General features: G+C 46.1%; 2 protein-coding genes and 1 long non-coding RNA gene across 10 annotated transcripts in view; 1 reads left to right on the top strand and 2 right to left on the bottom strand.

Moving 5' to 3' along the window:
* Positions 1-22,474, bottom strand: part of LOC132341496 (polyadenylate-binding protein-interacting protein 1-like) — a 39,971-nt gene extending 17,497 nt beyond the window's left edge. For 3 of the 5 annotated variants that reach the window (XM_059873088.1, XM_059873090.1, XM_059873087.1), the window contains exons 1-3: positions 22,127-22,474; positions 18,977-19,146; positions 661-849 (exon numbers count right to left, since the gene is read on the bottom strand). In XM_059873088.1, coding sequence (XP_059729071.1) covers positions 661-849; positions 18,977-19,146; positions 22,127-22,355 — 588 coding nt within the window. In that variant the 5' untranslated portion in view covers positions 22,356-22,474. The remainder of the gene's footprint in view (positions 1-660; positions 850-18,976; positions 19,147-22,126) is intronic. The other 2 variants (XM_059873091.1, XM_059873092.1) reach the window with 2 other exon arrangements.
* A 14,464-nt stretch (positions 22,475-36,938) lies between these two features.
* LOC132341435 (arrestin domain-containing protein 3-like) lies at positions 36,939-107,856 on the top strand. 4 transcript variants are annotated; one of them, XR_009490208.1, is made up of 9 exons: positions 36,939-38,207; positions 42,650-42,731; positions 47,097-47,244; positions 48,403-48,505; positions 48,963-49,219; positions 89,750-89,912; positions 90,734-90,888; positions 92,508-92,662; positions 96,479-99,610. XR_009490208.1 is itself a non-coding variant. In XM_059873017.1 (8 exons), the coding sequence occupies exons 1-8, from the start codon at positions 37,928-37,930 to the stop codon at positions 96,503-96,505; spliced, it is 1,215 nt and encodes a 404-aa protein (XP_059729000.1). In that variant the 5' UTR covers positions 36,939-37,927; the 3' UTR covers positions 96,506-99,610. The 4 variants fall into 4 exon arrangements, 3 of the variants coding, with proteins under 3 accessions (XP_059729000.1, XP_059728999.1, XP_059728998.1); XM_059873017.1 differs by lacking the exon at positions 92,508-92,662; XM_059873016.1 differs by having other exon boundaries at positions 92,508-99,610.
* On the bottom strand, positions 45,533-46,765 carry LOC132341436 (uncharacterized). The gene is made up of 2 exons (XR_009490209.1): positions 46,657-46,765; positions 45,533-46,026 (listed from the first exon to the last, which is right to left on the bottom strand). It is a non-coding gene; the product is annotated as an uncharacterized LOC132341436 (long non-coding RNA).
* Positions 107,857-144,179: the final 36,323 nt, after the last annotated feature.

Here is a 144,179-nt window from a genome sequence, read left to right as displayed (position 1 = left end):
GAAGACAGTAGAAGCAGCTAATTTGCTAAACAACACAGATAAAGCTGCTTTTTCCAATGGCTCCCCCAATTAGTACAGAGTTCAGCTCAAGGTCTCTGTCCTCGTTTCCATGACCATCAATGGGACTAGACCAAGTTACCGGCAGACTAGCTTTCCTTTTTTCTAATTATGATGTTCTGAAATAGTTATAATACCAAATGAAGAACAAAGTCTGTCAGTAAAAAAGAGCATTTCCCAAAGTAGGTATAGTTTTTTTAATACAAAAGAACAAAAAATATCTATTATGAAGAATATTTTTGTAGGATAGAATAAAAATGTACAACTGACAGTCTCTGCTATGTAAATCCAGCAATTCAAATATAACTTCTTTAATGAACTGCTGTAATTTCAACTCTAGTATGTGATCTGAGAGATCCAAATACACAACAAAGGAAACAGAGTAAATTAGGGAAATTTATCAATCAGCCAAGTGTATCTCACTTGAGATATCATTACAGTTTATTGAAAAAAATCTTTCCCTATACATTTCAGTCTAAAAAGAAAAATTCAAAGCATTAAAATACTATGTAGGCACAATGATATAACAAATAATACTAGCATGCATATTTTGCACACTAGGTAACAGAGGCATAACATGTTAAGACAGAATACACAGGCTACCTGTTGATATATGAGTTCAACAAGTTCTTGCAAAGTTTCATCTGCAGCGACCCAGCCATTCACTGTTTCAGCAAAGTGCTCTATTTCAGTTTCAAAACAACCTGGTTGCTCGGCAAGGTGATTTAGAAAGTCTTGTACATACTCTGCCAAAGTCAGATAGCCATCATATTCATCTTCAAAGGAAGAATCCTATAGAAGTGAAAGAATATACCAGCAGCTATTTAAAAGAAACCTTAGATAGTCACACTTACTACCTCCAGAAGTAACCAGAGCCCTTAGTCTTGAGTAACTTCTGATGCTCTGCGTACTTGATCGTGACCTTTATTACACATTTCACGTCAACATTTTTAGCAAATATAGACCTCTGCATCAAAAAGCTTTAGGAGTCAAGAACTAGGTAACATGTTTTCATAGAGATTAAGGTCTCCCAGCAAAACGCATAAAAAGAAATTAGTTTGCCAAGTTGACTGTAAGATTAACTAACAAACTAACATGTAAGTATACCTGCTAAGAATAAAATTACCAAACTGAGGTTCAACACCGTTTCCTGATGCACACACAAACTTTGCTACAGCTATATGAACTGTAGAAGAAAAGATAATTGAAAATTGGAGACAAAATATTTTGAGCTTACCTAGAGTACAAAAGTGCTCCAAAATATGCAGGAGGGGGCAAAATTACAGAAATACAATACAGTGTAATGTTCCCATGTATAAAATAGAGGCAGAAAATAATGCAGTCTGGGGAGAGCTGTTGCCTATGGGTGGACTCCCACTGGAGAAGTTCATGGAGAACTGTCTCCCATGGGAGGGACTCCATGGTGGAGCAAGGGAAAGACTGACTCCTCTCCCAGAGCAGTGGCAGGAACAATGGGCCATGAACTGACCATAATCCCCATTCCAGTCTCCCTGTGCTGATGGGGGTGGAGAAGGTAGAGCTGGGAAAGGGAGGGAAGGTGCTTTTAAGGTCTTATTTTACTTCTCATTATCCAGCTCTGATTTTTTTAGTAAGAAATTCAATTAATATCTCTAATTCAAGTCTGTTTTGCTCATGGGCAGTATTTGGTGAGTGATCTCTCCTGGTCCTTTCCTCAACTCATGAAAACTTGTTATATTTTCTCTCCCCTGTCCAGCTGCGGAGAGGAGGGAGAGAGGCTTTGGTGGGTGTCTGGCATTCAACCAGGGGCAACCCACTAATTTTGTCCATTCAAAAATGGATGTATGTAAGTCTCTAAAGTCAATGTTGTCCTGGATAATTACAATGCTAGTATATGAGAGGAATAGCATAGCAAGCAACATATTTTGTGATGTAACTAGCAATAACACAGTACCAATAATTTACCTTTTCATACTGTACAAAAGATTGTGAAAAGTATCTAATGAAATCTCAAAAGAGCAAGCAGGAACCTGAAAAGGGAACTGCTAAAGAGCTGACAATTAGTGATTCGAGACATAAGGGAAACATACAAGATAACAGAATTCTCAACTGATCTACTATTTAATGTGAAAAAGATTTAAATATATCTACTATAATGAAAAATCAAGCTAAAATGATAACTGCTTTTTCTTTACTTAGTGGACATAAATACACTGATAAGGTTTATAATTACATTCTCCCTCTCCCCACCATCCCTCCCTTAATGAGGGAATATCCTTTACTTTCTGTCTTCAAAATGCCTCATTCTGTTCTCTACTGCAAAGCAACATGGACCTGTGAAAGATAAAAGCTCTGGATACCAACTGTGGAGAAAGACAGATACACATTGCTGAAAATCAAGTATTGGCAATAATTTCACAACCTGTAAAGAATGTGTGGGGAAAAATTCAGATTTTCCAAAATTATTTAAAGACCTGTATTGTAAGAGTATAAAACTTAAACTAATGAGGGACACAAATATAACAGAAGAAAAACTAGAAAGGTTTCATACGATGTTTAATTAAGTAGACTATTTGCCCAGTGAATAATATTGAAGACAAAGTTAATGTGGCCCAGCAAAAATAAGAAAAAAGATGTGAATTTAAAAAATGGTGGCAAATCATTATTACTCATAAGGATAAAGCCTTCAACAACCTGATCCAAGTTGATTTTGCTCTGAGTTGGGATTGGACCAGGGGAACTTCAGAGGTCTTTTTGAACCAAAATTATTCTATTATTCTAATGGTTTAGAGCTTATGAAGCCAAAGAATAAAAGCTAACAAGCATCTAACTTGCTAAATATTCTATTTCTCTAAAGGAAACCAAATTTGACTAGGCAATTTCAAATAGCTCAGTAAAAGTTTTGTACAACTATTTTGGTCCACAAAACTTTGACATTATTTGTGCAACAACTGCAGCTTAGTCACATACAGCACAACTGGTATCTCTTCAAAAAACCAATTTGAAAACTCTCCAGACAAGTTGCAGGGGATGCAGCTGCTGTAGCTAGTAAAAGAAGCTGCTCTTTCTGAAAGCCATCAGGTTGTTATGAGATACTCGTTTAGTAGAGAGGAAGGCATATTCCTCTCATCCTCACCTGATAAAAATTCACTCTTGGAGGAAACATCCTTGTTCTGCAAGGGACTCCAACCCCATTTGGTATACTGGTGTTCTCATATTCATATTCCTCTTCCCATTTTGTAATTAAAAGGCTAAGCACAGAGGCTAAATTCAGCCCCACATTCATCTACCTCTACTAATTATGCAACTTCAAAGGCAGTCTAGGTTTTAGTAATTATGCCAGGGAACAGAACAAATGGGAGAGAAAAAAAAAATTCAAAATTTATTATATGTTGTATATTGTTAAATTAGGAGCACTCAAAAACTAGTTAGATTTTAGTCTAGTTAGATTTTTTCTAGACATAAACCCCTCATGTTTCTCAGTGGCAGATTTTAAGTTTTAACAAAGGAGATAGAACAACGTACTGTATCAACTAAATTTTGGGGTTTTATCTTCAGATTATACCTACTCAGCAAGTATACAAGTGTTAATGCAAAATTAGGTATAAAGACTGTTCCAGGTACAAACCTCATAAGACATGAATAGGTGATTTAATTGGCACCTTAATGTTTGACTAAAAGTATCAACCCCACTAGTGAGGCTGCTTAATCTCCTTTTAAAAATTTTTATTTATAAAATTTTTATTTATAAAACTTTCCTAAATACAGTGTGTACCTCAGTCTGTTATGACCGTCTTGACAGTGACAGAATCCCACGGAGATCTTTCCTCCCCAAAGTCCTGGTAAAGTTTTTCTGAAAAATCCAGTATGCCTTGGATGCTGTAGCCCTTAAAGTATCTTCACAGGTAGCTGATAATTTTAAGTAGCAGAACTAACTGGAGATTAAATAATCTAACAATCAAATGTTATGTGGACACACGTAGTAATTACAGTAATGTACAATCAAATAAGGAATCAACCGACGCATTCTTTCTAAAACAATAAATGTTTAATAAATAGCAAAAAACAGCATGATCTTTCAGATCTAAAAATTTCAGTGAAAATTATAAATGAAAGTGAAGTATTACTTGTAAGAAAAACTGACCTTTCTCAAAACTGCTTTGTTTCAAATTTTAAAACCCATGGTGAAAATCTGTGTAATAGTAAAGTGTGCTAAATTCCTTATTTTTATTGCAGGTGGATCCAGTTTACAAAATTAATTCACCTATTAAAGTAAAAAAAAAAAACCTCCAAAAACAACAACAAAAACTAACAAACAAAAAAATCCCTAAACTTGGTAATAGTGAAGAACTAACAAGTCTGAAAGATCATTATTCTATCCCTAGTATACTCTGATTAGATTAGGGTCCCTACAACATACTTCCAAATAAATGTTCTAGGTTTTGCTACCATTTTAAGAGTTATTTTCGTTAACAGATGAGTCACTTGTGTTCATAGCATATTCCTACAACATACCTGTGTGTTTATGCAAAACAGCTGAAAAGCAACATTGCTGGACTCAGAACTTTGTAAAATTATACATATGAACACTCATGCCACCCCAAATGACATTTTTTATTTATTCATAGAAACCGTGTAACATGTACTGGGGCAAAGTAGTATTTTTTCCTCCAAGATTATCCATTCACAGAAGCATGTTTGTACTGGCATTTGTCAATGGTTGTATATGACCATGGGCTTTTATTATTCAGGACAGTGATTTTATTCAGTAAGCTGGCAAAGCTGGTAACATCCAGATAACATCAATTTCACTAGTGACAAAAAACACTTCAAAATTCCAAACCACCATGTTTAGCATTCAAATCAAGTATTTTTTCCCTAAGTTATTAAAAATATATTCAAAATATATCTGTTTCAGAATAATTGTTGTCCTAGGTTGACTATATGATGCTTTTATCCCCAATAGTCTCGTTACGTTTATGCTGAATAGTAAGTTTTGCACCTTTAAGACTTGCTTCAAAGATTGAGGGGGGGAGAGGAGGCGTGCAGTTTGTTTTCAGACACTGAACTCACTCCTACACATTCCTGCTTCTGGACTGCGTGGTTCTGCGGATGAACAGACGGCCGGACAGGGCTCTTTTTTTTCTTGCTTTTTAGTTAGTTTAGCTAGCTGAGGCAAAGAAGTTCCCTGGACTGTGCTTTTTTTTTTTCCTTTTTTCCCCCCTTTCTCTGGACCTGTTCACACCTGCTCTGGACTGAACAACCATAAGAGCACCAGCAGCTCGCCTCGGTGGGCCGGGCCAGGCCTAGGCCACGGCATTTCCAGCGCCGGAGGGACTGATAAGGGACTGAGTGAGCTGAACTGGAATCTGGGGAGGGGACTTTCTGGGTGTGTCATCTCCTTTGGAGCAGCAAGGGGTTTTATTGTTTAATATTAAGTTTTCTTGTTTAATAAACAGTTTTTTTCCACTTTTCTCCAAGGAAGTATTTTCTCCTGGACCGGTTGGGGGAGGGGTGGTAGAATCCGATTTCCTAGGGGGGCCCTTTGGGGGTTCTCTCCCAAATTTGCCCTGAACCAGGACAAACACATCAATTGGCGCCCAACGTGGGGCTCGAGAAAGTAGAAAAAAGCATTATTGATTGCATGTTGGTTGTGCTTGCTCTGCAGTGAGTTAAAGCAGTCAGTAGCCATGTTGCTCGATTTCGTAATGTCTCTTGGGGTGGAGGCATTCATGTGGTTCTAGTCTATAAACCTTTTTGAGGTTTCAGTACCTTTCTGGTCACTAGGATTACTGTCCCTAAGACGTAAGTTTCACAGTACAGAGGCACGGATTGGAATAACTATTTTGCTGGCCTTGGGGATAATGATTTATAGGGCATTTACAAGGTTGCTGGAGTCTGCTTACAATATGTATGGTGTATGGTTTCCTCGTCCTACCCCGCGTCCTAGTTCCGGCAGTATGTTTTGGGAATTTATTAGTAATTGCACCCAGTTTGTTAGAGGAGGAGCAGGGAATGAGACTTTCCAACCTTTCCTTACCTTCTTCTCCTCTGAGTCTGTTATGTCACTTTTTGAGAATGTTCAGTTTCCCCTGACTGTTAAAGAGACCATGTTTCTGGCATTTAATGTGGTAAGCTTCCTCTATATAGTCTGCAGCTTCTCTAGAATGAGGGCTGAGATGTCCAAAAGAGCTGACAAGACCCCTGACCCAGAAGTAGACCCAAGCATGAAAAATGATGAGTGGTGTGGAGAATGGGAAAATATGGGCCAAACCCTGAAAAAATTTTCTGATCCTGTAGACTAAGATTTTCCATATGAACAAATTCAGAACCCAGCTGAGATGGGAAAATACCTGAAAGAGAAATGCCATGGTGACTGTAAGGAGAAAAGTCTCATTGCAATAAGCTGAGCCCGGGCCTACGCTTATCGCACCCTGCTAAATACAAAAGGGCAGCAGACAGAGGCAGGCAGGCAATAAAATAAAACAGCAGCTACTCCAATCACTCAGGCTGCAGCCAACACTCCAGCTACTCAAGCTAGAGCTGAACCAAACAGTAAGCCTAAGACACTGGCAGTTGCTGCAAGAAAGAAGTACACGAGCAAAACCAATCGGCCAGTGACTGACGATGATGATCCAGGGGAAGGACCCTCACCACCAAGTACTGATAAAAAGCCCAAAGTTAATGAAACTGACACAGCCTCAAAAACCAATATTGAGTCCTATTCCCTGAAAGACCTCCGTGGCCTAAAGAAAGATTATACCCGGCGGCCTGATGAATCCATAATTAGTTGGTTAGTCCGTCTCTGAGATGCTGCAAGTGAAGCTACAGTTTTAGATGGCAGTGAAGCCAAGCATTTGGGATCCCTGTCACATGATCCTGTCATTAACCAAAGAATGATGAGGGGGGCTAACCCTCACAGCCTCTGGGCACGAGTCCTGGGAAGTGTTGCACAAAGATACCTGTGTGCAGACGATCTCTATGTGCAGCAAACTCAGTGGGAGACCATAGAGCAAGGGATCCAACGCTTGAGAGAAATGGCAGTGACAGAAATTGTCTTCTCGGATGATGTAAACACTGTAAATCCAGACTTGGTACCATGCACATCTGTAATGTGGAGAAAACGTGTACGACTCGAGCCACATGAATATGCTTCTGCTCTAGCAATAATAAAACAAGATGACAGTGAAGAGACCATGCTAAATATAGCAAAGAAACTCCAAGCATATGCAGACGCTGTGCATAGCCCAACACATGCTAAAATCGCAGCAGTGGAAACACGTCTGCAGAAATTAGAAGATGATAAGATAAAAGAGAATCACAAGAAGCTCAGAGAAGAAATTAAAGAAGACCTTCTTCAAATCTCAGCAGTACAGATCAGAGGTTCTAGTGCCCAATGCAGACGCTCCCCAGATAGAGAGAAAAAGTACACCCCATGAGCTGAGCTGTGGTTCTTCCTGCGTGATAGTCGAAAAACATGAAGAGATGAGATAGGAAACCTACTACTGCTCTGGCACAACAAGTGTGTGAACTAAAGACTCAGAGAACAAGTTCCAAAAGGGAAGCAGCTCCAGTAGCCAGTAACCGAACTGTCATATATGATGATAATGACAATATTTTTGATGCCCTTGAAAAAACCTCCAAGACATATGTCCAAAAAAAAAAAGATAACCAGGCTTAGAGATGCCCTGCCTCTAGCCAAGTAGAGGCTAGGGAAAACCGTGTTTTTTAGACTGTGTAAATTCGTTAGCCTGGCACATCTGAACCACAAGAATACAAAGCTTTAATCGACACTGGTGCACAATGTACATTAATCCCATCGAGACATGTGGAGGCAGAGTCTGTTTCTATTGCCAGTGTGACAAGGAAATCCCAAGATTTCACTTTAGTAAAAACTAAAGTGAGCCTGACTAGAAATAAGTAGAAAAAGCACCCTATTGTGACTAGCCCAGAGGCCCCATGCATTTTAAACATAAACTTCCTCCAAAGTAAGTATTTCAAAGACCCAAAGAGATTCAAATAAACATTTAAAATAGCTGCTGTAAAAACAGAAAACGTCAAGCAATTGAACACCTTACCTAGACTGTCAGAAAACCCATCTGCAGTAGGACTTCTGAAAGTAGAAAAGCAACAAGTACCAATTGCCACCTCGATAGCGCACCGCCGGCAGTATCAGACGAATCGAGATGCCGTGATCCCCATCCACAAAATAATCCATGAGCTAGAGAGCCAAAGAGTAGTCAGCAAGACCCACTCACCCTTCAACAGCCCCATCTGGCCTGTGCGTAAAGCTGAGAGAGAATAGAGATTAACTGTAGACTACCATACATTAAATGAAGTAACTCCACCACTGAGCGCTGCTGTGCCAGACATGCTGGAACTCCATTATGAGCTAGAGTCCAAGGCAGCAAAGTGGTATGCCACCATTGACATTGCCAATGCATTTTTCTCCATTCCTCTTGCAGCAGATTGCAGGCCTCTGCTTTCACCTGGAGGGGAGTGCAGTATACCTAGAACCGATTGCCCCAGGGGTGGAAGCACAGCCCCACTATCTGCCATAGACTGATCCAGAGTGTACTAGAAAAAAGTAAAGCTCCAAAACATCTGCAATACATTGATGACATCATTGTATGAGAAAAGACAACAGAAGAAGCGTTTGAAAAAAGAAAAAAAATTATCCAAATTCTCCTGAAAGCCGGCTTCGCCATCAAAAAGAGCAAAGTCAAGGGACCTGCTCAAGAGATCCAGTTTCTGGGAGTGAAGTAACAAGATAAACAGCGTCAGATTCCCACTGATGTCATCAACAAGATCACAGCAATGTCTCCACCATCCAGCAAAAAAAACCCACAAGCTTTCCTAGGTGCCATAGGCTTTTGGAGAATGCACATTCCTGAGTACAGTCAGATTGTGAGCCCTCTCTACCTGGTCACCCGTAAGAAGAACAAATTCCACTGGGGCCCTGAGCAGCAACAAGCCTTCACCCAGATCAAGCAGGAGATCGCTCATGCAGTTGCCCTTAGCCCAGTCAGGACAGGACCAGAGGTGAGGAATGTGCTCTACTCTGCAGCCGGGAACCATGGCTTGTCCTGGAGCCTTTGGCAGAAGGTGCCTAGAGAGACTCGAAGCCGACCACTTAGATTTTAAAGTCGAAGCTACAGAGGGTCTGAAGCCAACTATACCCCAACAGAGAAAGGAATTTTAGCAACCTATGAAGGAGTCCAAGCTGCCTCAAAAGTAATAGGCACTGAAGCACAACTCCTCCTGGCACCCCGACTACCAGTACTGAAGTAAATGTTCAAAGACAAAAGTTCCCTCTATGCACCATGCCACCAGTGCCACATAGAGCAAATAGATTGCTCTGATCACACAGCGCGCCCGTATTAAAAAACTGAATCGCCCTGAGATTCTAGAAATAATTACAAACTAGCCAGAAAGTAAAAACTTTAGTCTTGCTGATAAAAACAAAAAGTGACACATGCTGAAAAAGCTCCACCATACAATGAACTGCCAGTAGAAGAAAAGCGCTACGCTCTTTTCACTGACAGTTCTTGTCGCATTGTGAGAATAAAACGAAAGTAAAAAGCAGCCGTGTAAAGCCCCACACGACAAGTCGCACAAACTACCAAAAGAGAAAGTAGATCAAGCCAACTTGCAGAGCTCAAAGCCGTTCAACTAACCCTAGACATTACTGAGAGAGAGAAGTAGCCAAAGCTCTACCTTTACACTGATTCATGGATGGTAGCCAATGCTCTGTGGGGATGGCTGGAGAGGTAGAAAGAAGCTAACTAACAACGTAGAAAAAAACCAATTTGAGCTGCCAATAAGTAGAAAGACATCGCTACTAAAGTAGAAAAGCTACCTGTAAAAGTCCGCCATGTAGATGCCCATGTCCCCAAGAGCAAAGCTAATGAAAAACACCAAAACAATGAGCAAGTAGACCGAGCTGCAAAAATAAAAGTGTCAAAGATAGACCTAAATTAAAAACACAAAAAAGAGTCATTCCTAGCTCAGTAAGCCCACGACACCTCAAGTCATCAGAGTAAAAATGCCACCTATAAGTAAGCACGTGACCGAAAAGTAGATCTAAGCATAAACAATATTTCTCCAGTTTTCCATGACTGTAAAACGTGTGCTGCCATCAAGCAAGCCAAACGAGTGAAGCCCCTGTAGTATAGTAAGCAGTAGTCCAAGTACAAATATAAAAAAGCCTAGCAAATCGACTACATCACACTGCCCCAAACACGCCAAAGCAAGCACTACGTGCTGACCATAATAGAAGCCACCACGAGATAGCTAGAAACTTATCCTGTGTCTCATGCTACTGCCCGGAACACCATCCTAAGTCTTAAAAAACAAGTCCTGTAAAAACATAGAACCCCTGAGCAAATTGAGTCAAACAATGAGACTCATTTCAAGAACAGCCTTATCAACACCTAGGCTAAAGAACATAACATTGAGTAAGTGTACCATATTCCCTACCATGCACCAGCTGCAGAGAAAGTAGAGAAATACAATAAACTGTTGAAAACAACTTTGAAAACATTAAGTAAAAAATCTTTCAAAAACTGAAAACAACATCTAGCAAAAGCCACCTAGCTAGTTAACACCCGAAGCTCTACTAACCGAGTAAGACCTGCCCAATCTGAACCTTTGCATAGAGTAAATAGAAACAAAGTCCCAGTAGTACATGTCAAAAGTTTATTAAAAAAAACAGTTTAGATCAATTCTGCCTCAAGTACAGACAAACCCATTCGTGAAATTGTCTTTGCTCAGAGACCAAGTTCCACATAGTAAATAATGCAAAGAAATAAAAAAACACGATGTGTACCTCAAAAAGATCTCATTGTTAAGTAAAACCTACGTGTAAATATCACTGTTTGCTAAATGTTACTACCATTGTCTGTGTATAGCTGTATATTGAATGTCTGATGTATGTGTTTATAGAGTTAGAATATATATTAGTTTTAGTAGTAAGCTGACGATATAAAGAGTAGAATGTCCTAGGTTGACTATATGATGCTTTTATCCCCAATAGTCTCGTTCCGTTTACGCTGAATAGTAAGTTTTACACCTTCAAGACTTGCTTCAAAGATTGAGGGGGGGAGAGGAGGCGTGCAGTTTGTTTTCAGACACTGAACTCACTCCTACACATTCCTGCTTCTGGACTGCGTGGTTCTGCGGATGAACAGACGGCCGGACAGGGCTCTTTTTTTTCTTGCTTTTTAGTTAGTTTAGCTAGCTGAGGCAAAGAAGTTCCCTGGACTGTGCTTTTTTTTCCTTTTTTTTCCCCTTTCTCTGGACCTGTTCACACCTGCTCTGGACTGAACAACCATAAGAGCACCAGCAGCTCGCATCGGTGGGCCAGGCCGGGCCTGGGCCACGGCATTTCCAGTGCCGGAGGGACTGATAAGGGACTGAGTGAGCTGAACTGGAATCTGGGGAGGGGACTTTCTGGGTTTGTCATCTCCTTTGGAGCAGCAAGGGGTTTTATTGTTTAATATTAAGTTTTCTTGTTTAATAAACAGTTTTTTTCCACTTTTCTCCAAGGAAGTATTTTCTCCCGGACCGGTTGGGGGAGGGGTGGTAGAATCCGATTTCCTAGGGGGGCCCTTTGGGGTTCTCTCCCAAATTTGCCCTGAACCAGGACAAACACATCAATTGGCGCCCAACGCATGGCTCGAGAAAGTAGAAAAAAGCATTATTGATTGCATGTTGGTTGTGCTTGCTCTGCAGTGAGTTAAAGCAGTCAGTAGCCATGTTGCTCGATTTCGTAATGTCTCTTGGGGTGGAGGCCTTCATGTGGTTCTGGTCTATAAGCCTTTTTGAGGTTTCAATACCTTTCTGGTCACTAGGATTATTGTCCCTAAGACGTAAGTTTCACAGTACAGAGGCACGGATTGGAATAGCTATTCTGCTGGCCTTGGTGATAATGATTTATAGGGCATTTACAAGGTTGCTGGAGTCTGCTTACAATATGTATGGTGTATGGTTTCCTCGTCCTACCCCGCGTCCTAGTTCCGGCAGTATGTTTTGGGAATTTATTAGTAATTGCACCCAGTTTGTTAGAGGAGGAGCAGGGAATGAGACTTTCCAACCTTTCCTTACCTTCTTCTCCTCTGAGTCTGTTATGTCACTTTTTGAGAATGTTCAGTTTCCCCTGACTGTTAAAGAGACCATGTTTCTGGCATTTAATGTGGTAAGCTTCCTCTATATAGTCTGCAGCTTCTCTAGAATGAGGGCTGAGATGTCCAGAGGAGCTGACAAGACCCCTGACCCAGAAGTAGACTCAGGCATTAAAAATGAGTGGTGTAGAGAATGGGAAAATATGGGCCAAACCCTGAAGGAATCTTCTGATTCTGTAGACTGGGATTTTCCATGTGAACAAATTCAGAACCCAGCTGAGATGGGAAAATACCTGAAAGAGAAATGCCATGGTGACTGTAAGGAAAAAATTCTCATTGCAATAAGCTGGGCCCTGGCCTACGCTTATCGCACCCTGCTAGATACTGTAGGGCAGCAGACAGAGGCAGGCAGGCAGGGAGATAAAGCAACAGCTACCCCAGTCACTCAGGCTGCAGCCAACACTCCAGCTGCTCAGGCTGGAGCTGAACCAAACAGTAAGCCTAAGCCACTGGCAGTTGCTGCAGGAAAGAAGCACACGAGCAAAACCAATCGGCCAGTGACTGACGATGATGATCCAGGGGAAGGACCCTCACCACCAACTACTGATAAAAAGCCCAAAGTTAATGAAACTGATACAGCCTCAGAAGCCAATATGGAGTCCTATTCCCTGAAGGACCTTCGTGGCCTAAGGAAGGATTATACCTGGCGGCCTGATGAATCCATAATTAGTTGGTTAGTCCGTCTCTGGGATGCTGCAGGTGAGGCTACAGTTTTGGATGGTAGTGAAGCCAGGCATTTGGGATCCCAGTCACATGATCCTGTCATTAACCAAAAAATGATGAGGGGGGCTAACCCTCACAGCCTCTGGGCACGAGTCCTGAGAAGTGTTGCACAAAGATACCTGTGTGCAGACGATCTCTATATGCAACAAACACAGTAGAAGACCATAGAGCAAGGGATCCAACGCTTGAGGGAAATGGCAGTGACAGAAATTGTCTTCTCGGATGATGTAAACACTGTAAATCCAGACTTGGTACCATGCACATCTGTAATGTGGAGAAAACTCGTACGACTCGAGCCACATGAATATGCTTCTGCTCTAGCAATAATGAAGCGAGATGACGGTGAGGAGACCGTGCTGGATATGACAAAGAAACTCCGAGCGTATGCAGACGCTGCGCATGGCCCGACACGTGCCAGAATCGCAGCGGTGGAAACACGTCTGCAGAGGTTAGAGGATAAGATAGAGGAGAATCACAAGAAGCTCAGAGAGGAGATTAAGGAAGACCTTCTCCAAATCTCAGCAGTACAGATCAGAGGTTCTGGGGCCCAACGCAGACGCTCCCCAGATGGAGAGAGAAGGTACACCCCACGAGCTGAGCTGTGGTTCTTCCTGCGTGATAGTGGAGAAAACATGAGGAGATGGGATGGAAAACCCACTGCTGCTCTGGCACAACGGGTGCGTGAACTGAAGACTCAGAGAGGAAGTTCCAAAAGGGAAGCAGCTCCAGTAGCCAGTAACCGAACTGTCATATATGATGATAATGACAATATTTTTGATGCCCTTGAAGGAACCTCCAAGACATATGTCCAAGGAAAGAAGGATAACCAGGCTTAGAGGGGCCCTGCCTCTAGCCAGGTAGAGGCTAGGGAAAACCGTGTTTTTTGGACTGTGTGGATTCGTTGGCCTGGCACATCTGAACCACAAGAATACGAAGCTTTGGTCGACACTGGTGCACAATGTACATTAATCCCATCGAGACATGTGGGGGCAGAGTCTGTTTCTATTGCCGGTGTGACAGGGGGATCCCAGGATTTCACTTTGGTGGAAGCTGAGGTGAGCCTGACTGGAAATGAGTGGAAGAAACACCCTATTGTGACTGGCCCACAGGCCCCATGCATTTTAGGCGTAGACTTCCTCCGAAGTGGGTATTTCAAGGACCCAAAGGGATTCAGATGGGCATTTGGAATAGCTGCTGTAGAGACAGAGGGCATCAAGCAATTGAGCACCTTGCCTGGACTGTCAGAAGACCCATCTGCAGTAGGACTTCTGAAGGTGGAAGAGCAACAGGTGCCAATTGCCACCTCGATAGTGCACTGCTGGCAGTATCAGACGAATTGAGATGCCGTGATCCCCATCCATAAGATGATCCGTGAGCTGGAGAGTCAAGGGGTGGTCAGCAAGACCCACTCACCCTTCAACAGCCCCATCTGGCCTGTGCGTAAATCTGACGGAGAATGGAGAATGACTGTGGACTACCGTGCATTGAATGAAGTGACTCCACCACTGAGCGCTTCTGTGCCAGACATGCTGGAACTCCAGTACGAGCTGGAGTCCAAGGCAGCGAAGTGGTATGCCATCACTGACATTGCCAATGCATTTTTCTCCATTCCTCTTGCAGCAGATTGCAGGCCTCTGCTTTCACCTGGAGGGGAGTGCAGTATACCTGGAACCGATTGCCCCAGGGGTGGAAGCACAGCCCCACTATCTGCCATGGATTGATCCAGAGTGTACTAGAAAAGGGTGAGGCTCCAGAACATCTGCAATACATTGATGACATCATTGTATGGGGGAACACGGCAGCAGAAGTGTTTGAGAAAGGAAAGGAAATTATCCAGATTCTCCTGAAAGCCGGCTTCGCCATCAAAAAGAGCAAAGTCAAGGGACCTGCTCAAGAGATCCAGTTTCTGGGAGTGAAGTAACAAGATAAACAGCGTCAGATTCCCACTGATGTCATCAACAAGATCACAGCAATGTCTCCACCATCCAGCAAGAAGGAAACACAAGCTTTCCTAGGTGCCATAGGCTTTTGGAGAATGCACATTCCTGAGTACAGTCAGATTGTGAGCCCTCTCTACCTGGTCACCGGTAAGAAGAACAAGCTCCACTGGGGCCCTGAGCAGCAACAAGCCTTCACCCAGATCAAGCAGGAGATCGCTCATACAGTTGCCCTTGGCCCAGTCAGGACAGGACCAGAGGTGAGGAATGTGCTCTACTCTGCAGCCAGGAACCATGGGTTGTCCTGGAGCCTTTGGCAGAAGGTGCCTGGGGAGACTCGAGGCCGACCACTTGGATTTTGGAGTCGAAGCTACAGAGGGTCTGAAGCCAACTATACCCCAACAGAGAAAGGAATTTTAGCAGCCTATGAAGGAGTCCAAGCTGCCTCAGAGGTAATAGGCACTGAAGCACAACTCCTCCTGGCACCCTGACTACCAGTACTGGGGTGGATGTTCAAAGCAAAGGTTCCCTCTATGCACCATGCCACCAGTGCCACATGGAGCAAATGGATTGCTCTGATCACACAGCGCGCCCGTATTGGAAAACTGAATCACCCTGGGATTCTGGAAATAATTACAAACTGGCCGGAAGGTGAAAACTTTGGTCTTGCTGATGAAGAGGAAGAAGAAGTGACACGTGCTGAAGAAGCTCCACCATACAATGAACTGCCAGCGGAAGAAACGCGCTACGCTCTTTTCACTGACGGTTCTTGTCGCATTGTGGGAATGAAACGAAAGTGGAAAGCAGCCGTATGGAGCCCCACTCGACACGTCACAGAGGCCACTGAAAGAGAAAGTAGATCAAGCCAACTCGCTGAACTCAAAGCTGTTCAACTGGCCCTGGACATTGCTGAGACAGAGAAGTGGCCAAGGCTCTACCTTTACACTGATTCATGGATGGTAGCCAATGCTCTGTGGGGATGGCTGGAGAGGTGGAAAGAAGCTAACTGGCAACATAGAGGAAAACTGATTTGGGCTGCCGATGAGTGGAAAGACATCGCTACCAGGGTAGGGAAGCTACCTGTGAAGGTCCGCCATGTAGATGCCCATGTCCCCAAGAGCAGAGCTAATGAGGAGCACCAAAACAATGAGCAGGTAGACCGGGCTGCAAAGATAGAAGTGTCAAAGATAGACCTAGATTGGGAACACAAGGGAGAGTTATTCCTAGCTCGGTGGGCCCATGACGCCTCAGGTCATCAGGGCAGAGATGCCACCTATAAGTGGGCACGAGACCAAGGGGTGGATCTAACCATGGACAGTATTTCTCAGGTTATCCACGACTGTGAGACGTGTGCTGCCATCAAGCAGGCCAAGCGAGTGAAGCCCCTGTGGTATGGTGGGCGGTGGTCCAAGTACAGGTATGGGGAGGCCTGGCAGATCGACTACATCACACTGCCCCAGACACGCCGAAGCAAGTGCTATGTGCTGACCATGGTAGAAGCCACCACTGGGTGGTTGGAAACCTACCCTGTGTCTCACGCCACTGCCCGTAACACCATCCTGGGCCTTGAAAAGCAGGTCCTGTGGAGACATGGAACCCCTGAGAGGATTGAGTCAGACAATGGGACTCATTTCAAGAACAGCCTTATCAACACCTGGGCTAGGGAACATGGCATTGAGTGGGTGTACCATATCCCCTACCACGCACCAGCTGCAGGCAAAGTGGAGAGGTACAATGGACTGTTGAAAACCACTTTGAAAGCATTAGGTGGGGGATCTTTCAAAAACTGGGAGCAGCATCTGGCAAAAGCCACCTGGCTAGTTAACAACCGAGGCTCTACTAACCGAGTGGGCCCTGCCCAATCTAAGCCTTTACATAGAGTAGATGGAGACAAAGTCCCAGAGGTACATGTCAGAGGTTTGTTAGGGAAGACAGTTTGGATCAATTCTGCCTCGAGTACAGACAAACCCATTCGTGGGGTTGTCTTTGCTCAGGGACCAGGTTCCACATGGTGGATAATGCAAAGAGATGGAAGAACACGATGTGTACCTCAGGGAGATCTCATTGTTGGGTGAGACCTACGTGTAAATATCACTGTTTGCTAAATGTTACTACCATTGTCTGTGTATAGCTGTATATTGAATGTCTGATGTATGTGTTTATAGAGTTAGAATATATATATTAGTTTTAGTAGTAAGCTGACGATATGGGGATAAGGGGTGGAATGTCCTGGGTTGGCTATATGATGCTTTTATCCCCAATCGTCTCATTCCGTTTATGCTGAATAGTAAGTTTTGCACCTTTAAGACTTGCTTCAAAGATTGAGGGGGGGAGAGGAGGCGTGCAGTTTGTTTTCAGACACTGAACTCACTCCTGCACATTCCTGCTTCTGGACTGCGTGGTTCTGCGGATGAACAGACGGCGGGATAGGGCTCTCTTTTTTTTCTTGCTTTTTAGTTAGTTTAGCTAGCTGAGGCAAAGAAGTTCCCTGGACTGTGCTTTTTTTTTTTTTCCTTTTTTCCCTTTTCTGTGGACCTCTTTAAACCTGCTCTAGACTGAACAACCATAAGAGCACCAGCAGCTCGCATCGATGAGCCAGGCCAGGCCTGGGCCACGGCATTTCCAGCGCCAGAAAACCTGATAAAAAACTGAGTAAACTAAACTAAAATCTAAAAAAGAGACTTTCTGAGTTTGTCATCTCCTTTAAAACAGCAAAAAGTTTTATTATTTAATATTAAATTTTCTTGTTTAATAAACAGTTTTTTTCCACTTTTCTCCAAAGAAGTATTTTCTCCTGGACCGGTTAAAAGAAAAGTAGTAAAATCCAATTTCCTAAAAGAGCCCTTTAAAAGTTCTCTCCCAAATTTGCCCTGAACCAAGACAATTGTTTATTATGATTTGGTTGTGTTTGTAAAAGCAGTAGTTCCCACCTACTTAGACCAGTACCAGTTTATCTGCCTACATAACAAAAAGATATGCCAAGAATTCACATAGATCTTCCCTAGAGGAGAATTACTGTAGCAACAATATGGAAGACATGGAGAGTAGAAAATAAGAAGTACCAACTTTTATTATGTAGTGAATGTCCAATATGGATTGGAGATTACCCTTAGCCTGGCTGCAAATATATTTCATATTAGGTATGCTGCTAGGAATGAGCCCAAAACTACTTTTTTGCCCTCTGGTGATGCAATATCCCTGAAGGAATTAAAATATATGAAGTACATAAAGTTAGGCAGTCATGGCAAATCATACCCGTGGCATAGTAAATTTAGGAAAGGTAAAGGCTATGCTTAGAAAAGCTAAAGTTCAAGTTTTCTCCCGCACTTACTTCAAAAACCCATGCAATCTGAATAAAAATGCAGCTAAGTTTTTAATGAAAATGCAGTGCAGATGCAACTATAACAGAGGTAGTTGTGAAAAAGACAGCTTATGCTGATGCTGGGTGTAATCAATAAGGAATGTGTGGTGTTACATTTTAGTTAAATGGTATGCTCTGTCTCAAATGAACTGTTTTAGAAAATGAACTGTTTATTCCAAGCCTGTGATCCTCCCCTGAAGTATCATGTATCTGTAATCCCATTGGCCCAAGTCTTATTCCACGCCCACCTTGAATCTCCCTGTTAAGCTGTGCGAGGGAGACCAAGCTTGGTCTTGGCCCTTTTTCTCTCTAGGCTCTCCCTCTCTCCCCTTCCCTCCCCCTTCCCCCCTTCTCCCTCAGAAACCTTGCTACTCCAAGGGGGTGGGACCCCCAATAAACCCTCATCTAATTAGCACCCTCAGAAGCTGTGTGGAGTCTCCTTGCCTGCCTGCTGCTACCAGCGAACCAGCGAACATACAGCTTAGGGGACCCCCTGGGGACCACAAATGAACTGCAACAGGAATGTAGTTATCTGGAGCAAACTTCAAGCAAAATACTAAAGGCTCTCACAGTATAACATTCACTTATCACAACATCCTGACTGTGTCTCTGGAGGTTATCATCCAAATTTTTGAAATCTCTTCAGCAAATGCAGCATTCGAGTTATCCAATACACAAGAGCACAAGAAACATTGTTAAATTGAATTGGCATATACTAAGAAAAGACTAACACTCACTGCAAAGTTTTGGTTATATCCTGATGGATAAAACTCAGGTGCTTTAACAGACAACTTTGATGTTACCACAGGAGCCACAGCCACCTGAGATTCAGCCATTTCTGGTCCAGAATCAGGAACTGAAACTTTTCCTTGTGATCCAGATGGAATTCTTGCCTGTTGCAGGTGTTCTGAAAATATTTTGATAAATGGTTTTTGTTAATGGCTTTTCTTAGAAACTACTAAATTAGTATGTATTTACACAGAGTACACAAAAACAAATACATCACTTTTTGGACTTTAAATATATTTTTACTTATACTATAAATATACTTTCCTCCAAGCTCAGGAGGGATGCATCCCAATAAAGAGGAAGTCAGGCAAAATTGCCAGAAGACACCTGCATGGATGAGCAAGGAGCTCCTGGACAAACTCAAACACAAAAAGAAAGCCTACAGAGGGTAGAAGGGACAGCCTGAGAGGGAGACAGATTGTCCAAGCAGCCAGGGATCAGGTTAGGAGAGCAAAAACCCTCAGAGAATTAAAACTGGCCAGGGACATCAAGGGCAACAAGAAAAGCTTTTATAGGTATGTCCTACTTGACAAATTTGGTGGCCTTCTACGATGGAGTTACAGCAGTGGTGGATGAGCGAAGAGCAGCTACTATCATCTACCTGGACTTGTGCAAAGCATTTGACACTGTCCCACATGACATCCTTGTCTCTAAACTGCAGAGACATGGATTTGATGGATGAACCACTCGGTGGATAAAGAACTGGCTGGATGGTCACACTCAAAGAGTTGTGGTCAACAGCTCAATGTCTAAGTGGAGACCAGTGACTACTGACCCTCCCCAGGGGTCAGTAATGGGACCAGTGCTGTTTAACATCTTTGTTGGTGATATGGACAGTGGGATCAAGGGCACCTTCAGTAAGTTTGTTGATGACACAGAGCTGTGTGGTGCAGTCAACACGCTGGAGGGAAGGGATGCCATCCAGAGGGGACCTGGAAAGGCTTGAGAGATGGGCTTGTGGGAACCTCATGAAGGTCAACAAGGCCAAATGCAAGGTCCTGCACCTAGGTTGGGGCAATCCCAAGCACAAGTACAGGCTGGGCAGAGAATGGGTTGAGAGCAGCCCTGGGGAAAAATACTTGGGGGTGTTGGTTGACAAGAAGCTCAATATGAGCAGGTAATGTGCACTTACAGCCCAGAAAGCCAACGCTGTCCTGGGCTATATAAAACAAGGCATGACCAGCAGGGTGAGGGAGGTGATTCTGTCCCTCTATGCTGCTCTTGTGAGACCACACCTGGAGTACTGCATCCAGTTCTGAGGTCTCCAACACAACAAAAATGTGGACCTGCTGGAGCAAGTCCAGAGGACAGCCATGAAGATGATCAGAGGGCAGAAGCACCTCTGCTATGGAGACAGGTTGAAAGAGTTGGGATTGTTCAGTCTGAAGAATAAAAGGCTCTGGGGAAACGTTATGGTGGCCTTTTAGTACCTGGTGGGGGCCTACAAAAAAGCCAGAGGGTGTAGAAGAGGTTTTACAGCGACTTCTGTGAGCCAGAGAGAAGTCTGACAAGAGGATCCATGTTTACCCCTGAAAGAATTTCCTACCAAGGTCGTTGACATAGAAACCAAGAAAGAAAGAAGGATAAATAAGATAAACCGGCATCTGCCTATTCCAATAAGCACTTTGTTTGTCTTTCGTGACCAATGAGTAAAATGTAAACTTATGAGCTTCGTAAGAATGTATAAAAAGCATGCATGCTATAATAAAAACAGTTTGAAGCCTTCTGAAAATGGAATGTGTTGCTTTGTATTGTCTTCGTCTCAACTACGACAAGAAGGGGAGTTTTTACAAGGTCATGGAGTGATAGGATAAGGAGGAATGGCTTCAAACTGAAAGAGTAGGTTTAGATTGGATATTAGGAAGAAATTCTTCCCTGGGAGGGTGGGCAGGCCCTGGCCCAGGGTGCCCAGAGCAGCTGTGGCTGTCCCTGGATCCCTGGCAGTGTCCAAGGCCAGGCTGGATGGGGCTTGGAGCAACCTTAGATAGTGGAAGGTGTCCCTGCCATGGCAGGGGGTGGGACTGAATGGTCTTTAAGGTCCCTTCCAACCCAAACCATTCTATCATCCTATCTTTCAAATATATATATTTAATATGGATAAAGCTTTCACTTAAGCAAACTCTAGGCACCTTTCTACATGACAGAAAGCATACACAATCAATGTTCATGTGAAGATGATCAAAAAAGGGTGAAAGAGAGCCCTCTCCCCATGAAAATATGTTTTCTAAGAGCTAACCTGAGAAACTAATAAATTTTCTTATGATATTCTTGCTGCTTTTGGGTTTTTCTCATACATTTTATATGTAAAGGCAAGACTCTAAAGGTCAATAAATGGAAGAAATCACTAGTTTTGAACATAATCCTTAAAGACACTTAACTATCATTTTTGTACACAATTTTAAAAATTAATCCAATGAAATGGTGTTTTTTAAACCACATTTTCCAAATCCGTGTTTATAAATTAGCTCCTAAATTTGCTGAAAACATAATCTAGATCTACCTGAAAAAGGTAACCAAGAAATAATGCTTGATGTTACTGTTGGGTTGGGCTTATTTTTTTGTCAAACCTTTAGTCCAGAGTTAGAGAATTCTTCTGTAAGGGGAAGAATGAGAACATCTGCAGCCAGATGAACAAACGGCTAAAACACATACATACAGATGTGTGGGCACAAAAAGGGAGGGAGGGACAGAAACATTGCAAGCAGGCTACAACAGTACATCATACCTTTACTTGGACACATGTCCATAGCTCAGAAACATGAGTGCTCATCTAAGGAAAAGTGCAGTTGCCAGGCCCCTTACGCAGCTCATTTCCATGCGGTGGCCTCTAAGCCGCTAGGTGCGTGGGGTGGGAGAAAGTATGTGTCCCTGTGGCTAGGCCGAAAGGAGGTGTGTGGAGGAAGCCCCAGGGCTCCACTCTCAGCGGGACGGCGACGGGAATGGGGTGGGGGGGTGCCAGAGCAGCAAGCGAAGCAGGAGCGGGGCACTTTGCACAAAGAAGGGCAGCACTGCGGACTTCCGGGGGCCACTCCTCGATACCTTCGGCATCGGGGGGCTCTGGAAGGGCGGGGAAGGGGCCACTGCACGGCGGCCAGTACCTGCGTTTCCGGTGCTCAGCGGCGCTGTCTTCGGAGGTCGCAACGGTTCCTGCTGCAGCAAGAGGCCGCCTGTTTTATGCTGCTTTTCGGCCGAGGCTGTACTGTGGGAACCACTACCCCCAGGACAGGCCCCACCACCACTCTCCGACGCGTCCGCGCCGCTGAGAGCAGCGCCACCTCGATCCCAGACCCGGCCAGCACCTGGAGCTCGGTCGAAACTATCCGACATGCTCGGGGTGACTCAGGCGCTCATGGGAAGGAGCCAGCGACTCAATCTCGCTTCCCCGCGGCCGGAGCACTTCACTTTCAGTTTCACCCCCACGATGGTCGCAACCCAGGCCGGCTCACAGCGCCCCCTCGCGACCTCTCAAGACCCGTCGCCATAGCAACCTCAGTGGCACTGAGGCCTAGCACCACCCGCCGCCGGGAGGGGGAGGAGCACGGTCCGCCAGGCGGCCAAGACTCCGAGCTGCCAGTCGCCATAGTCACCTGCAGGTTTGGGTCAGGCGTGGTATTTGTGAGAGTTGTCCCCATCAGCTCAGCTGCTCGGAGTTAAAGGCTCTTGCCTGGATGTCAGAATATGTAGCCAACCTCATCTGTTCAGAACTGATGAGTCAGCTTGCCCCTCTTCTCCCCCAACACGGGGTCAACTTCCAACAACAAAGTTTGTGGTTTGTTTGTGTCAGCAGCTGGTTCTGAGGCCTCGGGATGTATTTGAGTCACACCTCTCTCAAAAATCACAAAAGATTTGAAATGGCATTTTCAAAAAGACAATATTCTCTTGTAATTGTTTCCTACAGGAACTAATAGCATACTGTGACCATAACAGGACCAAGATTGCAGAAACACATGCTAGGAAACCTGTAGCTAAAGGTGTCTGCTTTTAAAAGCATCACGCTACACTGTGCATATGCGGTTTTTCACAACAAAGGGGTTTGTGTGGAAAAGTTGTTGGCAAGATTGTAAATTTAAGCCAACAAAGTTAACACACCAACTTTTATATATGTCAGAGTGTCTGGTTCCTCTTTTGGGAAGCGACCTGTCAAGTAAATTGGAGGTTTAGATTGTATTTAAAGATGGAGAAGTACAATTATTTGTACTGGAGACTAAATCCATTGAGGCAAAGACTTTTATGTTGCAGGGAACATCAGAGCCAGACAATTCTGGAGGAATACCGGAAGCAGTAGAAAATGCAGTAACACCCCGGTTTGGGGCATGTGGAGCTCCAGACCATTCCCAACAAGCTCAGCCTGTAAGCGTTACCCTAAAACCTGGATCAAAACTGGTATGGCAGAAACAATATCCTTTAAAATTAGAAGCTAGAAGGGGAATTGAGAGTCTAATAGAAAATTCCAGGGAATTTGGATTATTGGTAGAATGTGAATCAGAATATAACACTTCTATTTTGCCAGTTGAAAAGCCTGGGATGAATAAATATAGGCTGGTACAAGACCTAGGAGCAATCAATCAAATAGTTCAGAATATCCACCCTATTGTAACCAGTCCTTATATCCTGTTAACAGCCCTTATGGAATATCACCAATGGTTTAGAGTGAGAGATTTGAAGGATGCCTTCTTTTGCGTACCTCTTGATAAGCAAAGTCAGGGCATTTTTGCCTTTGAATGGGAAAATCCTCAAACTGGCCAGAAGACTCAGCTTACCTAGACTGTGCTACTGCAAGGATTTAGAAATAGTCCAAGGATTTTTGGGAACCAACTGGCAAAAGAATTAGAGATCTGGAAAAAGGACAACCCCAAAGGGTCAGTCCTGCAGTATATTAATGTCATCTTGCTAGCAACTGAAACTAATGAGAAGTGTATGGAATTGACTATCAGTCTTCTAAATTTCCTAGGCCAAGGAGGCTACACAGTGTCTTAGGAAAAATCTCAGATCATGAAGCAGCAAGTTACCTACCAAGAATCTGAAATAATACCGGGACAGTGGAAATTAGAAATGGACAGAAAAGAAGCCATTTGCCAGGTACCCTGACCTGTGACTGCCTGAGATTTAAGAGCATTCTTGGGTATGGCTGGATGGTGCAGATTGTGGGTTTCAAATTATGAACTTTTAGTTAAACCACTGAATGAGCTTTTAAAGGAGGCCCTGGAAGGACCTTTGATTTGGACTCCTGAGAGTGAACATGCATTCCGTAACTTAAAGATAGCCCTGATGTCCCCACCTGCCTTAGGACTCCCAGACTTAACAAAGCCCTTTGAGCTTTTTGTGCATGAACAACAGCACCTAGCCCTCAGAGTTTTAGCTCAGAAGGTAGGAGGCTTCAAGAGGCCTGTGGGGTACTTTTCAAAACAACTTGATAAGGTCAGCCAAGGATGACCTAGATGCCTGCAAGTCATAGCACTGACTGTTTTCCTTATACAAAAGGCCAGGAAATTGACTTTGGGACAAAAGATAGCAGTGTACATTCCACACACTATAACCACTGTATTAGGACAAAAAGGGGAGCACTGGCTTTCCCTGAGTCATATGCTGAAGTATCAGACTATTTTAATGGAGCAAGAAGATGTGGAGTTGAAATTAACCACAGCATTAAATGCAGCCTAATTCCTGAACACCCTGATGCAAGGGGATGAACAGCTAACCCATGATTGCTTACAGACAATTGAGCAAGTTTATGCAAGGTGACCAGGCCTACAAGACACACCCACTGAAGATCCAAAGACAGAGTTCTTTGCAGATGGAAGTAGCTTGGTGCAAGATGGAAAACAAAGAGCCAGCTATGCTTTAGTCATGTCAACCAAGATAATAGAAGCTGCACTGCTGCCCACAGACACCTCAGCACAAAGGGCAGAGCTCATAGCCCTATGAAGAGACCTGGAATTGGCAGCAGGAAAAAGACCAACTTGAAATATGCTTTTAGCATTGTGCATGCCCATGGAGCTTTATGGAAGGAAAGAGACCTATTAATAGTACAAGAATCTCCCATTAAATATAAACAAGAAGTATTGTGCCTTCTGGATGCTATCCAACTGCCCAAAGAATTGGCTGTACTACACTGCAAAGTACACCAGTGTGAGGATTCCCAAATTCATGTAGGAAATAGACTTGCAGATAAAGCAGCATGAGAGGTAGCACAATAAGGCGTCTTAGCATTAATACCTGAGAAAGCTATGTCACTGCCAGAAGGTAGCCCTGGATATAGTCAAGCAGATTTAAAATTAGCTACTTACCTAAAAGACCAGAATAAAGAGGGTGAATGGCTGGGAACTCCCAATAACCAGGTCATAGTCCCACCATAACTGATGTTACAAATTGTAAAAGAGAAACACCAGCAAACCCACTGGGGAATTGATGCTATGATAACAAGTCTATAGACTCAGATACTCAGTGTTCAGATGACAAAAATTGTCGGGTCTATTACAGAAAAATGCCTGATATGTCTTAAAAATAATCCTTTGAATTCAAAAAGACCACCTATGAGGATTACTAAAAGAGGAAACACTCCCAGGGAGTACTGGCAAATTGATTTTTCTGAGCTACCATGCCAACAAGGATACAGGTATCTCCTAGTATTGGTGGATACCTTTTCCAAGTGGCCAGCTTTCCCCTGCTTCACCAACAGGGTGAGAGAAGTTTCCAAGTTACTCCTCAAAGAGATCATACTCAGGTCCAGAGTGCCTATAGGGATGTTATCTGATAGGGGATCTAATTTTATATCTGAAGTGTTATATCAACTTAGTAAGCAGTTGGGTATAAGTACATACTCCATGGAGACCACAATCTAGTGTAAGGGTTGAGCAAATGAATCAAACTTTAAAGAGACAAATTAGCAAAATGTGTCAGGAAACTTTCTTGAAATGGCCACAGGTGTTAACATTAGCTTTGTTATGAATTAGGGTGCAGCCCTGAACTAAACTGATGGTGAGCCTGTATAAGTTGATGTTTGGAAGACCGTATTCTGTTGCAACTTTCTCTGGATCTGAAGAAGAAATTGGGAATCAGGAAATAGAAAAATACTTTGTTTCATCAGGGAAACCCTTGAATGAACTAAAAAGGTTTATCATTCTCTCAGAACCTCTTACACTAGACACCCCAATTCATTCATTTCAGCCTGGGGATCACATATACATCAAGACCGGAAAATCTGAAGCACTTCAGGAGCATGGAAAGGACCTTATCTAGTTCTGTTGACTACAAGAACAGCAGTGAAAGTGAAAGGAGTTAACTCCTGGATACATTGCACCCCAATTAAGAGGGGTCCCGATTCAGAGTGGACAGTGGAAAACACCAGACCCCTGTGGCTGAAAATTTTGAAGACATCTGTAAACAAGCAGCAAAATGTACAGACTAATTATCAATGCAGGGCAACCCCAAAGTAGGGAATAATGTGCTCTGACTCCATGATTTCAGAAGGCTGATGTCCTAGGTTGACTATTTGATGTTTTTATCCCCAATCATCTGTTCTGTTTATGCTGAATAATAAGTTTTGCACCTTTAAGACTTGTTCCAGAGAGTGAAGGGGGGAGAGAAGAAGAGCGCAGTTTGTTTTCAGACACTGCACTCACTCCTCCACAATCCTGCTCCTGAACTGTGTTGTCTGCGGATGGACAGACAGCGGGAGAGAGCTCTCATTTGTTTTAGTTAGTTTAGCTAGCTGAGGCAAAGAAATTCCCTGGACTGTGTTTTTTTTTCCTTTTTTCCCTTTTCTGTGGACCTGTTCACACCTGCTCTGGACTGAACAACCATAAGAGCACCAGCAGCTCGCCTCGGTGGCCCACCGGGCCGGGCCTGGGCCACGGCATTTCCAGCACCAGAGAGATTGATAAGGGACTGAGTGACCTGAACTGCAACCTGGGGAGGGGACTTTCTGGGTTTGTCATCTCTTTTGGAGCAGCAAGGGGTTTTATTGTTTAATATTTTTTTTTAGGTTTTCTTGTTTAATAAACAGTTTTTTCAACTTTACTCCAAGGAGGTGTTTTCTCCCGTACTGGTTAGGGAGAGAGGCTGATAGAATCCGATTTCCTAGAGGAGCCCTTTGGGGGTTCTCTCCCAAATTTGCCCTGAACCAGGACAAACACATCAATTGGCGCCCAACGCGTGGCTCGAGAAAGTGGAAAAAAGCATTATTGATTGCATGTTGGTTGTGCTTGCTCTGCAGTGAGTTAAAGCAGTCAGTAGCCATGTTGCTTGATTTCGTAATGTCTCTTGGGGTGGAGGCCTTCATGTGGTTCTGGTCTATAAGCCTTTTTGAGGTTTCAGTACCTTTCTGGTCACTAGGATTACTGTCCCTAAGACGTAAGTTTCACAGTACAGAGGCACGGATTGGAATAACTATTTTGCTGGCCTTGGTGATAATGATTTATAGGGCATTTACAAGGTTGCTGGAGTCTGCTTACAATATGTATGGTGTATGGTTTCCTCGTCCTACCCCGCGTCCTAGTTCCAGCAGTATGTTTTGGGAATTTATTAGTAATTGCACCCAGTTTGTTAGAGGAGGAGCAGGGAATGAGACTTTCCAGCCTTTCCTTTCCTTCTTCTCCTCTGAATCTGTTATATCACTTTTTGAGAATGTTCACTTTCCCCTGAATAGTAAAGAGACCATGTTTCTAGCATTTAATGTGGTAAGCTTCCTCTATATAGTCTGCAGCTTCTCTAGAATGAGGGCTGAGATGTCCAGAGGAGCTGACAAGACCCCTGACCCAGAAGTAGACTCAGGCATGAAAAATGATGAGTGGTGTGGAGAATGGGAAAATATGGGCCAAACCCTGAAGGAATTTTCTGATCCTGTAGACTGGGATTTTCCATGTGAACAAATTCAGAACCCAGCTGAGATGGGAAAATACCTGAAAGAGAAATGCCATGGTGACTGTAAGGAGAAAAGTCTCATTGCAATAAGCTGGGCCCTGGCCTACGCTTATCGCACCCTGCTAGATACTAAAGGGCAGCAGACAGAGGCAGGCAGGCAGGGAGATAAAGCAGCAGCTACTCCAATCACTCAGGCTGCAGCCAACACTCCAGCTGCTCAGGCTGGAGCTGAACCAAACAGTAAGCCTAAGCCACTGGCAGTTGCTGCAGGAAAGAAGCACACGAGCAAAACCAATCGGCCAGTGACTGACGATGATGATCCAGGGGAAGGACCCTCACCACCAAGTACTGATAAAAAGCCCAAAGTTAATGAAACTGATACAGCCTCAGAAGCCAATATTGAGTCCTATTCCCTGAAGGACCTTCGTGGCCTAAGGAAGGATTATACCTGGCGGCCTGATGAATCCATAATTAGTTGGTTAGTCCGTCTCTGGGATGCTGCAGGTGAGGCTACAGTTTTAGATGGCAGTGAAGCCAGGCATTTGGGATCCCTGTCACATGATCCTGTCATTGACCAAGGAATAATGAGGGGGGCTAACCCTCACAGCCTCTGGGCACGAGTCCTGAGAAGTGTTGCACAAAGATACCTGTGTGCAGACGATCTCTATATGCAGCAAACTCAGTGGGAGACCATAGAGCAAGGGATCCAACGCTTGAGGGAAATGGCAGTGACAGAAATTGTCTTCTCGGATGATGTAAACACTGTAAATCCAGACTTGGTACCATGCACATCTGTAATGCGGAGAAAACTTGTACGACTCGGGCCACATGAATATGCTTCTGCTCTAGCAATAATGAAGCGAGATGACGGTGAGGAGACCGTGCTGGATATGGCAAAGAAACTCCGAGCGTATGCAGACGCTGTGCATGGCCCGACACGTGCCAGAATCGCAGCGGTGGAAACACGTCTGCAGAGGTTAGAGGATAAGATAGAGGAGAATCACAAGAAGCTCAGAGAGGAGATTAAGGAAGACCTTCTCCAAATCTCAGCAGTACAGATCAGAGGTTCTGGGGCCCAATGCAGATGCTCCCCAGATGGAGAGAGAAGGTACACCCCACGAGCTGAGCTGTGGTTCTTCCTGCGTGATAGTGGAGAAAACATGAGGAGATGGGATGGAAAACCCACTGCTGCTCTGGTACAACGGGTGCGTGAACTGAAGACTCAGAGAGGAAGTTCCAAAAGGGAAGCAGCTCCAGTAGCCAGTAACCGAACTGTCATATATGATGATAATGACAATATTTTTGATGCCCTTGAAGGAACCTCCAAGACATATGTCCAGGGAAAAAAGGATAACCAGGCTTAGAGGGGCCCTGCCTCTAGCCAGGTAGAGGCTAGGGAAAACCGTGTTTTTTGGACTGTGTGGATTCGTTGGCCTGGCACATCTGAACCACAAGAATACGAAGCTTTGGTCGACACTGGTGCACAATGTACATTAATCCCATCGAGACATGTGGGGGCAGAGTCTGTTCCTATTGCCGGTGTGACAGGGGGATCCCAGGATTTCACTTTGGTGGAAGCTGAGGTGAGCCTGACTGGAAATGAGTGGAAGAAACACCCTACTGTGACTGGCCCAGAGGCCCCATGCATTTTAGGCGTAGACTTCCTCCGAAGTGGGTATTTCAAGGACCCAAAGGGATTCAGATGGGCATTTGGAATAGCTGCTGTAGAGGCAGAGGGCGTCAAGCAATTGAGCACCTTGCCTGGACTGTCAGAAGACCCATCTGCAGTAGGACTTCTGAAGGTGGAAGAGCAACAGGTGCCAATCGCCACCTCGACGGTGCACCGCCGGCAGTATCGGACGAATTGAGATGCCGTGATCCCCATCCACAAAATGATCTGTGAGCTGGAGAGCCAAGGGGTGGTCAGCAAGACCCACTCACCCTTCAACAGCCCCATCTGGCCTGTGCGTAAATCTGACGGAGAATGGAGAATGACTGTGGACTACCGTGCATTGAATGAAGTGACTCCACCACTGAGCGCTGCTGTGCCAGACATGCTGGAACTCCAGTACGAGCTAGAGTCCAAGGCAGCGAAGTGGTATGCCACCATTGACATTGCTAAGGCGTTTTTCTCCATTCCTCTGGCAGCAGAGTGCAGGCCTCAGTTTGCTTTCACCTGGAGGGGAGTGCAGTATACCTGGAACTGATTGCCCCAGGGGTGGAAGCACAGCCCCACCATCTGCCATGGACTGATCCAGAGTGTACTAGAAAAGGGTGAGGCTCCAGAACATCTGCAATACATTGATGACATCACTGTATGGGGGAAGATGGCAGCAGAAGTGTTTGAGAAAGGAAAGGAAATTATCCAGATTCTCCTGAAAGCCGGCTTCGCCATCAAAAAGAGCAAAGTCAAGGGACCTGCTCAAGAGATCCAGTTTCTGGGAGTGAAGTGGCAAGATGGACGGCGTCAGATTCCCACTGATGTCATCAACAAGATCACAGCAATGTCTCCACCATCCAGCAAGAAGGAAACACAAGCTTTCCTAGGTGCCATAGGCTTTTGGAGAATGCACATTCCTGAGTACAGTCAGATTGTGAGCCCTCTCTACCTGGTCACCGGTAAGAAGAACAAGCTCCACTGGGGCCCTGAGCAGCAACAAGCCTTCACCCAGATCAAGCAGGAGATCGCTCATGCAGTTGCCCTTGGCCCAGTCAGGACAGGACCAGAGGTGAAGAATGTGCTCTACTCTGCAGCCGGGAACCATGGGTTGTCCGGGAGCCTTTGGCAGAAGGTGCCTGGGGAGACTCGAGGCCGACCACTTGGATTTTGGAGTCGAAGCTACAGAGGGTCTGAAGCCAACTATACCCCAACAGAGAAAGGAATTTTAGCAGCCTATGAAGGAGTCCAAGCTGCCTCAGAGGTAATAGGCACTGAAGCACAACTCCTCCTGGCACCCCGACTACCAGTACTGGGGTGGATGTTCAAAGCAAAGGTTCCCTCTACGCACCATGCCACCAGTGCCACATGGAGCAAATGGATTGCTCTGATCACACAGCGCGCCCATATTGGAAAACTGAATCACCCTGGGATTCTGGAAATAATTACAAACTGGCCGGAAGGTGAAAACTTTGGTCTTGCTGATGAAGAGGAAGAAGAAGTGACACGTGCTGAAGAAGCTCCACCATACAATGAACTGCCAGCGGAAGAAACGCGCTACGCTCTTTTCACTGACGGTTCTTGTCGCATTGTGGGAATGAAACGAAAGTGGAAAGCAGCCGTATGGAGCCCCACTCGACAGGTCACAGAGGCCACTGAAAGAGAAAGTAGATCAAGCCAACTCGCTGAACTCAAAGCTGTTCAACTGGCCCTGGACATTGCTGAGAGAGAGAAGTGGCCAAGGCTCTACCTTTACACTGATTCATGGATGGTAGCCAATGCTCTGTGGGGATGGCTGGAGAGGTGGAAAGAAGCTAACTGGCAACATAGAGGAAAACCAATTTGGGCTGCCGATGAGTGGAAAGACATCGCTACCAGGGTAGGGAAGCTACCTGTGAAGGTCCGCCATGTAGATGCCCATGTCCCCAAGAGCAGAGCTAATGAGGAGCACCAAAACAATGAGCAGGTAGACCGGGCTGCAAAGATAGAGGTGTCAAAGATAGACCTAGATTGGGAACACAAGGGAGAGTTATTCCTAGCTCGGTGGGCCCATGATGCCTCAGGCCATCAGGGCAGAGATGCCACCTATAAGTGGGCACGAGACCGAGGGGTGGATCTAACCATGGACAGTATTTCTCAGGTTATCCACGACTGTGAGACGTGTGCTGCCTCAAGCAAGCCAAGAGAGTGAAGCCCCTGTGGTATGGTGGGCGGTGGTCCAAGTACAGGTATGGGGAAGCCTGGCAGATCGACTACATCACACTGCCCCAGACATGCCAAGGCAAGCGCTACGTGCTGACCATGGTAGAAGCCACCACGGGATGGCTGGAAACCTACCCTGTGTCTCACGCCACTGCCCGGAACACCATCCTGGGCCTTGAAAAGCAGGTCCTGTGGAGACATGGAACCCCTGAGCAGATTGAGTCAGACAATGGGACTCATTTCAAGAACAGCCTTATCAACACCTGGGCTAGGGAACGTGGCATTGAGTGGGTGTACCATATCCCCTACCATGCACCAGCTGCAGGCAAAGTGGAGAGGTACAATGGACTGTTGAAAACCACTTTGAAAGCATTAGGTGGGGGATCTTTCAAAAACTGGGAGCAGCATCTGGCAAAAGCCACCTGGCTAGTTAACAACCGAGGCTCTACTAACCGAGTGGGCCCTGCCCAATCTAAGCCTTTACATAGAGTAGATGGAGACAAAGTCCCAGAGGTACATGTCAGAGGTTTGTTAGGGAAGACAGTTTGGATCAATTCTGCCTCGAGTACAGACAAACCCATTCGTGGGGTTGTCTTTGCTCAGGGACCAGGTTCCACATGGTGGATAATGCAAAGAGATGGAAGAACACGATGTGTACCTCAGGGAGATCTCATTGTTGGGTGAGACCTACGTGTAAATATCACTGTTTGCTAAATGTTACTACCATTGTCTGTGTATAGCTGTATATTGAATGTCTGATGTATGTGTTTATAGAGTTAGAATATATATATTAGTTTTAGTAGTAAGCTGACGATATGGGGATAAGGGGTGGAATGTCCTAGGTTGACTATATGATGCTTTTATCCCCAATCGTCTCATTCCGTTTATGCTGAATAATAAGTTTTGCACCTTTAAGACTTGTTCCAGAGAGTGAAGGGGGGAGAGAAGAAGAGCGCAGTTTGTTTTCAGACACTGCACTCACTCCTCCACAATCCTGCTCCTGAACTGTGTTGTCTGCGGATGGACAGACAGCGGGAGAGAGCTCTCATTTGTTTTAGTTAGTTTTAGCTAGCTGAGGCAAAGAAGTTCCCTGGGCTGTGTTTTTTTTTCCTTTTTTCCCTTTTCTGTGGACCAGTTTAAACCTGCTCTGGACTGAACACCCAGAAGAGCACCAGCAGCTCGCCTCGGTGGCCCACCGGGCAAGGCCTGGGCCGCAGCAATTCCAGCACCAGAGAGATTGATAAGGGACTGAGTGACCTGAACTGCAACCTGGGGAGGGGACTTTCTGGGTTTGTCATCTCCTTTAGAGCAGCAAGGGGTTTTATTGTTTAATATTTTTTAAGTTTTATTGTTTAATAAACAGTTTTTTCCCACTTTTCTCCAAGGAGGTATTTTCTCCCATACTGGTTAAGGAGAGAGGCTGATTGAATCTGTTTTCCTAGAGGAGCCCTTTGGGAGTTCTCTCCCAAATTTGCCCTGAACCAGGACAGCTGAACAATTGCTTTATTAAGCTATATTATGTTACACTATATTACTATACTAAAACTATACTAAAAAGATACTAAAGAAAAACCTGTGACTGTCTCAGACAGTTACGACACAGCTTTGACTCAACTGGCCAATCAATCCAAACAACCATCACCAGAGTCCAATTAACAAATCCCTTTCAGTAAGCAATCTCCATAACACATTCCACATGTGCCAAACAACAGGCACAGCAAATAGAGATAAGAATTGTTTTCTCTTCTCTCTCTGAGCTTTCTCACTGCCTTCCCCAGGAAAAATTATGGGAGAGAGAATTATGTCTCTCTCTGTTCAGAGAACGTGAATGCCACATCTCACTCTTTTTACTATAATAAAAAATGAAAGGAACTGTGTTTGCAATTCTTTTGCTGGGCCCTTGCAGAAGAGAGAAAAAACACAGCCCGAGAAGTTCCCTTAACAATTTGCTGGTTGTCAAGCAGAACCTCAATCAGATGCTGACTGTCCTAGGATGACGTTATGATGCTTGTATCCCAAATCGTCTGTTCTGTTTACAAGGCGGGGAGAAGAAGGAGTGTGGCATTCACATTCTCTGAAAAAAATCTCTTCGCCCAGGATTTTTCTCCTGGGAAGCTGAGAAGCCTCAGAGAAAAAGGAAAACAATTCTTATCTCATTTGCTTCTCCTGTGTTGTGCTCATGTGGAATGTGTTTGGAGATTGTTCACCCACAGGTGATTGCTTGATTGGACTCCAGTGTGAGTTGTTTTGACTCATTGGCCAATTAGGGCCAAGCTGTGTCGAGACTCTGGAAAGAGTCACGAGTTTTCATTATTATCTTTTTAGCATTCAGTAAGTATCCTTTCTGTATTCTTTCGTATAGTATAGTATTCTTTAATATAATATAGTATAGTATAATAAAGTAATAAATTAGCCTTCTGAGAACATGGAGTCAGATGCATCATTCCTGCCTTCGTCGGGGCTTCCTGCAAATACAATAAAGGAGCACGGAGTTTCGTTATCAGCTGACTCTCCCCCACAGTCTGCTGGAACAGAGAACTCCACTGTTGTTATCTGGGCACAGATGGGGCAGCACACAGCGCTCCTTTTGCTTTTTGGTTGGTTTAGCTAGCTGATGCAGTCCGAGTTTTCCCTGGACTGTTTTTCTTTCCCTTTTCTTGGAACCATTCGAACTTGCTCCAGACTGGGACCTGGGGAAACACCAAGAGCTCGCACTTTGTAGCCTGCCAGGGCCGACTCTGGGCAGCAGCCTTTCCCAGCGCCGGAGGGACAGATAACAGAGGGACCCCTCCCAGGAGAGATTTTCGGAATTTGTCATCTCTTCAGAGTGGGGAATGAGTTTTGTCATCTGGTATTGTTCATTTTGTGTGCTGGGGAGTGCTTTGACTGTTAAAAAAAGAGGTTTTCTTCCACTTGTCTCCGAGGAAACTCTTCCCAAACCGGTGGGGGGATGGGCCATGTAGGTTTGCTTTCTAGAGGGGCCCCTTTTAGAGGTTTTCTCCCAAATTTGCCCTAAACCAAAGCACTGACGTAGAATGATCAGGGAGATTCTTTACCTGTAGAATATCAACTTCTATAAAATCACTAAAACAAGGTTTACAATATAAGAAACCAAACAACAATGCAAAGAGTAATCATTGTTTCAAGTCCAAACAGCTGAGTTTTAGGAGAAGATCCATTGACTGGAGATGTTGATCTTTGACATCCCTGAATATCCTTCTTGGTCCTGAAACAGAGAACTGCTGAAGAAAGTCACTAACAACTATTAGAAATCCATTAGATGACATTATATAATTATCAGGCACTATTGAGCAAATCTGTGGAATGCCATGGCCACAGCCTTTAATTCATCCACTTGAGCCGAGGCTGGCTCGTGGCTTTCCAGTACTTTGAGCTGGCAGTGAAAACGGCAGCTTTTTCCACCTTTTTTTTTTTTTTTTTCCCCAGAAATTAGCAGTGGCAGTCGGTCTTAGGACCCAGTGGCAGTGGGCGGGGCAGTGGCCCCGGACCTGGTGGGCAGGCCAAGGCAACCAAACACGGCCGATGGGGCGGGGTCTTTTTTCTCACTGCCCGCCCTCACCATGCTGCCAGTGTCTTGGCAACTCCTCTGGCATTTCACCCTTCCCCCACCCCCCTTGTCAAAATGGGAGGAAGGATTGCAGGAGTGGCCAAACGCCTCCTCCTCCCCCCACTCTCTCCAGGACCACTGGTCCGTGTCGGCAAATGGGAAGGAGAGGTTTTCCCAGGAATATGAAATTCCATCCTGGATTCGGGGTTCTTGGCACCACCCACGTCTGCCTAGGATAAGTGGGTGATCTGCGCTACCCCCTGTACCTCACTCCCCCGAGATATAAGTGATTGTTGCCCAGCTCTCTGATTCGCCACTCCCATTCCCCCGGGCATGAGACCAGCAGCGGCATTCTCGGAGACTGCCCCTCCCACCCCGCAGACACGAGCGAGAGGGGTGAGGTGTCCCGAGCCCCTGTGGGAACCCCATGGAGCAAGGGCACCCCTCAACCAACAGAGTTGGTCCCAGAAAAATGTTCCCCAAAATGCCACTGAGTGTCAGAGTTAGCCTGGAGGCACGAGCAAACAGCTGCTGAGCTGTAGCAGCCACAGGGCCTGCAAGGCCTCCCTGGAGATCAGTTGCCTAAGATAAGAAATGCCTAGTCATGATGACTGGACCAAAGAAGCCCCCCTTCCACCTGACGATAGATCATATTTGCCTTGATCCTTACTATTGGACTGTTTCCCAAAACCCCTATACCCTATATAAACACCCACTTCTGCCCAGTTCTGCAGAAGAGCTGTCATTGTCACCCTTCGCAGAAGCTGCCAATAAAGACACCTCTGTGGAACCTCATACAGCTCTTCTCTCTCATGTCTGCGTCTGCCGAGGCACTTAGCAAGCAAAGAGCAGAAATCACTAAAGAGCTGAATTCACCAAAGAGCTGATCTCACTTAAGAGCTGAGCTGCTTGCTAAGATTGCCTGCAGCTGGGAGCCTGCCTGAGGGACCTGGACAGGTTGTGCTTAGCTGGACTTCGCTATCCGGACACCTACGGCAGCCGGGGTCAGACAGACTCCAAATACCTCCAGCTGTAATAAATTGGCACCCCAAACTGGGCTGCTGGCATCCTGGCACTCCAGAGAGCAGCACTCTTCTTGAATCATCACTGCCTCGGTTCACTACGACCTCCTGAAGATAAGTTCTCCATTATAGAAGAAGTTATCTGAGGAGGCATCCAATGACCTTCCACATCAACATCTGGGATGAGATCCTGAGGAGTCGGACACAGCAGACCACCCACCAGCAGTTTTTGACCCACATTCAGCTGAAGAAGTGTAAGTTTTAAAACAGCCTTTCTTGCATGCTTTTACCTTGGGTCCTTTTTGGGTTTTTTTCCTTTTTTTTCTTATTTCTACAGCTGGAGGGGAAAAGGGAATTATACCGGAATGAGATCAAAACCTAGTAAATTAAAATGATCCCAGTATGAGAGAGACTTATATTTACAAATCCTAGAAATCCTATCCGCTAGCACCTTTTCTTTCTCTAAAGGCAATCTCTCAAAAACTAACTTGAAAAAATGTATAAAGTGGATTATTTCCCACTTTCCAGATATTAACACACACACTATCGCTCTAAATTCCTTTTGGGACAGAGTAGGGACAAGAATATATTCTCTCCAAACTAATGAAGATTTTTCTGTAACTCGGTTTTTACCTCTTTTTCATTCTATTACCAAAGTGGTTGAAAAAACGAAAATAAAGAGCTCAATTTCTTTGCAACCTTCCCCTGCTGAGGGCATTCCTAGCTTATCTCTCCCACCAGAGACTCTCTCTTCAAATGCTAATAACACAGATAACATTTCTCTTCTCTCAGTCTCTGAATGCTATCCTCCGCTTTCTCTGGGTCCAAATGCCATCTCTGGGGCCGCTCCACCCTCGGGCCCCCTTCCTGGGACGGGGAACACGGAATTCGCCGACAGAATCGTTGCGATCTTTACTGTTAGCCAGGCAACCCCCGGCTGAGGGGGAGAACCCGTGGCGTCTGCTGCCAGAATCCAGGGCCTGGTGCCCACCGACTGCTACCCGATTTCAGCTGCCAGCTTCTTCCGAGACACCTCCCAACCAGCAAGCCAGGATCTCCAGGCCGTGACAGGCGATGAGATTGAGATGACCCTCCGGACAAGGAGCCCTCGCGCCCCCTCCCCCCGCTGTTTTTCTCTCAGTTCTTCAGTAGGTATTTCAATATCTTACTGCGAACTCGTAGCAGAGCCCTGACTCCACCAGGGAGCGCTCTGACTCTCTGCATGTGATGGAAACGATAACACAAGAAAAACGAACACGGCAGGAAAGACAGGCAAGGGGTGGAGGAAACCGCCGCTACGACTCGCTTCGCGCATGCGCGGGGGTGGTTGTTTTTCACAAAGCTGTTCTTGAAGCGAGCTGGAAGCGTGCGAGCCAGCTGCCTCTGTACGGATAGCGCAGTGTTGGGCGGCTGCCGTTGTCTTCTCAGCAATTCCGATGAAGCGTTCGTAGGGGACACGCTGATCTTGTTGGCAGGCTCTACGCAGCAGAGGCGTTGTTCAGTGTAAAGTGAAGGTCGCGTTTTGTATGAGACCTTGACCTTTTTTTGTTTTCCTTGCAGCATATTTTTATACACTTCGTTAAAAATCATGGTGCTAGGGAAGGTGAAGAGTTTGACAATAAGCTTTGACTGTCTCAGTAACAGCAATTTCCCCGTGTATTCTAGCGGGGACACAGTCTCAGGAAGGATCAGTTTAGAAGTTACTGGGGAAATTAGAGTAAAAGCTCTTAAAATTCATGCAAGAGGACATGCAAAAGTACGTTGGAGCGAATCTAGAAATGCTGGATCCAACACTGCCTATACACAAAATTACACCGAAGAAGTAGAGTATTTTAACTATAAGGACGTTCTAGTCGGGCATGCAAGAGGTAAGCTTTTCGCTTATTCATTCATTACATGCAGACATATTTCCAGAAAAAGATGCATCTTTGCTTGGTTTATCCCTCCTTAATATGCAGTCTCAGAGTGTTCACTATTTCTAAAGATGAGGAAATGCTGGTTACATTCTTATGTTGTATTTTTGATTATTTGAACGTTTACTTAAAAGCATGTTGAGGTGCATTTTCAAAGTACCTGGAAACAGGACTTTTAAAAAATACCTGCCTTTCAACAGTCTTTTAATAAGGATTTGCATTGGTTTTTAATATGTGTTTTGTAATATACAATTCCCTTTTTTTTTTTTTAGCAATATTAGTGTGATTTGTTTCTCTATGGGGAAAATAGCTGTTGAGTCAAAACCAGATATGTAGTAAATTATTTTCTTGGTAGCATCCTATCGAATCCTAAGTGTAATTAAGATGTACCATTAGACGTTTTGACACATAACAGATACAGGTCTGACTTGCAGAATTATTTTTGAGGTTGATTCATTGTTGGCAGATAAAAGATTTCCTGTGGATTACTTTGATATGCTATCACCACCGCACCCGTAATTTTCCATTTCTTCATTTGTTCTAAACTAGTATACTTGTAAATTACTTTAATTTATTTTATTCAACTCCTCTGTGGGGGACCCAGATGTAAAAAATCTGTCTGAAAGGCCAAATAAGAGGTCATGGTTGTATGAATGGAACATCACTTCTGAGTTGAGGAGTTCTGGAACCTGCATTCAATGAAAACCTGGTCTGCTAAGCCCCTATAGAAATGGAAAGTGCCCTGCAAATTCCCTTATATTGGGGTATGGAAATGGGGTATTACATTGTGAGTGGGACTGTGGGTCTTAAATTTGCTAATCTATTGTTTGCATAGTTACGTTGTGAAAGTACAAGGGTCTCTAAGCTTGTTATTTCTGAAGTTTCCACCCTTTGTTAGAAGCGGTTCAATCCTGTTTGGGGCCAGTCCCAGGAAGAAGGGAGGGAGTATTTCTTCTCTCCGCATATTGGTTGCACAGGTCAGGTGGTGGTGATGACTCAATTCCTAGAACGAGAAAATGTTAAAACTGAGTAGATAATTTGGTTGGGTGTTTTGGTGTGTTGTTTTGACTTTATTGGAGGCGGGGGTGGGGTGGGTGGGGTGGTGTATTGTTGGTTTTTTTTTGTGTGTGTGTGTTTTTGTTCTGTTTTTTAATTTGAAATATATTTACTGTAGAAATCTTCGACAAATAGCAGTTGCTATCGATTTTAATTATGTTACCATGATGCAAGCAAGCTCGGGTCACTCATGACATGTCTTTCTAGTTCACATGTTCTTTATACTGCTGCCTTAGAAATAATTCTCTCATGTGAAAAATTCATTCACCTCTAGCTTGCAGATGACAGAAACATGCAAGCATGCAGGAGTCACTCATAGCAGGATGTATCCTTACGAGTAAGAAGGAGATCCTATGCTTTTGTCAGCTTAAGCAGCAGCAATGACTTTGTATGTGGCCTGTAGATCCAAATGCTGACCTCGATAGTAGGTGCTTGGTTTTGTCTGGAAAGGGAACAAAAGGTGGCAGGGAAGGGACAGATCTGACACGTTCCAACACCAGAAGCAAGACTGGTGCTGCACGTGCAGCACGTACAATCTTAAGCAGTTGTCCCAAGACACCACTGTCCTTCCCTTGGCTGCTGGGGCAGGACTGTGAACACTCACTGCACAGAGTGGAGTTTGCGCCTTGTACCCTACCATAGTCTGGAAGACCACTCCCTGTCCCCGCCTTGTCATTGGCCTGCTGGGGTTTGTTAGCCTGTTGCTAAGGTGATGCCAGTCGCTGATTGTAGGGGCCTGGGACCTGGGGGAAGTTCCTTTGCCCGCTCTCTAGTGTGTGCTGGGGGGCGGAGCGAAGTGGCTGCAGAGGGCACATTGCCTTTCTTGGGAATGCCCACCTCTGGGGACAGATAGAAGTATTCAAGCTCCTGCCGTGCACATCCACTGGGCCAGCAAGGAGTTGTGAGCAGGGGCGGCCGTTGGGACACACGGCCCCGCAGCCTCTTGCATCGCTCACTCGGTTATCACTCCTGGCCCACGCCCCTGGCCAGCACTATCTGTAATCGCCTTTCAGTAATGGTCAGCACACGCTCCTGAGAGAAGTGCAGGATTGGGGTGTCTACACGGGGCAAGCCAGCAGCATGGCCCTGTGGTATGAGGAGAGCAGATGGTGAGGCGTGGGTGATGCCCTCCCCCTCTCTCCCTACCTCTGCGGTAGTCAGGCCAGACTGTGAGCAGAGTTGCTGAGCAAACGTAGTGGGGTGTAATGTATACTGTATGTATATGAGTGGTTGGCAGGGGATGTGCTCGTGCCTGTTTAGGCCAGTCCTGCTCTAGCCTAGTCTGTGATTGACAGCTCAGTACTTGCTTACCATAATTCCACTGCTGCTGTTCAGGCTCAGTGGGACTGCTGATCTGACAGGAAGTGAAGAAGGGATGAAAAAATGTAAAAATGAAAAAAACGTATGTGCAAGGAAAACACTATTAATTTTAATTAAAACCAAACAAAGCTCTCCAAGCGTTTTTTTTTTTTAACAACAACAACAAAAAAGCATTATACACATTGCTTTGCTCTTTCACTGTATTGAAGATTGTTATTTTGTGACATTACATGCTGCAGGTGCATTTACATAAATAGTGTTCTAGGGGTTTTATATTGTTGCATAGGTTTGTTTCAGCATTTCTGGTGCACTAAAGAAATTGGAGCATCAGCACTTTTGTAGAACAATGGGAACTAAAAAATCTTAAAATGTAGCAGTGTTCCTTCATGATGCTTCAGACTATTAACAACAGGAAGGGTCTTTTGTGTAATCCCACTATATGTGCCCTTATTATGCCAACCCTTTTGTATATGAGATGCTCAATTGTTTTATCTAAATAACTGTCTATTCTGTTGGAATCAGCAGGGTTTTTTTCTGGGTTCATGGTAATTATATCGGAACAAACCCCAAATTTATTGGGGCATTTAAAGCAATACAAGAAATCATGACTATAAAACAGGGTCAGCTTTCTCGTTGAAATTAGGAAATGTTTGGATCTTTGCTATCCAAGCAAAATCAAGCTAAACTCTGAATTTTTGATACATTAACTCTTAACAACATTAATTGGACAGCTTGCCACTTCTTGTGCCCCTGAATTTGTTTGGTACTTTCTAGGTGGTGCTTGCGCACTTTTTAAAAAAATCAATTTTTGGACACTTGCTAGGCAGGCGATAGGAGGAAGCTGAATTACTAAATGTAATCAATTAATGTAGCAGAAAATACTAAGATCACTTAATATTATTAGAGAGCTCTATTTCATTTTAAGTTTTAACTAGAAGTCATATTGGAAAACAGTTTCCATTACGGATCTTTCAGGCAGACCTTGAAATGGCAGCAGTTACAGCTATGTCAGTACTTGGATTTAAGATTGTTAAAAATGCCCAGATAATATTGGCTTTCACATTTCTGTATTAGCTTTTACATGTTGTTATTGATTATAAGTATTTATAGTACAAATTATAATTATTTTTAGCTGTTTGTTAATATAATTAGCTTAAGTATACACTGTATTGCTCATAGAAATAGTAGTGTAATGAATATAATATCTATGTATCACTTACGGAAATAATAGTGTGATGAATGGTTTGTACTATAGACCTTAGTAAAACATTAGATGTGAAAAGGGCTTATTGTAACTAAGAATAGTGCAAGGCCATCCACTGACCAACCTGTCCAAGTGATAAGATAACCATGACACAAACCAGAGCACCGGTGGACAATTAAAGAATACCATGTTAAAATTAAGGAGCACATATTAAAAGCTTATCAGAGGATGTGAAACAGCAGGATGGAGACACAAAAAGAAATAAAATATATTGACCTGACACACAGGATGTCATGCACATAAGCTGGAGTGTGAAGAAGCCAAACAAAGAAGTTCCTAAAACATCAGAAAGTCTGGCAAGAATGTTTGAATAATGTATGAAACACATGCATATGCATGTACCTCAGCCAGATGTAAAGGTATAAAGATAACACTGTTTGTATGTACTGGTGTGTTCTTTGCCTGTTGGCCAGGAGCACCCCAGAGCTGGAAATATTGTCCTTCTTTATCCTATTATTATTAAACTTTTAAAAATTCCAAGGAGTGAACTCTGTTTTTCACGAGATCATAAATTAAAACAAGTTAACTTCTGCTTTTATGTCAGACGAGTCTTGGAATCTCACCTAACCTTAAAAATTCTGCAGCTATACATCTAGCAGTTAATACAAATGGGCTGGAGAGACTTGTTTCTGAGACACTGTATTCTTAGTATTGTAAAGAATGTATAAATCCTGTTCTGGAAAAGAAACTTATATGATATATTGTGCTGTGTAAAATGTTCACAGGTGGAATAGCATATTGGGTTTTTCCCTCCTAGATGATGACAATTCAGAAGAAGGCCTTCACATCATTCATTCAGGAAGGCATGAATATGCATTCAGCTTTGAGCTTCCACAGATGTAAGTACTTACATGCAGTACACAGCTTGTGTGAGAGAAGGCTAAGATACATACCTGCTTAAGAAAAATTCTTGTGGGGGGAGGGAAACCTTTTCAGTGGTAGTAGGAGTTGTGCTCAGACATGCAGTAGAGGACATAATCTCATTAAACTGAAGAGGTTGCTTTTAAACTGGTTAAGAGTTGTTCACAAAACAGGAGCTCGTTGCCCAGTTGGTTACTCTTTCTTTTGACTGAGGTATGTTGGCTCCTTATGGAGGATTGGACCCCTTCACAGAAAAAGGGAGGGGAACTGGTGTCATTTGAGTCCTGCAGAGGGGCTGAGGTATCTTCTAAATGAAAGAAGATTTTACTGGAGTCATGCAGGCCATCAAAACCTAGTGATAACAGTTTTAACTGTTCAGGCTCAGTCTGAAACAGATGTGGCAGGCTTAACTGCATTTGAACTAAATAAGAGTTTGCTTGGCTTTTTTTTTTTTCTACTTCAAATAGGATGTATGTACTCAGGCTGACCTCTAGACAAAACAGCCAGGATGGAAAAAAAACAAATGGATGGGTGGATGAAGCAAGAAACATTCCCATACCTAATCCCACTTGACTCAGAAAGCAAAGGTGAAGCAAGTGATAGCAGAAGTCTTAAGATAAATTGCCACACACACACACACATTTGAGGATTCTAATGTATACATTGTGAAGGGAAGATTTATACATAGAGGAGTTACCAACATGGAAATTAGCTCAAACACAAGTTACAGGAAAATTAAATATGAAGGAACAGAGAGAGTCTGGAAATACATGAAAGAAAGGAGGTAGGAGGAGCCTTTTACTGTAAAAGCCAGGTGCCAAAGTCGTTAGGGTTAAAAAAATTAGGCAGAATATTAGACTGATACCTAATTTTAAAGCTAATAAAACATCTGCTTATTAGAGGGACTGGCTTTAACAGAACCTGCAGATGATAAATGCTTTTACAGATCAGTTTCTGCAAATAGCGCAGGGCTTTACAGTCAATATTATTAGAATGCTGAAGAAGATGCATATGTATGGAAACTTAGAAATCAATTTAAGGTTCAGATGAAAAACTCTTCTATAAGAAGTGATAAGGATGATACTGATATTCCCTTGAGTTGGAAGAAATGTTCAACTATGACCACTAAAATAGCACAAGAATTGATTAAAACACTAAAGGTCTTGTCAAGTGACTTGAAAGAATAACTATGAAGCCATCTTTGATAATACAGGAAAAAATGAAGGCTGGTAGTTAAAGGCCTGAAGAATACTAGTTTGACACTGCCTCCTTACCATTTATTTAAAACAAAACCAATATGGTGGTTTGACCTTGCTTGCCTGCCAGCCCTCCATGCAGTTGCTCTTTTTCTTCTGCATCAACAGGCCAGGGAGAGAAAAGAAGATGGACAAGCTTGTGGGTCAAGATAAAGGCAGTTTTAATAAGAAAAAACAAAAGCTGTATGCGGAAGCAAAGCAAAAATAAGAATTAATTCACTACTTCGCATCAGCAGGCAAATGTCCAGCCACTTCCTGAAAAGCAGGGCCTCAGTATGTGTAGTGGAAGCTCCATGATATGGGCTATTATGAGGCAAGTTATCTCCATCCCAGCCAGACCCAGTGCAACCAAATACAAAGCAATAGTGAAAAGAACCAATATGCTGACTGGCCTTACTGTTTGTTTTTTTTTCTTGAAGGATACAGCAGCAGGATGAAACATTGAAGGTTGATTAGAAAATCCTTTCATTTGCGTTATTAAGAAAAAAAGTAAACATTTCAGATGTGCAAATAGAGATGTCAAACTTGTAGCAGAATGATTCTTTCTAGTAAAGTAATAGCACGGCTAATATTTGATATAGAAATTAGGGAGGGAAGCTTTGCCCATAACTTATATTTTATTATGATGCATTTCAAACATAGTGCAATATAAAAATTCTTCCAGGAGATTAAAGGATGAAAGTGTTAGGAAAAGACAAGTTACAGTTAATGGGACATGAAGGAAATATAAAAATCTTATGTCCTCCATCTTATGATGGAGGGGGGGGAGGGGGAAGGAGGAGGAAAAGGATAAAAGGGTAATGCTGAAAGGTTTGACGTCCCTATCTGCATATTTTTTTTTCTGTCTCCAACTCCCTAAAAGGACTTTGTCGTTTATTGTTCAGAGCAGAATAGTCTTTATCTTTTTTTATGTGTGCGTGTATATATATATTAAGATGATCTCATGAGGGTAAAGGAAAATTACACGATGCTCAAAAACTCTCCAGAACTCTACATTGAAATATTTAACTACTGTACTTCGAGCAAAACAAACTACAAAAGCATTTAGTTATAGTTAAACCACTGAGATACCAGCCAAGTAAATAATACACAGTTATTTACAGAATACAGTGTCCAAAATAATAATGGGATGGTACTAATGCTAATTTTTCTTGGTGGTCTTAATTTGACCTTAAAAGGGCATGCTTTATTCTACACTTGAAAATGGCCTCTAAAGGAGATGTGTGTTCTTCTGGCACTTTTCTTGCACAATTCTTTAATTGATTCTTAGAACTTCTACAAAACTACTGTTGAATGAATCGGGGATGATATATTTCCCCAACTTTAACAATACGTTTTTCTGAGATATGGGAATGTTGCAAATAAGTTATGCTTATTATGATACATTAAAAATACGGTTCTTCATATGTCTTGGTTTGAAAGACAGGTGTCTGCCAAGGAAGGCAGGAACCTCCCTTGGAATGGAGAATATGACCCCTTCCCTCTGAATAGCTTTGAAATTAAGGGGCTTTCAGGCAAAGATATGGGGAAAGGAATAACAGATCTTTACTAGTATGTATAACAAGGCAAACAAACAACAACAACGGCAGCAACAACAAACAGAACCAGAAACCCAGTAACATCCTTCTCTTGTCTGTCAGGCACCTTCCCCTTTGGTGTAGTTATGGTCACAGCCGGCAAGGGCGCTGGTGGCTCCTCAGCTGGGCAGGGCAGGTGAGGCGATTTCCCCGCGGCTGCAGGGGGCGCTGTGGCACGACATCAGTCGTCTCTGTGCACCTTGACAATGGCGGGCACAGCCGGCAGAAGGGATGTGAAAGGGGATTCCTTTACAAGCCCCCAGGGGCAGCCGATCCTGATGCCCCTCTGCATAGCTAAAGGATCTGTAGCAGGGACCTCGGAAGCAGCAAGCTGGAACAGCAGGGACGAACAAAATCCCGGAGTGGTAGACGAGATGTGTCAGAAACTCCGTAGCTGTAGCTGGAACCGCGGGGTGTCCCGGCAGGCAGGGGGTGCAGGGCTACAGTGTAGCAAAAAACCCAGAGCAGTGGCAAAGAAACGGTGGGGGCCGGGCAGTGGCAGCCTGGCTCCCGAACCCAGCAGGGAGAGGCTCCCTGGGAAGGGGAAAGGGCTCGGGATCCCGGGGTTTTTCCCTGAGGTACCCGAGCAGATGGTGAGAGTCCTTTTTTTTAGTGAGGTAGGGTGCTAATAATGTGAGAAATTATACTCACTTTAAAAAAAAAATTAAAAGGTTTATTAAAACCTTTTCAAAACTACAACAGAAGACTGAATAGAGAAAATATTACGGCGCCCAGAGCAAAGGATTTTTCCCGTCATGTGCTCACCCACACAATGGAGGTTTCCCCTTTTAACCCTTTAGCCCCTCCCAAAGTTCTGTCCATTGACTTCTTCGCTGTCCAGTGGTGTAGTTTACTTCCTCAAATACTGATTGGAGGTCAGATGTAGCCATAGTAACAAGCTGACCCTCCCAAATGTCCCGAACCCAGGTCACCCCCTGATAACAACGCAAAACTTCTCTTAATATATATACATGATATTGGCCTTTTAATTGTGAGAGTCAACAATCGCATTACTCATCTATGACGATAAGGTCCCAGTTCAGTGGCTGCTCTCACGAGCAAAGGCTCACCCACGGCAGAAGAAGCAGGACAGGGCTGGGCTCCGGCGGCGGCAGCAGCAGCGAATTCTCCTCCCTCCTCCTCCCTCCCTCCCCCCCGTAAGCAGCAATCGATCGTCCGACTCCGAGAGAGCAAAAGAGAACTAGAAGCTGCATCCAACCCCTTCCCTCAGCCCAAATCTCGCGATATCTCTGCCCTTTCCAGGAGAATGCCCTCTCAGCTACGATAGTAAAGCCAGCTGCACTCCTCCCCCTTCTCTGTGGTTACATCTTTTGTTTCTCTTAAGTACCGGCCGTTATTGTTTCTTAGCAACAAAATGGGAGAATATTCCCTAAGAGAAAGAAACAAAAGGAAAAATCCTAAACCCCAACAACACACTAATTCCAAATTTGATCAATTGCACTGGAATGAGAGAAAAACTTTACTCGATTTTGACCTTTGTCCTGCACAGACCACTTGCTACCTCATTCGAAGGCAGACACGGCAGTGTGCGGTATTGGGTGAAAGCTGAATTGCATAGGCCTTGGCTTCTACCAGTAAAATTAAAGAAGGAATTTACAGTCTTTGAACATATAGATATCAACACTCCTTCGTTACTGGTAAGAACTGACAGAACTACTCATTCCTTTTCTGGCATAAAAATAATGAAGTATAATAACTGTAACAACCTCAGCATGTAACTTTGCCTAATATTTATTTGCTAGTTTAAGTACAGCTCTTATTTTAAGTATTATATCAGTTTAACAACTCTTTAACTACAGGTATTTTGAAGGCTAAGTTATCCTGTACTTGGAGTTGCTTGATCTTTACAAGACGTAAAATGTATTCGTCAGTCTAAACTGATACTACCAACTTGTTGACTCTCATTAAGGAAGAAAATTTGGTGAACTGGTCCTCTTAAATTATAAATAAAGAATAATCTATGATGGAACAACGCAATGCTTAATATTTTAGTGAGGGACTGCTAACTTAAAAATGCAAACTAAAAAATTTACTGCAGTGCATAATTGGTAATTTCCATATGGATCGTTTTCTACTGATGGGGAGGAAACAATCACAATTCTGTATAATCCTTTTCTGAAATATCATTTTATTAATTTTAATCTAGAAGGGAAAGAAAATCAGAAGACCATTGAAACAGATTTCTTGTGTGTATGGGTGAAAAAACAGCTTGCAAAGGGACCTTGTAAAAACTCCATGAAAATCGAAGGTCTCTCATTTGACTTTAGTGGGCTTTGGTTCAAGCCCTAAATCCTGGTGTTGTGTAAAATAAGTATTTTTAACATAAATGAAACAGGATTATTCAGAAACTGAGGAAATAGCAGGAGTAAAGATTACAGTAGTTTAGCTTAGTTATTTTGCTTTGGAAATGCAGCATAATAGAAAATGTGAAGATGTTCTAATTTGCTGTTAGTTAAATGAAAAGCTCTGCAGCATTATGTTGGGATGTGTAGGCTACGAAGCCTTTTGTTTTAACCTATACAGTATTTTCTTTTAGTATTGTTTTAATTGTGGCTGTAGTATGGAGGGTCACAGAAAAAGCAATACGAATACACCAGTGGAATTAGGACAAACATTGTATCTGTATAATGTTGTTTAAACTGCTTGAGACTTTTCCTATGAAAGCAGCTTTGTTTATCAAAATATGTAATAATAAGCACATTATGAAAATTATTATTTTCCTGTGTTGGTTTAAATACCCGATGAGATTCATGGAGCTCCTAATATGATGGACAGTACTTTTCTTCTTCTTGCAGTCACCCCAAGCAGGCACAAAAGAAAAGACTCTGTGTTGTTGGCTTTGTACCTCAGGCCCAATATCTTTAAGTGCCAAAATCGAAAGAAAGGGCTACACCCCAGGTATGTGATCCTATAATCAATTCTGTGTGGTTTTCCTTCCTTTTTAAAGCTGGAGTCTGTACTACTGTTTTTACATAAATGAAACATTAAGGATATTTGTACCACATCAGTCTGCATTTAGCAATCTTCTCTGCATACCCTGTTAACTAAGACAGCGCTACTTGTATCTCTAGATGGTTCAATGACCTCATCTGTTAGACTGGCATGTTTTGGGTGTTACACTGGTTTGTTTTTTTTTAATGTGTTGTTTTCTTTTTTCCTTTTAAAACAGCTCATGGGGATCTTGTTTCTATTAGCATCAGTGGATGGGTTTTTTTCAGGTAGAGCAGTGATAGCAGCATTGTTATAACAGTATAAAGAATGTGAAAGTTTGCCTAAGCTGCCTTGTAAATGTAAAGAGAAATTGAAATTCTGGTGTGTTTTGTTGATTTTTTTTTTTTTTTCCTTTTTGTTTCAGGTGAATCAATTCAGATCTTTGCTGAGATTGAGAATTGCTCTTCCCGTATGGTAGTGCCAAAGGCAACCATTTACCAAACGCAGGCATTCTATGCCAAAGGGAAAATGAAGGAAGTCAGACAGCTTGTTGCCAACCTCCGTGGGGAATCCTTGTCATCTGGCAAAACAGAAACCTGGAATGGCAAACAGTTGAAAATTCCACCTGTTTCCCCTTCAATCCTTGACTGTAGTATAATCCGTGTGGAGTATTCACTGATGGTATGTTGGGCAGTCTGTTTCACTTGTGAGAATGAGTAGCTTCCAACATGCCATACAAATTTCTAGCACAGCATTTTGTGATGATTAGTTATGAAAGAAATACATGTTCTGGTATTAGTGTCATGACAGGAGGTCTGGTAAGTAAATTTAGTTTAAATCATGCAAGTTGTCAAAGCAGTTTTCTGTCAACTAAGCAAGCATTTGATGAGTACACTGCATTTCTGTGTGAGGGCTCATGTTAAGGCTATTCTTAACTTGAAGAGCTCATGTCTCCATCGGGGCATGGACCCTAAAAGGGGCTGTGAAAAATGCCTATTTTATGATTGGCTTTTCGCAAATATTAAAATGACTATAATATCAGTTATGTTAGAAAGTTATGCTGTAGTAATTTTCGTAAGTAGTGTGTTAAATTTAGTTTTAGGTTATAACATAATGTTAAAATAGAAACTATGCTATGTAAGATACTTTTTTAAAGAAAGGACTCACACTGAGATAGCAGCTACAGGACACCTGAATATTTCAGAGAAAAATAATTTATTGCCCTCTTATCAGAAGAAACGAACTTCTTCCCGCCTCGCTCATCCCCAAAGATGCTATTAGGATTAAGAGGAAGAAGTTGACACTGACAAGACAGGATCCTTTGTTTGAATGGAATTTATGCATCATGTGTGAGGTGTATTATTGATATATTTACCAGTATAGCCAGATGAGACATGCCTGAGCTTGTCTGCCCTGCTGCTGAACCAAAAAAAGGCATAGTGGTGTTTCAGCCCAGAGACACTTTTGGCCATGGCCGGATGTGTGGTGTTTCACCCCACAGACACTTTTGGCCATGGCTGTGTGGTGTTTCACCCCACAGACACTTTTGGCCATGGCTGTGTGGTGTTTCACCCCACAGACACTTTTGGCCATGGCTGTGTGGTGTTTCACCCCACAGACACTTTTGGCCATGGCTGTGTGGTGTTTCACCCCACAGACACTTTTGGCCATGGCTGTGTGGTGTTTCACTTCCACAGACACTTTGGGCCATGGCTGTGTGGTGTTTCACCCACAGACACTTTTGGCCATGGCTGTGTGGTGTTTCACTCCAGGGACCCTTTTGGCCATGGCTGTGTGGTGTTTCACCCCACAGCCACTTTTGGCTGTGGCTGTGTGGTGTTTCCCCCAGAGACACTTTAGGCCATGGCTGTGTGGTGTTTCACCCCACAGACACTTTGGGCCATGGCTGTGTGGTGTTTCACCCACAGACACTTTTGGCCATGGGTGTGTGGTGTTTCAACCCACAGACACTTTTGGCTGGCTGGGTGTGTGGTGTTTCACCCCACAGACACTTTTGGCCATGGCTGTGTGGTGTTTCACCCAGGGACACTTTTGGCCATGGCTGTGTGGTGTTTCACCCCACAGACACTTTTGGCCATGGCTGTGTGGTGTTTCACCCACAGACACTTTTGGCCATGGCTGTGTGGTGTTTCACCCACAGACACTTTTGGCCATGGCTTTGTGGTGTTTCACCCCACAGACACTTTTGGCCATGGCTGGGTGGTGTTTCACCCCACAGACACTTTTGGCCATGGGTGTGTGGTGTTTCCCAGAGAGACACTTTTGGCCATGGCTGTGTGGTGTTTCACCCCACAGACACTTTTGGCCATGGCTGTGTGGTGTTTCACCCCACAGACACTTTTGGCCATGGGTGTGTGGTGTTTCACCCCACAGACACTTTTGGCCATGGCTGTGTGGTGTTTCTCCCCACAGACACTTTGGGCCATGGCTGTGTGGTGTTTCACCCACAGACACTTTTGGCCATGGCTGTGTGGTGTTTCACCCACAGACACTTTTGGCCATGGCTGTGTGGTGTTTCACCCCACAGACACTTTTGGCCATGGCTGTGTGGTGTTTCACCCCACAGACACTTTTGGCCATGGATGTGTGGTGTTTCACCCCACGGACACTTTTGGCCATGGCTGTGTGGTGTTTCACCCAGGGACACTTTTGGCCATGGCTGTGTGGTGTTTCACCCTGAGACACTTTTGGCCATGGCTGTGTGGTGTTTCACCCCACAGACACTTTGGGCCATGGCTGTGTGGTGTTTCACCCACAGACACTTTTGGCCATGGCTGTGTGGTGTTTCACCCACAGACACTTTTGGCCATGGGTGTGTGTGGTGTTTCACCCCACAGACACTTTTGGCCATGGCTGTGTGGTGTTTCCCTTCCACAGACACTTTGGGCCATGGCTGTGTGGGGTTTCACTTCCACAGACACTTTTGGCCATGGGTGTGTGGTGTTTCACCCACAGACACTTTTGGCCATGGCTGTGTGGTGTTTCACCCACAGACACTTTTGGCCATGGCTGTGTGGTGTTTCACCCCACAGACACTTTTGGCCATGGCTGTGTGGTGTTTCACCCCACAGACACTTTTGGCCATGGCTGTGTGGTGTTTCACCCCACAGACACTTTTGGCCATGGGTGTGTGGTGTTTCACCCACAGACACTTTTGGCCATGGCTGTGTGGTGTTTCACCCACAGACACTTTTGGCCATGGCTGTGTGGTGTTTCACTCCAGGGACACTTTTGGCCATGGCTGGGTGGTGTTTCACCCCACAGACACTTTTGGCCATGGCTGTGTGGTGTTTCACCCCGCAGACACTTTTGGCCATGGCTGTGTGGTGTTTCACCCACAGCCACTTTTGGCTGTGGGTGTGTGGTGTTTCTCCTCTCAGACACTTTTGGCCATGGCTGTTTGGTGTTTCCCCCAGAGACTCTTTTGGCCATGGCTGTGTGGTGTTTCACCCACAGACACTTTTGGCCATGGCTGTGTGGTGTTTCACCCCACAGACACTTTTGGCCATGGGTGTGTGGTTTTTCACCCACAGACACTTTTGGCCATGGGTGTGTGGTGTTTCACCCCAGGGACACTTTTGGCCATGGCTGTGTGGTGTTTCACCCCACAGACACTTTGGGCCATGGCTGTGTGGTGTTTCACCCACAGACACTTTTGGCCATGGCTGTGTGGTGTTTCACCCCACAGACACTTTTGGCCATGGCTGTGTGGTGTTTCACCCCACAGACACTTTTGGCCATGGATGTGTGGTGTTTCACCCCACGGACACTTTTGGCCATGGCTGTGTGGTGTTTCACCCAGGGACACTTTTGGCCATGGCTGTGTGGTGTTTCACCCTGAGACACTTTTGGCCATGGCTGTGTGGTGTTTCACCCCACAGACACTTTGGGCCATGGCTGTGTGGTGTTTCACCCACAGACACTTTTGGCCATGGCTGTGTGGTGTTTCACCCACAGACACTTTTGGCCATGGGTGTGTGTGGTGTTTCACCCCACAGACACTTTTGGCCATGGCTGTGTGGTGTTTCCCTTCCACAGACACTTTGGGCCATGGCTGTGTGGGGTTTCACTTCCACAGACACTTTTGGCCATGGGTGTGTGGTGTTTCACCCACAGACACTTTTGGCCATGGCTGTGTGGTGTTTCACCCACAGACACTTTTGGCCATGGCTGTGTGGTGTTTCACCCCACAGACACTTTTGGCCATGGCTGTGTGGTGTTTCACCCCACAGACACTTTTGGCCATGGCTGTGTGGTGTTTCACCCCACAGACACTTTTGGCCATGGGTGTGTGGTGTTTCACCCACAGACACTTTTGGCCATGGCTGTGTGGTGTTTCACCCACAGACACTTTTGGCCATGGCTGTGTGGTGTTTCACTCCAGGGACACTTTTGGCCATGGCTGGGTGGTGTTTCACCCCACAGACACTTTTGGCCATGGCTGTGTGGTGTTTCACCCCGCAGACACTTTTGGCCATGGCTGTGTGGTGTTTCACCCACAGCCACTTTTGGCTGTGGGTGTGTGGTGTTTCTCCTCTCAGACACTTTTGGCCATGGCTGTTTGGTGTTTCCCCCAGAGACTCTTTTGGCCATGGCTGTGTGGTGTTTCACCCACAGACACTTTTGGCCATGGCTGTGTGGTGTTTCACCCCACAGACACTTTTGGCCATGGGTGTGTGGTTTTTCACCCACAGACACTTTTGGCCATGGGTGTGTGGTGTTTCACCCCAGGGACACTTTTGGCCATGGCTGTGTGGTGTTTCACCCCACAGACACTTTGGGCCATGGCTGTGTGGTGTTTCACCCACAGACACTTTTGGCCATGGCTGTGTGGTGTTTCACCCACAGACACTTTTGGCCATGGCTGTGTGGTGTTTCACCCCACAGACACTTTGGGCCATGGCTGTGTGGTGTTTCACCCCACAGACACTTTGGGCCATGGCTGTGTGGTGTTTCACCCCAGGGACACTTTTGGCCATGGCTGGGTGGTGTTTCACCCCACAGACACTTTTGGCCATGGCTGTGTGGTGTTTCACCCCGCAGACACTTTTGGCCATGGCTGTGTGGTGTTTCACCCACAGCCACTTTTGGCTGTGGGTGTGTGGTGTTTCTCCTCTCAGACACTTTTGGCCATGGCTGTTTGGTGTTTCCCCCAGAGACTCTTTTGGCCATGGCTGTGTGGTGTTTCACCCACAGACACTTTTGGCCATGGCTGTGTGGTGTTTCACCCCACAGACACTTTTGGCCATGGGTGTGTGGTGTGTCACCCACAGACACTTTTGGCCATGGCTGTGTGGTGTTTCACCCACAGACACTTTTGGCCATGGCTGTGTGGTGTTTCACCCCAGGGACACTTTTGGCCATGGGTGTGTGGTGTTTCACCCACAGACACTTTTGGCCATGGCTATGTGGTGTTTCACCCCACAGACACTTTTGGCCATGGCTGTGTGGTGTTTCACTTCCACAGACATTTTGGGCCATGGCTGTGTGGTGTTTCACCCACAGACACTTTTGGCCATGGCTGTGTGGTGTTTCACTCCAGGGACCCTTTTGGCCATGGCTGTGTGGTGTTTCACCCCATGGACACTTTTGGCCATGGCTGTGTGGTGTTTCACCCCACAGACACTTTGGGCCATGGCTGTGTGGTGTTTCACCCACAGACACTTTTGGCCATGGGTGTGTGGTGTTTCAACCCACAGACACTTTTGGCTGGCTGGGTGTGTGGTGTTTCACCCCACAGACACTTTTGGCCATGGCTGTGTGGTGTTTCACCCAGGGACACTTTTGGCCATGGATGTGTGGTGTTTCACCCCACGGACACTTTTGGCCATGGCTGTGTGGTGTTTCACCCAGGGACACTTTTGGCCATGGCTGTGTGGTGTTTCACCCTGAGACACTTTTGGCCATTGCTGTGTGGTGTTTCACCCCACAGACACTTTGGGCCATGGCTGTGTGGTGTTTCACCCCAGGGACACTTTTGGCCATGGGTGTGTGGTGTTTCACCCACAGACACTTTTGGCCATGGCTGTGTGGTGTTTCACCCCACAGACACTTTTGGCCATGGCTGTGTGGTGTTTCACCCACAGACACTTTTGGCCATGGGTGTGTGTGGTGTTTCACCCCACAGACACTTTTGGCCATGGCTGTGTGGTGTTTCCCTTCCACAGACACTTTGGGCCATGGCTGTGTGGGGTTTCACCCACAGACACTTTTGGCCATGGCTGTGTGGTGTTTCACCCACAGACACTTTTGGCCATGGCTGTGTGGTGTTTCACTCCACAGACACTTTTGGCCATGGCTGTGTGGTGTTTCACTTCCACAGACACTTTTGGCCATGGGTGTGTGGTGTTTCACCCACAGACACTTTTGGCCATGGCTGTGTGGTGTTTCACCCACAGACACTTTTGGCCATGGCTGTGTGGTGTTTCACCCCACAGACACTTTTGGCCATGGCTGTGTGGTGTTTCACCCCACAGACACTTTTGGCCATGGATGTGTGGTGTTTCACCCACAGACACTTTTGGCCATGGCTGTGTGGTGTTTCACTCCAGGGACACTTTTGGCCATGGCTGGGTGGTGTTTCACCCAACAGACACTTTTGGCCATGGCTGTGTGGTGTTTCACCCCGCAGACACTTTTGGCCATGGCTGTGTGGTGTTTCACCCACAGCCACTTTTGGCCATGGGTGTGTGGTGTTTCACCCCAGAGACACTTTTGGCCATGGCTGTGTGGTGTGTCACCCCAGGGACACTTTTGGCCATGGCTGTGTGGTGTTTCACCCCACAGACACTTTTGGCCATGGGTGTGTGGTTTTTCACCCACAGACACTTTTGGCCATGGGTGTGTGGTGTTTCACCCCAGGGACACTTTTGGCCATGGCTGTGTGGTGTTTCACCCACAGACACTTTTGGCCATGGCTGTGTGGTGTTTCCCTTCCACAGACACTTTGGGCCATGGCTGTGTGGTGTTTCACCCACAGACACTTTTGGCCATGGGTGTGTGGTGTTTCAACCCACAGACACTTTTGGCTGGCTGGGTGTGTGGTGTTTCACCCCACAGACACTTTTGGCCATGGCTGTGTGGTGTTTCACTCCAGGGACACTTTTGGCCATGGGTGTGTGGTGTTTCACCCACAGACACTTTTGGCCATGGCTGTGTGGTGTTTCACCCCACAGACACTTTTGGCCATGGGTGTGTGGTGTGTCACCCACAGACACTTTTGGCCATGGCTGTGTGGTGTTTCACCCACAGACACTTTTGGCCATGGCTGTGTGGTGTTTCACCCCAGGGACACTTTTGGCCATGGGTGTGTGGTGTTTCACCCACAGACACTTTTGGCCATGGCTATGTGGTGTTTCACCCCACAGACACTTTTGGCCATGGCTGTGTGGTGTTTCACTTCCACAGACACTTTGGGCCATGGCTGTGTGGTGTTTCACCCACAGACACTTTTGGCCATGGCTGTGTGGTGTTTCACTCCAGGGACCCTTTTGGCCATGGCTGTGTGGTGTTTCACCCCATGGACACTTTTGGCCATGGCTGTGTGGTGTTTCACCCACAGACACTTTTGGCCATGGGTGTGTGGTGTTTCAACCCACAGACACTTTTGGCTGGCTGGGTGTGTGGTGTTTCACCCCACAGACACTTTTGGCCATGGCTGTGTGGTGTTTCACCCAGGGACACTTTTGGCCATGGATGTGTGGTGTTTCACCCCACGGACACTTTTGGCCATGGCTGTGTGGTGTTTCACCCAGGGACACTTTTGGCCATGGCTGTGTGGTGTTTCACCCTGAGACACTTTTGGCCATTGCTGTGTGGTGTTTCACCCCACAGACACTTTGGGCCATGGCTGTGTGGTGTTTCACCCCAGGGACACTTTTGGCCATGGGTGTGTGGTGTTTCACCCACAGACACTTTTGGCCATGGCTGTGTGGTGTTTCACCCCACAGACACTTTTGGCCATGGCTGTGTGGTGTTTCACCCACAGACACTTTTGGCCATGGCTGTGTGGTGTTTCACCCCAGGGACACTTTTGGCCATGGGTGTGTGGTGTTTCACCCACAGACACTTTTGGCCATGGCTATGTGGTGTTTCACCCCACAGACACTTTTGGCCATGGCTGTGTGGTGTTTCACTTCCACAGACACTTTGGGCCATGGCTGTGTGGTGTTTCACCCACAGACACTTTTGGCCATGGCTGTGTGGTGTTTCACTCCAGGGACCCTTTTGGCCATGGCTGTGTGGTGTTTCACCCCATGGACACTTTTGGCCATGGCTGTGTGGTGTTTCACCCACAGCCACTTTTGGCTGTGGGTGTGTGGTGTTTCTCCTCTCAGACACTTTTGGCCATGGCTGTTTGGTGTTTCCCCCAGAGACTCTTTTGGCCATGGCTGTGTGGTGTTTCACCCACAGACACTTTTGGCCATGGCTGTGTGGTGTTTCACCCCACAGACACTTTTGGCCATGGGTGTGTGGTTTTTCACCCACAGACACTTTTGGCCATGGGTGTGTGGTGTTTCACCCCAGGGACACTTTTGGCCATGGCTGTGTGGTGTTTCACCCCACAGACACTTTGGGCCATGGCTGTGTGGTGTTTCACCCACAGACACTTTTGGCCATGGCTGTGTGGTGTTTCACCCACAGACACTTTTGGCCATGGCTGTGTGGTGTTTCACCCCACAGACACTTTGGGCCATGGCTGTGTGGTGTTTCACCCCACAGACACTTTGGGCCATGGCTGTGTGGTGTTTCACCCCAGGGACACTTTTGGCCATGGGTGTGTGGTGTTTCACCCACAGACACTTTTGGCCATGGCTGTGTGGTGTTTCACCCCACAGACGCTTTTGGCCATGGCTGTGTGGTGTTTCACCCCACAGACACTTTGGGCCATGGCTGTGTGGTGTTTCACCCACAGACACTTTTGGCCATGGCTGTGTGGTGTTTCACCCACAGACACTTTTGGCCATGGGTGTGTGTGGTGTTTCACCCCACAGACACTTTTGGCCATGGCTGTGTGGTGTTTCCCTTCCACAGACACTTTGGGCCATGGCTGTGTGGGGTTTCACCCACAGACACTTTTGGCCATGGCTGTGTGGTGTTTCACCCACAGACACTTTTGGCCATGGCTGTGTGGTGTTTCACTCCACAGACACTTTTGGCCATGGGTGTGTGGTGTTTCACCCACAGACACTTTTGGCCATGGCTGTGTGGTGTTTCACCCCACAGACACTTTTGGCCATGGGTGTGTGGTGTTTCACCCCACAGACACTTTTGGCCATGGCTGTGTGGTGTTTCACCCCACAGACACTTTTGGCCATGGCTGTGTGGTGTTTCACCCCACAGACACTTTTGGCCATGGGTGTGTGGTGTTTCACCCACAGACACTTTTGGCCATGGCTGTGTGGTGTTTCACTCCAGGGACACTTTTGGCCATGGCTGGGTGGTGTTTCACCCCACAGACACTTTTGGCCATGGCTGTGTGGTGTTTCACCCCGCAGACACTTTTGGCCATGGCTGTGTGGTGTTTCACCCACAGCCACTTTTGGCTGTGGGTGTGTGGTGTTTCTCCTCTCAGACACTTTTGGCCATGGCTGTTTGGTGTTTCCCCCAGAGACTCTTTTGGCCATGGCTGTGTGGTGTTTCACCCACAGACACTTTTGGCCATGGCTGTGTGGTGTTTCACCCCACAGACACTTTTGGCCATGGGTGTGTGGTGTGTCACCCACAGACACTTTTGGCCATGGCTGTGTGGTGTTTCACCCACAGACACTTTTGGCCATGGCTGTGTGGTGTTTCACCCCAGGGACACTTTTGGCCATGGGTGTGTGGTGTTTCACCCACAGACACTTTTGGCCATGGCTATGTGGTGTTTCACCCCACAGACACTTTTGGCCATGGCTGTGTGGTGTTTCACTTCCACAGACATTTTGGGCCATGGCTGTGTGGTGTTTCACCCACAGACACTTTTGGCCATGGCTGTGTGGTGTTTCACTCCAGGGACCCTTTTGGCCATGGCTGTGTGGTGTTTCACCCCATGGACACTTTTGGCCATGGCTGTGTGGTGTTTCACCCCACAGACACTTTGGGCCATGGCTGTGTGGTGTTTCACCCACAGACACTTTTGGCCATGGGTGTGTGGTGTTTCAACCCACAGACACTTTTGGCTGGCTGGGTGTGTGGTGTTTCACCCCACAGACACTTTTGGCCATGGCTGTGTGGTGTTTCACCCAGGGACACTTTTGGCCATGGATGTGTGGTGTTTCACCCCACGGACACTTTTGGCCATGGCTGTGTGGTGTTTCACCCAGGGACACTTTTGGCCATGGCTGTGTGGTGTTTCACCCTGAGACACTTTTGGCCATTGCTGTGTGGTGTTTCACCCCACAGACTCTTTGGGCCATGGCTGTGTGGTGTTTCACCCCAGGGACACTTTTGGCCATGGGTGTGTGGTGTTTCACCCACAGACACTTTTGGCCATGGCTGTGTGGTGTTTCACCCCACAGACACTTTTGGCCATGGCTGTGTGGTGTTTCACCCCACAGACACTTTGGGCCATGGCTGTGTGGTGTTTCACCCACAGACACTTTTGGCCATGGCTGTGTGGTGTTTCACCCACAGACACTTTTGGCCATGGGTGTGTGTGGTGTTTCACCCCACAGACACTTTTGGCCATGGCTGTGTGGTGTTTCCCTTCCACAGACACTTTGGGCCATGGCTGTGTGGGGTTTCACCCACAGACACTTTTGGCCATGGCTGTGTGGTGTTTCACCCACAGACACTTTTGGCCATGGCTGTGTGGTGTTTCACTCCACAGACACTTTTGGCCATGGCTGTGTGGTGTTTCACTTCCACAGACACTTTTGGCCATGGGTGTGTGGTGTTTCACCCACAGACACTTTTGGCCATGGCTGTGTGGTGTTTCACCCACAGACACTTTTGGCCATGGCTGTGTGGTGTTTCACCCCACAGACACTTTTGGCCATGGCTGTGTGGTGTTTCACCCCACAGACACTTTTGGCCATGGATGTGTGGTGTTTCACCCACAGACACTTTTGGCCATGGCTGTGTGGTGTTTCACTCCAGGGACACTTTTGGCCATGGCTGGGTGGTGTTTCACCCAACAGACACTTTTGGCCATGGCTGTGTGGTGTTTCACCCCGCAGACACTTTTGGCCATGGCTGTGTGGTGTTTCACCCACAGCCACTTTTGGCCATGGGTGTGTGGTGTTTCACCCCAGAGACACTTTTGGCCATGGCTGTGTGGTGTGTCACCCCAGGGACACTTTTGGCCATGGCTGTGTGGTGTTTCACCCCACAGACACTTTTGGCCATGGGTGTGTGGTTTTTCACCCACAGACACTTTTGGCCATGGGTGTGTGGTGTTTCACCCCAGGGACACTTTTGGCCATGGCTGTGTGGTGTTTCACCCACAGACACTTTTGGCCATGGCTGTGTGGTGTTTCCCTTCCACAGACACTTTGGGCCATGGCTGTGTGGTGTTTCACCCACAGACACTTTTGGCCATGGGTGTGTGGTGTTTCAACCCACAGACACTTTTGGCTGGCTGGGTGTGTGGTGTTTCACCCCACAGACACTTTTGGCCATGGCTGTGTGGTGTTTCACTCCAGGGACACTTTTGGCCATGGGTGTGTGGTGTTTCACCCACAGACACTTTTGGCCATGGCTGTGTGGTGTTTCACCCCACAGACACTTTTGGCCATGGGTGTGTGGTGTGTCACCCACAGACACTTTTGGCCATGGCTGTGTGGTGTTTCACCCACAGACACTTTTGGCCATGGCTGTGTGGTGTTTCACCCCAGGGACACTTTTGGCCATGGGTGTGTGGTGTTTCACCCACAGACACTTTTGGCCATGGCTATGTGGTGTTTCACCCCACAGACACTTTTGGCCATGGCTGTGTGGTGTTTCACTTCCACAGACACTTTGGGCCATGGCTGTGTGGTGTTTCACCCACAGACACTTTTGGCCATGGCTGTGTGGTGTTTCACTCCAGGGACCCTTTTGGCCATGGCTGTGTGGTGTTTCACCCCATGGACACTTTTGGCCATGGCTGTGTGGTGTTTCACCCCACAGACACTTTGGGCCATGGCTGTGTGGTGTTTCACCCACAGACACTTTTGGCCATGGGTGTGTGGTGTTTCAACCCACAGACACTTTTGGCTGGCTGGGTGTGTGGTGTTTCACCCCACAGACACTTTTGGCCATGGCTGTGTGGTGTTTCACCCAGGGACACTTTTGGCCATGGATGTGTGGTGTTTCACCCCACGGACACTTTTGGCCATGGCTGTGTGGTGTTTCACCCAGGGACACTTTTGGCCATGGCTGTGTGGTGTTTCACCCTGAGACACTTTTGGCCATTGCTGTGTGGTGTTTCACCCCACAGACACTTTGGGCCATGGCTGTGTGGTGTTTCACCCCAGGGACACTTTTGGCCATGGGTGTGTGGTGTTTCACCCACAGACACTTTTGGCCATGGCTGTGTGGTGTTTCACCCCACAGACACTTTTGGCCATGGCTGTGTGGTGTTTCACCCACAGACACTTTTGGCCATGGCTGTGTGGTGTTTCACCCCAGGGACACTTTTGGCCATGGGTGTGTGGTGTTTCACCCACAGACACTTTTGGCCATGGCTATGTGGTGTTTCACCCCACAGACACTTTTGGCCATGGCTGTGTGGTGTTTCACTTCCACAGACACTTTGGGCCATGGCTGTGTGGTGTTTCACCCACAGACACTTTTGGCCATGGCTGTGTGGTGTTTCACTCCAGGGACCCTTTTGGCCATGGCTGTGTGGTGTTTCACCCCATGGACACTTTTGGCCATGGCTGTGTGGTGTTTCACCCCACAGACACTTTGGGCCATGGCTGTGTGGTGTTTCACCCACAGACACTTTTGGCCATGGGTGTGTGGTGTTTCAACCCACAGACACTTTTGGCTGGCTGGGTGTGTGGTGTTTCACCCCACAGACACTTTTGGCCATGGCTGTGTGGTGTTTCACCCAGGGACACTTTTGGCCATGGATGTGTGGTGTTTCACCCCACGGACACTTTTGGCCATGGCTGTGTGGTGTTTCACCCAGGGACACTTTTGGCCATGGCTGTGTGGTGTTTCACCCTGAGACACTTTTGGCCATTGCTGTGTGGTGTTTCACCCCACAGACACTTTGGGCCATGGCTGTGTGGTGTTTCACCCCAGGGACACTTTTGGCCATGGGTGTGTGGTGTTTCACCCACAGACACTTTTGGCCATGGCTGTGTGGTGTTTCACCCCACAGACACTTTTGGCCATGGCTGTGTGGTGTTTCACCCCACAGACACTTTGGGCCATGGCTGTGTGGTGTTTCACCCACAGACACTTTTGGCCATGGCTGTGTGGTGTTTCACCCACAGACACTTTTGGCCATGGGTGTGTGTGGTGTTTCACCCCACAGACACTTTTGGCCATGGCTGTGTGGTGTTTCCCTTCCACAGACACTTTGGGCCATGGCTGTGTGGGGTTTCACCCACAGACACTTTTGGCCATGGCTGTGTGGTGTTTCACCCACAGACACTTTTGGCCATGGGTGTGTGGTGTTTCCCAGAGAGACACTTTTGGCCATGGCTGTGTGGTGTTTCACCCCACAGACACTTTTGGCCATGGGTGTGTGGTGTTTCACCCCACAGACACTTTTGGCCATGGCTGTGTGGTGTTTCTCCCCACAGACACTTTGGGCCATGGCTGTGTGGTGTTTCACCCACAGACACTTTTGGCCATGGCTGTGTGGTGTTTCACCCACAGACACTTTTGGCCATGGCTGTGTGGTGTTTCACCCCACAGACACTTTTGGCCATGGCTGTGTGGTGTTTCACCCCACAGACACTTTTGGCCATGGATGTGTGGTGTTTCACCCCACGGACACTTTTGGCCATGGCTGTGTGGTGTTTCACCCAGGGACACTTTTGGCCATGGCTGTGTGGTGTTTCACCCTGAGACACTTTTGGCCATGGCTGTGTGGTGTTTCACCCCACAGACACTTTGGGCCATGGCTGTGTGGTGTTTCACCCACAGACACTTTTGGCCATGGCTGTGTGGTGTTTCACCCACAGACACTTTTGGCCATGGGTGTGTGTGGTGTTTCACCCCACAGACACTTTTGGCCATGGCTGTGTGGTGTTTCCCTTCCACAGACACTTTGGGCCATGGCTGTGTGGGGTTTCACTTCCACAGACACTTTTGGCCATGGGTGTGTGGTGTTTCACCCACAGACACTTTTGGCCATGGCTGTGTGGTGTTTCACCCACAGACACTTTTGGCCATGGCTGTGTGGTGTTTCACCCCACAGACACTTTTGGCCATGGCTGTGTGGTGTTTCACCCCACAGACACTTTTGGCCATGGCTGTGTGGTGTTTCACCCCACAGACACTTTTGGCCATGGGTGTGTGGTGTTTCACCCACAGACACTTTTGGCCATGGCTGTGTGGTGTTTCACCCACAGACACTTTTGGCCATGGCTGTGTGGTGTTTCACTCCAGGGACACTTTTGGCCATGGCTGGGTGGTGTTTCACCCCACAGACACTTTTGGCCATGGCTGTGTGGTGTTTCACCCCGCAGACACTTTTGGCCATGGCTGTGTGGTGTTTCACCCACAGCCACTTTTGGCTGTGGGTGTGTGGTGTTTCTCCTCTCAGACACTTTTGGCCATGGCTGTTTGGTGTTTCCCCCAGAGACTCTTTTGGCCATGGCTGTGTGGTGTTTCACCCACAGACACTTTTGGCCATGGCTGTGTGGTGTTTCACCCCACAGACACTTTTGGCCATGGGTGTGTGGTTTTTCACCCACAGACACTTTTGGCCATGGGTGTGTGGTGTTTCACCCCAGGGACACTTTTGGCCATGGCTGTGTGGTGTTTCACCCCACAGACACTTTGGGCCATGGCTGTGTGGTGTTTCACCCACAGACACTTTTGGCCATGGCTGTGTGGTGTTTCACCCACAGACACTTTTGGCCATGGCTGTGTGGTGTTTCACCCCACAGACACTTTGGGCCATGGCTGTGTGGTGTTTCACCCCACAGACACTTTGGGCCATGGCTGTGTGGTGTTTCACCCCAGGGACACTTTTGGCCATGGGTGTGTGGTGTTTCACCCACAGACACTTTTGGCCATGGCTGTGTGGTGTTTCACCCCACAGACGCTTTTGGCCATGGCTGTGTGGTGTTTCACCCCACAGACACTTTGGGCCATGGCTGTGTGGTGTTTCACCCACAGACACTTTTGGCCATGGCTGTGTGGTGTTTCACCCACAGACACTTTTGGCCATGGGTGTGTGTGGTGTTTCACCCCACAGACACTTTTGGCCATGGCTGTGTGGTGTTTCCCTTCCACAGACACTTTGGGCCATGGCTGTGTGGGGTTTCACCCACAGACACTTTTGGCCATGGCTGTGTGGTGTTTCACCCACAGACACTTTTGGCCATGGCTGTGTGGTGTTTCACTCCACAGACACTTTTGGCCATGGCTGTGTGGTGTTTCACTTCCACAGACACTTTTGGCCATGGGTGTGTGGTGTTTCACCCACAGACACTTTTGGCCATGGCTGTGTGGTGTTTCACCCACAGACACTTTTGGCCATGGCTGTGTGGTGTTTCACCCCACAGACACTTTTGGCCATGGGTGTGTGGTGTTTCACCCCACAGACACTTTTGGCCATGGCTGTGTGGTGTTTCACCCCACAGACACTTTTGGCCATGGCTGTGTGGTGTTTCACCCCACAGACACTTTTGGCCATGGGTGTGTGGTGTTTCACCCACAGACACTTTTGGCCATGGCTGTGTGGTGTTTCACTCCAGGGACACTTTTGGCCATGGCTGGGTGGTGTTTCACCCCACAGACACTTTTGGCCATGGCTGTGTGGTGTTTCACCCCGCAGACACTTTTGGCCATGGCTGTGTGGTGTTTCACCCACAGCCACTTTTGGCTGTGGGTGTGTGGTGTTTCTCCTCTCAGACACTTTTGGCCATGGCTGTTTGGTGTTTCCCCCAGAGACTCTTTTGGCCATGGCTGTGTGGTGTTTCACCCACAGACACTTTTGGCCATGGCTGTGTGGTGTTTCACCCCACAGACACTTTTGGCCATGGGTGTGTGGTGTGTCACCCACAGACACTTTTGGCCATGGCTGTGTGGTGTTTCACCCACAGACACTTTTGGCCATGGCTGTGTGGTGTTTCACCCCAGGGACACTTTTGGCCATGGGTGTGTGGTGTTTCACCCACAGACACTTTTGGCCATGGCTATGTGGTGTTTCACCCCACAGACACTTTTGGCCATGGCTGTGTGGTGTTTCACTTCCACAGACACTTTGGGCCATGGCTGTGTGGTGTTTCACCCACAGACACTTTTGGCCATGGCTGTGTGGTGTTTCACTCCAGGGACCCTTTTGGCCATGGCTGTGTGGTGTTTCACCCCATGGACACTTTTGGCCATGGCTGTGTGGTGTTTCACCCCACAGACACTTTGGGCCATGGCTGTGTGGTGTTTCACCCACAGACACTTTTGGCCATGGGTGTGTGGTGTTTCAACCCACAGACACTTTTGGCTGGCTGGGTGTGTGGTGTTTCACCCCACAGACACTTTTGGCCATGGCTGTGTGGTGTTTCACCCAGGGACACTTTTGGCCATGGATGTGTGGTGTTTCACCCCACGGACACTTTTGGCCATGGCTGTGTGGTGTTTCACCCAGGGACACTTTTGGCCATGGCTGTGTGGTGTTTCACCCTGAGACACTTTTGGCCATTGCTGTGTGGTGTTTCACCCCACAGACACTTTGGGCCATGGCTGTGTGGTGTTTCACCCCAGGGACACTTTTGGCCATGGGTGTGTGGTGTTTCACCCACAGACACTTTTGGCCATGGCTGTGTGGTGTTTCACCCCACAGACACTTTTGGCCATGGCTGTGTGGTGTTTCACCCCACAGACACTTTGGGCCATGGCTGTGTGGTGTTTCACCCACAGACACTTTTGGCCATGGCTGTGTGGTGTTTCACCCACAGACACTTTTGGCCATGGGTGTGTGTGGTGTTTCACCCCACAGACACTTTTGGCCATGGCTGTGTGGTGTTTCCCTTCCACAGACACTTTGGGCCATGGCTGTGTGGGGTTTCACCCACAGACACTTTTGGCCATGGCTGTGTGGTGTTTCACCCACAGACACTTTTGGCCATGGCTGTGTGGTGTTTCACTCCACAGACACTTTTGGCCATGGCTGTGTGGTGTTTCACTTCCACAGACACTTTTGGCCATGGGTGTGTGGTGTTTCACCCACAGACACTTTTGGCCATGGCTGTGTGGTGTTTCACCCACAGACACTTTTGGCCATGGCTGTGTGGTGTTTCACCCCACAGACACTTTTGGCCATGGCTGTGTGGTGTTTCACCCCACAGACACTTTTGGCCATGGATGTGTGGTGTTTCACCCACAGACACTTTTGGCCATGGCTGTGTGGTGTTTCACTCCAGGGACACTTTTGGCCATGGCTGGGTGGTGTTTCACCCAACAGACACTTTTGGCCATGGCTGTGTGGTGTTTCACCCCGCAGACACTTTTGGCCATGGCTGTGTGGTGTTTCACCCACAGCCACTTTTGGCCATGGGTGTGTGGTGTTTCACCCCAGAGACACTTTTGGCCATGGCTGTGTGGTGTGTCACCCCAGGGACACTTTTGGCCATGGCTGTGTGGTGTTTCACCCCACAGACACTTTTGGCCATGGGTGTGTGGTTTTTCACCCACAGACACTTTTGGCCATGGGTGTGTGGTGTTTCACCCCAGGGACACTTTTGGCCATGGCTGTGTGGTGTTTCACCCACAGACACTTTTGGCCATGGCTGTGTGGTGTTTCCCTTCCACAGACACTTTGGGCCATGGCTGTGTGGTGTTTCACCCACAGACACTTTTGGCCATGGGTGTGTGGTGTTTCAACCCACAGACACTTTTGGCTGGCTGGGTGTGTGGTGTTTCACCCCACAGACACTTTTGGCCATGGCTGTGTGGTGTTTCACTCCAGGGACACTTTTGGCCATGGGTGTGTGGTGTTTCACCCACAGACACTTTTGGCCATGGCTGTGTGGTGTTTCACCCCACAGACACTTTTGGCCATGGGTGTGTGGTGTGTCACCCACAGACACTTTTGGCCATGGCTGTGTGGTGTTTCACCCACAGACACTTTTGGCCATGGCTGTGTGGTGTTTCACCCCAGGGACACTTTTGGCCATGGGTGTGTGGTGTTTCACCCACAGACACTTTTGGCCATGGCTATGTGGTGTTTCACCCCACAGACACTTTTGGCCATGGCTGTGTGGTGTTTCACTTCCACAGACACTTTGGGCCATGGCTGTGTGGTGTTTCACCCACAGACACTTTTGGCCATGGCTGTGTGGTGTTTCACTCCAGGGACCCTTTTGGCCATGGCTGTGTGGTGTTTCACCCCATGGACACTTTTGGCCATGGCTGTGTGGTGTTTCACCCCACAGACACTTTGGGCCATGGCTGTGTGGTGTTTCACCCACAGACACTTTTGGCCATGGGTGTGTGGTGTTTCAACCCACAGACACTTTTGGCTGGCTGGGTGTGTGGTGTTTCACCCCACAGACACTTTTGGCCATGGCTGTGTGGTGTTTCACCCAGGGACACTTTTGGCCATGGATGTGTGGTGTTTCACCCCACGGACACTTTTGGCCATGGCTGTGTGGTGTTTCACCCAGGGACACTTTTGGCCATGGCTGTGTGGTGTTTCACCCTGAGACACTTTTGGCCATTGCTGTGTGGTGTTTCACCCCACAGACACTTTGGGCCATGGCTGTGTGGTGTTTCACCCCAGGGACACTTTTGGCCATGGGTGTGTGGTGTTTCACCCACAGACACTTTTGGCCATGGCTGTGTGGTGTTTCACCCCACAGACACTTTTGGCCATGGCTGTGTGGTGTTTCACCCCACAGACACTTTGGGCCATGGCTGTGTGGTGTTTCACCCACAGACACTTTTGGCCATGGCTGTGTGGTGTTTCACCCACAGACACTTTTGGCCATGGGTGTGTGTGGTGTTTCACCCCAGAGACACTTTTGGCCATGGCTGTGTGGTGTTTCCCTTCCACAGACACTTTGGGCCATGGCTGTGTGGGGTTTCACCCACAGACACTTTTGGCCATGGCTGTGTGGTGTTTCACCCACAGACACTTTTGGCCATGGCTGTGTGGTGTTTCACTCCACAGACACTTTTGGCCATGGCTGTGTGGTGTTTCACTTCCACAGACACTTTTGGCCATGGGTGTGTGGTGTTTCACCCACAGACACTTTTGGCCATGGCTGTGTGGTGTTTCACCCACAGACACTTTTGGCCATGGCTGTGTGGTGTTTCACCCCACAGACACTTTTGGCCATGGCTGTGTGGTGTTTCACCCCACAGACACTTTTGGCCATGGATGTGTGGTGTTTCACCCACAGACACTTTTGGCCATGGCTGTGTGGTGTTTCACTCCAGGGACACTTTTGGCCATGGCTGGGTGGTGTTTCACCCAACAGACACTTTTGGCCATGGCTGTGTGGTGTTTCACCCCGCAGACACTTTTGGCCATGGCTGTGTGGTGTTTCACCCACAGCCACTTTTGGCCATGGGTGTGTGGTGTTTCACCCCAGAGACACTTTTGGCCATGGCTGTGTGGTGTGTCACCCCAGGGACACTTTTGGCCATGGCTGTGTGGTGTTTCACCCCACAGACACTTTTGGCCATGGGTGTGTGGTTTTTCACCCACAGACACTTTTGGCCATGGGTGTGTGGTGTTTCACCCCAGGGACACTTTTGGCCATGGCTGTGTGGTGTTTCACCCACAGACACTTTTGGCCATGGCTGTGTGGTGTTTCCCTTCCACAGACACTTTGGGCCATGGCTGTGTGGTGTTTCACCCACAGACACTTTTGGCCATGGGTGTGTGGTGTTTCAACCCACAGACACTTTTGGCTGGCTGGGTGTGTGGTGTTTCACCCCACAGACACTTTTGGCCATGGCTGTGTGGTGTTTCACTCCAGGGACACTTTTGGCCATGGGTGTGTGGTGTTTCACCCACAGACACTTTTGGCCATGGCTGTGTGGTGTTTCACCCCACAGACACTTTTGGCCATGGGTGTGTGGTGTGTCACCCACAGACACTTTTGGCCATGGCTGTGTGGTGTTTCACCCACAGACACTTTTGGCCATGGCTGTGTGGTGTTTCACCCCAGGGACACTTTTGGCCATGGGTGTGTGGTGTTTCACCCACAGACACTTTTGGCCATGGCTATGTGGTGTTTCACCCCACAGACACTTTTGGCCATGGCTGTGTGGTGTTTCACTTCCACAGACACTTTGGGCCATGGCTGTGTGGTGTTTCACCCACAGACACTTTTGGCCATGGCTGTGTGGTGTTTCACTCCAGGGACCCTTTTGGCCATGGCTGTGTGGTGTTTCACCCCATGGACACTTTTGGCCATGGCTGTGTGGTGTTTCACCCCACAGACACTTTGGGCCATGGCTGTGTGGTGTTTCACCCACAGACACTTTTGGCCATGGGTGTGTGGTGTTTCAACCCACAGACACTTTTGGCTGGCTGGGTGTGTGGTGTTTCACCCCACAGACACTTTTGGCCATGGCTGTGTGGTGTTTCACCCAGGGACACTTTTGGCCATGGATGTGTGGTGTTTCACCCCACGGACACTTTTGGCCATGGCTGTGTGGTGTTTCACCCAGGGACACTTTTGGCCATGGCTGTGTGGTGTTTCACCCTGAGACACTTTTGGCCATTGCTGTGTGGTGTTTCACCCCACAGACACTTTGGGCCATGGCTGTGTGGTGTTTCACCCCAGGGACACTTTTGGCCATGGGTGTGTGGTGTTTCACCCACAGACACTTTTGGCCATGGCTGTGTGGTGTTTCACCCCACAGACACTTTTGGCCATGGCTGTGTGGTGTTTCACCCCACAGACACTTTGGGCCATGGCTGTGTGGTGTTTCACCCACAGACACTTTTGGCCATGGCTGTGTGGTGTTTCACCCACAGACACTTTTGGCCATGGGTGTGTGTGGTGTTTCACCCCACAGACACTTTTGGCCATGGCTGTGTGGTGTTTCCCTTCCACAGACACTTTGGGCCATGGCTGTGTGGGGTTTCACCCACAGACACTTTTGGCCATGGCTGTGTGGTGTTTCACCCACAGACACTTTTGGCCATGGCTGTGTGGTGTTTCACTCCACAGACACTTTTGGCCATGGCTGTGTGGTGTTTCACTTCCACAGACACTTTTGGCCATGGGTGTGTGGTGTTTCACCCACAGACACTTTTGGCCATGGCTGTGTGGTGTTTCACCCACAGACACTTTTGGCCATGGCTGTGTGGTGTTTCACCCCACAGACACTTTTGGCCATGGCTGTGTGGTGTTTCACCCCACAGACACTTTTGGCCATGGATGTGTGGTGTTTCACCCACAGACACTTTTGGCCATGGCTGTGTGGTGTTTCACTCCAGGGACACTTTTGGCCATGGCTGGGTGGTGTTTCACCCAACAGACACTGTTGGCCATGGCTGTGTGGTGTTTCACCCCGCAGACACTTTTGGCCATGGCTGTGTGGTGTTTCACCCACAGCCACTTTTGGCCATGGGTGTGTGGTGTTTCACCCCAGAGACACTTTTGGCCATGGCTGTGTGGTGTGTCACCCCAGGGACACTTTTGGCCATGGCTGTGTGGTGTTTCACCCCACAGACACTTTTGGCCATGGGTGTGTGGTTTTTCACCCACAGACACTTTTGGCCATGGGTGTGTGGTGTTTCACCCCAGGGACACTTTTGGCCATGGCTGTGTGGTGTTTCACCCACAGACACTTTTGGCCATGGCTGTGTGGTGTTTCCCTTCCACAGACACTTTGGGCCATGGCTGTGTGGTGTTTCACCCACAGACACTTTTGGCCATGGGTGTGTGGTGTTTCAACCCACAGACACTTTTGGCCATGGCTGTGTGGTGTTTCACTCCAGGGACACTTTTGGCCATGGGTGTGTGGTGTTTCACCCCACAGACACTTTTGGCCATGGCTGTGTGGTGTTTCACCCACAGACACTTTTGGCCATGGCTGTGTGGTGTTTCACTCCACAGACACTTTTGGCCATGGGTGTGGGTGTTTCACCCCACAGACACTTTTGGCCATGGCTGTGTGGTGTTTCACCCAGGGACACTTTTGGCCATGGCTGTGTGGTGTTTCACCCCACAGACACTTTTGGCCATGGCTGTGTGGTGTTTCACCCACAGACACTTTTGGCCATGGCTGTGTGGTGTTTCACCCACAGACACTTTTGGCCATGGCTTTGTGGTGTTTCACCCCACAGACACTTTTGGCCATGGCTGGGTGGTGTTTCACCCCACAGACACTTTTGGCCATGGGTGTGTGGTGTTTCCCAGAGAGACACTTTTGGCCATGGCTGTGTGGTGTTTCACCCCACAGACACTTTTGGCCATGGCTGTGTGGTGTTTCACCCCACAGACACTTTTGGCCATGGCTGTGTGGTGTTTCACCCCACAGACACTTTGGGCCATGGCTGTGTGGTGTTTCACCCACAGACACTTTTGGCCATGGGTGTGTGGTGTTTCACCCCACAGACACTTTTGGCCATGGCTGTGTGGTGTTTCGCCCAGGGACACTTTTGGCCATGGCTGTGTGGTGTTTCACCCCAGAGACACTTTTGGCCATGGGTGTGGGTGTTTCATCCACAGACACTTTTGGCCATGGCTGTGTGGTGTTTCACCCCACAGACACTTTTGGCCATGGCTGTGTGGTGTTTCACCCACAGACACTTTTGGCCATGGCTGTGTGGTGTTTCACCCACAGACACTTTTGGCCATGGCTTTGTGGTGTTTCACCCCACAGACACTTTTGGCCATGGCTGGGTGGTGTTTCACTCCAGGGACACTTTTGGCCATGGGTGTGTGGTGTTTCACTTCCACAGACACTTTTGGCCATGGCGGTGTGGTGTTTCACCCACAGACACTTTTGGCCATGGCTGTGTGGTGTTTCACCCCACAGACACTTTTGGCCATGGGTGTGTGGTGTTTCACCCACAGACACTTTTGGCCATGGCTGTGTGGTGTTTCACCCACAGACACTTTTGGCCATGGCTGTGTGGTGTTTCACCCCACAGACACTTTTGGCCATGGCTGTGTGGTGTTTCACCCCACAGACACTTTTGGCTGGCTGGGTGTGTGGTGTGTCACCCACAGACACTTTTGGCCATGGCTGTGTGGTGTTTCACCCCACAGACACTTTTGGCTGGCTGGGTGTGTGGTGTGTCACCCACAGACACTTTCGGCCATGGCTGTGTGGTGTTTCACCCACAGACACTTTTTGCCATGACTGTGTGGTGTTTCACCCCACAGACACTTTTGGCCATGGGTGTGTGGTGTTTCACCCACAGACACTTTTGGCCATGGGTGTGTGGTGTGTCACCCCAGGGACACTTTTGGCCATGGCTGTGTGGTGTTTCACCCCACGGACACTTTTGGCCATGGCTTTGTGGTGTTTCACTTCCAAAGACACTTTTGGCCATGGCTGTGTGGTGTTTCACTTCCACAGACACTTTGGGCCATGGCTGTGTGGTGTTTCACCCCACAGACACTTTTGGCCATGGCTGTGTGGTGTTTCACCCCACAGACACTTTTGGCCATGGCTGTGTGGTGTTTCACCCCACAGACACTTTTGGCCATGGCTGTGTGGTGTTTCACCCCACAGACACTTTTGGCCATGGCTGTGTGGTGTTTCACCCCACAGACACTTTTGGCCATGGCTGTGTGGTGTTTCACCCCACAGACACTTTTGGCCATGGCTGTGTGGTGTTTCACTTCCACAGACACTTTGGGCCATGGCTGTGTGGTGTTTCACCCACAGACACTTTTGGCCATGGCTGTGTGGTGTTTCACTCCAGGGACCCTTTTGGCCATGGCTGTGTGGTGTTTCACCCCACAGCCACTTTTGGCTGTGGCTGTGTGGTGTTTCCCCCAGAGACACTTTAGGCCATGGCTGTGTGGTGTTTCACCCCACAGACACTTTTGGCCATGGCGGTGTGGTGTTTCACCCACAGACACTTTTGGCCATGGCTGTGTGGTGTTTCACCCCACAGACACTTTTGGCCATGGGTGTGTGGTGTTTCACCCACAGACACTTTTGGCCATGGCTCTGTGGTGTTTCACTCCAGGGACACTTTTGGCCATGGCTGTGTGGTGTGTCACCCCACAGACACTTTTGGCCATGGGTGTGTGGTGTTTCACCCACAGACACTTTTGGCCATGGCTGTGTGGTGTTTCACCCACAGACACTTTTGGCCATGGCTGTGTGGTGTTTCACCCCACAGACACTTTTGGCCATGGCTGTGTGGTGTTTCACCCCACAGACACTTTTGGCTGGCTGGGTGTGTGGTGTGTCACCCACAGACACTTTTGGCCATGGCTGTGTGGTGTTTCACCCCACAGACACTTTTGGCTGGCTGGGTGTGTGGTGTGTCACCCACAGACACTTTCGGCCATGGCTGTGTGGTGTTTCACCCACAGACACTTTTTGCCATGACTGTGTGGTGTTTCACCCCACAGACACTTTTGGCCATGGGTGTGTGGTGTTTCACCCACAGACACTTTTGGCCATGGGTGTGTGGTGTGTCACCCCAGGGACACTTTTGGCCATGGCTGTGTGGTGTTTCACCCCACGGACACTTTTGGCCATGGCTTTGTGGTGTTTCACTTCCAAAGACACTTTTGGCCATGGCTGTGTGGTGTTTCACTTCCACAGACACTTTGGGCCATGGCTGTGTGGTGTTTCACCCCACAGACACTTTTGGCCATGGCTGTGTGGTGTTTCACCCCACAGACACTTTTGGCCATGGCTGTGTGGTGTTTCACCCCACAGACACTTTTGGCCATGGCTGTGTGGTGTTTCACCCCACAGACACTTTTGGCCATGGCTGTGTGGTGTTTCACCCCACAGACACTTTTGGCCATGGCTGTGTGGTGTTTCACCCCACAGACACTTTTGGCCATGGCTGTGTGGTGTTTCACTTCCACAGACACTTTGGGCCATGGCTGTGTGGTGTTTCACCCACAGACACTTTTGGCCATGGCTGTGTGGTGTTTCACTCCAGGGACCCTTTTGGCCATGGCTGTGTGGTGTTTCACCCCACAGCCACTTTTGGCTGTGGCTGTGTGGTGTTTCCCCCAGAGACACTTTAGGCCATGGCTGTGTGGTGTTTCACCCCACAGACACTTTGGGCCATGGCTGTGTGGTGTTTCACCCACAGACACTTTTGGCCATGGGTGTGTGGTGTTTCAACCCACAGACACTTTTGGCTGGCTGGGTGTGTGGTGTTTCACCCCACAGACACTTTTGGCCATGGCTGTGTGGTGTTTCACCCAGGGACACTTTTGGCCATGGCTGTGTGGTGTTTCACCCCACAGACACTTTTGGCCATGGCTGTGTGGTGTTTCACCCACAGACACTTTTGGCCATGGCTGTGTGGTGTTTCACCCACAGACACTTTTGGCCATGGCTTTGTGGTGTTTCACCCCACAGACACTTTTGGCCATGGCTGGGTGGTGTTTCACCCCACAGACACTTTTGGCCATGGGTGTGTGGTGTTTCACCCCACAGACACTTTTGGCCATGGCTGTGTGGTGTTTCTCCCCACAGACACTTTGGGCCATGGCTGTGTGGTGTTTCACCCACAGACACTTTTGGCCATGGCTGTGTGGTGTTTCACCCACAGACACTTTTGGCCATGGCTGTGTGGTGTTTCACCCCACAGACACTTTTGGCCATGGCTGTGTGGTGTTTCACCCCACAGACACTTTTGGCCATGGATGTGTGGTGTTTCACCCCACGGACACTTTTGGCCATGGCTGTGTGGTGTTTCACCCAGGGACACTTTTGGCCATGGCTGTGTGGTGTTTCACCCTGAGACACTTTTGGCCATGGCTGTGTGGTGTTTCACCCACAGACACTTTTGGCCATGGCTGTGTGGTGTTTCACCCCACAGACACTTTTGGCCATGGCTGTGTGGTGTTTCACCCCACAGACACTTTTGGCCATGGATGTGTGGTGTTTCACCCCACGGACACTTTTGGCCATGGCTGTGTGGTGTTTCACCCAGGGACACTTTTGGCCATGGCTGTGTGGTGTTTCCCCCACAGACACTTTTGGCCATGGGTGTGTGTGGTGTTTCACCCCACAGACACTTTTGGCCATGGGTGTGTGGTGTTTCCCTTCCACAGACACTTTGGGCCATGGCTGTGTGGGGTTTCACTTCCACAGACACTTTTGGCCATGGGTGTGTGGTGTTTCACCCACAGACACTTTTGGCCATGGCTGTGTGGTGTTTCACCCACAGACACTTTTGGCCATGGCTGTGTGGTGTTTCACCCCACAGACACTTTTGGCCATGGCTGTGTGGTGTTTCACCCCACAGCCACTTTTGGCCATGGGTGTGTGGTGTTTCACATCACAGACACTTTTGGCCATGGGTGTGTGGTGTTTCACCCACAGACACTTTTGGCCATGGCTGTGTGGTGTTTCACCCACAGACACTTTTGGCCATGGCTGTGTGGTGTTTCACTCCAGGGACACTTTTGGCCATGGCTGGGTGGTGTTTCACCCCACAGACACTTTTGGCCATGGCTGTGTGGTGTTTCACCCCGCAGACACTTTTGGCCATGGCTGTGTGGTGTTTCACCCACAGCCACTTTTGGCTGTGGGTGTGTGGTGTTTCTCCTCTCAGACACTTTTGGCCATGGCTGTTTGGTGTTTCCCCCAGAGACTCTTTTGGCCATGGCTGTGTGGTGTTTCACCCACAGACACTTTTGGCCATGGCTGTGTGGTGTTTCACCCCACAGACACTTTTGGCCATGGGTGTGTGGTTTTTCACCCACAGACACTTTTGGCCATGGGTGTGTGGTGTTTCACCCCAGGGACACTTTTGGCCATGGCTGTGTGGTGTTTCACCCCACAGACACTTTGGGCCATGGCTGTGTGGTGTTTCACCCACAGACACTTTTGGCCATGGCTGTGTGGTGTTTCACCCACAGACACTTTTGGCCATGGCTGTGTGGTGTTTCACCCCACGGACACTTTTGGCCATGGCTGTGTGGTGTTTCACCCAGGGACACTTTTGGCCATGGCTGTGTGGTGTTTCACCCTGAGACACTTTTGGCCATTGCTGTGTGGTGTTTCACCCCACAGACACTTTGGGCCATGGCTGTGTGGTGTTTCACCCCAGGGACACTTTTGGCCATGGGTGTGTGGTGTTTCACCCACAGACACTTTTGGCCATGGCTGTGTGGTGTTTCACCCCACAGACACTTTTGGCCATGGCTGTGTGGTGTTTCACCCCACAGACACTTTGGGCCATGGCTGTGTGGTGTTTCACCCACAGACACTTTTGGCCATGGCTGTGTGGTGTTTCACCCACAGACACTTTTGGCCATGGGTGTGTGTGGTGTTTCACCCCACAGACACTTTTGGCCATGGCTGTGTGGTGTTTCCCTTCCACAGACACTTTGGGCCATGGCTGTGTGGTGTTTCACCCACAGACACTTTTGGCCATGGCTGTGTGGTGTTTCACCCACAGACACTTTTGGCCATGGCTGTGTGGTGTTTCACTCCACAGACACTTTTGGCCATGGCTGTGTGGTGTTTCACTTCCACAGACACTTTTGGCCATGGGTGTGTGGTGTTTCACCCACAGACACTTTTGGCCATGGCTGTGTGGTGTTTCACCCACAGACACTTTTGGCCATGGGTGTGTGGTGTTTCAACCCACAGACACTTTTGGCTGGCTGGGTGTGTGGTGTTTCACCCCACAGACACTTTTGGCCATGGCTGTGTGGTGTTTCACCCAGGGACACTTTTGGCCATGGATGTGTGGTGTTTCACCCCACGGACACTTTTGGCCATGGCTGTGTGGTGTTTCACCCCACAGACCCTTTGGGCCATGGCTGTGTGGTGTTTCACCCCAGGGACACTTTTGGCCATGGGTGTGTGGTGTTTCACCCACAGACACTTTTGGCCATGGCTGTGTGGTGTTTCACCCCACAGACACTTTTGGCCATGGCTGTGTGGTGTTTCACCCCACAGACACTTTGGGCCATGGCTGTGTGGTGTTTCACCCACAGACACTTTTGGCCATGGCTGTGTGGTGTTTCACCCACAGACACTTTTGGCCATGGGTGTGTGTGGTGTTTCACCCCACAGACACTTTTGGCCATGGCTGTGTGGTGTTTCCCTTCCACAGACACTTTGGGCCATGGCTGTGTGGGGTTTCACCCACAGACACTTTCGGCCATGGGTGTGTGGTGTTTCACTCCAGGGACGCTTTTGGCCATGGCTGTGTGGTGTTTCACCCCACAGGCACTTTTGGCCATGGCTGTGTGGTGTTTCACCCCACAGACACTTTTGGCCATGGGTGTGTGGTGTTTCACCCCACAGACACTTTTGGCCATGGGTGTGTGGTGTTTCACCCACAGACACTTTTGGCCATGACTGTGTGGTGTTTCACCCCACAGACACTTTTGGCCATGGCTGTGTGGTGTTTCACCCACAGACACTTTTGGCCATGGCTGTGTGGTGTTTCACCCCACAGACACTTTTGGCCATGGCTGTGTGGTGTTTCACCCCACAGACACTTTTGGCCATGGCTGTGTGGTGTTTCACCCACAGACACTTTTGGCCATGACTGTGTGGTGTTTCACCCCACAGACACTTTTGGCCATGGCTGTGTGGTGTTTCACCCACAGACACTTTTGGCCATGGCTGTGTGGTGTTTCACCCCACAGACACTTTTGGCCATGGGTGTGTGGTGTTTCACCCACAGACACTTTTGGCCATGGCTGTGTGGTGTTTCACCCACAGACACTTTTGGCCATGGCTGTGTGGTGTTTCACCCCACAGACATTTTTGGCCATGGCTGTGTGGTGTTTCACTTCCACAGACACTTTTGGCTTTCTGGGTGTGTGGTGTTTCACCCCACAGACACTTTTGGCCATGGCTGTGTGGTGTTTCACCCCACAGACACTTTTGGCCATGGCTGTGTGGTGTTTCACCCCACAGACACTTTTGGCCATGGCTGTGTGGTGTTTCACCCCACAGACACTTTTGGCCATGGGTGTGTGGTGTTTCACCCCACAGACACTTTTGGCCATGGGTGTGTGGTGTTTCACCCACAGACACTTTTGGCCATGACTGTGTGGTGTTTCACCCCACAGACACTTTTGGCCATGGCTGTGTGGTGTTTCACCCACAGACACTTTTGGCCATGGCTGTGTGGTGTTTCACCCCACAGACATTTTTGGCCATGGCTGTGTGGTGTTTCACTTCCACAGACACTTTTGGCTTTCTGGGTGTGTGGTGTTTCACCCCACAGACACTTTTGGCCATGGGTGTGTGGTGTGTCACCCACAGACACTTTTGGCTGGCTGGGTGTGTGGTGTTTCACCCCACAGACACTTTTGGCCATGGGTGTGTGGTGTGTCACCCACAGACACTTTTGGCAATGGGTGTGTGGTGTTTCACCCCACAGACACTTTTGGCCATGGCTGTGTGGTGTTTCACCCACAGACACTTTTGGCCGTGGGTGTGTGTGGTGTTTCACCCCAGGGACACTTTTGGCCATGGGTGTGTGGTGTTTCACCCACAGACACTTTTGGCCATGGCTGTGTGGTGTTTCACCCCACAGACACTTTTGGCCATGGCTGTGTGGTGTTTCACCCACAGACACTTTTGGCCATGGGTGTGTGGTGTTTCACCCCACAGACACTTTTGGCCATGGCTGTGTGGTGTTTCACCCACAGACACTTTTGGCCATGGCTGTGTGGTGTTTCACCCCACAGACATTTTTGGCCATGGCTGTGTGGTGTTTCACTTCCACAGACACTTTTGGCTTTCTGGGTGTGTGGTGTTTCACCCCACAGACACTTTTGGCCATGGCTGTGTGGTGTTTCACCCCACAGACACTTTTGGCCATGGCTGTGTGGTGTTTCACCCCACAGACACTTTTGGCCATGGCTGTGTGGTGTTTCACCCAGAGACACTTTTGGCCATGGCTGTGTGGTGTTTCACCCCACAGACACTTTCGGCCATGGGTGTGTGGTGTTTCACCCACAGACACTTTTGGCCATGGCTGTGTGGTGTTTCACCCCACAGACACTTTTGGCCATGGGTGTGGGTGTTTCACCCACAGACACTTTTGGCCATGGGTGTGTGGTGTTTCACCCACAGACACTTTTGGCCATGGCTGTGTGGTGTTTCACCCCACAGACACTTTTGGCCATGGGTGTGTGGTGTTTCACCCCACAGACACTTTTGGCCATGGCTGTGTGGTGTTTCACCCCACAGACACTTTTGGCCATGGCTGTGTCGTGTTTCACTCCAGGGACACTTTTGGCCATGGCTGTGTGGTGTTTCACCCCACAGACACTTTTGGCCATGGCTGTGTGGTGTTTCACCCACAGACACTTTTGGCCATGGCTGTGTGGTGTTTCACCCACAGACACTTTTGGCCATGGCTGTGTGGTGTTTCACCCCACAGACACTTTTGGCTGGCTGGGTGTGTGGTGTTTCACCCCACAGACACTTTTGGCCATGGCTGTGTGGTGTTCCACCCACAGACACTTTCGGCCATGGGTGTGTGGTGTTTCACCCCACAGACACTTTTGGCCATGGCTGTGTGGTGTTTCACCCCACAGACACTTTTGGCCATGGGTGTGTGGTGTTTCACCCCACAGACACTTTTGGCCATGGCTGTGTGGTGTTTCACCCACAGACACTTTTGGCCATGGCTGTGTGGTGTTTCACCCCACAGACACTTTTGGCCATGGGTGTGTGGTGTTTCACCCCACAGACACTTTTGGCCATGGCTGTGTGGTGTTTCACCCACAGACACTTTTGGCCATGGCTGTGTGGTGTTTCACTTCCACAGACACTTTCGGCCATGGGTGTGTGGTGTTTCACTCCAGGGACGCTTTTGGCCATGGCTGTGTGGTGTTTCACCCAGAGACACTTTTGGCCATGGCTGTGTGATGTTTCACACCACAGACACTTTTGGCTGGCTGGGTGTGTGGTGTGTCACCCACAGACACTTTTGGCCATGGCTGTGTGGTGTTTCACCCCACAGACACTTTTGGCCATGGCTGTGTGGTGTTTCACCCCACAGACACTTTTAGCCATGGCTGTGTGCTGTTTCACCCCACAGACACTTTTAGCCATGGCTGTGTGGTGTTTCACTTCCACAGACACTTTTGGCCATGGCTGTGTGGTGTTTCACCCCACAGACACTTTTGGCCATGGCTGTGTGGTGTTTCACCCACAGACACTTTGGGCCATGGCTGTGTGGTGTTTCACCCACAGACACTTTTGGCCATGGCTGTGTGGTGTTTCACCCCACAGACACTTTTGGCCATGGCTGTGTGGTGTTTCACTTCCACAGACACTTTTGTCTTTCTGGGTGTGTGGTGTTTCACCCCACAGACACTTTTGGCCATGGCTGTGTGGTGTTTCACCCCACAGACACTTTTGGCCATGGCTGTGTGGTGTTTCACCCCACAGACACTTTTGGCCATGGCTGTGTGGTGTTTCACTTCCACAGACACTTTTGGCCATGGCTGTGTGGTGTTTCACCCCACAGACACTTTCGGCCATGGGTGTGTGGTTTTTCACCCACAGACACTTTTGGCCATGGCTTTGTGGTGTTTCACTTCCACAGACACTTTTGGCCATGGCTGTGTGGTGCTTCACCCCACAGACACTTTTGGCCATGGCTGTGTGGTGTTTCACCCACAGACACTTTTGGCCATGGCTGTGTGGTGTTTCACCCCACAGACACTTTTGGCCATGGCTGTGTGGTGTTTCACCCACAGACACTTTTGGCCATGGCTGTGTGGTGTTTCACCCCACAGACACTTTTGGCCATGGGTGTGTGGTGTTTCACCCACAGACACTTTTGGCCATGGGTGTGTGTGGTGTTTCACCCCACAGACACTTTTGGCCATGGGTGTGTGGTGTTTCACCCACAGACACTTTTGGCCATGGGTGTGTGGTGTTTCACCCACAGACACTTTTGGCCATGGCTGTGTGGTGTTTCACCCCACAGACACTTTTGGCCATGGGTGTGGGTGTTTCACCCACAGACACTTTTGGCCATGGGTGTGTGGTGTTTCACCCACAGACACTTTTGGCCATGGCTGTGTGGTGTTTCACCCCACAGACACTTTTGGCCATGGGTGTGTGGTGTTTCACCCCACAGACACTTTTGGCCATGGCTGTGTGGTGTTTCACCCCACAGACACTTTTGGCCATGGCTGTGTCGTGTTTCACTCCAGGGACACTTTTGGCCATGGCTGTGTGGTGTTTCACCCCACAGACACTTTTGGCCATGGCTGTGTGGTGTTTCACCCACAGACACTTTTGGCCATGGCTGTGTGGTGTTTCACCCACAGACACTTTTGGCCATGGCTGTGTGGTGTTTCACCCCACAGACACTTTTGGCTGGCTGGGTGTGTGGTGTTTCACCCCATAGACACTTATGGCCATGGCTGTGTGGTGTTTCACCCCACAGACACTTTTGGCCATGGCTGTGTGGTGTTCCACCCACAGACACTTTCGGCCATGGGTGTGTGGTGTTTCACCCCACAGACACTTTTGGCCATGGCTGTGTGGTGTTTCACCCCACAGACACTTTTGTCCATGGGTGTGTGGTGTTTCACCCCACAGACACTTTTGGCCATGGCTGTGTGGTGTTTCACCCCACAGACACTTTTGGCCATGGCTGTGTGGTGTTTCACCCACAGACACTTTTGGCCATGGCTGTGTGGTGTTTCACCCACAGACACTTTTGGCCATGGCTGGGTGGTATTTCACTTTCACAGACACTTTTGGCCATGGCTGTGTGGTGTTTCACCCCACAGACACTTTTGGCCATGGCTGTGTGGTGTTTCACCCACAGACACTTTTGGCCATGGCTGTGTGGTGTTTCACCCCACAGACACTTTTGGCCATGGGTGTGTGGTGTTTCACCCACAGACACTTTTGGCCGTGGGTGTGTGGTGTTTCACCCCACAGACACTTTTGGCCATGGGTGTGGGTGTTTCACCCACAGACACTTTTGGCCATGGGTGTGTGGTGTTTCACCCACAGACACTTTTGGCCATGGCTGTGTGGTGTTTCACCCCACAGACACTTTTGGCCATGGGTGTGTGGTGTTTCACCCCACAGACACTTTTGGCCATGGCTGTGTGGTGTTTCACCCCACAGACACTTTTGGCCATGGCTGTGTCGTGTTTCACTCCAGGGACACTTTTGGCCATGGCTGTGTGGTGTTTCACCCCACAGACACTTTTGGCCATGGCTGTGTGGTGTTTCACCCACAGACACTTTTGGCCATGGCTGTGTGGTGTTTCACCCACAGACACTTTTGGCCATGGCTGTGTGGTGTTTCACCCCACAGACACTTTTGGCTGGCTGGGTGTGTGGTGTTTCACCCCATAGACACTTATGGCCATGGCTGTGTGGTGTTTCACCCCACAGACACTTTTGGCCATGGCTGTGTGGTGTTCCACCCACAGACACTTTCGGCCATGGGTGTGTGGTGTTTCACCCCACAGACACTTTTGGCCATGGCTGTGTGGTGTTTCACCCCACAGACACTTTTGTCCATGGGTGTGTGGTGTTTCACCCCACAGACACTTTTGGCCATGGCTGTGTGGTGTTTCACCCCACAGACACTTTTGGCCATGGCTGTGTGGTGTTTCACCCACAGACACTTTTGGCCATGGCTGTGTGGTGTTTCACCCACAGACACTTTTGGCCATGGCTGTGTGGTGTTTCACCCCACAGACACTTTTGGCCATGGGTGTGGGTGTTTCACCCACAGACACTTTTGGCCATGGGTGTGTGGTGTTTCACCCACAGACACTTTTGGCCATGGCTGTGTGGTGTTTCACCCCACAGACACTTTTGGCCATGGGTGTGTGGTGTTTCACCCCACAGACACTTTTGGCCATGGCTGTGTGGTGTTTCACCCCACAGACACTTTTGGCCATGGCTGTGTCGTGTTTCACTCCAGGGACACTTTTGGCCATGGCTGTGTGGTGTTTCACCCCACAGACACTTTTGGCCATGGCTGTGTGGTGTTTCACCCACAGACACTTTTGGCCATGGCTGTGTGGTGTTTCACCCACAGACACTTTTGGCCATGGCTGTGTGGTGTTTCACCCCACAGACACTTTTGGCTGGCTGGGTGTGTGGTGTTTCACCCCACAGACACTTTTGGCCATGGCTGTGTGGTGTTCCACCCACAGACACTTTCGGCCATGGGTGTGTGGTGTTTCACCCCACAGACACTTTTGGCCATGGCTGTGTGGTGTTTCACCCCACAGACACTTTTGGCCATGGGTGTGTGGTGTTTCACCCCACAGACACTTTTGGCCATGGCTGTGTGGTGTTTCACCCACAGACACTTTTGGCCATGGCTGTGTGGTGTTTCACCCCACAGACACTTTTGGCCATGGGTGTGTGGTGTTTCACCCCACAGACACTTTTGGCCATGGCTGTGTGGTGTTTCACCCACAGACACTTTTGGCCATGGCTGTGTGGTGTTTCACTTCCACAGACACTTTCGGCCATGGGTGTGTGGTGTTTCACTCCAGGGACGCTTTTGGCCATGGCTGTGTGGTGTTTCACCCAGAGACACTTTTGGCCATGGCTGTGTGATGTTTCACACCACAGACACTTTTGGCTGGCTGGGTGTGTGGTGTGTCACCCACAGACACTTTTGGCCATGGCTGTGTGGTGTTTCACCCCACAGACACTTTTGGCCATGGCTGTGTGGTGTTTCACCCCACAGACACTTTTAGCCATGGCTGTGTGCTGTTTCACCCCACAGACACTTTTAGCCATGGCTGTGTGGTGTTTCACTTCCACAGACACTTTTGGCCATGGCTGTGTGGTGTTTCACCCCACAGACACTTTTGGCCATGGCTGTGTGGTGTTTCACTTCCACAGACACTTTTGTCTTTCTGGGTGTGTGGTGTTTCACCCCACAGACACTTTTGGCCATGGCTGTGTGGTGTTTCACCCCACAGACACTTTTGGCCATGGCTGTGTGGTGTTTCACCCCACAGACACTTTTGGCCATGGCTGTGTGGTGTTTCACTTCCACAGACACTTTTGGCCATGGCTGTGTGGTGTTTCACCCCACAGACACTTTCGGCCATGGGTGTGTGGTTTTTCACCCACAGACACTTTTGGCCATGGCTTTGTGGTGTTTCACTTCCACAGACACTTTTGGCCATGGCTGTGTGGTGCTTCACCCCACAGACACTTTTGGCCATGGCTGTGTGGTGTTTCACCCACAGACACTTTTGGCCATGGCTGTGTGGTGTTTCACCCCACAGACACTTTTGGCCATGGCTGTGTGGTGTTTCACCCACAGACACTTTTGGCCATGGCTGTGTGGTGTTTCACCCCACAGACACTTTTGGCCATGGGTGTGTGGTGTTTCACCCACAGACACTTTTGGCCATGGGTGTGTGTGGTGTTTCACCCCACAGACACTTTTGGCCATGGGTGTGTGGTGTTTCACCCACAGACACTTTTGGCCATGGGTGTGTGGTGTTTCACCCACAGACACTTTTGGCCATGGCTGTGTGGTGTTTCACCCCACAGACACTTTTGGTCATGGGTGTGTGGTGTTTCACCCCACAGACACTTTTGGCCATGGCTGTGTGGTGTTTCACCCCACAGACACTTTTGGCCATGGCTGTGTCGTGTTTCACTCCAGGGACACTTTTAGCCATGGCTGTGTGATGTTTCACCCCACAGACACTTTTGGCCATGGCTATGTGGTGTTCCACCCACAGACACTTTTGGCCATGGCTGTGTGATGTTTCACCCACAGGCACTTTTGGCCATGGCTATGTGGTGTTTCACCCACAGACACTTTTGGCCGTGGGTGTGTGTGGTGTTTCACCCCACAGACACTTTTGGCCATGGGTGTGTGGAGTTTCACCCCAGAGACACTTTTGGCCATGGGTGTGTGGTGTTTCACTTCCACAGAAACTTTTGGCTGGCTGGGTGTGTGGTGTTTCACCCACAGACACTTTTGGCCATGGGTGTGTGGTGTTTCACCCCACAGACACTTTTGGCCATGGCTGTGTGGTGTTTCACCCCACAGACACTTTTGGCCATGGCTGTGTGGTGTTTCACCCCACAGACACTTTTGGCCATGGCTGTGTGGTGTTTCACTTCCACAGACACTTTTGGCCATGGCTGTGTGGTGTTTCACCCCACAGACACTTTCGGCCATGGGTGTGTGGTTTTTCACCCACAGACACTTTTGGCCATGGCTTTGTGGTGTTTCACTTCCACAGACACTTTTGGCCATGGCTGTGTGGTGCTTCACCCCACAGACACTTTTGGCCATGGCTGTGTGGTGTTTCACCCACAGACACTTTTGGCCATGGCTGTGTGGTGTTTCACTTTCACAGACACTTTTGGCCATGGCTGTGTGGTGTTTCACCCCACAGACACTTTTGGCCATGGCTGTGTGGTGTTTCACCCACAGACACTTTTGGCCATGGCTGTGTGGTGTTTCACCCCACAGACACTTTTGGCCATGGGTGTGTGGTGTTTCACCCACAGACACTTTTGGCCATGGGTGTGTGTGGTGTTTCACCCCACAGACACTTTTGGCCATGGGTGTGTGGTGTTTCACCCACAGACACTTTTGGCCATGGCTGTGTGGTGTTTCACCCCACAGACACTTTTGGCTGGCTGGGTGTGTGGTGTTTCACCCCACAGACACTTTTGGCCATGGCTGTGTGGTGTTCCACCCACAGACACTTTCGGCCATGGGTGTGTGGTGTTTCACCCCACAGACACTTTTGGCCATGGGTGTGTGGTGTTTCACCCCACAGACACTTTTGGCCATGGCTGTGTGGTGTTTCACCCACAGACACTTTTGGCCATGGCTGTGTGGTGTTTCACCCCACAGACACTTTTGGCCATGGGTGTGTGGTGTTTCACCCCACAGACACTTTTGGCCATGGCTGTGTGGTGTTTCACTTCCACAGACACTTTCGGCCATGGGTGTGTGGTGTTTCACTCCAGGGACGCTTTTGGCCATGGCTGTGTGGTGTTTCACTCCAGGGACGCTTTTGGCCATGGCTGTGTGGTGTTTCACCCAGAGACACTTTTGGCCATGGCTGTGTGATGTTTCACACCACAGACACTTTTGGCTGGCTGGGTGTGTGGTGTGTCACCCACAGACACTTTTGGCCATGGCTGTGTGGTGTTTCACCCCACAGACACTTTTGGCCATGGCTGTGTGGTGTTTCACCCCACAGACACTTTTAGCCATGGCTGTGTGCTGTTTCACCCCACAGACACTTTTGGCCATGGCTGTGTGGTGTTTCACTTCCACAGACACTTTCGGCCATGGGTGTGTGGTGTTTCACTCCAGGGACGCTTTTGGCCATGGCTGTGTGGTGTTTCACTCCAGGGACGCTTTTGGCCATGGCTGTGTGGTGTTTCACCCAGAGACACTTTTGGCCATGGCTGTGTGATGTTTCACACCACAGACACTTTTGGCCATGGCTGTGTGGTGTTTCACCCCACAGACACTTTTGGCCATGGCTGTGTGGTGTTTCACCCCACAGACACTTTTAGCCATGGCTGTGTGCTGTTTCACCCCACAGACACTTTTAGCCATGGCTGTGTGGTGTTTCACCCCACAGACACTTTTGGCCATGGCTGTGTGGTGTTTCACCCCAGGGACACTTTTGGCCATGGCTGTGTGGTGTTTCACCCACAGACACTTTTGGCCATGGGTGTGTGGTGTTTCCCCCAGAGACACTTTTGGCCATGGCTGTGTGGTGTTTCACCCCACAGACACTTTTGGCCATGGCTGTGTGGTGTTTCACCCCACAGACACTTTTAGCCATGGCTGTGTGCTGTTTCACCCCACAGACACTTTTAGCCATGGCTGTGTGGTGTTTCACTTCCACAGACACTTTTGGCCATGGCTGTGTGGTGTTTCACCCCACAGACACTTTTGGCCATGGCTGTGTGGTGTTTCACCCACAGACACTTTGGGCCATGGCTGTGTGGTGTTTCACCCACAGACACTTTTGGCCATGGCTGTGTGGTGTTTCACCCCACAGACACTTTTGGCCATGGCTGTGTGGTGTTTCACTTCCACAGACACTTTTGTCTTTCTGGGTGTGTGGTGTTTCACCCCACAGACACTTTTGGCCATGGCTGTGTGGTGTTTCACCCCACAGACACTTTTGGCCATGGCTGTGTGGTGTTTCACCCCACAGACACTTTTGGCCATGGCTGTGTGGTGTTTCACTTCCACAGACACTTTTGGCCATGGCTGTGTGGTGTTTCACCCCACAGACACTTTCGGCCATGGGTGTGTGGTTTTTCACCCACAGACACTTTTGGCCATGGCTTTGTGGTGTTTCACTTCCACAGACACTTTTGGCCATGGCTGTGTGGTGCTTCACCCCACAGACACTTTTGGCCATGGCTGTGTGGTGTTTCACCCACAGACACTTTTGGCCATGGCTGTGTGGTGTTTCACCCCACAGACACTTTTGGCCATGGCTGTGTGGTGTTTCACCCACAGACACTTTTGGCCATGGCTGTGTGGTGTTTCACCCCACAGACACTTTTGGCCATGGGTGTGTGGTGTTTCACCCACAGACACTTTTGGCCATGGGTGTGTGTGGTGTTTCACCCCACAGACACTTTTGGCCATGGGTGTGTGGTGTTTCACCCACAGACACTTTTGGCCATGGGTGTGTGGTGTTTCACCCACAGACACTTTTGGCCATGGCTGTGTGGTGTTTCACCCCACAGACACTTTTGGTCATGGGTGTGTGGTGTTTCACCCCACAGACACTTTTGGCCATGGCTGTGTGGTGTTTCACCCCACAGACACTTTTGGCCATGGCTGTGTCGTGTTTCACTCCAGGGACACTTTTAGCCATGGCTGTGTGATGTTTCACCCCACAGACACTTTTGGCCATGGCTATGTGGTGTTCCACCCACAGACACTTTTGGCCATGGCTGTGTGATGTTTCACCCACAGGCACTTTTGGCCATGGCTATGTGGTGTTTCACCCACAGACACTTTTGGCCGTGGGTGTGTGTGGTGTTTCACCCCACAGACACTTTTGGCCATGGGTGTGTGGAGTTTCACCCCAGAGACACTTTTGGCCATGGGTGTGTGGTGTTTCACTTCCACAGAAACTTTTGGCTGGCTGGGTGTGTGGTGTTTCACCCACAGACACTTTTGGCCATGGGTGTGTGGTGTTTCACCCCACAGACACTTTTGGCCATGGCTGTGTGGTGTTTCACCCCACAGACACTTTTGGCCATGGCTGTGTGGTGTTTCACCCCACAGACACTTTTGGCCATGGCTGTGTGGTGTTTCACCCCACAGACACTTTTGGCCATGGCTATGTGGTGTTTCACCCACAGACACTTTTGGCCATGGCTGTGTGGTGTTTCACCCCACAGACACTTTTGGCGGGCTGGGTGTGTGGTGTGTCACCCACAGACACTTTTGGCCATGGGTGTGTGGTGGTTCACCCACAGACACTCTTGGCCATGACTGTGTGGTGTTTCACCCCACAGACACTTTTGGCCATGGCTGTGTGGTGTTTCACCCCACAGACACTTTTGGCCATGGCTGTGTGGTGTTTCCCCCAGAGACACTTTTGGCCATGGCTGTGTGGTGTGTCACCCACAGACGCTTTTTGCCATGGCTGTGTGGTGTTTCACCCCACAGACACTTTTGGCCATGGCTGTGTGGTGTTTCACCCCACAGACACTTTTGGCCATGGGTGTGTGGTGTTTCACCCACAGACACTTTTGGCCGTGGGTGTGTGTGGTGTTTCACCCCACAGACACTTTTGGCCATGGCTGTGTGGTGTTTCACTCCAGGGACACTTTTGGCCATGGCTGTGTGGTGTTTCACCCACAGACACTTTTGGCCATGGCTGTGTGGTGTTTCACCCCAGGGACACTTTTGGCCATGGCTGTGTGGTGTTTCACCCACAGACACTTTTGGCCATGGGTGTGTGGTGTTTCCCCCAGAGACACTTTTGGCCATGGCTGTGTGGTGTTTCACCCCACAGACACTTTTGGCCATGGCTGTGTGGTGTTTCACCCCACAGACACTTTTGGCTGGCTGGGTGCTCCAGCTGGGCACGTGGGGACAAGTCCATGCGTGCAGGAGCTCTGGTGGCTGCGGGATGGAGCTTCCCCCCATAGCAGGGGCTGCTCCTCAGGTTTCCCTCTGTGGAGAAGCTTTAAGGCAATAGGGAACGAGAGGAGTCGGTTCTGATGGAGGGTTTCTATCCAGAGCTTTGTTCTGTCCCTCAGGCCTCTGAACCCAGCCTCAGCTCCAACAGAACTCTCAAACCGCGTGGTTGCTGGCTCTTTAAACCCTGGGGAGAGGGGCAGGGAAGGGGTAGGGAGCCGCCAGCCAGGTACAGGTGGGGAGGTCTCAAGGGACAAAGGACACCTGGATGGCCCAATGCACCCAGGGGTGGAGGGCATCCTTTGAATTTGCCAATCACTCAATGCCCTTCTGGAATTCCAGGACTGACAGACAGTGCTGGGAGGGGTCAGGGAGGGGAAAGGAGAGGGGACTTACACACCTGGGAGGAAATCTTCAGGGGAGGGACTCAGGTTTCTTAGGTAAACCCTGAAATCACACTATGAATATGCAACAGGCTATTGTTTTTAAGGGTTAATCCTCTGTTAACGTGTGTCCTTTTTCAGGCTTATTTTTCCCAGAAAAGGTACCCGGACTGTCCGTAACTCTTTGTTTTTATTGTCTCATATTGTCCTAATCCAAATTGTCCAAATTTTTATTACTTTAATTGTATTACTATTTGTATAACCATTTTATTACTATTAAACTTTTAAAACTTTAAAAACAAGTGATTGGAGTTTTTCACAGGGGCTATTAGAAACAAGCTCCTCATGAAAAATTTCATAGAAAGATAACTTAGACTAATACTTATTAAATGCTGATAAAACCCCACATTTTAATAATATACTTGTTTCATTTTTCTTCAGGTATATGTTGATATTCCAGGAGCTGTGGATTTGTTCCTTAACTTACCACTTGTCATTGGTACCATTCCTCTACATCCATTTGGTAGCAGAACATCAAGCGTAAGCAGCCAGGGTAGCATGAGCATGAACTGGCTTGGTCTGACTCTGCCTGAAAGACTAGAAGGTAGCATGATAATACAAATTCCAATCAATTCGCTACTCTCTTGATTTTTGTCTGCTTTATTCATTGTAGTCTTGTTAACAGAGTCAAATTACATGCTTTTATAATAAAGCCCGCAGGAGATCCGTTGTGGATGTTTTCTTGCCACCTGCTTGTTCTGTGAAGAGCAAGAGATTTTTTTTTTTCCCTCTCCACCTTTCTGTCTCTAGGACAGGCAGTGAAATCTAGCTTCTTTGGAAAGTGGCAGAAATAAAAGCACAGGATACCATTGTATCTGTGCATAACTTCATTGCTTCCACTTCCAGTATCCCAATTTCATCTTTGGTTATAAGGCATTGCAACCCATAATAGCAGTTTCTGGGCTTTCTCATCAGCCTTAGTAGCCAAGGCTTTGTGAAAAGATAATATTCTTTTCTATGGGAGATTTCTTATGGCCAAAGAAAGAATTATGTATTTCCTTCCTTCTCTTTTTGCATATCTAATATCTTGCTTTTTTTTAAGTACAAATCCCAGACCTGGAGACTTCTGGAGTACAGAAGACTGCAGTGTTCTGTCATTTCTACCTGTACAGAGAATAAATTATCTTTGGTCTGATTTAAATTTTAGGGGGATAATTCAGCCACAATAAGCAGTGGTCAGTCTGTCTTTGAACATAAACTTAATATCAGAATAGAACAAAATAGTCTCCCTTTTTTGTTTAACAATTTTTAAGTCATTGTTTATCTGCTGGTGAATCAGTGGTTGAAGATTAATATTTATCATGTTGTATATTTTGTCATGCTTAAGAACTTGTTGTTTGAACTGTATGTACCTTCTCCCTCCAGCACCTCCTAACTATGCAGAAGTGGTCACAGAGGAAAACAGACAGTCTGGCCTTGCACCTGTAGCTGCTTTTGATGATTTTCAGAGAGCACTGCAAGGACCATTATTTGCATACATCCAGGAGTTTCGTTTTCTGCCTCCTCCCCTATATTCGGAAGTAGGTATATCTGTCAGACTATAATGATTTATATATTGTTTGTGGCTGATTTTTTTTTTTTTTTGTCTGATGGAATAAGTTTACAAACCTGTTTCTCCTTCCTAAAATTGGAAGAAACCATTAAAATGATAAACATGGAATAAGCTGGTTTTGAGGAGGATTTTTGTTTGTTTGCAAGATGCAGATGAATTGCATCATGGGTTTTCCACGCCTGTTTTACAGCATGGGTTACCCTTTTTATAATTTTTTTTTTTTTTATGTGACCTCTGCAACCTTAGATTTAAAAGGTGCTCTATGAGGTGCCTTGGCTTCTCCATCATGCTATGTCGTGGAGCTGCTGACCGGGGAGGTAATTCTTCTTGGCAGCACTCTTTCCTAGTCTAATACTTTCTGGAAATTTTCAAAGTGTTGTTTGCTGTTTTAGAGACACAATTTTTAAAAATTTGTGTATTAAAAATAAGGTTTCAACTCTTTCACCTCTGCCGCTTCTTAACATTTTATAGCAACCACTTATCTGTTTTGCCTGTACGTGTGTTTAAATTCTGTGAACGTAGGCCTTTCAGAAGTTTCATGTAGAAAAGCGATGTATTGGTATTAATTTATGACTTAAGTTTTCTGAAGTAAACAGTTCTTCAACACTTTTGTCCTTCACAGAACTAAAAATGCAGCCACCAAATAACCATGAATGAGATGCAAATTCCAAAACTTTTCATGTTGTTTTTTTTTTTCTTTTTCAAGAAAAATAACTGATGTAGGACAAATGGGAAAAAAAAAGTGTCCTCTGGCCAAATTCGGTCTAAATTGATCCACTTAAGGAAAATAGCATTATGTAGCATGACATCCCCCCCCCGGCTTGAAATGCAAAAACAAAGGGCTATATGACGTTAACTGATTCAATATCTAAAAGATGCAATGTACATGTAAACTATTCTTACATCTATTTTTTGAGACCTAAGTTAGCAGGCTTGTACCCTTTATTTCTCCTGTAGAGAGGAAGAAGAGGCAAAGTTTAGAACACATGAACTTTTTGAAACATCCCATAGGATATTTGAGTATTAACTACTTTAAATTAAAAGTAGAATGATTTTTTTATTGATAAATTTCTGTCATTTCAAGAAAAACTTCTTTGCTTCTCTCAAGTAAATATTTCCTAAATTATGTTTCCAGTGGTATGTGTCAAGTCATCTTTTTTGTATAAATCAGATAATTCAAAAGACTTCTGTGTGAGTAAAGGAGAAAAAAATTTTTATAGCAGTTATTCATGCTTATCCTTAAATTGCCATCAACCTGTAGTTTAAAGTCTTCCACTGGATCTAATATTTCTATTACTGTTTATCCAAAGTTTTGTTTAACTAGAAGTTTTTCAGTTATTTCAATAACACCTGAACTGGAAATGCCACATATCATTATAATTGTCTTAAACTTGTGAATTTTGATTTTTATTCCTAACAATTGATGCTGAAATGCACTGAGTTGTCGTGGCTTTTATTTTTGGTTTGGTGGGGTTTTTTTTGTTGTTGTTTTGTTCTGGGTTTATTTGGTCAATTGTTTGGTTGCTTGGAGTTTTTTTTTTTTGTTGTTGTTGTTGTTTTGGGGTTTTTTCTTTTTCTTTTGGTTAGATTGATCCAAACCCAGATCAGCCCACAGATGAGATACCGTCTTGCCCCTCTCGTTGAAGGAATCCATAAAAAGCTGACTTGACTTGGGTTTTGAATCACACCTTCTGTGTTGAAGATCAAGGTGTCATAGTGGAGACTTGCTTTTAAAGGAAATGGTATTGCTCTTGCCTGTATGGTAAATAAATGAAAAGAACCTGTGATCATGCTTTTGACACCTACAGCGCATTATAGGACTGCTCCACATGCTTGAAAACTTGCGTCCCCTTCCACTAAATAGTGGCAAATACTAGGAGCAGCCTTATTAGCATGCAGTCAGGTGTTTCAAAACACTCAAACCATGTTGTAATGTTGTAAGAGAGGAATGGCTGCTTTCTATGATTCTATGAAAATTTGCACATGCTTATTACTTATGTTATACAGTTAAGTGTCACTACAACGTATTCTCATTTGTGATGGACTGTTGTTACCAACCCCTCCCCAATTGTTTGTGATCTGCAGAACAAGGAACAAAAGACAGCTTTACCAAAAAAAAAAAAAAAAAAAAATTATGAAGGCTGACAAATGCCCTGTTCTTTTAATTTGATGTAGCCTGGACTTTGCCTGCATATGCACATGCTCATAATTGTTCTTGTAGGCTGATCATGTATCACCTCTGCAGCTTGGATCCTATTGTGGATTTATTTACAAGCATTACATGCCTTCAAAGTCAATCCTTGCTGTATGTTTTGCAGCCAACTGTAGTAGACAAGCATCAGATTGGTGGGGGAAGAGAGAACAGAAGGAAACTAATGAGAAGTAATCAAGATTGTATACCTTCTTGATTTTTTAAAATAATTTGTTGCCTTTGTGCTTTTATTGCAAAGCAGTGTTTTGTTACAGACTGCCTAAAGATCACTAAATCTCAGGTGAATTCATCAGTTGCCAAACTATTAGAATAATATTTGTTTTATGTTGCACTCTTATTTATATTTGTGGTTTGGTTTTGTTCTTTGAGGGGGATTTTGAACAGAGACATGCGCAAAACTTACAAAGTGAAAGCAGCACCAGCAGACACTAGCAAAGTGTGAAAAGAAAGAGTGAAAAGGGGATAATCATATGCTGTCCAGGGTTCACAGGCAGCATTAATCTTAACTTTAGGGATGGGAAGGAGAGGGTTTATTGGTTGGTTTGTGTTTGGTTTTGTTTAAATAATATGTAGTTCCCTAATCATCAAAAATTATATATAAAATGAGTCTCCAGTAGAAAGTGTATTTCAGATTGCAAGAAAAAAATTGAACTATGGCAAGTAAGCAGCAGCTCAGTTTGCCCATTTGGTATTATCTTCAGGGTTTATGATACTCTGTCACAGAATCATAGAACACCAGATTGGAAGGGAGCTCAAGGACTATCTGGTCCAACCTTTCTTGGCAAAATCATGGTCTAGACAAGATGCCCTAGTACACCTAAAAAGTGTCCAGTGTTGGGGAATCTGCCACTTCCCTGGGGAGATTATTCCAATGGCTAATTGTTCTCATTGTGAAAAATTGTTCTCTTGTGTCCAATTGGAATCTCATGAAGAGTAACTTGTACCTATTACCCCTTGTCTTTTCCATGTGACTCCTTGTAAAAAGGAAGTCTCCATCTTCTTTGTAGCCACCCTTTAAATACTGGAACATGGTGATAAGGTCTCCCCTAAGCCTTCTTTTCTCAAGGCTGAACAAACTCAGTTTTCTCAGCCTTTCTTCACATGGCACCTTCCCAGTCCTTGAATCATCTTTGTGGCCATTCTCTGGACCCTCTCCAGCCTGCCCACATCTTCTTTTGTATATCAGGGACCAAAAGTGAACACAGTATTCCAAGTGTGGCCTGACAAGGCACTGAGTAGAGTGGGAGAATGACTTCTTTATCTCTGCTGGTGGTACCCTTGTTGATGCAACCCAGCATCCTGTTGGCTCTCTGCCACAGCAGCTCACTTTTCACTCGTATTCAGCTTGTTGTCCACCAGGATCCCTAGGGCCCTTTCCACAGAACATCTCCCCATTGGGATAGATCCTAGCCTATGCTGCATTCCTGGATGATGTTTTCCCAGGTGCAAGATGTTTGTCTTTGTTGATCATAAGGTTCTTGTTAGCCCACTCTTCCAGCCTATCCACGTCTTCCTGCAGGGTGGATCTTTCTTCCAAAGCGTCCGCTTCCCCATTCGGCTTGGTATCATCAGCACACTTCATCGGGGTACACTTGATTCCATCATCCAGATTACTTATGAAGATATTAAACAGCATTGGGGCCCAATATTGATCCCTGGGGGACCCCACTTGTGACAGATTTCCAGTTTGAAAAGGAGCTATTTACCACTACCTTCTAGGTGTGGCCTGTCAGCCAGTTCCCCACCCACTGCGCAGACCACTTGTCTAGACCATAACACATTAGTCTCTGTAGGAGTAGGCTGTGGGAAACAGCATCGAAAGCCTTGGAGAAATCCATGTAGACATTGTCCACTGCTTGCCCCACATAACCAAGCCAGTTAGTCATAGAAGGTGATCAGGTTTGTTAAGCATAATTTGCCCTTGGTGAGTCCATGCTGGCTTTTCCCAAACCCATGCTTCATTTGACTTCTGATAGCCCCAAGGAAGATTTGTTCAATAACTTTCCCAGAGACTGAATAAGACTGATGGACCTATAATCTCCATGATCCTCTTTTAATCCTTTCTTGTAGATGGGGGTGGTATTAGCCTTCTTCCAATCTCCTGGGCAGTCCCCCGATCTCTGTGAGTTCTCAAAGGTTATTGAGAGCAAGCAGCCTTGCAATGATGTCAGCCAACTCTCTTAACACTCTTGGATGGACAGTGTTAGGGTCCATCAATTTGTTGGGGTCAAGCTCCTGTAACAGTTTACATGCCAACTCTTTCTTCATTGACACTAGGTCTATGTTTGCATCAACCTGGATTTTTGTTCCCAAGGCCTGGGGCCCAACAGTACTGGGTGAAGAAGACAGAGGAAAAGAAAGTGTTGAGAACCTCTAGCCTTTTCAGCATTGTTGGTGACTAATTCATCTCTCCTGTTTAACATCAGGTCCATATTTTCCTTCTGTTTCTTACTGTTTACATACACAAAGTACTCTTTCTTCGGATTTTTGACATCTCTGGACAATTTCAATTTGGGCTGAACTTCTGCTTTTTTAACTGCTTCTCTGCATGCCCTGGCAGTGTCTTTGTAGTATTCAATAGCTATTTGTCTGCTTTTCCATCTCTGGTATGTGTCTCTTGGTTTTGAGCAGACTCGGAGGCTTGCAGTTAAGCTGGGGGTCTCTTGCTCTGCCTATTTCTTTTACCTTTCAAGGCGATTAATTGCTTTTGTGCTTCCAGGAAAGCATTCTTGGAAAAACTCCCAGCCCTCACTAGCACCTTTATCCTCTGTGGAAGTTTCCCATAGAATCCCTCCCAACTGAGCTCTGAGCAAGCTGAAGTTTGCTCTTCTAAAAACTAAAACCTTTGTCTTAATACTAACCTTTAGCGTGCTCAGCTGGCTCTCCAATTCCACAATATTGTGATCACTGCAGCCAAGGTTATCACTAACAGATATTACAAAGCAGATTTTCTTGGTTTGTGAGAAGCAAGTCCAGCAGTGCCTCATTTCTGTTTGGCACATCTAACATTTGTATGAGGAAGCAGTCCTCTAAGTATTCCAGGAGCTTGATGGCTGATATATGAGCTGCTGTATTGTTCTTCCAACAAATGTCTGGGCAGTTGAAGTCATCCATGAGAACCAGGTTCTGTTGACCTGAAGCTTGTTTAAGTGACCCAAATATTGCTCCATTTGCCTTATCATCTTGGTTTGGAGGTTGGTAGACTAAAACTATTATAAAACTGAGCCAGAGTATCAGTGTTACCAATCATACTCAAATTAGTTTGCTGAGAATTGCTCTGATTGCTCCTGGGCTAGTCCTGAGAGCTTTAAAACAAACAATTTATAACAAAAAATTTCCATTTTAGGGCCAGTTCTCTTCAACATCTTCATAAACGACTTGGATGCAGGACTTGAAGGTGTACTAAATTTGCTGACGATAATAAAATGGGAAGAGCTGTTGACTTCCTCAAAGGCAGAGAGGCCCTGCAGAGAGACCTTGACAAATGAGAGGGCTGGGCAATCATCAACCATATGAAGTTCAACAAAGGCAAGTGCCAGATTCTGCATCTGGGATGGGGCAACCCTGGATGTATGGGCAGACTGGGGAACAAGAGACTGGAGAGCAGCCCTGTAGAAAGGGACCTGGGGGTCCTGGTCAATGCCAAGTTAAATATGAGTCAGCAGTGTACCCTGGCAGCCAGGAGGTCCAACTGTGTCCTGGGGTGCATCAGGCACAGCATCGCCAACCAGTTAAGGGAGGTGCTTGTCCCGCTTTGCTCTGCACTGGTGTGGTCTCACCTCGAGTCCTGGGGGCAGTTTTGGGTGCCACAGTATAAGAAGGATATAAATCTATTAGAGAATATCCAAAGGAGGGCTACAAAGATAGTGAAAGGTCTAGAGAGGAAGCTGTATGAGGAGTGGCTGAGGTCACTTGGTTTGTTCAGCCTGGAGAAGAGACTGAAGGGAGACCTCATTGCAGTCTACAGCTTCCTCATGAGGGCAAGTGGAGGGGCAGGCACTGATACTGATCTCTTCTCTCTGGTGACCACTAACAGGACCCGAGGAAATGGCCTGAAGTATCGGGGGAGGTTTAGGTTGGATATTAGGAAAAGATTCTTCACCCAGAGGGTGGTTGGGCACTGAAACAGGCTTCCCAGAGAAGTGGTCACAGCACCAAGCCTGACAGATCTCAAGAAGTGTTTGGATGATGCTCTCAGGCACAGGGTGGGATTCTTGGGACTGTTCTGTGCAGGGCCAGGAGTTGGACTTCGATGATCCTTGTGAGTCCCTTCCAACTCAAGATATTCTATGATTCTATGAAGCAAACAAAAAATCCAACGGCTTTAATCATACATTCATCTAGAATGCGAAAACTTATATAGAAAAAGCACTGACTCCTTGAACATATTCTAAAGAAGAAATGAATGATGGAGCTATTAGATCTGTTCAGTGTTTTTATGCTAGAGATTTGTAAATGTAAGTTTTCTTTTCAGAAATCATGTAAAAAAAAATAGAACCAATCACCAACAACAAAAAACCCTACCCAAAGCTAAAAACCAACAACAAAAACTATTGTCTCAGACATGTCTGATGTTGACTATTTAAAAACTAATTCATCATGTGAATCCTTGTGCAATGAAACAGCTCAGAAGGGAGGAGAGGGGAGGGAAAGCTGATGTTTCTGTATTGTGCTCATTCTTACAAAGTTATGCCTTATTTTTAAGGCTTCATAAATATAATAAAATAGGCTTTTCCAAAAGTGGCCTTTATGAGAACATGAAAGATATTTTATGTTCCAAAAATGATGACAGGGTGATTAAATGAGAATCATATCTTAAGTGATTCAGTTCAAATGTTTGGACTTTGATAAGCAAGAATTGGAAATTGGGTGATGTATTATGCTGCCATTTTTGTGACTGTCCTTTCCTTCAATCCTTTCTAACCAGACAAAATTTTACAAGTTAAAATTGTTGGCATAAAAGGGCATTTGATGATTTAACTTTTTTTTCTTTTTTGTTAACAGACTAGGGAACAATTATTGATATACGTAGCATTGAAGCACTTATCCCAGTATATTGGAAAAACTATATATGAAGCAAAATTGACAAATGTTGTCATAATTTATGTTGCATCACAGGCTGTGATCAGAGTGAAAAATTCTAAAACCTTATCAAATAAAGCTTTCCCACTTAAACTTTTTTATTAGTTGTTCAGAGGCATTATAGGTTCGTAGTTGTAGCCTAATATTTGATACAGAATCTTGATCTGAATTAGGAAAAAGTAAAATCCAAGCATTAGAGAAACAAAGTGCAATATTCAATGTTTGCTTTATAGATTCTATTCCATGGCTGGGTTTTGGTTGGGGTTTTCTGTTTGGTTGTTTTTGGTTGTGTTTCTTTTTTAAATTAACTTTTGGTGCTGAATATGTCCTTATGGACTTTGTTTTAGGAGAACTATGTAGAAAACAATTAAATTTTTTCTATTGTTCTTCCTTGTGAAAAAGAAACTTTAAAATTTTGTTTAAATGCTTTAATTGTAATCTGTAAGATTGTTTGTGATTTAAACATTGAATATATGTCTTTGTTTAAGATAACAGCCATAGGGATCAAATTGCTATCAGAAATGCATATGCTATGTATCAACTACATTGGGAAAAACTATTTCTGGAGCTACACCACTGATTAGTACAAGAGCTGAGTTTCAGCACCTTCAGTTCCTTTGCCTTGTTTATATCAATGGTTTCTTAGGGCTAGGTTTCAGCTGGGAAGCTCTAATACAATCTCCTAAACTTAGAAAATACCAATAACTTACAGGATATTAATGTTTTTTTCAGGACACTGCTTAAAAATTACTGTAACTCGTGACCTCTGATCAAGTTGTTTAGTGCTTTCCAGTACATATGGTGGGGGCAGGGGCTGCACATTTTTGTAGGGGTGGGAGGAAACTGGGGAAGGGGAATTACTTTAAAAGCCAGATAACTCAGTGATTTGCAGTTGGGATCTGAAGGTTGGTTTGTTGAACTGGGGTCAACAAGGTGTGTCTTGCTGTTTACTTAGACGTCTAATGTTACCAGATGTTGAAAATCACTATCTGTGATTTGTGTTTTGGTCAGTAGAGCTTTGCAAAATATTAAAACAGCTCCTCAACATTCCAGAAATGAAGCACTGCCATAGCATCTTGTTTCTGTATACTGCACACAGCTGAACCTCTGAAAGAACGGACTATCATCATTGCTTGGTATCAAAGTGTCTTTTGACCTAAGGCAAGGTTCACTAGGCTAGCAGCTGGGACTCAGGAGTCCAGTAAATGCTGTTCCTGACTGTTGGTGTTGAAGGTACCGAAGACCGCTAAATTATCATGGTATTGTTACAGGAGGTTTTATGGTATATGCTACTAACATAGATAACCCAAACATTGGATCTAACTCCTTGTATAATGCAAACAGTAGACTTCCTAAATATGTGAATTATTGTATCAAATAAAGCATGTTTATTTAATTTTGAATTTGCAATTGCCAAGTAGGGAGAATCCAGAAAGATCTTTTTGGTGCCCAACGTGAGGCTCGAGGGCACATAAACAAAAAGGGAATAACAGTTCTTGAGTAATCTAATTTTTTGTGTGGCTATACAAACCTCATTAAGCGACACCATGTGGTCCAGCTTACCCTGGTTTGGGTGACACGTGATCGTGGCTGTATTTCTCCCTTTTGCAGGCCCTTATCTAAACATGGGTCCTATAACCAAGGCTACTGTGGCTATTATCCGGTTTGTCTTATGGGTGAATAAGGTGAGGAATCAATGGATGTTTAACTTCCTCTGGAAGGCAGGCACATGGATTCACAGCTATCACACCTTAACTATGTGTTTTTGGGGTTACTTTAATAATGGCACCTGCTGTAAGGAAATGACACTGGGGGAAGTCTTCTCCCAACCCTTTAATCACCTCTTTGGGTCCACCCCACCAGTTTTTGAAGGGTTCAGATCCAATCTAAACATTAATGATATCATACAGTGGCTGGTGTTGCTGATAGGCCTGTTCTATTTAGCATTTAGAGAGAGCGAGAGACTAACCTGGATAACTACCCTGACACCTACATCAGAACCTAACACGCCACCAGAGTCCAGGGATGCTGTTGCCCCAGAGCCTACTCCTACCCCACAGCCCACCCCAGATGTGAACTACCCAGATTGGGTGGGGGGGTCTGGTGAAGGAGATGCACCAGATGCTGAAGGAGTACACTTCCCCAGCTGGTGAGAAGCCCTCCCCCTGCCTTGAAGAGGGAGAGTCTAATGGTGCAGCAGTGGAACCCACAGATGTTACAACTGTCCCAGTTCCAGCAGAACTGCAAAGGCAGTCACAGCCAGCAGCAGTTGCCCCTGTAGAAACAAGGAGATCTAAGATGAAATCAGAGCACCCAGATAAGGGAGGGCCCTCACAACCCACAGGGGAGCCAGAGGTTGCAATCATCACCGAGTCCCTGACTTACAAAAGTCTCCGTAATCTACACAAAGACATTGTACGACGGGGACGTGAGGCTTATACAACCTGGCTACTTCGGGTCTGGGACCTTATGGGTACAGGCGTGCAACTGGATGGTGGTGAGGCAAGGAATCTGGGACCCTTAACTCAGGACTCCGGTATCAATCAGATTTTTGTAAGGGAGCCAGGGTCCCTTTCCCTCTGGGAGCGGCTTTTAATAAGTGTCAGAGAGAGGTTTGTCCAAAGGGAAAGAATGCAGGAGTCGCACCATAGAATGTACTGGAAGACCCTCTGAGGGGGGAGGAAGGGATCCAACAGCTGAGGGAAGTGGCAGTATTGGAGGTACTCTTTGGGAGGGATGGACAGCATGATAATGACCCCGACCAGGTCAGGTGCACAGGGCAGATGCTGTGGAGTCTGGCAAATCTGGGGCCATCTCAATACACCACTTTCATTGCAACGATCAATGCTGATACCAACCGAGAGACAGTGGGTTCTGTGGCAAACAAGCTTAGAAATTATGAAAGTATGATCAATGGCCCCATGCAAGCTCATGTCTCTGCTGTGGTCCAAGAACTCAGAGAGGAGATGAGGGAGATGAGGGAGGCAGTGAGAAGGAACAATTCCCATATTGCACCAGTGCGAGTCACAGGCCCCAGAGTTAGAGCCCAACATTTCCCACCTAGAGAGAGAGGGTACACCCCACGGGCTGACTTGTGGTTCTTTCTGAGGGACCATGGGGAAGACATGGGAAAGTGGGATGGAAAACCCACTTCAGTCCTGGCAGCAAGGGTGCGTCAACTCAAGGAGGGAAACACTAACCGAGAGAACTCCAGTAAAGTGAAGGTAGCCTCAACCTCCCATGACCGAGCTGCTGAGTATGATCCGTCAGATCCCCTTGAGGGTACCTCTACCATGTATGCCCAGGGAAGAAATAATAACCAGGGTTAGGGGGGCCCTGCCTCTAGCCAGGGAGAGGCACGGGAAAATCGGATTTTCTGGACGGTATGGATCCGATGGCCTGGTACATCAGAACCACAAAGGTACGATGCTTTAGTGGATACTGGTGCACAGTGTACCCTGATACCATCGGGACACGTGGGGGCCGAACCTGTTTCCATTGCCGGGGTGACGGGGGGATCACAGCAATTGACCCTTTTGGAAGCTGAGATGAGCCTGACTGGGAAAGACTGGAAGAAACATCCTATTGTGACTGGCCCAGAGGCCCCATGTATTCTAGGCATAGACTTCCTCCGGAATGGCTATTACAAAGACCCAAAGGGACTCAGGAGGGCTTTTGGAATAGCTGCTGTAGAGGCAGAGAACATTAAGCAGTTGAACACCTTGCCTGGACTATCAGAAAACCCATCTACAGTAGGAGTCCTGAGGGTGGAAGAGCAACGAGTGCCAATCGCCACCTCGACTGTGCACCGCCGGCAGTACCGAACAAATCGAGATGCCGTAAACCCAAACAACAAAATGATCCGTGAGTTGGAGAGCCAAGGGGTGGTCAGCAAAACCCATTCACCCTTTAACAGCCCCATCTGGCCTGTGTGCAAGTCTGACAGAAAATGGAGATTGACTGTGGACTATCATGGCTTGAATGAAGTGACTCCACCACTGAGCGCTGCTGTGCCAGACATGCTGGAACTCCAGTACGAGCTGGAGTCCAAGGCAGCAAAGTGGTATGCCACCATTGACATTGCTAAGGCGTTTTTCTCCATTCCTCTGGCAGCAGAGTGCAGGCCTCAGTTTGCTTTCACCTGGAGGGGAGTGCAGTATACCTGGAACTGATTGCCCCAGGGGTGGAGGCACAGTCCCACCATCTGCCATGGACTGATCCAGGCTGCACTGGAAAAGGGTGAGGCTCCAGAACACCTACAGTATATTGATGACATCATTGTGTGGGGGAACACAGCAGTGGAAGTATTTGAGAAAGGAAAGAAAATCAGCCAGATTCTGCTAGAAGCCGGTTGTGCCATCAAAAAGAGCAAAGTCAAGGGACCTGCCCGAGAGATCCAGTTTCTGGGAGTGAAGTGGCAAGATGGACGGCGTCAGATTCCCACTGAGGTCATCAACAAGATCACAGCAATGTCTCCACCATCCAGCAAGAAGGAAACACAAGCTTTCCTAGGTGCCATAGGCTTTTGGAGAATGCACATTCCTGAGTACAGTCAGATTGTGAGCCCTCTCTACCTGGTCACCCGCAAGAAGAACGAGTTTCACTGGGGCCCTGAGCAGCAACAAGCTTTTGCCCAGATCAAGCAGGAGATCGCTCATGCAGTTGCCCTTGGCCCAGTCAGGATGGGACCAGAGGTGAAGAACGTACTCTACTCTGCAGCCAGGAACAATGGCTTGTCCTGAAGCCTTTGGCAGAAGATGCCTGGAGAGACTCGAGGCTGGCCACTGGGATTTTAGAGTCGAAGCTACAGAGGCTCTGAAGGCAACTACACTCCCACAGAAAAGGAAATCTTGGCTGCCTACGAAGGAGTTCAAGCTGCCTCAGAGGTGATTGGCACGGAAGCACAACTCCTCCTGGCACCCCGACTACCAGTGCTGGGGTGGATGTTCAAAGGAAAGGCTCCCACCACCCACCATGCCACTGATGCTACATGGAGTAAATGGATTGCCCTCATCACACAGCGCACCCGTATTGGAAACCTGAATCGCCCTGGGATTTTAGAGATAATTACAAACTGGCCGGAAGGTGAAGATTTTGGTCTTTCTGATGAAGAGGAACAAGAGCAAGTAACACGTGCCGAAGAAGCTCCACCGTACAACCAACTCCCAGCAGAGGAAACACGCTACGCTCTTTTCACTGACGGTTCCTGTCGCATCGTAGGGTTGAACCGGAAGTGGAAAGCAGCCGTATGGAGCCCCACACGACAGGTTGCTCAGGCTATCGAAGGAGAAGGTGGATCAAGTCAACTTGCTGAAATCAAAGCTGTTCAGCTAGCCCTGGACATTGCTGAGAGAGAGAAATGGCCAAAGCTCTATCTTTATACTGATTCGTGGATGGCAGCCAATGCTCTGTGGGGCTGGCTGGAAAGGTGGAAAAAGGCCAACCGGCAGCGTAAGGGAAAACCAATCTGGGCTGCTGATGAATGGAAAGAAATTGCCGCTCGGTTGGAGAACCTACCTGTGAAAGTCCGCCACGTAGATGCCCACATCCCCAAGAGCCGGGCTAATGAGGAACATCGAAACAACGAACAGGTAGATCAGGCAGCAAAAATAGAGGTGTCGAAGATAGACTTAGATTGGCAACATAAGGGAGAGTTGTTCCTAGCTCGATGGGCCCACGATGCCTCAGGTCATCAAGGTAGAGATGCCACCTATAGGTGGGCACGAGACCGAGGAGTAGATTTAACCAAAGACAGTATTTCTCAGGTTATCCATGACTGTGAAACGTGTGCTGCCATCAAGCACGCCAAGAGAGTGAAGCCCCTGTGGTATGGTGGGCGGTGGTCCAAGTACAAGTATGGGGAGGCCTGGCAGATTGACTACATCACACTGCCCCAGACACGCCAAGGCAAGCGCTACGTGCTGACCATGGTGGAAGCCACCACGGGATGGTTGGAGACCCACCCTGTGCCTCACGCCACTGCCCGGAACACCATCCTGGGCCTGGAAAAGCAAGTGCTTTGGAGACATGGAACCCCTGAGAGAATTGAGTCGGACAATGGGACCCATTTCAAGAACGGCCTTATCAACACCTGGGCCAGGGAACATGGTATTGAATGGATATACCATATCCCCTACCATGCACCAGCTGCAGGGAAAGTTGAACGGTGCAATGGACTACTCAAGACTACCCTGAAGGCACTTGGTGGGGGGACATTTAGAAATTGGGAGATGAACTTAGCAAAGGCCACCTGGATGGTCAACACCAGAGGGTCTATCAATCGAGCTGGTCCTGCCCAGTCTGAACCCCTGCACACTGTAGATGGAGATAAAGTCCCTGTTGTACACATGAAAGGTATTTTAGGAAAGACTGTTTGGATTACTCCCACCTCAGGCAAAGACAAACCCATCCGTGGGATTGTTTTTGCTCAAGGACCTGGTTACACTTGGTGGGTAATGCAGAAAGATGGAGAAAGCCGTTGTGTACCACAGGGAAACCTAGTCTTAAGTGAGAACTGTGTGTAAGGATTCATTGTGATGCAGATGGAAATAGAATAAGGGGTGGATAATGTTCTGGATTGCAAGGCAGGATGTATTCTATTACCATCCGTATGGCAGTTGTCTAGGTGTTAAGTGGGCAATTTCCCCTTATCTCTCTCCCTGAGAGATCACAATCACTCCTCCCTCAGCAGGGGGCATCCCGTGATAAGAGGCTATTGAATGTCACTGCATGGCTGATAAGAACTGTAACATCCCATTGTGAGATGCTCCGCCCAGAGGGAGGAGCCGAGCACTGCTATCCAGATATAATCAGGAGATTCTGACACACCAGCACAGCTTCTCCACTGGATTCACCAGAGGAACAGCAGCTGCTTCTACTTCCACGGATCTGCAGAGGAAGAATCACCCTTTTTCTACAGGACCTCCTGCTCCAACAGAACCACACCTGACACCTCAGGAGGACTGCAGCCACTTTTCCAATTGGACTGCTGCCAGCACCCTGACCAACAGGGTGTCAGGTTGAGTTCTGACTCTGTCAGTGTTGTTCTAGTATATTGCATTGTTTTATTTTATTCTTTTATTTTTTTCTCCCCTATTAAAGAACTGTTATTTCCTGCTCCCATATTTTTTGCCTGAGAGCCCCTTAATTTAAAATTCATAGCAATTTGGAGGGGTGGGGAGGGTTTGCATTCTCCATTTCAGGGGAGGCTCCTGCCTTCTTTAGCAGGCACCTGTCTTATCCAAACCAAGACAGATCTTTTAGGGTTTTTTTTTTCCCTTTAATACCACTGTGAAGCATTTGTGCTTGAGTTTTGATTGAAACCAACAGGAAATGTAAAAAGTAAAGTCTCTCATTATGATTATAGACTCACAACTCCTTTATACCTGAGTGACAATAATTAGAATAGTTTTTCTAATAAGAGCACAACCCTTTTTAATAACTAAAGTTTCTAATGCTATATGGCAATGTCAGAATTTAAATTATCAGTGTCATTTAAGGGACAGACACTGAGCATTTTTGCAACATTTTCTTAAAATTACAATTTTAGACCACAATCACTGCTCATTATTTTTTTCTGCCTTTAGGTTTATTGCTAGTGATGCCTTAAAGACCTAGGAATAACACACTTTCAAGACAGTATTAGTATAGGAGGTAATATAAAGGCTGGTCTTTATTGGAGGGCTTCAGGGGCAGATATGGAAAAATGCCCAACCCACATGGGGTGAATACAGTTTTATAAACTTGGCAGATTAGCATAATTGACAAGAATCCTTAATTAGAAGCACAAGTGGTGAGGTAATTTCCCCCTTTTGGTTCCACCTCTTCTATAGCCCCCCTTTAGATAGGAACTAAACTTTGTTTATGAAAATGTGTCTTGAAGAGCTGGTTTCAGCCTTGGCTCCCAGGAAGAACCAAGATAGGATAAGGGCCTTGGACCCCCAGCTTGGAGTCTCTGGAATGTGTTTTGTCTTTCTGCCTATCAGGGTAGGGAAAAGTACTGGAGTGAGCTAGGAACTATATAACTATACAACAATAGCCTACAGAGCTATGAAAAAAAATATATATATAGGAATTGTAAAAGCAAAAATCATTCTGGCAACACTAGCATTAATAAAAAATTGAAAATTAACCAGTTTTATTCTTTGAGATATGGGGAGTTCATTTAAAAAAAACCCAAATGTTTTGTATTTCTGAATATTAAAATACCTGTGCATGCATACAAATCTGTGTTATACCAGGATTTAAAACTAATGACTCTTTTACATCAGCTATCCATAAAAAAATATAAAAGAATGATGAATCATGAAACTCCAATATCTAAAAGTTATTAGGCAACATTGCAAAACTGATCAATTTTTTTCCAGTTATCTAGTTAAAATAACACTTATTGATCCCTTTTTATATTTAAGCATTTCATGTTTTAGGAAAATCAGCCAGTAATTTACCATAAACTGCAGCTACCTTATTTTTTTGCAGGACAGCAGCACTCACAAAAGTTCAGCTACAGAATCAAAGAACATTCTTCAGAACAGATAGACTAAGCTTGTCTTTTGTCCAGTAATGAACTTTCTACAGGGACACTTCTTTACTAATGTGAATGCTGCTGCTTTGAACCAAATCCTGTGAAACAAATTATATGGCTATATGCAACTGCAAAGAGTCAAGCGTCCAATGTGATTTTTCAGTAGGCTTCTGTTACAAGATGACAGCTGTTCCTAGGAATATTGATATGACTGGAGAGTCCAGCCTGACTCAGTCTAGTCACAGACTCCACATTCCATGAATTTTGAGCAGAATCTTCTTCAGAGGCTCTCAGAACTTTAGGAGATGCCAAGGACTTATACTTGCATGACAGTTAAGAAGGATTTTTTTTTTCTAGTGAAAGCAATGTACAAAGACATGTCATCAGGTGTGTTTCAAGTGCCTTCTGAATGATATTCTTGAAATAGGAAAAAAGTAATCTATTTGTTCCCTAAGTAATCATTCACACTCCCTGTCAGCTGCAGCTTGCTCTTTTTAGAGCTACGTCTCCATATCTCCTGACCTAGTGGTAGCTTCTGAATAAAGGCTAGATGATGTTGTGGCATACCAGTTGAATAGTGTACCTTTAATCCAGTTCATAACATGAAATATTTGGAATTTAGAAGGACATTGTATTTTTAGTTTGTTTCAAGCACCTTGCTATAAATGTTTGTCACATTTGGATGAAAGACAATAACTTAAAACAGGGAAGGGGAGAGCATGCAATTTTTAAGGGGGTAGAAATATACAATCACAAAAAACCAAACCAACCCCAAACTCATATCCAGGAACTGATACTGAATTGCAAAACCAGGTATTAAGCATTGTTTGCCTCTTTGGCAGTAGAGTCTGATCCTTTATACAAGAAAAACAAAACTATAAGATGGTGAATCACCACACGTGACAGCACTGAGGCCTGCCATGAAATCCCTCTACAGATTCCCACTAAGGACAACAGAGGGAATTATTAAGTGAAAGATGATTCCCCTCTTGTTCCTGTGCATCAGGCTATTCTAAAGTATGCCTTTGACATGCCTGCTCTTCAACAAATGTTGTGAATGGGAGAAGTCAGAACCTGTTAGCTGTTCATTGATTCAATAAATGTTCTGTCTAAAATGATTTTATGAGTGAGATGTCATTCAATCTTTCTCAAAAGAGATATGGCACTTGTTTTCAACTGAATAAAATGGGAAAACATAAGAAGAAGGAAAAATCACTACAAAATCTAATATTAGTTTATCTGAAAGGTCATGCCATTATCTAAATATAAACAATCCCTTAGTGTCATCAAATTGCCTAGAATCCAAATTAAGTTTCCCACTAGAGCTGGTCATAATAATGTTCAAGGCAAGTTTGTCATGCTTGTCCATCAGTGAGCAAACAGAATGTAATAGATTTTTCCATGTTTCATTCAGCTCTGAAGATATAAACCATTTACTGGTGTGGTGGGTTTGGTGTTGGCTAATCACTAATATACTTACTTTTTGTAGTGAGATAGGATTAGGAGAAAGGCAAAGTAGGCTTAAAACTTTTAAGGAGTATAAAGAAGATTTTATTAAAGTAACTCGAGGGAAAAAAGTAGTAAGAATCAAAACAAACCTTCTAGAACACTTTCCCCTACAACTTTTTCTTTCTCACTGACAATGTAAAGAAATTACACTAAAGATTTCTAGTCAGTTTACTACTTCTAAAATAGTCTTTTTTTAGTTTATTGAGTGAGATAAGTCTTTTTTGTTAAGGTTATGGAGATTTCTCCACAAGAGGAAAAATAGTTTTTTTGTGCTTCTCAATTTTGTTACAAGTAGCAGCCGCTCGGGGAACTCTGCTATTGTGAAATCTTTCCCATTTCTACAAGCCTTCTTATAGCTTGTTGATGGGCTATGTTGACTTATGGGGTATTGTTTTAAAGATGAGTTGTTTAAAGGTAAAAGTTTTCATTATGTATTTCTAAAATCATCTTCATCTCTGGGAACAGAGATTTTTTTTTCTTCTTCTGGAAGCACAGGACTACTCTTCTCTCTCTCTCTCTGTTTAAACTTCTCATGGGATCGCAGCTCTTTTAACATCTGCTTATTTTAGCATGGAGGCTTTTGCTCAATATTAATTTGAACACATCTCTCTATAGCTTTATGTGCTATAAGGAAAAAGAGTCTTTTCTCTATAGCTTACAAGAGGTTTTCAGCTCTAAAAACAAGGCATCTCCTCACCCCTCTCATCTGGGACTTAACTTTTTTTTCACTGACTTCGATGTCTTCATGTTGTTCTTTTACATATTTGTCGGCGATGGAGAGAGACAGGGAGACTGACTTGGTGATCAGAATCTGATTTTATTGTGGGATCCAAGCACTTATATACTATTTCAGGGAGACTAGTAATGTGTACTACAATGATTAGGTTAAAATCACATACACAGACTTATGCATATAACAACATCTCTTGCTTGCAGAGTTTAATGGGATTTTCTTTTTCCAGTAAACCTGTCTGATTTAATCTTCTTGCTATCTAGGTCTAATTTTCAAAGTTCCGTTTGCTTTTGCCAAGGCATCCTGGTATCAAATCTCTTATGTTAACCAGGTCCAAAGTCCATCATCTGTCTTGTGTCCCCCAACATTCGAACACATATTTGCATCTAATTTTTTTCTCTCACTCGAGGGAGGATTGAAGTATTGAAAGGGTTAGCATTACGCTTGAGGTCTACTTGACTTTCTGGTAACTTGTGGCGGGGAGATGCGGTTGGCTTGTGTCAAGATCGGCCTCACGGTTGGTTTTTGTTTATTTGTATGGGTTGTAGAGATCTCAGGTCTCAGCCGCTCTGGGAGAAGGGGATTTGATGATAAGATCTTTACAGCTGTGGCCAGACCTACTCTTGAGTGCGATCGCACGGCACATACAGGACAACCAGGGAATGAGGCCCAGCCAGCATAGGTTTAGGAAAGGCAAGTCCTGCTTGGCTAGCCTGATCTCCTTCTATGACCAGGTGACCTGCCTAGTGGATGAGGGAAAGGCTGTGGATATCGTCTATCTGGACTTTAGTAAAGCCTTTGACACTGTCTCCTGCAGCATCCTCCTGGAGAAACTGTCTGCTCATGGCTTGGATGGGTGTACTCTGCTGGCTGGATGGCTGGGCCCAAAGAATTGTGGTGAATGGAGTTGTAGCCAGTCGCACATGGTGTTCCCCAGGGCTCAGTATTGGGGCCAATTCTGTTTAATATCTTTATCATGGATCTGGATGAGGGGATTGAGTGCATCCTCAGTAAGTTTTCAGATGACACCTAGCTGGGCGGGAGTGTTAATCTGCTTGAAGGTAGGAAGGTTCTGCAAAAGGGATCTGGACAGACTGGATTGATGGGCCAAGGACAATTGTATGAAATTCAACAAGACCAAGTGCTGGGTCCTGCAATTGGGTCATAACAACCCCATGCATCATCTTCGTGGCCCTCCTCTTGTATGGAAAATCACGCTATGAAAAGCCAGTGTCCGTAAAGGAGGCAGAGGAGTTCTGCAACTTTGTTTGAATAAAGGGACAGAGTCCACTGGGCCACATGCCCTCAGGGTTGTCTCTCTTGAGGTTTCGGAGGGCGCAGCCTCCTTTTATCCATGTTGCCCTCTTCCTTTCCTTATTAGCTGAGATACTATGAAGGTACAGCCTTCCGGAACCACCTACCACATATCCCCCTCCTTGAACCTGTCATTTTACCCCAGAAGTTCAGAACTTCAGGCTTGTACTGACCCACCTGACTGTTTCAGGAGTCAAGCTGTCTGGGCTCTGTAACAAACCTGGCTGCTTGAAGTTAGTAGAGACATTAAAACCCATTTTAAAGACATTAACACCCATACCTTCACCCATTTCATTGTAAAGACATCTTCCTTATCAGTGGCATCTTAGTTTCTGTCACCAGCTTAAAAAGGTGTTTCTTCATTTCTCCATTCATGCTTTCTACTTGATCTGAATTCTCAAGGTGCCAGGGGTATGGGGGTCCCAGTAAATTCTCAAAGCAGCCATAATCCCTTTGTCAGGAAAATTAATCCACAAATGCCAGAAGTTATGTCCAAAAAAGAGACACAGGAATCCTGTAACTATTTGAAGAAAGGGAGAGGCCATGGGGCATTTCCCCTGGGGTCTCTCGCATTGTTAGAGGACGCAGCCTCCTTTTTGTCCTAATTTCCCAGCCGCGTTTCCCTCTCTCTTTCCCCATTGGCTGAGGTATTTGAGAGGTACAGACTTCTCGAAATGCCTAATGCCTAAGATCCCCTTCTAATGCATACCCCCCCTCTTTTTCTTTTCCTTGTGTCAATCAGTGGAATTCCTATGGAATTTATGGTTCTTCCCATTGTTTCTTTCATCTCTCTGTATCTAACTTTATTTATCAGCAGACCCAGAGTTTGTTTGTAAAGACAAATCCCTCATTCCTTTCAATCCCTCCTTTTTTATTTTCTCAATAATTGTCTTTACAAACTTTAATTATCATTGACTTAATTTCCCGTTCCTGGGTCTTTTCGGTTTTGCAATTATTTTCAGTGACATCATTTTCTGTCCTTTTGTAGCCATTTCCGGATCTGTAGGCATAGCTACTACCTGCCTCCCCTTGATGACATGTTGAATAAGTTGCACTAAGCAAGGAATCATACATGGTAAAAAGATGAGAGTTGCTACAGCACATAAGAGGAAAAAAAGGATTTGTTTAACTCATAGTCCACCGGGTAACCATAAAAACATGTCCCATTCCCATCCTTTCTACATATGGACCAATACATGAGCTGACATTCTTATTCCCTGTCGCAGTTGGGACAGACGCGACACGACACACACAACACGACACTCCGAGGTTCATGCGGCAATAACAGTACTTTATTGTTCACCACTTGCTTTTATATGGTTGACTCCAATTGACTAGAATCTTGGTGCCACCCAGTTCACTGACCAATAGCTACCTGCGTACATGCTCGTCAGGGATTGGCTGGCATCTGTTCTCTGCAGCCTAGTCCCTCTGCCTCTCAGTGCCCTCTCTCCCAAAGATGTTTCCTTTGTATCACAGGTATAGGCTGATTGAGTTAAGATCAGGGTTACTTGTGCCTGTGAGGTTTTTCGGGTCAGCTGTTAGCCATCACAGTTCCCTTTGTTATTTGTTTCCTTACTTTTCCATTGTTATCTATTTGCAAACAGCAGTTTGAGTAATTTAATTTTCTACACACTCCCCTTTCTTCTGCTAATAGATAAACCCAAAGATGAAGTCCAGTCACAAACACTTTCCCCCATGTATGCACCTCCTGTTCTATTTAGACAATAAATGCCTCTTTCAGAATAAAGTCACTACTGGCAATGAAGAGAGAGAGACGGGGCCTGAGTGTGATGGTCAAAGAATCCAATTTGATTGTGGGATACAAATGCTTAAATACTATTTTAGGGAGGCTAGTAATGTTCTACTACAATTGGGTTAAAAATCACATAAACATGCATTTTAAACATCTCTTGCTTGCAGAAGTCTTGATGTAATTTTATTTTTCCGGTAAGTCAGTCTGATTCAATCTTCTTGCAATCTTGATTTAATCCTCAAAGTTCTGTTTGTTCTTGCCAAGACATCCTGTTATCAAATCTCTTATGCTAACCAGGTCCAAAGTCCATCATCTGTCTTGTGTATCCCGATATCTTCCCTTCTCTTTTCAACCAAAACCACTCCTTTAATGGCCTTAATAATTAATCTCTGCACACACTGAAAAAAGCAAAGTATCATGATTAATTCAATTATTATCAAAATCATCACATACATACCCATCTTAAAAAGAATCTTTTAGCTAAGAACTCCAGCCACTAAAAGGCTCAGGCTTGATCTTTATAAACTAAAAACATTCCCTATGGCAGTCACAGTGGGGGGGGGGGGCGGCATTACTGGATTTAGAAAGGCTGCCAGAAGTATAATTGTACCAAAAGGTTTGATTCTTATACACGGGGTGATAGGGTGAAACATTTTAAAAGTTTTAGACTGATTTCTTCTCATGTATTTAAAATTAACACAAAAATCCATTTTCACACAACCCAGGGGCTCTAATTCTTGGGGTTCCACCAAGGGTGTTTTAGGAAAGCAAAGGGTCAAGTTTGATTTTATTTGATTTAAAAATTTTTCCCGTAAATAGTAGTGTAAAGTTCTGGAGGGGCTATATTCCCCCCTACTTTTTTGTTTTTAATAACATATCTTTCTTGGTATGAACATGAAGGCATCATAAAAGCATAACAATATGTAATAAAACAATAAACTTATGCTAAGTAAAAATAAATCAGATAATACATACAATGAGTAGTAGATGAAAAATAGAATGGTGATTTAAAACAACGCATTGTCAATTTCTTAAGTATTGTACTATTACTTAGAGTCTGTGGTAATTGACAAACTTCATTTTTAAAGTGAGGGCTTAGAAAATCATTCCTGGAAAAGATTTCCAAGTTCACTTTAAAAGTAAGTTTAGCTATTATAGGTCCAAATTAGGCAAGTAAAAATTACTCGAGTATAGTTTTGGTGTCGGAAACACTTGGGTTTATTTGGTATATTTCTCCACTAGTTAAGGCTAGGACTTGGCCAGGGTCCAGGCTTTTAACTGGAAGAGTCTTTTTAATATATTTTAGAAACCTCTTAGAAATAGTAGTTAGAAAAATAATATATGTCTAATAAATAGCTATCGAACCATATGTGAAGGTTTGCAAATCAGCTGGCTTTGTCATTTATCGTTAAACAGTCAATGGTACCATAGACAAATAGCAAGTGAATAAAGTAATGCCTGTAATAAAAAGTCAGTGAATTCACATTATAAGATTAACAGCATGATCGGGATTACTAATATATCAGTAGAAACTGTCTTAAGAACCTGAGGCTATATTTTCCTAGACATTTATGCATATATGACATTAAAGCAAAAAGTAAAAAAGAAAGCATTAAATTACTTATAACTAATAACACTCATAATATGGAATTGTTACTCATTCTTCAGTGCTACCTATGGAAGAAAAAACAGCAGAGATTGTTCTTATTTTTATAACAAAATAGCCATATTGTGCAATTTAAATAAGCAAATTTTAACAAAACTTAAAATCAATTTCTCCAAAACTTAACTGCAAGAAATGGCTACTCACTTTTCCTAAATTTAGAAAGGTTTATTAAACCTTATCAAAAATACGATAGAAGACTGAATAGAGAAAATGTTACAGCACTGGGAGCAAAGGATTTTCCCCACCATGTGCTCACCCACACAATGGAGGTTTCGCCTTTTAACCCTTTAGCCCCTTCGAAATTCTGTCCATCGACTCCTTCTTCACTGTCCAGTTGAAGAGTTTTCTTCCTCAAATCCTGATTGGAGGTCAGATGTCACCATAGTGACAAGCCGACCCTCCCAAATGTCTCAACCCCGGCTGTCCCTTGCTAACAATGCAGGGGGTAAAACATAACTATATATGTATAAAAATTTTCTTAACCTATATACATGATATTTATCTGTTAATTGTTAGAGTCAATCATCGCATTACTCATCTATCACATTAACTTCACTTAAACATGAGAGAGTATACCTAAGAGAACTTAAACTTAACATTATTGAATTGATCTTAACAGCACTTAACAGAACTTAAAATAACAGAACTTGAATAACACTTAAATTTAACTTTGCTTAGCCTTACTAATACTTAACCTTAACAGTACCTAACAGAATCTTAATTAATTTTGACTCTATCATTACAAAGAAGTTTCTGAAAATTTGTCATATAACAGTTAAACACCAAAGTAAAAAAACATGCAAGTAAACAACTGTACTGAAATATTTACCATACAATTACCTTGTTAGAACTATGGAGTAAAAAGCAAGCACTTAATAGAGCTGACAGTGGAGTTTATAAATTAATTATAGTTAAGTCTCAAATAACTATTGCAGATAAAGTTCAAGTTTTGTCCTGTATGTGAGCTAATGAATCTTGAATTTATGACTTATCTAATTATTCTCAGTGAACTATGCAGTTTTGCTATGTTACTAATATGTAAGAAGACACCACCTCTATACAAACACCTTTGAATTTTTCTAGTAACAATCCTGTTAAAAATCATAATTCACAAGTTACTAAGATTAGAAGGTAAATTTTAACACTGGCTGGTGCCAGGCGGGGGTGCCGCACCCCCTGCAGCAGTTTGTAAAGATTGCTTGTAGGATTGATTTAAGTTTGGCTTAATAAAATAATGGGATATAAACATTGAAGGCTAAAACAATAAAAAGTTAGTTATATAGTACTAAATAACTGTACTGAAAAATTCACAACAAAATACATTGTTTAAAAAAATAGGTGAGTAACTGAAAATATAACCAGTTTTGCCAGGGCTGGGTGTCCCTCAGGGCTTCAGATCTGTATCAAGTATTACTTTGGTAGCTGGGCTGCTCCTTCCAATGCTTGAAAGTGCCTAAAGCACTTCAGCCAGGGACAATTGTGGGGGTGTCTAGTGTCCCAATGACTCATATGCAAAATTCGAATGCATAAAAATTCCCCACTGTGTCAACACTTCCTGCCCCCACAAAACCAGGGCAACTGAAAACACAAAAGGTTTAACTGTGGTTATCCACGCATTAGGACCTGTTATTTGCACCAAGTGTTGGCTTTGCAGGCTTTCCGAGATTTCCACCCACACCAGAGAGTACCTGAGTCGTTAATGGCCAATCACTGAGCTGTAGCAGCCACAGGGCCTGCAAGGCCTCCCCGGCGGTCACTTGCCTAAGATAAGAAATGCCTAGTCATGATGACTGGACCAAAGAAGCCCCCCTTCCACCTGACGATAGATCATATTTGCCTTGATCCTTACTATTGGACTGTTTCCCAAAACCCCTATACCCTATATAAACACCCACTTCTGCCCAGTTCTGCAGAAGAGCTGTCATTGTCACCCTTCGCAGAAGCTGCCAATAAAGACACCTCTGTGGAACCTCATACACCTCTTCTCTCTCATGTCTGCGTCTGCCGAGGCACTTAGCAAGCAAAGAGCAGAAATCACTAAAGAGCTGAATTCACCAAAGAGCTGATCTCACTTAAGAGCTGAGCTGCTTGCTAAGATTGCCTGCAGCTGGGAGCCTGCCTGAGGGACCTGGACAGGTTGTGCTTAGCAGGACTTTGCTATCCAGACACCTACGGCAGCCAGGGTCAGAGAGACCCTGAAAATCCCTGCCATAATAATGCACATAAGCTGGAGTGTGAAGAAGCCAAACAAAGGAGTTCCTAAAACATCAGAAAGTTTGCAAGAATGCTTGAATAATTTATGAAACACGTGGATATGCATGTACCTCCATGATGTAATGGTATAAAGATAACCCTGTCTGTATGTACCTTCTGTGTTCTTTGGCTGTTGGCCAGGAGCACACCAGCATTGGATTTTTGTCTCTTATCTTATCCCATATTAAACTTTACAAAAATTCTTCATCTTGAACTCCTTTTTTCAAAACCCCTTCTCCTTCTTGTTCCCGCTCAAAGGCAAAATACTGTAAGCAGACATCCCCAGAAAGCATGTTTTAAATCAAGTACTGAATAGCAGCAGTGTGAGGACGGAACCTGGCTCAAGATGGTATAAGTATCTAGGACTGTGGAGTGTCTGGGTTTAATAGTGTCACCTACTATTCTCAGGTCGTGCACCATAACTGGCAGGATAGGAGTATTATAGGGAGATATACACAGCTCCAAGAGATGTCTTTAACAGGGATTCAGCAACAGGCTGAAAACAACTTTCCTTCCTTCCTTCCTTCCTTCCTTCCTCCCTCCCTCCCTCAAAAGAGGGTATTGCATTTTAGACACCAGTTGTCCAGGTCACCTCAGAGTAATCTAGAGAGGCTCCATATCCAGTTTTCTATATTCCCCTGGGACTGCCCACACTTCTGAGTTCAAATTAACACACATTCCTTAAAAAAATTCAAAGCACCTGAGCAAACCCTGCTACATGAATAGCCCAGGTGGGTACACCTTGCAGGACTAAAACCTGCTATTCCATAGCTGTGATACTCACAAACAAATAACACAAAGAGAAAACTCCACACATTCAGCAAACTCTCACCGGTATCCCCCTGTTACTTTTATACCAGCAAAGTTCAAATTAACACACACACATGCAGCAATAGTGGTTGAATAAACCACACCTGCTCATCTTTCCCACTTATCAAAAGAACATTTGAACAATTGTCCCCCCTTTGGCATAAAATTCAAATTAGACAGAGGCTCTCATGTCTACTCGGAAACACACTCCTTGGTCCAGCAAGGGCTCCAGTGTGGTGAGCCCCTGGTACAAAAGGAGATCCTGACACCCTTAACAATTTATTTCTAATGTTCTCTTTTTTACAAATGGCACATTGATTCCTTCCCAATCACTGTCCTGTTGGCTGCCCCCTTCCCTTTGGTCCTGGGGCTCCCTGCACTTTTTCCCATTGGGGGTGGAAAACTGCCATTATCCTTGCCTGTACCTTTACCTTTTCTTCATACTTTCTTTCATATACCTGATGTGCCTTTCTAACCAATTCCTGCAAGGGCCCACTCTGCTACTGTTAGAAACGAGAGCACAGTCCCAGTACTAAAAGTGATTTCAGCATTTATTATAATAAAAAGAAAGGCCTAAAGCAAGGGGGCCCATGGGCTGAGCAGGAGCGTTCCTGTTGAGGATGCTGCAGTGCCGGCGCTGGGTCTTCTTAAGCAGCGATGTCCCCGATGTTCCAGGTAGAGCGGCACGGATTCAGTGGGTCAGATACCCCCTTTATATCCTGTTTTTTGTCCCTTTGGATTGGTTTCTTTTTGGATCCCTCATTTGCATGAAGGTTTAAGGCACTTGTTTGGCCCATTACAGTTCTGTCCAGGTCTAATTCGACCTCCTGCTGGGTGCAGATTAGCCCCCCAGCAGGCTGCATAGGCTGGATAGCTCAGTCCTCTGTGGGACAGACTGCCCGAGAACCCAAGCAGCTCTCAGCCGCTGGCAACCATAGCAAGCTTAAGGGATATCAGCTCTTTAGTGATTATCAGCTCTTTGTGATTCCAGCTCTTTGCTTGCTAGGTTCCTAGGCAGGCCAGCAGACACAAGGTGAGAGAGAAGGCCGTTCTGGCGTTACACAGTGATGTCTTTATTGGATGTTCTGCGAAGTTCCAGTGACGACTCTTCTCCAGAACCGGGCTAAAACAGCCCATTATATAGGGTTTGGGGGGATCAGAAATTGTCCAATAGCAGGGGTTCAGTAAAGTGACCTATAGGGTTATAGAGAGAGATAAGCTGGGGTCTGAAGATGGAAGAGAGGGGCTTCTAGCTATTCACCATGACTTGGCATTTCCTATCTTTGGGCCTCTGCCCTCCACGGGGCCCTAGCAGGCCCTGTGCCTGCTACACAGGTCGGCTTGTTTTGCTTGGGGGGTGGTGCACTTTACTTAAGTGTATTATGGTATGTTGAGTGCTGTATTTCTTATAACTACCCTTTTAACTCCTTTTACAATAACCAAACTAACAGTACATGTTTAACAATTATCGACTATTTTACAACCATTTCTAACCTATTTTTACCAATTCCCTCTTGTATTTGCGGGGTTCCCAGATGAAGGGAGGAATGATGAATGTGACTCCATGTTCTTAGAAGGCTAATTTATTATTTTAAGATACTATAATATATTAAAGAATACTATACTAAACTATATAAAGAATACAGAAAGGATACTTACAGAAAGCTAAAAAAATAATAATGAAAACTCATGACTCCTTCCAGAGTCCAACACAGCTTGACCGTAATTGGTCATTAAGTCAAAACAATTCACATGAACCCAATGAAACAACCACCTGTTGGATAAACAATCTCCAAACACATTCCAAAGCAGAAAAACACAGGAGAAGCAAATGAGATAATATTGTTTTCCTTTTTCTCTGAGGCTTCTCAGCTTCCCAGGAGAAGAATCCCAGACAAGGGGATTTTTCCAGAAAATATGATGGTGACAATTCCCTCCTCTAACTATTTGATCAGGCTTCTAGCCTGCATCAACCTTTTAAAGTTTAACTTCTACTTTTCTCAGTTTCTCGTGCTGTTCAAGCATATCTCTGGCATTCTGATGATTCTGTTCTTTTATTAACATTACCTTTTCGCCATTTTCCCTTCTACATTACCTTGCAGCATGATGCTGCTTTGGACAATGCTGGTCACTATCTGGACTAGACATGGAATTGCACATGGTAGTAATATTACACTTGCTAGTGCACACACCACAAAGAAGACCAATTTCTTCCACCGTTTACCCTTCCAGTGAACAAGTTGTCCCACCAATTGGATTCTCCAAACAAGGGGATCCATTTTTGTGTTCCAACAAAGGTTAGTTTTCTAATATTTTGAGTAATGTTTTTAATTACATGACTGTGGCCATCGATCTCTAGGCAGCATTCTGAAGTATTAAATTTCCCACAGATCCCTCTTTCCCCTGCGAGGAGGTAGTCCACTGCCAATCAGATCTGGTAAATTACTGATCTTGTTTGTTGTTGCTGCTGGTTTAAGAGATCAATGGTCAGAGTTGTTTGATCAGATATTATTTCAAGTACTGCTTGTAAACGGATTATTTGATTGAGCATTTATACTGGGGTTCTGTGCCCCCAGGATCCATCTTGGGCCCAGGTAGCCGGCCCATAAGTATTGATAATCTTTTGTGGGGTCCAAATTTCATTGTTCCAATTTTGGGTTCCACCAAACAAACTCCTTTCTGGCCAGATCATCATATATTATATTGGGACTCCCAAGTTTGATTTTGCATCCTTAGGCAGTAAGGATGGTTTTATTGCTCCAATTGTGCAACTCCTGGTCCACCCTCCCAGTAACTTCACATATACCGTGTTACCACAGATCCAAAATAAATTTTTAGAGGCATCCCAGAAATTAGAATCTTGATTTGTTATATGTTTCCAATATTTGGATAGGGTTTCTATTGCCCAGAATGGGTTGATATAATCTCCTAAGCATTCAAACATTTTTTCTTTTTCACTGTATACACATCTACTTTTGTTTTTTTCTATTGACCAATATGAATGGGGAGTTTCTGGGATCCACCTGGTGTGTGTGTCATTTGCTGCTAGATATCTTTTACATGGAGTTTCTCCTATTTCTATAGTATACCTTTTCCCTTTTCTTGATAAACACTCTTCCCCAATTATTGTTGATTTAAGCTTCCACTCTCCTTCCATTCTTTTGGGTACTACCATGCCTTTTCTTGATGTAATCCATTTTAAAATGCCTAGGGGACTTAAAGTGATACTGTCCCATGGCCAAATCTCACTTAAGTGTGTCCCCCCACACACCCAACAATCAGTCAAATTAAATTCTTTTGTAATCTTTTCCACCATATTGACAAAAAGATTTTTACCATATATTTGTCCCTCTTTATCCCTTTGTCTTTTTAATTGCACTTCTTTCTCTTTGAATGTATCCTCTAAGTTGGTTTCACTTTCTTGTTCAAAACATACCCATCTTTCTTTCATAGGGCACTCTCCTGACATCCTCCAGCTTGGGTTTGCAATATTTTTAGCCAACCAATATATTTTATTATCCTCTTTACAGGCTGTTAACTGGGAGTGATCAATACATTTGGGATTCATGTTTGTGTATACTCTGATTAATGCCCTTACTGTATCTCCTCTATACAAGGGATAGTAACACTTCTCACAAGTGTTTCCTCCACTTCCACCGAAGTGGATGAGTAGTAGCATTGCTACCAGTGGGAGTCTGGTACGGGCTGGCCTCCTCACCTCTCAGTCCACAGGGTTTTCTTGGTGCCCAGAGAGCATTTCCCGGAGGTAGTTCCCGATCCAGTCTTGCCTCCCACTTCTGGTTTCCCCTTCTTCTGGAGACATTCTGCCGTGACCCTTATCGTACTGACTCCCTTCCCTCAATTTGGTCCCAATTAGCGTTGCATGGAGAGTGCTCTATGGAATAGTACCAGAAACTGAGATGTAATTTTGATTGCCAATTCTTAGCTAAACAAAACTTAAACTTATATTATAACTATAACAAACATTAACAAACTTTAAGGATATAAGGATAACAATGTAGATGTTTCCCAAGTGGGATTGTGTTCAGGGTTACGCTTCTTTCAGTGTTTTCCTCAGGACCAATTTCAAGTCTTTATCATCTCTGCTGGCTATAGTCCATTAGCTTGCCTCAGCTGGGGATTGTACTGGACCCTTCACTCAACTTGCATGTCTCCACCCCTGCTCCTTTGTTCTTACTGCAGTGTTTGTTGTAAGCAGCACCTGGAAGGGGCCTTCAAAGCAAGCAGTTAGTGGAGGGTTCTTCCATGATTTAATCAATACCCAGTCTCCCAAGTTAATACCATGTATTTTACAGTTCAGTGGGGAAGTTAGGGGAAGGTAGCCCTTTTTCCTTAGTTCTTCTAGGGTTGTTGTTACTGTTTCTATATATTTTTGCATTGTCATCCCTCCCTCTAGATGTTCCCCAATACTGTACAGGGTAAGCAAGAAAGGCAGCCCAAACAACATTTCGTAAGGAGAGACCCCTAGATCTGTTCTGGGTCTGGTTCTTATTCGTAATAGGGCTAGTCTTGAAAGGTGAAATTTACTGTGACCCTGAGATACGTGAAAAGTCTCTGTTTCGGCCCGGGCGCTCAAAGAATGAGTAGTTCTTCAGTTCTCAGAGTTGTTTATTGTGTCTTTTTTATAAAAATTTTTCTCCTGCCCTGCCGAGGTCCGTCCAGCAGGACAGTTCCAGGCACTCTGCCTGCCCCCAAGGCGGTGTTATCTCTTTATACTAAAAACTACGTATACGATGTTTACAATTACTTTCCAATACCTATCACCTATGTTAGACAGTGAGCTTCTACTCTAAACCAATCTAAAAGTGCCACTATCATAGCAGAAGATGGAGGCAGAGAAGAAGAAGAAGAAAGGCTGGACACACCCAAATCCCTCCATCTTGCCCCCAAAACCCCCATTCTAGAAACCCCAAAAATCTATTTTTTCACCCAGTGATAATTTTTTTATTACACTACTTAAACTGCTGTGGCTTGCAGGTCTTTATACAAAGCTGATAATTTGCTCCACAGGTCATAATCGAACCCACAGGTGTTCTGGGCTCTGTGTCAGGGTCTCTGAGCCCCCTGGCAGGGGTCCCAGCAACTCTGGACACCCAGAGGGATGTCCTGAGTTCTGACAGGCTAGTGGTAAACATTTGACCCACTTCCATTGGGTTTCAAAGACCAATTTTGTTAAGATATTCTTTAAGGTTTGATTCACCCTCTTGACCCTCTCAGAACTCTGAGGGTGCCAAGGAGTGTGTAACTCCCACTTTATTCCCAGGGCTCTGATGACTTGTTGCAGAACACTGGATGTAAAGTGGGGGCCACGGTCCAAGTCAATAATATTTACTAGCCCGGATCTTGGAATAATTTCTTCCAAGAGAACTTTTGTCACAGTTTGGTCTGTCTCCCTTCTCATGGGGAACACTTCAACCCAGTGTTAGAAGTTCAGCTATGACCAATAGGTGTTTATACCCTTGGGCTAGAGTTAATTCAATAAAATCAACCTGAATACTCTGGAAAGGTCTTATGGCTAATTTTCTCCCTTCCAGAATGGTTTTTCACATCACCTTGTGTTGACTTTTTGGCAGGTTAAACATTCTCCTGTGATGGATCTGGCTATTTCATATATTCCCATCCCCATGTAATATTTCAGGAAATGATCACATATTCCTTGTGTTCCCCAGTGAGTTAATTGGTGTATCTCTTCCATCACTTTCCTGGTTATTATTCGGTTGAATAGTTGTCGCCCATCTGGGGTCCACTACTTTCCATCCTCTGTTTTTACCCCTCCCATTTTCTCTATTTCTTTTAGCTCCTTGTCACTGAAATTTGGTATCCCCTCTTTCCTTATTTTTCCCTGGTCTTCTTTTACCCTTAGGAGTATGACTGGGTCCCCCATTTCTAAAGCTGCTTCATTGGCCGCCAGGTCTGCTAATTTGTTTCCTCGGATTTCAGGGGTATCCCCTTTTTGGTGGCCTTTAATATGGACTATGGCAATTTCTTTTGGTCCTTTGAGGGTTTTGAGTACTTTCCTGATCAGACTTTCATGTGCCAGATTTTTCCCTTTTGAGTTAAGGTATCCCCTCTCTTGCCAGATTTTTCCAAAGGTATGAGCTATCCCAAAGGCGTATCGAGAATCCATGTAGATTGTCCCTATATTGTCTACTAATAAATCTAAACCTCTCTTTAGGGCATATATCTCACAACTTTGTGCAGACCAATTTGAGGGTAATTTCCCTTTTTCTTTCATTTCCCCTGCTTCAATAATGGCATATCCTGATGCCCTTTTTCCCATTACAATTCGAGAGGATCCATCTATATACAGGACCCTTCCATATGGTAAAGGGTCTTCTTCTAGGTCTTCTCTTACTTTGGTTTGTATCTCAATTACCTCTATACAATTATGCTCTAAATTTTCCATTGGTTCCCCAGTTAGGAATTGAGCAGGATTTAAACATTTTGGGGTGTCAGTCTCTAGATTCACGATATTCATCAGGGTTATTTCATACCTCAGTATTTGTCTGTCTGTTAGCCACCGAGGAGCTTTTTGGCTTAACACTGTCCTCAAGTCGTGGGGTGTGTGTACTCGAATCCTTCAATTTAATGTAAGCTTTAGAGTGTCTTCTAATAAGGTAGCTATGGCTGCCACAGCTTGAATACAGGCTGGCCACCCTCTTGCATCCGGATCTATTAATTTTCACAGATAAGCCACCGGCTTCCTGCTTCCCCCACAGTCTTGGGTTATTAATCCATATGCTATCCCTTCATTAACATTAACAAACAGATCAAATGGTTTTCTTAAATGAGGCAGTCTCAAAACTGGGGCTTTCGTCAATCGAGCCTTAAAGTCTTGGAACCGTTCAGTATCCTCCGGAGTCCAGGCTACAGGTTCTGTGTTATTAATTTTTCATACAAAAAATTTTACAGTTTGAGTGTACTGATCAATCCATAATTTACAATAGCCCATTAGACCTAGTAGCTTTCTTACATCTCTTTTAGTCTTAGGTGGTGGAATTGACAGGATTCCCACAACTCTTTCAGGACTGAGCTTTTTGTACCCTTTTCCAATTAGACGCCCCAAGTACTTTATCTCTTCTTCTACAAATTGGAGTTTTTTCTTTGATACTTTCAATCCTTTTTCTCCCAGAAAATTTTGTAAACTTATACTGGCCTGTTAGACTTGTTCTTAATCTTTGCCTGATATTAGTAGGTCATTCACATATTGTAGAATTTGTATTTCTTCCCCGGATACAAAGGACTTTAAGAGATCCTCTAAGGCTTATTCAAATAGGTTAGGGGACTCTGTGAATCCCTGTGGAAGGCTGTTGCGGTGAGGGAGGCTCAGGAAGCTCAATATGAGTGATCAGCAAGCTTCGTTTATTGATTAGAGTATCAGACATTTATGCACAACAAGTAATAAGCTCATGCATATTCTGTAAGCTAAGCAATCTATTGGTTATACTATAGATATCAGCTCCCCTCCTTACTTCCTCATTCCTTATGACTTACATCTCCTTTTTCTCATGTCTCTGTCTCTCAGCTACATCATCTTGTTATCATACTACAGCTATACTCAAGGCCACCGTGTCCTTGCAGGTGCAGGGGCTCAGATTAGCTGGGTCCGGTACTTTTCCAATTCTTGGTCAGCTAACCAGAGCATGTCTACATGGCCTTTGTCACGTAGCCACCTCTCCACAGAAGGCGGGTCCACTGAAGTTGTTGTTTACATATGCAGTCTGGGTCTTCCCATTTGAAGGCAAACCAATTCCTGCTCCCCACCTCTAATGGACAGGCCCAGAAGGCATCTTTCAAATCTATTACTGAGAATCATGCATGTTCCTGTGGAATTTGACTGAGAAGAGTATACGGATTTGATACTATTGGATATCTGGAAATAGTTAGTTTCTTAATTTCCCTCAAATCCTGCACCAATTGATAGGTTCCATTAGCCTTTTTGACAGCTAGAATTGGTGTATTATGTGGTGACATGCATGGTTCTAGTATGCCTTCTTCCACGAGTCCCTGTATCACAGGTGTTAGTCCTCTCTGGCCTTCAGGGGAGATGGGATATTGTTTTACTTGAACTGGGGGAATTTCTGACTGCATTTCTACTTTAATTGGTGGGATATTTAACAACCCTCCCCCTCCTCCTTCTGCCCAGACTATTGGGTTAATTTCTCCCATATCCCGTTCAATTTATAACATCATTTGGGGTACCATCCTCCCCTCCTTTGGCACTACTCCAATTCCTATCTTTACTTGCTGGCCCCGCCCCAATAAGTTACAACCTAGTTTCAGGATATAAAGGAAATCAGCCCTGCATTCTTTGAATCGCCTTTTATAATTGTGCTCTCTATAACCTGGGCTCCGAACAGTTCCCCTTTTGCTCCCTGCACTTGGCAGATCTTTTTGCTTAGCTGAGCCCCTCTGGGGAACTTTGTCACACATGATCGATCAGGACTTGTGTCCACTAAAAACTCATATTCTTTGCTCTGGGGGCCAATTTCTAAGTTTACCAGGGGCTCTATCTGGTGTCCGATCTCATTCCCCAGAGTGAAGAGCCCCTGACACCCCTAATCATCATTTCCTCTCAGAATCTTCTCCAGGGTGTCCTGTTCTCTCTCAATTGCTTCATCCATTTGCAATTTTTTACAAGACCGTTTAATGTGCCCTTTTCTGCTGCAGTAATAGCAATACACATCATCTAATGGTGTTTTTTTCCATTTACCCAGCTTCCCTTTATTTTCTGCTCCCCCTCTTGGCTCCCCTCTTCCCATTCCTACACCTTGTCTTGCTACCGCCACCATAATTTTTGCTTTTGTCCTGTTCTTTTCCTCATCTCTCCTTAAATAAACTTTTAGAGCTTCCCTTAACAGATCGTTAATTCCCCTTTCTTGCCAGTCTTCTGATTTTTTTAATTTCCATCTAATGTCAGGCCAAGCTTTGGTAACAAACTGTACTTTTTATAATACTTGGCCCTCTGGTCCATCAGGATCAATGTTGGAATGTAACTGAAAATTTTGTTTTAATCGATTTAGCCATGCCCCCGGGGACTCATCCTTTTTCTGACTCCCATCAAATGCTAATTTGGTATTGCTGCTTTTGAGTACAGATTCTTTTATGCCTCTTATAATAAGGGTCCTGTAGTCTCACATATTTCTTCGGCCCTCTTCCTGATTGGGATTCCAATTTGAGTCTGCTACAGGGAGTTTTTGCTCACCCGGGGGTCCAGTATGATTCTCTTCTCCCAGATCTTTATCCCTGCTGACCTTATGAGGCGTATCTCCTTTGGGGAAAAGAGGATGTTCATAATAGAATGCAGCTCCCCCCAGGTATATATATTGGGACCCAGGAACTGATCTATTTTCTGTGCTGTGCTAATTGGGTCTTCCACTAAACTAACTAGCTGTTTTTAAAATATTCTTACTTCAGAGGCTGTCAGGGGTGCATTTACAAAACCTATTCCTCCTACCCCCCCCCCCCCCCCCCCCCCCCAGCAGAACTTCCCTCAGGGGAAACAGCCTGTCTGGATTTACCTCTGGCCTTACAACACTTTTTGATCTGGTATTACAGTAAGGGCCAGCATCTGAAGGGTCATTTGACTGGCTCACTAATTCTTTGTTATCATTTTGGGAGGGTTCAGTTGTTAGGTTGGAAGATATATTCAGAGGTTTTTTCTGAGGGAAAGGTGTTGTATTCTGACTTACAGTTTGAGCATGCTGCAGGTTAGTGGGTGTAGGAGGTGGCAGGGGAAAAGGATCAAGGGGTAGATATAAATGAGGGAGTGGGGTTGTTAGAGGGGGTAAAAATGACATGGAGATTCCCTGAGGAGATAAAGGAGAGGTGGGCATCCTTGGAGGGGATAAAGGTAGTTTTTGAGAAGCAGGAGGCTGGGTGTTAAGTGGGGGGGGTGGCTTGATACTTTGGAAGAAGAGTTGGTGGGACTACATAATCAAGGGCATCCCACCTTTTTTGAATAACTCCCTTGTTTTCTTTATCTTTTTCCTCTGATTATTGGAACATCAGGGCTCCCAACAAAGGAGGAATGATGAGGAGGACTCCATCTTATCAGAAGGCTAATTAATTATTATACTATATTATTCTATACTATATTACATTATATTACATTACATCTAAACTGAATCTGCCAAGCACTCCACTGCACTCCACTGCACAGCCCCTTGTGACTGTCAGCAAACAGTCCCCACACACACACACACACACACCCCTGGATTCAATTGGTCAGTGAATCAAAACACTCACACCAGAATCCAATTACCAATTCTCTTCAGGTAAACAATCTTCCACAATGCATTCCACTTGTGAACAAACACAGGCGCAGCAAATGAGATAAGAATTGTTTTTCCTGTCTCTGAGGTTCAGACAATATGAATCCCAGAAATTTCTTGGGAAGTTGTGCCTTGCTTTTCTCTGTGAAGAGAAATGTGGTGACATCTGATTTCTGCTCTTTATCCTTTTTTAGTTTTTATACCTTAGAATCTCCTTCTAAGAATTTGACCCAGCAAGTAACATACTTCACTTCTTCTGAATTAGGGTTTTTTTGGTTACACACTTGTTGATATAATAAAGTACATAACCACTTATCTCTACTTCCATACCAGTGAATCATGATTTTAAAGGGTTAAGATTTTAGCTGAGGGTTAGAATCAATTCATATTGAATTTAGATACACCAATGATAAGTTAATGATTATTAGATGCTTAAGCTAAAGCTAATTGTTATATTATGAGCTCATTTGTAGAAGGAAGTGGAGCAAGTGAACCATTATAGGAACATATTGCAACCAGTAGAACAATGCCCAGCACCTGGACTCTATGCCAATCCATCACGAAGCAGGGGGCCTTGGATTGTGCCAAATGGGTCACAGAGACCTGAGGAAGATGTTCCTGACTTCATCCCTGGGACCACTGACCCAATTTGAGACCACTGACCCAATTCAAGAGAAGAATTGGGCATGCGTGAAAGACTAATAACCTCATTTTAATACAAAGCAGGGATGGGAGGTACTGGGGTTATGTATATGTATTATTTTGGGAAATAAATAGAAGGCAAAAATCCTTATGCGGTGTGGCCACGCATTTCAGGGACAATCCCCACCGGTGCCTCCCGCTGGCGTGATAAACACACCACTTTCTAACTTTGACTAGTTAGAGAGTCATTGTCCATGATTTTTGGTTTTAACGATTCACCAAGGCCATTTTAAGGATTTTTGTTGTAATTTCCTCTTTGGCCAATGTTCCACACAATAATAAACCATCCTCACTTGATCTAACTTTTTAGTTGTTTCCTACTTAATCCAGTCATCCAGTATATCACCAAGGGAGCTTCCAGGAGGAATATTCTTATTCTTTTTCCTTGGTCGCCCTCCTCATCTACTGTGGCTCTGACCCATGGTGATTTTCAGTTACTATAAGCTTTCAGGCTGGTAAATAAAACTGCTTACTGTTGCCAGCCCTTCAAAAAGTTCTGTCTTACTTTTTTTTAACTTAAGAGAGAGAAGATCTCCTTCTAATTTCTTTCTATTTATGCAACAGGTCTCCTTGCCCTCATCAACTGACTTTGGTGCCCCTGGGCACTCTTATCTGGCATTCTTATCTAAGGAGGACTTACTCTTTGTCACTCACATACACACATTCATTCACACCCTCAGGCATGTTCATTCATACTTAACAACTTCTGCTTAGGGTCTTGGTGCCTCGCCCACTGTACAATGTAAGGTACTTTTTTTCGACACTCCATAGCCCTTGACTACTGACATCCCAAGTTTCCCCACTGACCTAGGTTCAGCACCCCCGTAAATTTTCCCTTTTCTTTTATTGAACAGAGGAAGGAAAAGTTAGCAAACTTCTTAGACTTACACAAAGCGGACCCCTGCTGCCAGAGAATCACTGGTCCGTGTAGGCCCCCACCCTGATCCCTTTCACCTCCCCTGAGGTTTGGCTATCCCTCTTCCCTAGAGATAGCCTCAGAGTCAGTGGTTCGGACCTCTGCACCTTGCCCAAGCTGAATTTCCCACCCTGAGGAATGGGCTGCACTACTACCCCTCGCAGCCACGGTGCTAAAAAGTCCTATGATACTGTAGCCCCCCTCGCCTTGGGGTCAGCCTCTCCAGGCTTTAGTACAGCTGGGCCTCTGTGAAGGACCCTGAATCTGGTCGCCTCTGGTGTCAGTTCACCTGTGAGGCTGTCTGCGTGTCACTCAAACCTTCCCCACAGCCCCCCACCCACCTGGGGAACAGTGGATTGTCAGGCTTTAATGTGGCCTGCCGGAACAAGGAGGGGTGGGGAGAGTGCCTCACTCAGTCTTCCCTCTTTTGCTTCCCTCCGTTCCTAGCCAGTCTCCTTGCAGAAAGCCAGAACCGTGGTACTAGGAAGTCCTCACTCACTTTGTGGCTCCGAGCCGGCCCTGTCTCAAGCACTTTTCACCCACTTGCCCCCCCATCCCCTCGGGCCCTCTCCTGCCCGTGGATGGGTGATACTGGCTAGCGTCCTGCTGCGCTGTGCCTCACCTGTGCCTCGGGCCTTTTTCCCGGATACCAATGCAAGGTCTCCCTGTGGAGGACAAGCAGCTGTCCCATCCTCTGGTCTCAGTTGGGCGAGGTCGTATCTAGGCAAAGCCCCCAGCTCTTAAAAACGGGACCACACTCCTGGTACTAAAAGTGATTTCAGCATTTATTATAATAAGGCCTAAAGCATGGGGGCCCGTGGGTTGAGCAGAAGCATTCCCGTCGAGGATGCTGCAGAGCCGGCATTGGGTCTTCCTTTCTTGAGCAGGGATGTTCCCAATGTTCCAGGTGGAGCGGCACAGATTCACTGGGTCAGATGCTCCCTTTTATACTGTTTTTTGTTCCTTTGGATTGTTTTCTGTTGGGATCCTTCATTTACATGAAGATTTTAGGTGCTTGATTGGCCCATTACAGTTCTGCCCAGGCTGGCTCCTTTCACTTGGGGGTGGTGAACTTTACTTAGGTGTAATACCGTACACTGAGTACTGTATTTCTTATAACTACCCATTTAACCCCTTTTACAATATAGTAACCAAACTAACAGTACATGTTTAACAGTTATCAAGTATTTTATAGCAGTTTCTAACCTATTTTTGACACCAACACATCATCAGTGTATTGGTAAATCTGCACTCCTTCCTGGATTTTTATTTGTTGAAGGAGTTTGGCTAACACATTGTGAGCAATGGTTGGGGAATGCTTATACCCCTGGGGTAGGCGATTTCATGTGTATTTGTGGCAGCAACTCTCTGGCTACAGAGACCAGCACAGAACTCTTCCAGGCATCATGCTGGGGAAGGCTGTGAGAAGATCAGAGAAAAGAATGAGAAACAATTCTTGTCTTAACCTGCTGCAACTGTTGTTGTGAACATGTGGAATGTGTTATGGAGATTTGTTTACCAAAGGGTGATTTCTTAATTAGCCAATGGTGATGGTGTTTTGAATGGAGCACCAATTAGGTCCAGGTGTATCATAACTGTCTATAAAAGCAATGGGTTTCTTAATAATGATATATATATAATAAAGTGATTGATCAGCCTTCTGTGAATCATAGAGTCAATGCTAATTATTACCAGTTTGGGGACGTCCTACAACGACATGTATTGTGTTCCTTCCCAAGTGAATGCAAATTTGGGTTTTTCTTCCTCCTGAACTGGCACCATAAGAAACGTCTTTTATATCTAACACTGCCATCCACTTATGGGTGGATGCTTGCAGTGTAGCAGTGAAATTTGCAATATTTTTGACAGCTGCAGTCAAGGGTCCCGTGTTTGCGTTGTCTCCAATAATCAACTGTTAAGCGCCAGCTCCCATCTGGTTTTTTCACCAGCCAGACAGGGAAGTTGTATGCAGAGTGTGATTTAAATATTATGTCTCTCTGTTCTAAATTTTTAATTACTTTATTTGTCCCTTGTTTGGTGTTGCAGTGTGGCAGGATGGTAGAAATGCTGGAGCTTTCTTGAAAGCGTCTCCTTCAGAAGCCGCTCAGAGTAAAGCCATGAGAACAGCCATTTCAAGTCCATGCATACACACACGCCACAGATAGCTCTGCAGAGGAAAGACAGGAAGGATCTTTTTATTATGTACTCCACAGAAGGTTTATCGCATCCACCATGCCAAAGGGATCAGGGAAAAAGATCAAGACCATGTGGCCTGCACAAGCTTAAGTATGGGGTCAGCAGCCAATGACCTGAGGGCACTGGGGAGGGGCAAAGGGCAGCAACCTGTAGGGGGGATGAGGGATGAACAGTTGGGATGGGCAGGGTCAACTGGCCAATAGGGGAAGCTATATAATGTAGATTGGCAGTAGTGCTGCAGAGCACCATAGGGCAAGTCCTCTCTATCAGCCTAGGTGGGGAAAACTCTATATGTTCCCACAACTCCCCTGTTTTTTCTTACTATGAAAACTTCTCTAATGGATTTTTGCAGATGCTTAACTAAACAGGGAAATACAAGTGGCTGCAGGGGGTGTATATATATATATATATATATATATATATATATATATACACATATACACACATAGCTTGACATTAGTTGCATCAGAGGCAGGCAATATTGGAATGGTTTAGATGAGTAGTGGGATGATTGGCTCTCGCAATTAAGGGATAAATATTGTGGGTATGTTAAGAGAAGCTTTATTGATGTATAGTTATGTTATTCTAGTTTGCTGTTTAGATGTCCTCTGTTCTCCCCATAGTCCCCTTTCCCCTGCTCTGTGTTGTTGCAACCAGACAGCCTGGGTTGTCCGAGACATGTAGAAAGAAGGCGTGTACATGTGTCCCTTGCATGGGGCAGTTAAGAATGGGGAAAGCTTGTTGCTGGGGGAGTGCAGCATGACAATACCTGATCTCCAATCAAGTTCCAAAAAAGTAGTCTTCACCAATAAACGGCAAAGAAGAGTTGACTGACAGACTTTGGGAGGGGCCAGGGTTGCCTGATGCAACCCAGGGGTATAAAAGGCGGAGCAGCCATTTTACAGACGAGCTTGTGGCTTCCGGGTCACCTACTCCCAGCGCGCTGCCCCTTTTCCTTATTCAGTCCTTTGTTGTATTTGCTAAGGTTTCATAAACCTTCTAAAATTTTAAAGTGAGTGGTCATTTCTCACAGGACCCATTCTAAGGAGGTTGATTTTTTAATTTTTACTAAAGAGATTTCTGCGTGAGGTTTCCACGGACCCAAAAGACCACATTGTTTCATTTGGTAACTGCCATTTTTTTCCTTGAAGAATATCATATCCTAAAATGTTTTCCTCATGATCTGTGATTGCAAACATATATGAAGTCATCCGTTTTTCTCCAGGTAACCATAAACGGACTTTAGCAATACAAACTATATTGTGGTTTCCATTATAGCTGGCCAAATAAATATTTTTCTTTTTAAAATTTAAGTTTAATTTTGCAGCCTCTGTGAGAGTGATTAAAGAAATTTGGGCTCTGGAGTCAATTAGGAATTTTAAAGGATTTTTCTTGTGTCCCACTAGCAAATATACATAAGGGCTAATCTCGTTAGGAATGTACTGATATGCAGGTATTCGTGGCTACCCTAATGCCTCCTCAGCACCCATCAGTTTTCCTGTGTTGTAAAAGGATTGGGACTGATCCTTTTTCCTGTGAAGTGTTTGTGCTGTCTGCCGTTTTTCCTTTTGTCTTTTCCATGGCTTGAATTAAGTCTGCTATCACAGTGTTAGACTGCTTTTTTAAGGCAGATCTAGATATTTCCAGGGCTATAGCAGTCCTCCACAATTCATTCCTTTTCTCTCTGTGGGGATTAATATGGCTAGGGTTTTCCCTTTTATCGGGTGAGTTGTGTTTAACAGCTCTCACCCTCTGTTTGGGGGACTTTCCCTATTTCTGGGGACTTTGCATAGTTAGGCACTTAGATCTTTTTCCTGGGTGTCTCAACCTATTTATTTTGCATGGGCTGCTATTTCGTGTGAGTGATCCACCCAGGTGTGGATCGGTCCCCGTGGGGCTTGTGGATTGCGTAAGGCTCTGTTATAGGCTATATCGTTTTTGATTTCATTTCTTCTCCCCACCAAATAATTTTTTAATACAGATAGGGCTCCTCTAATGAGGGGCCTCATTCTATCAGGGTCTACATCTGCAGAGATTGGAATGTCTCTGCACGATCATGCATTGCTTGTATACAGGCAGCTTTTCTTAATGCAGTGTTAACATTGTCTACCGAATGCATAGGAATCAAGGCTGGTTCCCCCCTTTCCATATTATTCATTCTGCCTGGCCAATATGCAACTCTGCTGGTAATAGCGTGCGGTTCACTAGGGGGTTGTGGCCCATGGTGTAAAAATATGCCTGTGCCCCAGAACCCATAGATTTCTACTCCATCTAATAATACTTCATCTTCCCTTGTGAAACAAATTCGCCATAAGTATTCAGCTTCAGTTTATCCTGTTTTTCTTTTGTACTTTTCTTGGAGGTTTCCCATTTGCAGAGGATCCCAGGAGGTTGTTTTGGTCGTGTTTTGCCTCTGATCACCCTGGGGTCCTTCAGATATATCATATTTTATTATGGGTTTCATTTTAAATTCTGTATCTTCTTCCTCTTTGAGAGGTAGAAGTTCTGTGCTTTCATCAGAATCTAATTCAATGCTTTCATTATCATTTTCATCAGAGCTTTCCCAGATATCACCATCCCAGTCTTCAGGTGATGTTATTAATTTTTGAAATTTTTTAACATCCACAGGTTTGGGAGCATGTAATGAAAAGAATTGATCAACTTACATGAGTTAACTATTAAAAGTTAGCAAATATTAATCGCAAGGATGTGCCTTAGCCTCGTCAAGATAAGAGAAACAGAATGCACCTTGTCAAGATTAGAGGAACAAATCCTATTGTCAGCAGAAAACACTGAACCAGCCAGATGTAACTGGCTGCATCTTCTTCTACTCACAAAATGGTGTTTATCAGTGTGTCATCTCTCTCTAGGAAAATAACTACATATCTTGCAGTTTAGACAAGTTACTTTTAACAAAGCTTAGGATAAGTTATATTAAGCAACACTTAAAATTGGAATGAATTAACTCTGATAGAAAGGAATAATAAACCTAATGTAACAGAATACCAGAGATAAAATCTAACTTAAGAGTACCCAGACTTAAATGTAGTGAAACAACTTTGCTTGACCTTATCAATACTTAACTTATTGAAGTTTAATATCTATACTGAAACTTAACAGAAATGAAATCTATTAAAATTCACTTAATAAAATGTATATCAACACTATCAACACGTTTTCAAGGCATATAAACACAATACATAAGTCTTCATTAAACAGAGATAGACAAAAACTGCTTCACGACGCAGAGGGGGGAGTGAGGTCACCTGAAAAGGAAAAAGGCAAGTGTAGGGTGAGTGGGGGAAGCCGATCTTTTGGTTTCCTGAGTGAGGTGAATTTTTATGACTTAGTTTCATTACTTAATGAAGTATTTTACAAGGAAAGATGCTATGTAAGAGTGTGAAAAACACATTCACTCTCCTGTGAAAATTTAAAAAGTTTAATAAAGGACAATAGGAGACAATGACTATAGAGTAAAGGTTATTACGGCCGGGTGCATCTTGGCACTCAGCCAAGACCACCCTGTCACCTTCGGGGATACCCCTTAAATACTTTTTCCCTTACATCAGCCTGTTGCATATTCATAGACCCTTATGCATATCCATAAACTGGTTTACATTTTCCAGGAACTATTTTACATGGCCCCTGTGAGAGTCTGTCCAAAATATCCTTCAATTTGCCTCACAACTGTCATTGGAGGACCACTGAAGAAAAGACCCCCCCTGTCTAAAATCTCTGGATTTGTAGGAGAAAGTTACACGAAGGCCCTGAGGCCTGAGAGCATTGCTAAGCTATTGTTTTCACAGGTGTGTTTTCTGCATGCTACACTGAGCCCAATGAGAAGAAGGGGACACTGTGCCCTTTTTGCAACAATAGCCTTGGAAGCTGTCCTACCTCTTGGCCTGGCTGGACTTCTCCTGAGCTTTTGGGTGGTCCCCCACAGAAGACCCCTCTCGTTCATCTACAACCACCGTGACAGACAAGCTGAGATGACAGAAGCCTCTCCACCAGAGAAAACCCCGAGAAATCCCCATGTGAGAAAAGGCCTCCCTCACACTTTCCAAGGACTGGAGCCCCCCAGCCCAGGGGAGGTGCACGGGGGGAGGCGAGCTGACCAAAGCAAGATGGATGATTGCAGGTGCGGGCATTGGACCACGAAAACAATGGCCCTCGCCCACTGAGAGATGGACTGTGTGTACCCCTTTTCCAAATACCATTCTTTTTACAATAGATTCAGTTTTGAAATAATCCCCCTTCCCCCCATCAAAAAGGTGTATAATTGGAGCCCAGATGGACTGCATCTCTGAGATCTCCTCAACGTAACAGGCGGATCCTCGACTGGACTGGACCTAAGGACTTTGTCTCTACGTTTGGTAGCCATATTCCCCTCTTTCTCTCCCTCTCTCTCTTTCTCTATTTTTTTTTTCTCTCCCTTAATCCCTCTATTGCATTTTGCTGTGGTCATTCAATAAAGGTGCATTTGTTTTGATCATCACTGCAAACCCCCTTGGACCGTGTCGGTTTTTCGCACCCTGAGATCAATCTAAGAACCATCACGAAACCCGTTTGTTATAAATGATCAATTCTGCAGCCAAATTTATAAAAAATTTTATAAATGTATTAGATCGACAACCAAAAAAAATAGAATATTATAAAACCGCCACAGCCAAGACAGCGTCAACCCTGGACTTTGACGCTGGGTGAACTTAGGTCGAGCCAACGTAGTGTCAGCGTCTCTCCAGAGTGTCACACCAACTGCTCCAGGTAACCAGCTCATATACAGTTTATTCTGCCTGGAGCAGAAATGGCTTAAAATTTCTGTAAGTTCCTACATATGTATAACGGGAACTATACAGATTCAGTCCTGTACAAAAGTCAGTCTATAGGTTTGGATGGCTGTCTGGGCTCCTCGAAATGGTCTTCCTTTCAGCTGTAGCCAGGATGTCACCGCTTTTCGCTTTTCGTCACCGCTTTTTGATGTAATCTCTCCCAGGTGTTGTTCGGTGAATGTTCTGGACATTCTTGGGAAATGGTCGCTGATCACCCAGGAAAGACTCATTCACTCGTTAATGGTCATGATTTTATCTGGGCGAGTCCGTGAAATCTTTTGGAAATGAAAAGCCCTGCTTCTGGCCATGGGGGTCAGATGCATGGTTGGATCTTTATAATTTTTATACAATTTCCAAAGCATGAATTATCTACATCATATACTACACGTTCATAGGGACGGATCGTGACAACCCCTCCTTGGGATCCGCCTTTTTAGAGCATGCGTGTTTCTTGGCTGTGGTTTTGGCTCCTTCTCTTTATCACTTCCAGTTTGGGCCTTGGTCCACACTGTCTTCAGACAGTGAGTGCTGATAGTTGGCATATCTGTAGCAGGTATCCTCATCCTATGTTCATTGGATGTTATCCCATCCAAGCAGGGCATTTTAACACAAGCATAGCTATTTCACTACTATGTCTAAGCTTAATTACCAACAGAAATGAAAACTATATTTTTATAACAAAGTTACTTTAACATCACACATGTAAAATCCATTTTAACATTTGTGAAAACCCAATGTTATAATGTGTATCTATAACAAGAATTAGTGGGTTTCTCCGGGCCCCGGCCTCCCCCGCCCCGCCACCGATGTACTAAGCCTTGTTGGTGTAAATTCTCCCGCAAGGAATGGGAAAGTTTCTGTGTCTGCCCAGGAAAACTGTACAGCCGAAACAGAGAGGGAGTGGTGGGGCTGGGCCGCTCACGGTGACCCCCCTGGTGCAAACATCTCCCTTTTCCATATCCAATGGCCCTGCCCTTTGTCTTTCCCGGGCTCGGCGTGGAACTGATCGCTGCTGCTGAAACACAGCTGCTGGCCAAACCCAGGACACCTCCCAGCCAGCCAGCGGCCAAGCAGAGAGAGTCGGTCGAGCCGGGCTGCGGGAGGGGGTAAAGGGGCCTTCCCGCCACTCCTGCCACTGCACGTGGCCCTGGGCCAAACAGGAGAATGACCAATATGAAAGATGTGTGCTCCCGAGCAGCTGCGTGCATGGGCAAACACACAGGCACTGCTCTGAGGTCGGATCCCGCAGCCAGCTGCAGTCTTCCTTTCGCAACTTGTGCATTTGCCCAGTCCTGCTGCTGGCTTTGCTTGTCACGCGTCCGTCTCGTTTCACTGTCTCCTTTTGATACCACATCCGACCATTTTTCCCCAACTTCTTTCCATGCTCTAAGACTAAAAGCAGTACTTGCATCAGTCTCAAAGTCTTGTGAATTTGACCACAATAACACACTATGAAGGGCATAGTCACTAGTCTCAATGCCTTTTCAACAAAGTTTTCCATGTAGATAAAACAGTCTGTTCTTTACTTGGTAAGTTATTTCCCATTATGTCCCCAGCTGCTCACCTTCACTCCAGGTGTCAAAATCAGGTCCAGAGTGGCAGCTTCACCTGCTGCTCTCAGCTTCACTGGGCTCCGTCTCTGCTGCGCCTCACCCTGCAGCCCCACCAGTCACCCACCACGTCAGGGGGTCCCCAGATGTCGTTGTAGAGATGGACAGAAACAACACACCAAGCAATGTATCGAAGACTATTTTTTATTGCTGCATGTTCTCCTTTTTTTATACAGTTTTACCGACCTCGTGCATGACTCCAATTGGTTAGTAGCTTTCTTGCCAATTACTCTATTGGTTAGTAAAAGCTATTTTTCTTGTTCATCAAATCTCTCTATTCTTAAATTGTTTACATATTTTCTTCACTGATTCCCATGGGACAGATTTAATGTTTATGCACGTGCTAGTTGTTTTTCACCCAGGAATAGATTGTTATGTTAACAAACTGCTCACACCAGGATTGTTTTCACGAGGGAACTTGCAAAGTGCTAGCTTTGCTTAGAAGAAATGACAGGGCACTGATCTAACAGAGCAGGCCTGATTCTATGAGGCCTTTCTTTTATAATTTTTCTACCTTACTGCAACACGAATGATCCAAGGAATGTTCCAAGGATGACAGACAATTGGGAAATAAAGCCAAGTTCATATCAGTGGTTTCAAGTACTGTCTGAATAAGTTTTTAGAAACCCCTAATATCCCTCTGGGGAGGGACACTTCTGCTCCAAGCAGGAAGATCAGGACTGTATTGGCCAGGGGATACTAATGTACTGGCATTAGCATGTGATTTGTACTAATATAATTATCTTACTTTGTGGATGGGAACTACTAGTGTCTGTTGAATGGGAAGTACCTGAGGAACAGTGGAAAAACCACAATACAGAAGTGCAAAAAGTGATTTCCCTGGAAATTAGAAAAAAGAGAGTAACAAGAAAATAGAGGGCAAGACCTGTTTTGCCGCCAAGAAGATACACCTGTTATGGGTAGCAACCCCATAGGCATGAGACATGGGGGTAGAAGCCATACTGGACCCCTGTTATTCCTTTTTTGTCTGTTACTACTTTTTTATCTTTTCCCTTCTGTAATTCAAGCAAATCCATGTCATAAGTGCTACCAATCACTTTACTTAGGAAAAACCCAAGGTTCTTTTTTCACTGCTCAGACCCACATCAACAGATACCATTATGACTCATCCAAATTAGAAACCTGTACACAGAACAGGCAGACATTCTGGGTGTCAGAAATCTTAGGACAAGGTGGTCAAAGGCTGGGAAGTAAATGCCCAAAGGGGGAAAGATGGGTTTGCTTTACAATTGCTCTCAGGGGTGTAGTCCAGGATTTGGTAAAAGAACAGATAGTAAGCAAGATGACAAAGCAAATACAGCAATCTAACCCAGGGTCAACCCCACATGAAGATTTGTATACAAAACTCAAACGACAATTGGAACATATGGATATGACAGTCAGGTCAGAGAGAGAAAGCTAGATAAGCTTTCCCATTAATTGGTCTGGGAACTTTTAGGGAGCTGGAGAGAAAGAATTGTAAACGATCTGCAGGTGGTGTTGTTTTTCTCATAAAGAGGGTGTCTTCTTAATTAGCAATTCATGTGAAATGTGTTGATTAAATGACCAATCAGGCCCACTTGTAGCGAACCAAGGTATAAAAAAGATAATTCAATAAATGGGCTTCTTTTCAGACTTCTGAGCTGAGTCCGTGACATTTCTGACTCAACAGTGACATCTGGTGACCCCTCGTGGAATTGCATGTAGTAGCCCTTCGTGGATCGTAGGACGAAGACACGGTAGACGCTTCGCCGGGATCTTGCGGTGCCCGCAGAACCCACTCACGACTGGACACCCTCTGTTCCCCCGGAGAAGTAACGGTGACCTTTCCCCGCATCTTCCTGGAGAAGACTCGTCCATTTGGGACCGCGGTTTTGGCCCTAATAGCTTAAAAGCTCGGGCGGGAACGAGTTCCCCAACAAAGCAGACAGTCGGGACCCCGAGGTAGTCTTGCTGGAGGTTGGGGAGGGTGCCTTCACAATGGGAAATCACCTCTCTACAGAAGAACATGCAATTATTTCTGTGTGGAGAGATATGATTCCTCTTATTGGAATTTCTGTGTCGGATGACTTGCGCTGCACTCTACTTGCCTGTGCCAAAGCTCATGATTTTCCGGTAGGTGTGGACACCGCTTTTAGTTCACAGACGTGGAATGCATCAGGCCACCGTCTGTGGGAGGAGGTCGCTAGGGGAGATACAACCGTGCCCCGATTAATACCTGTATGGGGAGTCCTGTCCAGAGCCTTGCGAGGCCAGACCCTGAGGGAAAGCGAATTGGAAATGGGGACCTTGGAGGCTGAAGATGCTGCCTCTGTGGGCACCAACACCCCAGGGGCCAGACGGGCGAGCCAGGCGGTCGCCGGCTTTTCCCTGGCTCCGCGCGGACCCACGGGAGACATGGGGGCCACCCGCAGAATCTATCTCTCACCTAGAGATTATGTTCCACCAAAATATCCTCATCCCTATGATTATGTGAAGCCGACATATCCTTCTCCTGCAAGGCTGCCACTGCCAAATGCGGTAGCCGGCCCCTCCCCATTCGTGCCGCTTTCGGCCACCACAACCAGCAGATCGGGCTTTCCCTGCTTTGCAAAGAGCGGCTGGCGAGCCTCAGTGATAGTTGGCCCTGCTCCAGCCACCAGTGATGCCCGTCTCTGCTCCGCGGGAAGCAGCGGACAGGTCTTTGTTTCGGCCAGCCTCGTCCCGCCTGCCGAGGCAGCCTCTCGCTGCTCCACAAGCCAGTTGGCCCCGCCTGCCGGCCCCACTTTCCCCCGCTCAGCGGCGAGCCGGGGACCGACTCTTTCACGGCCAACAGGAGCCATTGCCCCCGCTGCTGATCTCCCCCCGCCCCCGCACCGCGGGTGAGGGTGGAACCGCTTCCGTCATCAGCGGGCGCCGCAGCTGGACTGATCGCCCCGTCAGGTCCCTTGTCCTCAGCTATGGAGCCTGCGCAAATGTACTGGCCACACCCCCCGCCATTGTCAGCGCCGGCCGGCGAACATTTGTTCCAGCTAATGTCGCACCCCCCGCCAGTTTTCCTCCACTCTTCTAAGGCACCTGCGCAGATGTCAGCGGCACCGGCACCAACAGAGGCACTGGCACCGGCAGCACAGGGGCACAACACACACACAAGAGGGGCTGTGATCCCTTTCGCCCCCCCCACCTTTAACTGCCTCCTCCTCCTCCCTGTGCGGTGGGTGACTCAGCTGACTTAATGTCTTTTGCAGTTCTACCACCACAGCCCACACAGCTCATCATGGACAGGGCTGCGCCGCAGGCAGAGGCTGCATCGACAGCCGCTACACCGCCAGCGGCTGGCCCCCCCTGCGCCGCTGCCCGTGGCCGGGACCCCAGCCGCAGCTCTGCAAGCGCCCGGCCACCCCGCGCCGGGGCTCACAACCAGCCCCTTTGCTCCATAGCCCACAGTCGGTTCCTCGGCTTCGGACATTTCGGCCAACCCACCACCCCCTGCTGCCCGCAGGCTGTCCTCCTCATCTCAGGATGGGAACAGTGACAGTGATGAATACCAACAGCTTGCCCCCCAAGAGGGGCGTGCCCTGGCAGCAGAACGCCGGCACCGACAAGCAGCGACATCGTCCCAGAGTCATCTCTGGACTTTGCCTCCTTGTTGGGTAACCGTGCGACCCACGAACCCTCGCCACTTTTGGGAATCCATTAAGATGCGAGCTTTAGAGAATGGGGATTGGGACCTGATAAAAAAGGTGGGAATGCCAAAGTGCGGACCTTCCACCTCGGCAGATCCAGGAGAAGGGGCCACAAGTGACAGTCAAATCGTTAATCCGGCATCTGAGGAGGGGACACAGGTGGACCAGGGAGACTATGTTCTGCCACAAAGGGGAGTTCAAACCTTTCCCGTGTATAAAGCTGTTCCAAACACAGGACAAACTAACAGGCACGACGTCATTGCCTGGAGGGTTGTCCAAAATGTGCAAGATAAGGTAGCAAAATATAGCCTTAGTTCTACACAAATTATGCAAGTTATCAGAGTTCTAAACATGGACCTGCTTGCTCCATTTGATATTAGACATATAGCTCAAGTGTTGTTCCAACCTGTGCAATTTAAAGTTTTTCAGGACAATTGGTAGCAGGTCGCTCAAAGGGTTGCAACCGAGAACATGCAATTGCCTCAGAGGGATCCTAGGTATTATGTGGGGGTGGATGTTCTCACAGGGGAAAATGCCTTTTCTAATCCTGATCTTCAAGGTACCTGGGACCCTGCCATTCTTGAGCAGAGTCAAAGGGTAGGGTTTTTAGCATTGCTTAAAACTGTGGAAATGGCCGCTCCCAAATCATATGTGACAATAACTCAAGGAACAAGGGAGCCTTTTCTACCATTTGTAGAGGAAATTGCAGCAGCGCTGGATAAACAAGTTGAGGATGATAACTTGAGGCAGTTTTTAGGGACAATGCAAACAACGATTGCCAGAAGATCAAAGATGCTCTTTCAGGTGACCCAATGCTAACAGACATGGTCCAAGCATGTTCTAAAGTAGGTACTGTAGACTACAAAATGTCTGCTCTGGCGGCTGCTTTACGGCCAGGCCAGAAATCCTCAGGGGATGGACAATAGAAAAAAGGAAAAAAATGAAGGCAAGAAAAAACAGGGAACACACAAGCAGAAAGAAACAAAAACTAATTTATTGTGCTCTAAGGGCTTAAAGGCAGGTCATTATGTAAACCAATGTAAGTCTAAGTATCATGCCAATGGCCAGCTTTTGGTAGGCCCAGGAAATGGAAGGATGAGCGCACAGGAGAACTGCGCTCTGACACAAGTGATTCCCCAGAGCATGGTACCGGCACAGGCCTGCTCAGCCAGCTCAGGGGGAGCACCCACAGTTCAGCCAGGGTGGATGTACATACTGCAATCACAGTCATCTTAGAATCCTGTCATGTACATAAGGTTCCTTTGGATGTGTTTGGACCTTTGGGTCAAGGATTAAGTGCACTGCTTGTGGGAAGATCTAGTGCCAACCTCCAAGGAATTTTTGTACATCCAGGTGTCACTGACTCTAACTTTGCGGGTCAAATTTATGCCATGGTTTCCACACCCACCCCCCTGTCACTATCCCTGCAGGGACTCCCATTGCTCAACTTGTGCTTTTTCAGTCATGTGTCCCCAGGAGTGACCAGTGGACTCGTGGAGATAGTGGCTTCGAATCCACAGGACCGCCACAAGTCTTCTGGTCTGCAGATATTTCTGCTCAGCGACCACAGATGACACGAACCCTGATTCTACCAGGTGCCATCCCACCAGAGATCCTGCTTCAAGGTTTGATCGACACAGGGGCTGATGTGATAGTCATGTCCTTCTCTGTGTGGCCTCCTATGTGGCCTTTGGCTTCCATAGGGTTGGCCATTGAAGGGGTGGGGGGTGCAACGCAGGCCTTTGTAAGCCGATGGTCTGTGCTGATCAAAAACATAGATGGGCAGACGGCTACAGTTTGGCTCTATGTCACTACAGCTCCAATCAATCTCTGGGGGCGGGATGTATTCGTACCCTGGGGGGTACGAACTGGGACAGATTTTTTAATTGGGGCCACTGTGCTGAAGGGCGAAAAATATCCTACACTGCCTTTATGGTGGCTAATGGACAGACCCATGTGGGAAAACCAGTGGCCCCTGACAAAAGAAAAATTGGTCACCCTTCATGAATTGGTTCAGGAACAAGTTCAACAGGGACACATTGAGCCTTCCACTAGTCCCTGGAATACTCCTGTCTTTGTGATAAAGAAAAAATCCGGGAAATGGAGGCTATTACAGGACCTCCGAAAAATTAATGCAGTGATGGAAAGTATGGGAGCATTGCAGCCTGGTATGTCCTCACCCACCATGCTCCCTACGGGATGGGAAATCTTGATCATTGATCTGAAGGACTGTTTTTTCACAATTCTTTTGCATGTTGATAATAAACCCAAGTTTGCCTTTACAATGCCTTCAATTAACAATGCTGAACCTGTGCAGAGATACCAATGGAAAGTTTTGCCACAGGGTTGTCGCAACAGCCCAACTATTTGTCAGGGGTATATGGCTCAGCCCTTGTCCGGAGTCCGCGAGCAGTTTCCTGATGCATATTGCTATCACTATATGGATGACATCCTGGTGGCAGCATCCACCCAGGATGAGTTGCTGAGGATACAGCCTCAACTGTTAGCTGCTCTGCATTCTTATGGGCTGCAAGTGGCTCTGGAGAAGGTTCAACAGCATCCTCCTTGGAAATATCTGGGAGTCAAAATTCTGGACCAAACCGCTCAGCATCAAGAGGTGCAATTCATGGATTCTATTAAGACTCTGAATGATGCCCAGAAATTTCTGGGTGTCATCAGTTGGTTGCATCCTTATTTGGGACTAACCACAAAGCAATTGTCCCCACTGTATGATACTCTAAAGGGGGACCCTGACCTGAGATCACCTCGAAAATTGACTCCTGAGGTGCGATGAGCGTTGGAGGAGGTCCAACATGCTGTTTCTGCCTGTCATGTTCATCGAGTAGATCCTTCCATTGATATCACTGTCTTCATTACCAATCCAGATTTTCATCCTACAGGTATCATTGGCCAATGGAGTGACAAATGGCCTGATCCCTTGCACATTTTAGAATTGTTGGAAAGGATGAAAGTTTGACAAGAAAGTTTAACAGATATGTATGTTTGGCAGAAAGACCTCTGAATGTAGAACCTGAGAACGGAATAGAGATGGAAGCAAGTTTTGATATAGAAGAAAAGCATTGCTGAGGCAGTCTTACTGGATAGCTAAGAAGGCAAAGGCTATGTTAGTTAGAAGGGGGTTTTATGGCTTAGAGCAAAGGATAAATCCACCTCAAACAAGATGTTT

The sequence above is a fragment of the Haemorhous mexicanus genome, chromosome W (genome assembly GCF_027477595.1).
Source record: "Haemorhous mexicanus isolate bHaeMex1 chromosome W, bHaeMex1.pri, whole genome shotgun sequence".
NCBI classification, from domain to species: Eukaryota; Metazoa; Chordata; class Aves; order Passeriformes; family Fringillidae; genus Haemorhous; species Haemorhous mexicanus.
The sequence above is the reverse complement of the archived record's forward strand: the minus strand, read 5'-3'. Positions and strand labels throughout refer to the sequence as shown.

Bases quoted from the DNA above. Each gene is read 5' to 3' on its own strand.
- LOC132341435 (XM_059873015.1), top strand. From the start codon at position 103,158: ATGTTCAAAGGAAAGGCTCCCACCACCCACCATGCCACTGATGCTACA.